The sequence below is a fragment of the Arachis hypogaea genome, chromosome 6, assembly GCF_003086295.3.
Source record: "Arachis hypogaea cultivar Tifrunner chromosome 6, arahy.Tifrunner.gnm2.J5K5, whole genome shotgun sequence".
In the NCBI taxonomy this organism is placed as follows: domain Eukaryota; kingdom Viridiplantae; phylum Streptophyta; class Magnoliopsida; order Fabales; family Fabaceae; genus Arachis; species Arachis hypogaea.
In genome coordinates, this window is record NC_092041.1 from 26,084,074 (window position 1) to 26,228,252 (window position 144,179).

Genomic DNA, 144,179 nt, shown 5'->3' on the forward strand with positions numbered 1-144,179 from the left:
AACTCCTTACTCAACTCCCTCTATCCATGGATTCAGGCATGAATGATTCTTCTCTCTTCTTGTTAAAGTCACTGCTCCCCATGCCCCATGCATCTTGCATTGTTTTCTCCAAGTTAACACTTTTATTTTTATTCTTCTCAATGAATCTATTCTAATACTTATTTTATATTGTATTTAAAAATATTTGTATATTTTTAGAATATATTTAATGTATATACTTTTACTATATAATTAAAATTAATAATTATAAATATTTTTAAAATACATATTAAATATACTATGAAATTTCTAATATCTAATAACGTTTTATTGTTTGGCAAATAATGTTTTAATCAATATATAGTTAATATTAGCAAAAAAAAAATGTAAAATATAATAATTTGTGTCTGTATGTTCTCTATAAATTTAGAATTTGACTGAATTACCTTCCAAAAAAAGGCAAAAAAATAAACGACTGAATTAATGTGCGCGTAAATTAATAACATGTAAAAAGGTTAATGCGTATTAACCGTTATAAAAAAATAATTGATGTTCTATCACTGGAATTTATCTATCTGATAATACTCTTTCTTATCAGATGATGAAAGCGATGCTCTCCAAGAGAACCAGCAGTTGGGGCTACAATAATGTCAATTGTTTGAAATTTGTATATAAAGACCTATTGACTTGTTCTGAATCATGTCATGTGCATGTTTTCTCTGTGAATTGACTCCGTTCTTTGTGGCATCTGGAGCAGTAAAGAATATGGTGACATATATAGCAATATAGCAGGTGGCATTTTTTTAACCAAACATTATATTTTTTTAATTTTATTAACTAATTACTAGTTAAAAAGATTAATTACTTAAGAAAATTATTTATATTATTATTAACAAAAAATAGTTATATAAAAGTGCTTGATCTCGAGTTGACTGTTGACTATTAATATTATTATTATTATTATTATTATTATTATTATTATTATTATTATTATTATTATTATTATTATTATTATTAGTGTCAGATGCCACTTGCAATCATGGAATGTGCTATGCTCTAAAGTAAGGACATGTAAATAATTTGTATTAAAAAATTTATTCGGGTCATAAAAACAAATTTAAATATACAATGAAAATAATATATTGAAAAATTGAAAAATATTAAAAAATAATTATATAAATTTTTAAAATAGATTTTAAAAATCGAAATTTAATGTAATTGTTGTAAATATGATTAAAAAAATGAAATATTTTTATTTTTAAAATTTAATAATTTTATATCAAATATTTTTTTTTTGTGAATGGTTGAAAAAGGTTTAAAAATAAAAAAGATATAAAGAGCATTTGTCCTATTTTTTTTAAAAAATTGAATCAAATGCACAAACGTTTGACAAATATAAAAGTTATTTGTATTTATTAAAAAATTTAGATTTTATATTTTTCTCATATTTAAACTTTTTTAAAAATTTATTTATTATTTGTATCTTTTGAAATTAGTTTAATAATTTATCATAAAGAATATACAGTACCAGACCTTGGAATTTTCATTACTTTTCAACGTCTATTAGGTAGTTGTCTACTTGTCTTGGGGACCATAATAATGTTATATTGTTATTCCAAACTTCCAATTCAGATGCACATCTTCACGAGTGCAAGAAGGAAGAAGAGGGTCCAAAAACTGAAAACCCTTTTGACAATTTCTTCTTTATATATTTTAATTCTTTACTGTTGATCTTTTATAGCAAGGGAGGCTAAGCCTCAAAGAGACCTAAATTGCTGGGGATTTGTTGAATCTTGAACATAGTGTTGGTTGACTCACTATATCTGAGACAATAGAGAAACCGGTAAATTTAATAAATTTTACTAGGTAGACATTGGCTTTTGTAAATAATGTGAACAATGAGCTCTAAAATTGATTCAATCAAATAAAAATTATTCCACTCCAAATTACTTCCTAAACCTTAACATTAGGATAACTATATGCTTGTCTAATGAATTGAATATCCAGCCATTATTAACTGTACATGAATAAATCAAATCAAAAGAAATAATCATCCAATTAAAAATAATGAATATAATCAACTGCATACTTATTGAATTGAACATTCGACATATCTATTGTTCACATTGTTTAATATTTTCATTGTCTACCTATACTTTTTCAAATTTAATTACAAATTGGTCAATCATTATTCACCATGTTATCCTTTTTATTTAAATTGTAAACTCAATTAAATTGTTAACAAATAATAATCTAGTTTTGACACATAAAAATAATAATTTACTTTTATTATGTATAGTAGGAATATAAAAGAAGTATGATGCAAAGTCTTTTTTCTTTAAAATATTATTTATGTTTAATAAATAAAAAAGATTATATATATGTTTTTGTAGTTTTTAAAAGTTAAAGAGATTTTTGAAAGCATCTACGTACAAAAAGTTAACTTATATTTATCTAAATTAAAATGTTTAATATGATTTTATATATTTTATTATTATATTATTTATGCTTTTTATAATTTATTTAATTTTTAAAAGCTAGTTTATTAAATACAATTGTTGTTATTGTACTTATTAAGAACTATTTTTAGTTTGATTAACCAAATATAGACGCTAAAGCTTTTAGAAAGGCTTTTTATTCTAGTTAGACGTGGTTTGAATTAGCTCATCAGTGGTAGAAGTTAGTTCATCGGCTTAAGCCAGTCAATCTATTTAAAGAGTTTATCTTAAACCTCTTAAAATAGATTCAGATTTAGCTGTACTTTGCTTATTTCTTTCTCAATTCTAAATCTTTCTTGGTCAATTCATTGTTGTTCTTTTTCTTCACGCTTCTCTTTTTAGGACTTTTAGGTTCTCTTTCAAAAATAAATGAGTGTTATACTTCTCCTGTAGAGTCTCTTTTAAACGAGTGTATGTTTCAAAATATAGTATTGATAAACGATCTTTTAGAAATAAAAACTTTATTTGATAGATTGAACGAAGCCTTTGAAGTACGTGAGATGTCCAACAGTATGGAGTATACAATGAATCTATGTCATCGACATGTGTTGCACATACAAACAATTCAACATCAATGTTTTGCTATATTTCGCCAATGTTATTTTGTTCCAAAACACCATTATTGTCGTATATGTTTTGGGGGTTTCATCCTAATAGGTCCAATATTAAAATTAAAAAGTGATTTTTTTATACATATGTTAAGTGAAAGGAATTAAGAATTTGCGCTAATTAAAATTTGGGGTAATACACACGAGTGGGTGTACTGGGTGATGTGCACATGTATGGTATCAGAAGTAAATTGGTACAGGTTGCAAAAATTAGTGATGAAGACACAATTTTAAAAAATTGCACAATGTTGCACGTGATAATGCAATTATAATTTTCATAGACTGCTAAAGTTTTATTGTCAAAGATGCCGATTTTTATGCTAAAAAGACTAACACCACAGTTGTGTATAAATTTTTGCATCCTGTCCTGCAAAAATTTTGAGGGATGCACACACGTCCATTATGCACAAGAGTTGATAGACTTGTATGTAGTAAGAGAGCGCATAAATATAGAAAATATGAGGAGCTTTAGATAAAAATTATGTGTGTGATTAAGAAGTATTTGTATTAGAGGAGAAACTTTGAATGTTTTAAAGAACTCAAAATTTTTTTTGTGAGTAATTTTTTTTAAAATACAAGATGATTTGAGATATAATATTACCACACAATTATATTATTGAATATCTTGTTAATTCTGATTACGTAAGTATTAATTTTTATTTTAAATTTTTTTATCGATGTTAATATGTAAAGTGCACCAGTTTAAAAAACATATGCATGTTGTTAATGATGATAATACATATGAGTTTATATATATTTTTTAGGGTTAATGTATGCTGTTAATGCATATTAGTTTAAATATATTATGCGATTAATGTAAATATAAACATTATTAGTTATATTTATATTATATAAATGATATATAAGAATATGAAGTAGGTAGTACAATGCACTTAGTGATAATTGTTATAATGATCGAGTAATTAGGAGTATATATTATAGAGGATTAGGTGTCAAGAAATTTGTTTATATATTTCACTTCTAATTATCAAACATAGTTTGAATTACACAATACAACGTTATATCATACATAATAAAAACAAAATACAAAGGTTGAACGATTCATAATTAGGAGATGTATAACAAACCTACAAATATCTGCCAACACTGGTCAAACTCGAACCATTACACTTGAGACATTAACTACGGCTATGATATAGACCTCCACAAAGACAATAGATCCAATGATCAAGCATTTATGAGTCTATCTCATTCAAATAATGGGTTGACTTGGGTTATTCTTTCGCCACTCGCTTTAGTACTAGATTAGGGATTATCTGTGATCCCTCATAATACGCAGGCCATGTCTTTGAGTTGCCTAAAGGAATGAACTCAATCTTATAAATTTTGCAAAGTTTGTCCATCTTGTATATGTCGTGGAGATACACTTACCAATCAAGATGTTGGTTTGCATAACAAGTAACCACATGGTGACAAGACAATCTCTCTACTTGAAAATACTCACACAAATAAACCTGATGTGCAAGATTAACCATGAATATCACTCTATCAATGTTGTCACAAACCTTGAAGACTTCATTTCGTTGGTAAAATTTGGTTACCACTGTGTTTCATTTGCTACATATTTGCTTCCAACTAAGTAGTGGCGAATTCTGAGGATCTAAACCCCACTCACGAGTCTCAGTGTTTTTTCAGGTAAACAACTTATTCAATCGATTAAAAGTAGATCTCACTAATGCTGTTACGGGGAGGTTTCGTTCACCTTTCAAAACTGAATTTATACATTCTACCAGGTTGGTCGTCATGTGTCCCTAGCGATGACCTCGTCAAATACCACTACCTAATGTTGAAGTCCAATGTTATCACACTATTGAGTGTATGCCTTGCCTCGCTCATACAGCCTTTGGTAATGCACATTATACTCCTCCTGACTCCTAGAGTAGCCTACAACGCGTGCAATATAATATACATAAGAAACATTCAATTTAACCAAAAATAAAATTAATGTAAACAACAAATACCTATATTAATAACAAGCTTGTGTAAGTATGGGGCCTTGAATCTCTTTAAGAAGTTGGATGCAATGTGCCTGATGTAAAACGTTTGTCATGCTCTTGGAGGTGACCACACATTGTTACTACGAACTATTGTTGTCCTTATAGATTCATGGTGATTAGAAATCAGTCCCATACCATCTTGAGTTACAAAATGCCTCTGCAAATTAGTCAAGAAAATGTCTCACACACCAATGGTCTCGCCTTCAATGATGGCAAAAAGCAATGAGTACAATATTTTGGTTCTCCAAAAGAGCTCATTTCTATTTACCGTACAAATGTGTGCCCTCAACTTACACTAGCAGTGTGCAGTGTCTGAATGCTCTAATACGCTGGTAAAATACCAAAATATCTGATACATTATCTTCACAGCATCCACCTCTGCTTGTCCATGATAGGAAGGGAGAGTTTCTATTTGAACAGATGCTCCACTCCTAGCATTTTATCACACATGGTTGTGCACTATATCGACGATGATTCATAGGACGCTTCCTAACCGCAAAAGATTTTTGCGATGGACTTTTGCTTGGTCAGCTATGCCTTATACTAACTAATAATATAGTTGAACCTAGATTGAAATTCTGTAATTATAGTACACACTTTTTAAGGATGGGTCTGCTTCAACTAATGGCTTTATAACCTCTACAATTATGTCTAACTCTAACTTGAAATGATCTTAAAAAATCGATGTCATGGAAAATTTGTGCTACCCATTGTATCTCCTAACCTCGCAACAAACTTTTTTTCGGATCAAACTAGCTCAGATAAGCCAACCGCATCCTCTTCCGTATGTCTTGCATTTATAGCATAGAATGTCATAGGCTTCCCTTGTATAATGGGGAGGTCACCATCGGAAAGACTTTTTGTGATTTAGGGGCAAGCATTAATTTGATACCCTTGTCTATGATGATAAAGCTACAAATTGAAGAGGTGAATCCAACAAAAATATCCTTGCAACTGGCCGATATATTAATAAAGTTTCCACATGGGATAATGAAAAATACATTGGTCAAAGTCAGAAAGTTCATCTTCCTTGTTAGATTTCGTGATCCTTGACATGGAAGAGGATGAGTATGCTTCCATCATTTTAGGAAGACCTTTCTTAGACACTAAATGAGCTCTTATAGACGTCCAAAAAGGTGAGTTAATACTAAGGGTGCATGATGAACAAATAGTTTTTAATGTCTTTAAAGTCATGCAATATGCTAGTGAATCAGAAAGTTGTGTGAGGGTTGATTTAATTGATTTGTTACTCCAAGAAATTATTGATAAAGGAGCCCTTGAGGACTCTCTACAACACCCATGCACTGAAAAAAAAAAGAGAAGCCAGAAGACATGTTCAACAAAAAAGACACCCTCAAATAACACCAAGAAAAATGAAGGATAATTTGAGGAGCCTTTGGTGGGGATTTGAGAATATCCACAACTAAATCGGCAAGTGCACCGGATCGTCTAAGTAATACCTCAGGTGAGTCAGGGTCGATCCCACGAGGACTGATGAACTGAGCAACAATGGTCGACTGATTGGTTTAGTTAGGCAGACAAAAAGTTTGGTTTGGTGATTTGAAATAGTATTAAATAGTAATTCAAGAGTAAAGAAAGCAAATAAAAGAATTAGTGAGAAATCAATGAGAGAAAGCAGTTAAGGTATCGGAGATGTTAACTTTACCGAATTAAGCTTTCTTACCAACTATTTTAATCATGCAAGATTTATTTCATGGCAAACTGTAATTGACTAAACCCTAATGTCTTAGTGATTTAGTCTCCTCTAACCTTCATTAACGCCAATCTCTTGGTCACTTGATTCCGATTAGAGGGTTAAGTTCAAACCTAGTTTATAGCCACAAAAACCCTAATTATCCGAAACTAAGAGGATTATTTGTCACGTATCCTGATTAGTTCAAGTAATTAGCAATTTAGGAGGAATTTACTTTCAAGTTGTGTTAAGGTGAGGGACCTCTTCCAAGGGTCACAAGAACACATCTAGAATAAGGGTCATACTCTCGTACCACCCAGATTCGTAAAATGAAGAATGGAAGTAATCTTTGAAACTGAATCAATACATTAATTAAAATAGGGAAGCAATAGTCTTAATACATAGAAATAAACAGAGCTCATAACCTTAACCAAGGAGGTTTAGTGGCTCATGACTTATAAAGAAAACAAGGGTTTTGAAAAGTGTGAAAGTGCAGAAGTGAGCCGATCCCCCTAAAGGGTGAATCTTTTCCCTTTTGTATCTAACCTAATTTGATTTGAAACTAAAATAAAATATTAAATCCTATAACTAAAAGATATTATTTGTAAATAAAAATTACAAAATAAAAGATAAGATAATTAATAAAAGCTAAATCCACTTGAAGATACTTCTTTGATGGGCTTCAAATTCGGATTGCCTGGGGCTAAATGCCAGTTGGGCTTTTAGCGCCCAAAGAGACACAAAGCTTCCTATTTCGCATGGCTTGTTGATGCTAAATGGCAGCTGGGCATTTAGCGCCTAGAGGGGTAGCTCCAAATCTTCTCCTTTTTGCATAAAACTTTGTCAACTTATTTCGAATTTCACCTGAAATCATAAAAACACTAAAACAACTCCAAGTAGCATCCAAAGAGGATTTTAACACTAAAATATCATAAAACTTAATAAATTCTAACTAAAAATGATTAGAAAACAAGGGAAAAATAGGTATAAAATGCTCATGCATCACAACACCACTTGAACCGTTGCTTGTCCTCAAGCAACTAAAAATAATATAGGACTGAGAAAAGAAAATGCCTAGGACTTGAGTGCTTATTTAAGCTCATGTCTAGTCACTGAGTAGGGCTAAAGACACTCTAATTCTGAATAGATTTGGCATCTCACTATCCTTTGAAGCTCAGAAATATTGATATCCTTCAGTACTAAAACTTAGATAATATTATGGATTCTCTTCTTTAGGCTCTAATTGATCCTCAAACACAACTTCTTCTTTTTTCTTTTCTTTCCTTTTTGGTGCTTTGCACCTTGAGCCTAGCCGTGACTCTTAGTGTTTTGTCTTCAAGGTTGACTTGATACAACAACATCACAAGCACTTAATTGGGAAACTCTTTGAGCTCTAATTTTTCTTTTCATTTTTCCTAGACAGTAGTGCTCAGAGCCTTTGGCATACTCTGTAATTGCACTTGGTCACGACTCTTAGTGCTTTGTCTCAAGGATTACTTAACACATTTACACCACAAGCACATGGTTGGGAAAATAACTCTTTTGAGCTTTTTGATCTATTTTGACCTTCGTAACCATTGATGCTTAGAGTCTTGAACCTTGCTTTTTAATTTCTTTTTCTTTTTGCTATTTGTTTTGCTTCAAGGATCAATATCTCACTCACTTTAGAGACTCCATAATACTTCTCTAGGTTTCTGTACATCAAGAACTAACATTCTTAACTTCAATATCAAATATACACTATTTATTCATACATTTAGAAATTAAACATAATACAACCACATCAAAGTAACTAGAAAAACTCATAATATATAACTCAAGTCTCATGCATTTTACTGCTTCTTTTTCTTTTTCTTTTGATTTTTCAACCTCAGTGAGCAATACATGAGACATCTTTAAACTAAGAATAAAATAACAAAATAAATAACTAAACTAAAAAGCAATAAGATACTACTAGTGATCATGCAAAAGCTTCAAACCAAAAATAAGAAATAAGATAAATTACAGAAAAACAGAAAAATAGATAAAGCAAGAGATAATAAAACTCAACCACCTTAGTCATGGTGGCTGCTGCTCCCTCCTGGGAATCCTCTCTGGCGCTTCAGCTCATCTAGGTCGCGTCTCTGCCTCAGATGCTCCTCCACTAGTTGGTGGAGCAGGGCTGAATGATCCTAATGCTCAATCCTAAGCTGATCCACAGAAGATGTCAGCTCTCCAATAAATGTGGTTAACTAGTCCCAGTAGTCACGAGGAGGGAAATAGAATCCCTGAGACATCTCCAGAAGCTCCTGCTGAGGAGGAGAAAATAGCTCCTGTGGTGGTGCATGCCCATGCTCCCTAACATACTCCATACCCCTCCTAGTGATAGGTCGGTCAATATTAATAAGGGTATCGCCATCAATGCGGACTTGGGGCTCAGTACACAGGCAAAAGATGAGTTGAGAGAAGGCCAATCTCGTAGAGGTGGAGGCCTTCTCGGCTATGTGGTACAGCTCTTGAGGAATCATGCAGTGAACCTCCACCTCATTACCGAGCATGATGCAATGAATCATCACTACTCGGTTCATTGTAACCTTAGATCGGTTACTCGTAGGGATGATGGAGTACTAAATAAACTCCAACCACCCCGAGTAGCTGGTACGACTGACCTCTGGCATCCCTCTTCCACTATGCTTGATGAGCAGATATTTTATTCACTTTTTTATGTTATTTTCTTAGTGTTTTTATTATGTTTTGTTGAGTTTTATTATGTTTTAGTAGGTTTTTATGAAAAATTCACTTTTTAGATGTTACTTTGAGCTGTTATATTTTTCTTATGATTTAGGTGAATTTGGGTGAATTTAGCAAGTTTTGGTACAAGTCTGATTCAGAGGCAAGGAAAGCATAGCAGATGCTGTCAGAATCTGACCTGCGTGCATTTAAACAAATATTTCTAGAGCTACAAAGGTCCGAATGACACGTTCTTAATGGCGTTGGAAAGAAAACTTCCATAGCTTTCCAGAAATATGGTCTATACTTTTTTTTAGATTGGACTGCCGAAATTGGGCGTTGAACACCCAAACTACCCTTTTTCTGGCGTTGCCCCAAAGGGACCCACCTCCTAAGTTGAACGCCCAAACTAGCATTCAATGCCACAAAGGGAAGATCATCCTTGTTTAGGATATTCGCCAATCTTTATCTTTTTTACGACTTTTTGAACATTTCTCTACACATTATGAGCAACTAAACCTCCTAAGTTAAGGTTAGGAGCTCTGTTGATTCATATGAAATAATACAATTACTTTTCTAATCCAATGAGTGTGTGATTCTATTCTATGATGCATTGTCATTCTTTATCCTTATGAATATCGATTCTACATGAGTTCTTTACGAGTCCTGACCTGGATAGTATTGAGCTACAACTTGAGGATGCATCACAGGTTCCAACAGAATTATCTGGATTAATTGGGGTATGTGACATATAACCTCGTTAGTCAGGGACAATTGAGATTCCTGTGGCTCTAAGGGCTAGAACCATAAGAGCATCAATCTCTAATCTGAAAGATTCGACCTTGTCTGTGGTGTTTTGAGTAGGACCACCAAAGGAGTTGACTTGCGCTTGCTTCACCCTCTCTCAGATTGATCTAGTCCGTTTGAATGTTTGGTCTGGACCTGAGAAGATTAATGACGACGACCCATGGCTTAATCACTTATAGCCTTGCCATTGAAGGAATCATTCATCGTTGAAGTAGAGAGTATGACGTGTTAATTCAGAAAAAGAAGCCCTTCCAAAACCTTAACTACTGCTAATTGAACGCCAGATAGGGGGCAGTTAGCATGAGTTCTGCAACGTTCTCAACTAAGTGGGTCCCACAGAATCTCCACCTACCCCACCTTCTTCTCTCTCATACTTTCCCTCACCCCCACACACGCTCTTTCCCATACACCCTCAACAAATCACATCCACATCACCTTTTTCTCTTCCCAAAACCTTTCATCACTCCTATTATTCAATACCCATCAACCCCACCCACTTTAAATTCAAACCATTTCTCACCCATTCTTCCCTCCCACATAACTGAACGCTAACCCTCACACCCCTATAAATACCCCCTTCATTCCTCTCATTATCTTCACAAATACACCATATTCTTCTTCCCTTATACACTCTACACACTCTTCCCCTTCCTCATCACCCACTTGGCCGAAGGTTTCTATCCCTTTCTCCTCTATATTTTTCTTCTCTTTTTGTTATTATTTGCTCGAGAATGAGCAAACTTCTTAAGTTTGGTGGTGTAAAAGTTTTACTTTTTGACTTCTACCACTCATAAGTATGGCACCCAAGGTTAGTGAAGCCTTAAGGAAGAGAAAGGGAAAGGCTCCCACTTCTTCTTCTGAACCTTGAGAAATGAAGAGATTCCTCACCAAGGCACATCAAGATCACTTCTATGATGTGATGACAAAGAAAAGGGTAATTCCCGAGGTCCCCTTTAGGCTAAAAAAGGATGAGTACCCAGAAATCCAACAAGAAATTTGGAAAAGAGATTGGGAAGTACTAACCAATCCTATCCTGGAGGTTGGAATACTAATAATGCAAGAATTTTATGTCAATGCTTGGGTTACCAAAAAGCATGATACTAGTGTGAACCCACAGCCCAAGAACTGCCGCACTATGGCAAGAGAACGACTCTTGAATTTCAGCCCAGAAAGTGTAAGAGTGTCACTCAAACTATCACAAATGCTGGGAGACCTACACTCTTACACAAAAAGGGTTAACTCCGATCAGAGGTTGGAGTAAGTGCTCACTGACATCTGTGTAAAGGGAGCCCAATGGAGGCTAGATGCGCACGACAGGCCCTATCAACTGAGTAGGCTTGACCTCAAGCCTGTAGCTAGAGGATGGTTGGAGTTTATCCAACTCTCCATCATCCCTACAAGAAACCAATTTGAGGTTACTATTGACCGAGCAATAATGATTCATTGCATTATGCTTGGCAATGAGGTGGAGGTACATGAGGTGATACCTCGAGAATTGTACAGGTTGGCAGAAAAACCCTCCACCCAAGCAAGGCTGGCATTTCCACATCTTATTTGTCACCTATGCAATTCAGCTGGAATTGTCATAGAAGAAGACACCCCCATTGAAGAAGACAAGCCCATCACGAAAAGAAGGATGGAGCATGTTAGAGAGCCGGCACAAGAACCACATCGAGAGCTTGTGCAGCTGCCTCCACCAGAAATCCCTGAGATGCATCAAGGGATATAATTTCCTCTTTGTGACTATTGGGATCAATTGAATACCTCAATAGGGGAGCTAATCTCAAACGTAGAGTAGCTGAGGATGGAGCACACTGAGCATGCCACTACCCTCCATGAAATGAGAGAAGATCAGAAAAGGATGATGGAGGAGCAACAAAGGCAAGGGCATGAGATAGAAGAGATCAAACACTCCATTGGACTCTCAAGAGGAAGCAGTAGCCACCACCATTGAGGTTGTTGAGTCCCATTATATCTCTTTTTTTTATTTCTATTTTCACTGTACTTTAGTTTACTGTCTGTTTTCTTTTTTAAGTTCATGATCACAAGTAGTCTTTTGTCATTTTCAGTCTTATTTTCTGTTTTATTATAAAATATCCAATGTATCCTTACCATGCTTAAAAAGAAAATTATTTGAAAAAGAAACAGTGAGATGCATGAATTTTAAGATTATCAGGAATCATTCCAATTGTTTTGATGTGATGGCCTTACATTTATTTCTAAATGTATGACTTAACAGTGCATAAGTGATATTGGAACTGAGAATATTGGTTCTCGAAACAATAGAGGATTTAGAGAAATATTATTGAATCTTTGAAAAAATAAAAAATACTGATTCTTGAAGCAAGAAAAAGCAGCAAAAAAAGGAAAATAAAAAAATAAAATAAAGAAAAAATATATGCTCATGAAAAAAAATAAAAAAGCAAGGATCCAAGGATTTGAGCATTAATGGTTAGGAGGGCCAAAAATCAGGCTAAAAGGCTCAAATAAGTTACTATCCCTAACTAAATGCTTGTGCTGTGAAGGTATCAAGTGAAAAGCTTGAGACTGAGCAGTTAAAGTCGTGATCCAAAGCAAAAGAGTATGCTTAAAAACTCTGGACACCACTGACTTGGAATTTAAGCAAAGCTAAATTCGAATCCAAAGGGTTTCCCCAGTTAAATACCTGTGGCATTTATGTATCCGGTGGTAATACGGAAAAACAAAACGCTTAGAGTCACGGCTAGGCTAAAAAAGGTACAAAGTACCAAAAAAAGCTGTGTTCAAGAATCAAGAAGAGCTAAACTAAGAGAATCAATAAGATCATCCGGATTCTAGTTCCAAGAGAAACTGATACTTCTGAGTTTCAAAGGAAAGTGAGATGCCGAAACTGTTCAGAAGTAAAGAGCTTTCAGCCCCGCTCATCATTTGGAACTGAGCCTTCTTGAAAACTTGAAAACTTATTGTAACTCTCTCTCTTCTTTTTGTCCTACTTGTTTTTGGTTGCTTGAGGACAAACAATAGTTTAAGTTTGGTGTTTTGATGAGCGGATATTTTATACACTTTTTTATGCTATTTTCTTAATGTTTTCAGTATGTTTTGTTGAGTTTTATTATGTTTTAGTAGGTTTTTATGCAAAATTTACTTTTTAGATGCTATTTGAGATTTTATGTTTTTCTTACAATTTTAGGTGAATTTTGGGTGAATTTAGCAAGTTTTGGCAAAAGTCTAATTCAGAGGTAAGGAAAGCATAGCAGATGTTGTTAGAATCTAACCTCTGTGCATTCAAACGAGCATTTCTGGAGCTACAAAGGTCAAAATGATGCGTTTTTAATAGCATTGGAAAGCTAACTTTCAGAGCTTTCTAGCAATTTTTAATGGTCTATAATTTTGAACGCCCAAACTACCCTCTTTCTGGCATTCAACGCCCCAAAGGGACCAACCACCTAAGTTGAACGCCCAAACTGGCGTTCAACGCCACAAAGGGAATAAGGAAGCAGCATATCTACCCCCTATTGGGCGTTGGACGCCCACTCCCTCAAGTTAGAAGCCAAGCTAAGCCCAAACACTCACCAAGTGGGCCCAGAAGTGGATTTTCGCATCAGTCAACTTAGTTCACTTCATTTTTGTAATTTTTAGTTATTAGATTAGTATAAATAAGGGAAGATCATCCTTGTTTAGGATCTGTGCCAATCTTTATCTCTTTTACCACTTTCGAACATTTCTCTATATAGTATGAGCAACTAAACCTCCTAAGTTACGGTTAGGAGCTCTTTTGATTCCTATGAATTAATACAATTACTTTTCTACTCTAATGAGTGTGTGATTCTATTCTATGGTGCATTGTCGTTCTTCATCCTTATGAATCTCAATTCTACATGAGTTCTTTACGAGTCCTGACCCAGATAGTATTGAGCTACAGCTTGAGGATGCATCACGGGTTCCAGCAGAATTATCTAGATTAATCGGGGTATGTGACATATAACCTCGTTAGTCAGGGGCAAATAAGGTTCCTGTGGCTCTAAAGGCTAGAACTATAAGAGCATCAATCTCTGATCTGGAAGATTCGACCTTGTTTGTGGCATTTTGAGTAGGATCACCAAAGGGGTTGACTTGCGCGTGCTTCACCCTCTCTCAAATTGATCTAGTCCGTTCGGATGTTTGGTCTAGACCTGGAGAGATTAATGACCACGATCCATGGGTGTATCACTTACAGCCTTTCCATTGAAGGAATCATTCATCGTTGATTCAGAAGAAGAAGCACCTCCGAAGCCTTAACTACTACTAATTGCTGTCTTTATCATATCTATTTATCGCTTTTGTTATTGTTTGTTTATGTGCCTACAACAATCAAAACTACCTTTTTATTCTCTTGGCTAAGATTTACAAGATAATCACAACTTCCTAAATCCGGCAATTCTCTTGGGATTCGACCCTCACTAACCTGAGGTATTACTTGGATGACCCGGTGCACTTGTCAGCTTAGTTGCGCGAGTTTAATTTTCACGCACCAATGCTCTGTGGGAGGCAACTATCAGCAAGGACCTGGTCCAGTCTCTGGTTAGTGTTGACCTTCTACGTGTAAGAGTGAGGGTCGTCTCGAGATGGTGGCAGGTGAGGTATCTCCCTCACCCTCTCTGGACAGAACTCCATAATCGTCCCACAGACCATGATGCGCTAGTTCTTCAAATCCGGGTTAACGCTAGTGGCATGCTTGTAGGTCACCCAAGTGTTAGCGTAGAACTCCCTGACCATAAGCATGCCCACATTAGTCACAGGTTGATCAGAACTTTCCAACCCCTCCTCAAAATCTTATCCCGGATCTCTGGGTACTCCTCTGGATGAATATCAAATCGGACCTCGGGGATCACTTTTCTTTTGCTCACTATCTCATGGAAGTAATCCACGTGAGTCTTGGAGAAAAATCGGATGAAATCATTAGGACCGGAGGCGGGGGCCTTTTCTTATCTCTTCTTTGAAGAGGATTTACCAGTTTTGGGTTCCATAGGAATAGTAAAAACAAGGAAAAAGCAGAGTGCCCAACACCAAACTTAAATATTTTGCTCATTCCCAAGAAAAGTAAAAGAAAAAATAGAAAGAAGATAGAAAAAGGGAATGTAATAATAGGAAAGCAAAAGGGAAAGAAGAGTCGAAGGAGGGGGCTACGGTTTAGTGGGAAAAAAAGAAAAGGGGAAAAAGATAGTGTATGAAAAGAAGAAAATAGTAGGATGGAAGATGGTAATAGAAAGTTTGGGGATAAAAGGTGAAGAAGTAGGTATTTATAGAGGTGGGGAGAGAGTTTCGGCTATGGGGTGGAGGGTGGGAGGGAAATGAGTTTTAATTGTGCTAAATGGGTAAAAGGGTAGTGAATATAGGTGATGTGTGGAAAGCGATCCAACACAAAACTCACCGGCAAGTGTACCGGGTCGCATCAAGTAATAATAACTCACATGAGTGAGGTCGATCCCACAGGGATTGAAGGATTGAGCAATTTTAGTTCAGTGGGTGATTTAGTCAAGCGAATCAAGCTTTGGTTGAGTGATTTGTGTTTAACAGAAAGTAAATGACAGTAAATGTAAAGGGGAGAGGGAAAATTGCAGTAAAATAAAGAACAGAAGAGTAAAAGTGCAGAAACTTAAAGAGCAAGAAAGTAAATGACTGAAACTTAAAGTGCAAGAAACTTAAATTGCAGTAACTTAAATGGCAAGAAAGATAAATTGCTAGAAGATAAAAGGGAATTAAGGAGTGGGATTGCAAGATCTTAACAAAAGAAAAGTAAATTGCAGTAATGAAGATAGCAGAAATTGAATTGGATGCAAACAGAAATTTAAACAGCAAGGAAATTAAAGTGCAGTAAAGGTTCACAGAAGAACCAAAAGTGATCTCAGGATCCCCAGGGCTTAGGTAGCAGAGCCTAAAACCCAATTTCCTTCCCAGATCTAGATTCACTAAGCAATTGACAGAAAATTAAAGAAGAAGCAATTGAATAACAGAATTTGGATTGAATTATGCAGAAAATTAAAGGCAAAGAGCTTGAATGGGAATTGGGACAGAATTTCCCCAATTTCACACACCCAATACTCAGAAAACAGAAGAGTAGAATTGCCCAAGAGAAGTGAGGAAGGAGACTTTCCTTTGATCCTCTTAGTTCTCGGTCCAGTCTCTCAAGGAAGCTCGAAAGCAAGATGAAAGTAAAATTGCAAAGCCAAGGTAAAAGTGAAAATTCAAAAATGAGCATAAAGGTAGCAAAAGGTAAAAATCCAAAAGTCCTAATTACATCAAACTAAGTCCTATTTATACACTTTCTATTCTTGGATTTTGGGATTTGGATGGGCTTTTGGATTGGTGAAGAAATGAGTTCAAATTAATTTTTAATTTGAATTTTGGCCCAAAATCCACTTCCAGGAGGCTGCCCTGCCCTTGTGGAGGGCAGGGCAGAAAATTGATGCATGGTGGTGTGATTTGGTGCGGCCTTGGTGCGTGTGGTGCGAAAGTTGGTGCGCCAGAGGCTGCCCTGCCCGTGCCAAGGGCAGGGCGGGAATGGATTGACGCGCCAGGGAGCGTTGAGCGCTCGGATGGTGCTGCCAGGGGGCGTTTGGCGTGCCAGGATGCGTGGGAGGCTGCCCTGCCCGCGCCAAGGGCAGGGCAGGATCGGTTTGGTGCGGCCAGAGAGGAACGCGCGCGCCAGGATCGTGCCAAGGAAGGAGTTGGTGCGCCAGGAAGTAATTTTGGTGCGCCAGGGAGCAAAGTTGGTGCGCCATTCAAATTTCTGCCCTGCCCGCGCCAAGGGCAGGGCAATGACCCTTCCTTCATGTCGTGGGTTCGATCCTGGGAGCTTGCAAACACGCCACTTTTTCTCTTGATTTCTTGGCACGCTAGTGTGTGTTAGAGCTTGGCTTCTTCATGGTCCCTTGTTCGAAACTTGTGGCTTGCATGGGTGTCATTTTCCTTGGATTTCTTTCCTCATGGAGCACGATCCTGCCCTCCACAAGGGCAGGGCAATGTTTTCTTCTCTTGGCTCCAAGGCATCATTTTGTGCTCTGCCTTTGAAGTGGGCAGGGCAGGGTTGCCTTGCTTGCTTGGTCACTTGATGCTGCCCTCCAAGAGAGCAGTCTGCCCTTGTGGAGGGCAAGGTTGCTTCCCCATTGCCATGCGGCACGCTTCCCCTTTCCTTTGCCACGCTTTTCTTTTCTTGTGTCACACTTCTTAGGCCACGCTTTTCATTTTCTTTTCTTTTCTTCACCTAAAATAAACCAAACAACCACTCAAAGTATCACTAAATTCAAGAGGCTTATAAATCAATTAAAATGCAATTAAAATTAGCTTAAACCTCATGATTTAACATTAATTTCATGGTGGTTGCTTGATTTAGAGAAGTTGTGCATTTTCACTCCAAATCACTTACTTAGGATGCAAGAAAGTGCATAAATGCTAACAAAACAAGTGAAATTAGCTTGAAAAATGGGTATATGATGACTTGTCATCACAACACCAAACTTAAACCTTGCTTGTCCCCAAGCAAGCATCAAAACCAAGAGAAAATGGAATGAATAAGACAAGTGTATATATCCTTATTATGCAGATAGCAGAACTTGGTTTATGGAGCATTTATGCAGACAATGACACTCATTTATTGTTGCTGCTGCATAATACACATTTTGCATCAAAAGTTTGCTAAACTTGCTGTTATAAGACTTCACTTTTTACTCACTCCCTTGATAACTTTTCTTAGCTTACAAGGCTCAAACAAGCTTATTACTCTTTTATAGGTTGGGTGTCAAATGCTGCAGCATAGCCTTTGGCTTTATTTTCTTTTCTTTTGCTCAACATCCTTCCACCACAGACACTTAGCTTGCTTAATTCTCCTTAGGATCATTGATGCCCAGCATCTCTTTGGATCACTAAGTGCTTTGTATCTGAGTTGCTCTTTATTGTGGATTTTCAATTGGCCATCCCAAATCAGTTGATCTAAGTGACCGGGTTTCAAAATACCCCTTAGAATTTACTCATCCAAGCAGATCTCAGTACAACAACACCACAGGCATTTGTCCTAAGGTTCAAACCATTGGTGTCCAACCTTTATTATTTGTTTTTCTTGCCATTTTGGCTTTTTCTTTCTTTCTTTTCTTTCTGTTTTTGTTACCAAGGGTGTTTCATTATAGATAGAAGTCTTTGTAACAGCAAGCTAACTCACAAGTAATGAGAATGATATTATGCAACACTTATTTGATGAGTTATGCATTTAATCAAACACATGTGCCACCACTAACTTCCATTCAAACTCAAGCAACATTGGATATTTTACTTTTCAATTCAAACCAAACTCTTTTATTTAGCATATGGGAAACAAGGCAATATTTAAAGCTAAGTGATGGATTCAAGCATTATGCAGACTTGACATTTTCACAAACAATTTCACTTGTAACTAAATGAACACTTTAGCAAGAAATACAATGACTTCCAGATTCGAAACATCACACAGCAGCAAGGATTAAGTTCAGATACAACCTTTGAAGTTGCAGCCCTTTGATTTTTCCTTCTGCTGTGTCCTCTTTGAGTTACAATGCATAATGTCTTCAAATGTTGGCTTATATCCTGCATAGTTCTCAAAGTTGCTTGATTCTCAAGCCCTTAATTATATGGTTAGTAGGCATAATACTGAGTGTGGCTCTTGGATTGATTTTGGTGTGTGAACACCAAACTTAATTGTTGTGCCACTGTCTCAGCTGTACCAAGTTAACCATATGTGAAACCATGTATTCTTGCTAAAGTTTAAATGAAACAAAAGCTAGAAAGCATCTAAACAGTTGAATAATGTGTTTGATTGCTTGGAGCTAGAATTATGCAAGAGGTGAGAATGTGTTAAATGATATTTTTGGTGGGACACCAAACTTAGAAGTTTTCATTCTCCCTTAAATTGTATTGGTGTGCAACACCAGACTTAGCTCCTTGCAATTCACAACAATTACTCAACATCTTTATTGAAAAGCTATGAAAAGAAACTACCTCAGGTTGGGTTGCCTCCCAACAAGCGCTCTTTTATTGTCATTAGCTTGACATCTTCATTTTTGTTTGTCATGGGGGTCGGAAATCACAGTGCCTTAGCCTGTCTGTCTTCACTATGAATTTCCTTCCTGTTTCCTCTTTGATGACTTCTATGCACTCTTGTGGAAGTATCTTAGTCACAGTGTAGTGATCAGACAACTGTGGGGATACCTTCAAGGGTTGAGTATTGATCATCACTTGATCCCCTAGTGAAAACTTTCCAGTGGCGATTTTCTGCTTGTCTTTAGTTTTCTCTGTTGTCTCTTTTTGAAGGAATTCTCTGTTGTGTTTTTCTTGACTGGTACTTCCTTTTTCCTTGTCTTCTATGATCCTTTTCCATCCTTCCCTCTTTGTAGCATCTTCGTTATTGGTTGGTCTATCTTTACTGGTTTTGAAGAAAGTATTTAGTTTCTTCTCTCCCATTTCTGCGAAGTGCTTTGCCACTTGGGCTATCTGCTCCTCAAGTCCTCTCATTAACATCTCTTGGTTCCTAGTTGTTTCCTCTTGATGTTTCATCATTTTCTCCATTAGGATCTCCAAGTTTGTGATTCTTTGAGAGTCTTGTAAGGTCAGATGATTATGGCATGTTGAAGGTGGGAAGGGTGAGTGTGGTGGCGGCATGTAGTGGTTGTTATTGCTGTAATGGTGTTTTTGATGGTTTATGAAGTTCGGGTTGTTGTAATGGAATTCTCTTGGTCCGTGATTTTGGTACTCACCCCTTCTCCAGTTAAGATGGGTTTGGAAGTGTCTGTGTTGTGGGTATTGGCTTTGGGTGGTATTAGTGGGTGGGGGATGTTGATTGGTTGCGGTCATGGAATTGTCCTGGTGGAAACTTCTTTGTTCTTGATGTTGAGGCTCCCTCATTCTCAGATAAGAATGAGGTCTCCATGGTGGAAATTTAGCATTTACTGTAGCAGACAACTCTATGTTTTGCTGCGGTTGATGGTGCATCTGTTTGTTTTGGTTCTTGAACGCATTCACCTCTTCAATGTTTTCCACTTCTTTTTCTGAGCTTGCATCATGTGGTTTCTCAGATGGATGTTGGTTGCTGACTCCTTTGTCATTGAAGTTAGTGATTTCTTGAGCATGTGTTGTTGCTTTGAGTAAGCCATCTGAGAAATAGTCCACTGCTTTTCTTGTTTCTGGGGTTAATCCTTCATAGAAAGCTCGGAAGCCTACTTTATCAGTTGCTCTCTTGTATCTTTCCCAGGCCTTGAAGAGTGGTTCTTCATGTCCTTGTGTGAATAGATGTTCCTCCTCTTTCAACTGGATGATCTGTTTGGATGAGGTAAATTTGGCCAGAAATTTGATGACCAAATCATCCCAACTAGTGATACTTCCTTGGGGGAAAGTTTCAAACCATTGTGCAGCTTCACCCTTCAATGAGAAGGGAAATAACAGAATCTTATAAGTGTCACGATCTGATCCATCGGTTCTGACTGCATTACAGGTCTTTAGGAATGTGGTTATGTGCTGCTGAGGATCTTCCGATGGACTTCCATCAAAAGAACAATTGTTCTTGATGAGTGTAATGAGGGGTGGCTTCATATCACAAGCTCATTTGTCTGTAGGGACTTGATTTCCTATGAGATGCAAACAATCAGGATGACCAAACAACCACACACTTGAGAATTAGATACAGTTTACTTGCGGTAATTTGTTAGTGAGTTAACAGAGGCAATTTCTCAAACAGTTAGTATGTTAGTAAGAGTTAGAGTAACAGAAAAAGAAAAAGTGCTTAATCTAGATCTCCACTTCACTTAATCATTGTCAATCTATTTCAATCCCCGGCAACGGCGCCAAAAACTTGATGTGTGGAAAGCGATCCAACACAAAACTCACCGGCAAGTGTACCGGGTCGCATCAAGTAATAATAACTCACATGAGTGAGGTCGATCCCACAGGGATTGAAGGATTGAGCAATTTTAGTTCAGTGGGTGATTTAGTCAAGCGAATCAAGCTTTGGTTGAGTGATTTGTGTTTAACAGAAAGTAAATGACAGTAAATGTAAAGGGGAGAGGGAAAATTGCAGTAAAATAAAGAACAGAAGAGTAAAAGTGCAGAAACTTAAAGAGCAAGAAAATAAATGACTGAAACTTAAAGTGCAAGAAACTTAAATTGCAGTAACTTAAATGGCAAGAAAGATAAATTGCTAGAAGATAAAAGGGAATTAAGGAGTGGGATTGCAAGATCTTAACAAAAGAAAAGTAAATTGCAGTAATGAAGATAGCAGAAATTGAATTGGATGCAAACAGAAATTTAAACAGCAAGGAAATTAAAGTGCAGTAAAGGTTCACAGAAGAACCAAAAGTGATCTCAGGATCCCCAGGGCTTAGGTAGCAGAGCCTAAAACCCAATTTCCTTCCCAGATCTAGATTCACTAAGCAATTGACAGAAAATTAAAGAAGAAGCAATTGAATAACAGAATTTGGATTGAATTATGCAGAAAATTAAAGGCAAAGAGCTTGAATGGGAATTGGGACAGAATTTCCCCAATTTCACACACCCAATACTCAGAAAACAGAAGAGTAGAATTGCCCAAGAGAAGTGAGGAAGGAGACTCTCCTTTGATCCTCTTAGTTCTCGGTCCAGTCTCTCAAGGAAGCTCGAAAGCAAGATGAAAGTAAAATTGCAAAGCCAAGGTAAAAGTGAAAATTCAAAAATGAGCATAAAGGTAGCAAAAGGTAAAAATCCAAAAGTCCTAATTACATCAAACTAAGTCCTATTTATACACTTTCTATTCTTGGATTTTGGGATTTGGATGGGCTTTTGGATTGGTGAAGAAATGAGTTCAAATTAATTTTTAATTTGAATTTTGGCCCAAAATCCACTTCCAGGAGGCTGCCCTGCCCTTGTGGAGGGCAGGGCAGAAAATTGATGCATGGTGGTGTGATTTGGTGCGGCCTTGGTGCGTGTGGTGCGAAAGTTGGTGCGCCAGAGGCTGCCCTGCCCGTGCCAAGGGCAGGGCGGGAATGGATTGACGCGCCAGGGAGCGTTGAGCGCTCGGATGGTGCTGCCAGGGGGCGTTTGGCGTGCCAGGATGCGTGGGAGGCTGCCCTGCCCGCGCCAAGGGCAGGGCAGGATCGGTTTGGTGCGGCCAGAGAGGAACGCGCGCGCCAGGATCGTGCCAAGGAAGGAGTTGGTGCGCCAGGAAGTAATTTTGATGCGCCAGGGAGCAAAGTTGGTGCGCCATTCAAATTTCTGCCCTGCCCGCGCCAAGGGCAGGGCAATGACCCTTCCTTCATGTCGTGGGTTCGATCCTGGGAGCTTGCAAACACGCCACTTTCTCTCTTGATTTCTTGGCACGCTAGTGTGTGTTAGAGCTTGGCTTCTTCATGGTCCCTTGTTCGAAACTTGTGGCTTGCATGGGTGTCATTTTCCTTGGATTTCTTTCCTCATGGAGCACGATCCTGCCCTCCACAAGGGCAGGGCAATGTTTTCTTCTCTTGGCTCCAAGGCATCATTTTGTGCTCTGCCTTTGAAGTGGGCAGGGCAGGGTTGCCTTGCTTGCTTGGTCACTTGATGCTGCCCTCCAAGAGAGCAGTCTGCCCTTGTGGAGGGCAAGGTTGCTTCCCCATTGCCATGCGGCACGCTTCCCCTTTCCTTTGCCACGCTTTTCTTTTCTTGTGTCACACTTCTTAGGCCACGCTTTTCATTTTCTTTTCTTTTCTTCACCTAAAATAAACCAAACAACCACTCAAAGTATCACTAAATTCAAGAGGCTTATAAATCAATTAAAATGCAATTAAAATTAGCTTAAACCTCATGATTTAACATTAATTTCATGGTGGTTGCTTGATTTAGAGAAGTTGTGCATTTTCACTCCAAATCACTTACTTAGGATGCAAGAAAGTGCATAAATGCTAACAAAACAAGTGAAATTAGCTTGAAAAATGGGTATATGATGACTTGTCATCAATAGGGATGGTGAAAGTGGAGATATTGATGGGATTTTATTGATGGATGGAAAGGTGATATGTGTATGGGAAAGTGGGGGTTGAATGTGGATGGAATAATGGGTAAGGGGGAAAGAGAAAGGATGTGGTTGAATGGTCAAAGTGGGTGGGGGTTGGGGGTTTAACCATTGGTTAAACTCCCTCCTTCACATTTGAAACTGACGTGCCTGGCGCTAAACGCCAGCCTCGAAGTTTAGCGCCAATAATGGCACTTTTTTTTGGACTAGTCATTTGTGGCACTAAATGCCCAGCTGGCATTTAGCGCCTTTGGTTGGGTAAAAAAATGTGCTCTTCATGGGCGTTAAAAGCACATCTGGTGTTTAACACCAGCCTCTGCTTTCCATTTTGGGAGTTAAACGCATTCCTGGCATTTAACGCCAGCTCTCTTTGCCCCATTCCTGGTGCTAAACGCCTTGCCTGACATTTAGTGCCCAAGCACATCGAATAAACCTTGCTCCAGGGTGTTCTGTTCTTCCTTCTAAGTCTTCCTGTCTCTATTCTAAGTACTATGCATGGTCACAAACAACATCAAACCAAGGAAAACTATAAAAAATAATGAAAAATAAATTATAATTCTGATATTAAAAATTAAAGGATACTCTTGGTTGGGTTGCCTCCCAACAAGTGCTTCTTTACCGTCACTAGCTTGATGGTCAACTCCTCTAAGGATGAGGGTCATAGGGGTTCAGGTCCTCACCCCTCACTATGAACTTCTTTCCTGTGCTTTCATAGGTTTACTCAATATGTTCTAGAGACAGGATCCTATTTATTATATGAGGTAGGATTGGACTTCTAGTGAACACCATCTTCATTCCAGGTGAGAAGTCTTCAGTGGGAATTTTCTTGTTCCTCCAGCCCTTGGGTACCTTCTTCTTGGGACCTCCCCCCTCCTTGGTGGGTGATGGATATCCAACACCAAATTTAGGTTTGATGTCAGGGGAAATTGTATTGATTCCCACCAAGAGAGGAGGCTTAAGCAATGAACTCTGTATGCAGGTACCTCCTTCTCCATAGAGTGATAAAAGGTCTAAAAATCTTGAATATCAAGTAGTCCTCATGCATCCTCAGAACCAATTTACCTTTCTTAACATCCATCATATCTCTCTCCATGGCTAGGAATGGCCTTCCTAGGATGATATCGTCATTTGCATCCTCTCCCATATCAAGTACTACAAAATCTGTAGGGAGGAAAAGCTCTCCAACCTTAACCAAGACATTTTCCACTAGCCCATGTGCCTGTCTCAGAGACTTGTTTTCCATCTGTAGTGCTATTCTTGTAGGCTATGCCTCTTGAATTTGTAGCTTCTTCATCAAAGACAAGGGCATTAGATTGATACTTGAGCCAAGATCAAAAAGGGCTTTGTTAAAGGTGACATTCCCAATAGTACAAGGAATCTGAAAGCTTCCTAGATCTGGCATCTTCTTTGACAGCTTACTTTGAATGAGTGCACTACATTCTTTGGTCAAGATCACTATTTCATCTCCTTTTAAGGCCTGCTTCTCAAAGAGCAAGCCTTTCATGAATGCCACATAAGGAAGCATTTTCTCAAGAATCTCTGTAAAAAGAATATTGACTTGTAACTTTTTAAAGACTTCCAAGAACTGAGAGAACTACTCATCCTTGGTTTCCTCTTGGAGCCCCTGAGGGTGTGATACTTCAAGCTCTTGTGTAGGTGCCCTAGGTGGGGCATGTGACAATGTAACTTCAGCCTTTTCTAGAGCTTCTTTTCTTCTCCGACCCCTTAGCAACTTGTACCTCCTTCTTTAGTGTAGATTCTTTTGTCATTGTGAGGGCCTTACACTCTTCTCTTGGGTTAGTCAATGGGAAGAGTGTTAGGAGGTCTCTCAGGTATCCTCTTACTCAATTGTCCTACTTAGTTTTTGAGTAAAGCTCTAGTCTCCTATATAAAACTATTAGTACTCTTGGAGAGCTCAGCTACAGAGACCAAGTAAAAGTTACTCTGAGGTAGAGTGGATGCCTACTGTGGCTGAGAGGCTTGAAATTGACGGTTGCTGAAATTATTGAACTTATTCTGATTGAAACCACCCTAAGAGTTGTTGAAATTCGGCTGGGGCTTTTGGGGTTGCTCTCTCCACCCAAAATTAGGGTGATTCCTCCATCTTTGATTGAATGTATTTGAATAAGGATCATTATTGGGATTTCTAGAAGAATTTTCCATATAATTGACTTGCTTAGGAGGGGGTTGAGCATAACCATAATTCTCCTCTTGGTTGAAGCCTCCACTCATGTCATAAGATGCATCTTGAGTATTAACAACTGAGACTTGCATCCCACTCAAGTGCTGAGTAATCATACTGATTTGTTGTGACATAATCTTATTCTGAGCTAAAATGGAATCAAGGGTATCCACCTGCATAACTGGTGGATGAAATTGTGATCATCAACAATGGCTCCAAAGAGTTGGTGCTCTCAAATATAAATCACACTTTGTCACAACTCCGCACAACTAACCAGCAAGTGTACTGGGTCGTCCAAGTAATACCTTACATGAGTAAGGGTCGATCCCACAGAGATTGTTGGTATGAAGCAAGCTATGGTCATCTTGTAAATCCCAGTCAGGCGGATTCAACTATATTAAGAGATTATTGGTTTTTCGAATAATAATAAATAATAAACATAAAATAAAGATAGAGTTACTCATGTAATTCAATGGTAGGAATTTCAGTAGGTGTATGGAGGTGCTGTGTTCCTTCTAAATCTCTTCTTTCCTACTACTTTTATCCAATCTTCGTCACTCCTTTCTATGCAAGCTGTATGTAGGGAATCACCATTGTCAATGGCTACATCCCATCCTCTCAGTAAAAATGGTCCAAATGCTCTGTCACAGCACGGCTAATCATCTGTCGGTTCTCGATCATGTTGAAATAGAATCCCTTGATTCTTTTACGTTTGTCATCATGCCCAGCAATCGCGACTTTGAAGCTCGTCACAGTCATTCAATCCCGGAATCCTACTCGGAATACCACAGACAAGGTTAGACTTTCTGGATTCCCATGAACACCGCCATCAATTCTAGCTCATACCACGAAGAATCTGATTAAGGAATCCAAGAGATATGCGCCTGGTCTAAGGTAGAACGGAAGTGGTTGTCAGTCACGCGTTCATAGGTGAGAATGATGATGAGTGTCACGGATCATCACATTCATCATGTTGAAGTGCAACGAATATCTTAGAATAAGAATAAGTCAAATTGAATAGAAAATAGTAGTAATTGCATTAAAACTTGAGGTACAGCAGAGCTCCACACCCTTAATCTATGGTGTGTAGAAACTCTATCGTTGAAAATAATAAGTGATGAAGGTCCATGCATGGCTGAATGGCCAGCCTCCATGAAAGACCGAATGGTCAAAAGAACTTGATAGTCCAAGACGTCTAATAAACTAGTAAAAAGTTCTATTTATACTAAACTAGCTACTAGGGTTTACAGAAGTAAGTAATTGATGCATAAATTCACATCCGGGGCCCACTTGGTGTGTGCTTGGGCTGAGCTTGATCTATCCATGAGCTGAGGCTTCTCTTGGAGTTGAACGCCAAGTTGTAACGTGTTTTGGGCGTTCAACTCTGGTTCGTGACGTATTTCTGGCGTTTGACTCCAGAATGCAGTATGAAACTGGCGTTGAGCGCCAGTTTACATCATCTAATCACGAATAAAGTATGGACTATTATATATTGATAGAAAGTTCTGGATGTCTACTTTCCAACGCCGTTGAGAACGCGCCATTTGACGTTTTGTAGCTCCAGAAAATTCATTTTGAGTGCAGGGAGATCAGATTCCAACAACATCAGCAGTCCTTTGTCAGCTTCCTATCAGAGTTTTGCTCAGGTCCCTCAATTTCAGCCAGAAAATACCTGAAATCGCATAAAAACACACAAACTCATAGTAAAGTCCAGAAATGTAAATTTAGCATAAAAACTAATGAAAATATCCCTAAAAGTAACTAGATCATACTAAAAACTACCTAAAAATAATGCCAAAAAGTGTATAAATTATCCGCTCATCACAACACCAAACTTAAATTGTTGCTTGTCCCCAAGCAACTGAAAATCAAATAGGATAAAAAGAAGAGAATATACTATAAATCCCAAAATATCAATGAATATTAGTTTTAATTAGATGAGCGGGACTTGTAGCTTTTTGCTTCTGAATAGTTATGGTATCTCACTTTATCCTTTGAAGTTTAGAATGATTGGCATCTATAGGAACTTAGAATTTCAGATAGTGTTATTGATTCTCCTAGTTAATTTTGTTGATTCTGGAACACAGCTACTTTTATGAGTCTTGGCCGTGGCCCTAAGCACTTTGTTTTCTAGTATTACCACCAGATACATAAATGTCACAGACACATGACTGGGTGAACCTTTTCAGATTGTGACTTAGCTTTGCTAAAGTCCCCAGTTAGAGGTGTCCAGAGTTCTTAAGCAGACTCTTTTTGCTTTGGATCACGACTTTAACCACTCAGTCTCAAGCTTTTCACTTGGACCTGCATGCCACAAGCACATGGTTAGGGACAACTTGAATTAGCTGCTTAGGCTTGGATTTTATTTCCTTGGGCCCTCCTAACCATTGATGCTCAAAGCCTTGGATCCTTTTTACCCTTGCCTTTTGGTTTTAAGGGCTATTGGCTTTTTCTGCTTGCTTTTCTTTTCCTTTCTATTTTTTTTGCCACTCTTCTTTTTTTTTTCACAAGCTTTTGTTTTTTTCACTGCTTTTTCTTGCTTTAAGAATCAATTTTATGATTTTTTAGATCATCAATAACATTTCTCTTTGTTCATCATTCTTTCAAGAGCCAACAATTTTAACATTCATAAACAACAAGATCAAAAATATGCACTGTTTAAGCATTCATTCAAAAAACAAAAAGTATTGTCACCACATCAATATAATTAAACTAAATTCAAGGACAATTTTTGAAATTTATGTACTACTTGTTCTTTTGAATTAAAAACATTTTTCATTTAAGAGAGGTGAAGGATTTATGGAATTTATTCATATCTTTAAGACATAGTTACTACATACTAATGATCATGAAGTAGAGACACAAAACATAGATAAAAATGAAAAACAGAAAAAATAAGAACAAGGACTGAATCCACCTTAGTGGTGTCTTCTTCTTGAAGGACCAATGATGTCCTTAAGTTCTTCTATGTCCCTTCCTTGCCTTTATTGCTCCTCCCTCATTGCTCTTTGATCTTCTCTAATTTCATGGAGAATGATGGAGTGCTCTTGATGTTCCACCCTTAATTGATCCACATTGTAACTCAAATCTTCTAAGGAAGTGTTGAGTTCTTCCCAATAGTTGTTGGGAGGAAAGTGCATCCCTTGAGGCATCTCTGGGATTTCTTGGTGATGAGCTTCCTCATGCGTCTCTTGGGTTCCATGAGTGGGCTCTCTTGTTTGCTCCATCCTTTTCTTAGTGATGGGCTTGTCCTCCTCAATGAGGATGTCTCCTTCTATGATAACTCCAACTGAGTAACATAGATGGCAAATAAGATGAGGGAAAGCTAGCCTTGACAAAGTAGAGGACTTATCGGCTATTTTGTAGAATTCATGGGAGATGACTTCATGAACTTCTACTTCCTCTCCATTCATGATGCTATGAATCATGATGGCCCGATCCACAGTAACTTCAGATCGGTTGCTAGTGGGGATGAGGGAGCATTGGATGAACTCCAACCATCCTCTAGCAACAGGCTTGAGGTCCAGTCTTCTTAGTTGAACCGGCTTGCCTTTAGAATCTCTTTTCCATTGAGCTCCTTCCACACATATGTCCATAAGGACTTGGTCCAACCTTTGATTAAAGTTGACCCTTCTAGTGTAGGGGCATGCATCTCCTTGCATCATGGGCAAGTTGAACGCCAACCTCACATTTTCCAGACTAAAATCTTAGTATCTCCCCCGAACCATTGTAAGATAGTTCTTTGGATTTGGGTTCATACTTTGATCATGGTTCCTAGTGATCCATGCATTGGCATAGAACTCTTGAACCATCAAGATTCCGACTTGTTGGATGGGGTTGGTTAGAACTTCCCAACCTTTTCTTTGGATCTCATGTCGGATCTCCGGATACTCATTTTTCTTGAGCTTGAAAGGGACCTCAGGGATCACCTTCTTCTTAGCCACAACATCATAGAAGTGGTCTTGATGGGCTTTGGAGATGAATCTTTCCATCTCCCATGACTCGGAGGTAGAAGCTTTTGTCTTCCCTTTCCCTTTCCTAGAGGATTCTCTGGCCTTAGGTGCCATCAATGGTTATAGAAAAACAAAAAAGATATGCTTTTACCACACCAAACTTAGAATATTGCTCGCCCTCGAGCAAGAGATGAAAGAAGAGAAGAAGAAGAAAAAGAAAATATGGAGGAGAGGGGGATAGGTGTATTCGGCCAAGAATGAGAAGAGAGGTTTGTGTTGTGTGAAAATGAAGAAGAATGGAAGGGTTTATATAGTGAGGGGAGAGGGAGTAGGTTCGGCCATTTAGGGTGGGTTTGGTTGGGAAAAAAATTTGAATTTTGAAGGTAGGTGGGGTTTTTGGGGAAGAGTGAATTGATGTGAGTGGTAAAGGGGGTAATTGGGAAGAGAGATTGAGGTGATTGGTGAAGGGTTTTGGAGAAGACTGTTTATTGGAAAGAGAGGATGAATGTTGAGAAGAGGGGAGAATATGGTAGGTGGGGATCCTGTGGGGTCCACAGATACTAAGATGATCCTGTGGGGTCCACAGATCCTGAGGTGTCAAGGATTTACATCCCTGCACCAATTAGGCATGTAAAATGCCTTTCCATGCAATTCTAGCATTTAAACGCCGAAGTGATGCATGTTCTGGGCGTTCAACGCCCATGTGCAGCATGTTTCTGGCGTTGAACGCTAGTTCCATGCTTGTTTCTAGCGTCCAGCGCCGCTTTCCTCAGGGTGCATTCCTGGCGTTTGAATGCCAGGATGTTGCTTGTTCTGGCGTTCGACGCCAGATCCATGCTCTGTTCTGGCGTTGAACGCCAGCCAGATGCTCCTTACTGGCGTTTAAACGCCAGTAAGTCCTTCCTCCAGGGTATGATTTTTCTTCTGCTGTTTTTTATTCTGTTTTTAATTTTAATATTTTTTTGTGACTCCACATGATCATGAACCTAATAAAACATAAAATAACAATAAAATAAAAAATAAAATTAGATAAATAAAAATTGGGTTGCCTCCCAATAAGCGCTTCTTTAATGTCAATAGCTTGACAGTGGGCTCTCATGGACCCTCACAGGTGATCAGGTCAATGTTGTATAGTCCCAACACCAAACTTAGAGTTTGGTTGTGGGGATTCAACACCAAACTTAGAGTTTGGTTGTGGCCTCCTGTTTCGAGGGTTACCTGAAACTGTAGGTCGATCTCGGACGAGATCTTCTGTGCTGGTCGGAGCCGACGTGTCCGGCAGGTGTATAGCGGCCGGAGCTGGTGTGTCTGACTTGTGGAATTGAGAATGCTGCTGATCCCTTGTCACCAAAGGGTGGAGGGTACCTGCAAGGGACTCCAATGCTTAACTTAGCAATGGTATTAAATAGGTATTGAGTAGAATCAGAGTATGAGTTATACCTGGGTGCTCCAGTATATTTATAATGGTGAGGAGTGACCTTCTGTGGATAAGATAAGTTAGTTATCTTATCTTATCTTTATCTTCAAGTGAGGTCATCTTATCTTCAAGGGAACTGCCCTTCTCTCTGTAGGCTTGGGCTGCCTTAGGATTTGGGGCGTGTTCCTCTATTTGGGCCCTTCTTTGGGCTTTTCTGGTGACTTGGCCGAGCTCTTAAGAAAGAGGTCGGGCTGTCCTGACCTGAAGAGGTCAGTTGCTTTGTCTGTCAAACATCCCGGGTCAGACAGCTCGACCCAGGGTATGAACAGTGCCCCTGCTTGAGCTCGGCCTTCTTTTTTGAGGTCGAGTCCTTGACTTCGGTCCTTCTTTGGTGAAGTCGAACTCAAGCATCTTGTCGATTCCTTTGTAGCAGTTTTTGAATGTAGAACATTTCCTCTAAAAGCGCGCGCTTTTATATCGGCGCTTTGGGAACGTGCGAGGGTTTAATGCTTTCATTAATTTTAGCATTAATTTCCCCGTTTCCCTTTGGCTCTTTACTTTGATTTTGAAAACCCAGAAACGGTTTCTCTCCTTCGCCCTTTTCGTAACTTCTTTTCTCCGCTCCCTTCGCTCTCTGTTTTTCGTTTGCGCTTCTACTTTCTCTTGTTGCGGCGTCGCTTGGCGTTTTTTCCTGGAGCTTCTGTTTTCGCCTGGAGTTTTGTAGTTTCGCGTTTCTCCCTGCGACATTGCTCTTGTTCGCATTCTTTCTTTTGCTTGTGAGAGGGCGTTTCCAGATTTCATCTTCCATCTTCGATTTCTTTGAAGCTTGCCGCTCTTTCAGGTTGGTACTAGCTTTCTTGCTTCTTTCGTAGCTTCGTCTTCAGTTTTTAGGTGAAGCTTTGATTTTGCATGTTTGAAAGTTTGAATATTTTCGTGGTCTTGTATTTGCTTGTCATTGTAACATATTTTTCCTGTCTTTCTTTTGGCATTTCCGTCAAGGCTTTCTAGGGTTTTATTGTTGCTTCTGGTTGTTTCCTGTCTTTAATGATTTCTTCTTGGCGTGCTTTAATTTTTGGGAATGCTTTTTGCTTGGTAGACTGTAATGACTTTTTGTGTTTTTCTTTGATGAAAAATGTTTGCTGTTTTGAATTCTTTCTGAGAAATGCTCGGGTGCAAGCTGTAGATCTTGCCTGGAAACCTTGCTTTGTTACTGCCTCCAAAGGATGCCCCAGGACTTTGGTTTGAGTCTTGGGATTTCCTTTTCTTGTTTCTTCACCTGTATCGTATTGACCGAGTTGTTTTTCTCCCTTTCTCCAGGATGTTTTTAGTAACCCCGTCTTCTTTTCTTACTTGTAGGACTAGTTGGCCTCTTGTCTTCTCGCAATAACATTGTAGAGACGTCTTCCAGAGTTCCCGAGGGGATGTCCGATTGGCTGGACTCCCTTGTTTTGTTGTGTGTTTCTGTTGTGGATGCTGAATTTTGCACAGAGCTGAGGAAGCGCCATAGGATTTGTGGTAACAATGCTCGTGAGGAGGATTACGAGCTTGTTGCTCCTGATTCTGATGAGAGAGTTTGTTTTCTGACTTTCATTGAGAGGGAGCGTCCCTTCTTCTATGCCTATGAATACTTCTTCAGTCAGTTGAACGTTACTTTTCCTTTTACTGCTTTCGAGACCGACTTGTTGTAGTCGTGTAATATTGCCCCATCCCAGCTTCACCCAAATTCCTGGGGTTTTATTAAAATTTTTCAACTTCTCTGCCGAGAATTAGATATAACACCCTCTCACACTCTTTTCCTTTATTTGTTTGTTTCCGCCAAGCCTGGCGGTTATTCAAAAAAGAAAGCTTCCTGGGTTTCCTTCAGGTCCGCCCAGGGTCATAAAGTTTTTGCTATGTATGATGAGTCCTTTAAGGACTTCAAGAATTACTTCTTTAAGGTTCGTGCTGTCGAGGGGGCCCGCCCCTTTTATCTTGATGAAAATGATGAGCCTTCTTTCCCGCTAGAGTGGCAGAGGGATGTTGATGAGCGGATAATTTATACGCTTTTTGGCATTATTTTTAGGTAGTTTTTAGTAAGTTTAAGCTACTTTCAGGGATGTTTTCATTAGTTTTTATGTTAAATTCACATTTCTGGACTTTACTATGAGTTTTTGTGTTTTTTTGTGATTTCAGGTAATTTCTGGCTGAAATTGAGGGACTTGAGCAAAACTCTGATAGGAGGCTGACAAAAGGACTGCTGATGCTGTTGGAATCTGACCTCCCTGCACTCAAAATGGATTTTCTGGAGCTACAGAACTTCAAATGGTGCTCTCTCAACGGCGTTTAAAAGTAGACATCTAGAGCTTTCCAGCAATATATAATAGTCCAAAATTTATTCGGGAATTGATGACGTAAAGTGGCGCTCAACGCCAAGTACATGCTGCTGTCTGGAGTTAAACGCCAGAAACACGTCATAACCCGGAGTTGAACGCCAGAAACACGCTATAACTCAGCGTTCAACTCCAAGAAAAGCCTCAGCTCGTGGATAGATCAAGCTCAGCCCAAGGATACACCAAGTGGGCCCCGGAAGTGGATTTATGCATCAATTACTTACTCATGTAAACCCTAATAGCTAGTCTAGTATATATAGGACATTTAACTATTGTATTATACATCTTTTGATCACTTTAGATCTGAGGAACATCTCGGGACGCCTAGTCTTTAGACCATGGGGGCTGGCCATTCGGCCATGCCTGAACCTTTCACTTATGTATTTTCAACGGTGGAGTTTCTGCACACCATAGATTAAGGGTGTGGAGCTCTGCTGTACCTCAAGTTTCAATACAATCACTATTACTTTCTATTCAATTCTCTTTTATTCTTATTCCAAGATATACGTTGCACAACACTTTGATGAATGTGATGATCCGTGACACTCATCATCATTCTCACCTATGAACGCGCGTGATTGACAACCACTTCCGTTCTACTCTAGGCCGGGCGCATATCTCTTAGATCCCCAACAGAATCTTCGTGGTATAAGCTAGATAGATGGCGGTATTCATGGGGATCCGGAAAGTCTAACCTTGTCTGTGGTATTCCGAGTAGGATCCCGGGAATCCGGAAAGTCTAACCTTGTCTGTGGTATTCCGAGTAGGATTCCGATATTGAATGACTGTGACGAGCTTCAAACTCCTGAAGGCTGGGCGTGATGACAAATGCAAAAGAATCAATAGATTCTACTCCAACCTGATTGAGAACCGACAGATAATTAGCCGTGCTGTGACAGAGCATTTGGACCATTTTCACTGAGAGGATGGGATGTAGCCATCAACAAGGGTGATGCCTCCAGACGATTAGCCGTGCAGTGACAGCGCATAGGACCATTTTCCTGAGAGGATGAAAAGTAGCCATTGATGATGGTGATGCCCTACATACAGCTTGCCATGGAAAGGAGTAAGAAGGATTGGATGAATGTAAGAAGAAAGTAGAGATCCGAGAGGAGTACAGCATCTCCATACGCCTATCTGAAATTCCCACTATTGATTTACATAAGTATTTCTATCCCTTTATTTTATTTATCTTTTAAATATCTAATCCAATTACATTTGACCCTATGAATCCACTTAACTGAGATTTACAAGGTGACCATAGCTTGCTTCATACCAACAATCTCTGTGGGATCGACCCTTACTCACGTAAGGTATTACTTGGATGACCCAGTACACTTGCTGGTTAAGTTGAACAGGAGTTGTGAAAAGAAAGTGCTGAGTTAGTTTTTAGGCACATGCCAAAGAGCCATTATTGTTGATCACAATTTCGTCCACCAAGTTTTTGGCGCCGTTGCCGGGGATTGTTCGAGTATGGACAACTGACGGTTCATCTTGTTGCTCAGATTAGGTAATTTTCTTTTCAAAATTTTTTTTCAAAAATCTTTTTCAAAATTTTTCTTTTCTTTTTCGTTTTTCAAACTTTATTTTTGAAAAAATTAATAAAAATCCAAAAAAACTAATAAAATCATAAAAATCAAAAATATTTTGTGTTCTTGTTTGAGTTTTGAGTCAATCTTTAAGTTTGGTGTCAATTGCATGCTTTAAAAAATTTTTTCTTGCATTTTTCAAAAATTCCATGCATTCATAGTGTTCTTCATGATCTTCAAGTTGTTCTTGACAAGTCTTCTTGGTTGATCTTGTTGATTTCTTGCTTTGTGTTGTTTGTTGTTTTTCATATGCATTTTTTATTTGTTAGAATCCATGCATTAAAGAATTCTAAGTTTGGTGTCTTGCATGTTTTATTTGCATCAAAAATTTTTCAAAAATATGTTCTTGATGTTCATCATGATCTTCAAAGTGTTCTTGGTGTTCATCTTGACATTCATAGTGTTCTTGCATGCATCTTGTGTTTTGATCCAAAATTTTCATGTTTTGGGTTATTTTTGTGTTTTTCTCTCTCATCATTAAAAATTCAAAAAAATCAAAAAATATCTTTTCCTTTTTTCTCTCAAAATTTCGAAATTTGAAGTTGACTTAGTCAAAAATTTTCAAAATTAGTTATTTCTTACAAGTCAAGTCAAATTTTCAATTTTAAAAAAATCTTATCTTTTCAAAATCTTTTTCAAAAATCATATCTTTTCCATTTTTTCCTATTTTTCGAAAATTTCAAAAATCTTTTTCAAAATATTTTCAAAATCTTTTTCTTATCTTTATATCATATTTTCGAAAATTCACTAATAATTAATGTGATTGATTCAAAAATTTGAAGTTTGTTACTTTCTTGTTAAGAAAGGTTCAATCTCTAAGTTCTAGAATCTTATCTTGTAGTTTCTTGTTAGTGAAGTAAGTAATTTCAAATTTTTGAATTAAATCTGTTTATCTTTTATCTTATCTTTTTCAAAAATTTTATCTTTTTCAAAAGTTGATTTCAAAATATCTTATCTAATCTCTTATCTTCTTATCTTTTCAAATTTGATTTTAATATCTTTTTCAACTAACTCTTTGACTTTTTGTTTGTTTCTTATCTTTTTCAAAACCACCTAACTACTTTTCCCTCTCTAATTTTCGAAAATATCTCATCTCTTTTTCAAAAATTCTTTTGTTTTAAATTTTAATTTTAATCTTATCTTATCTCTAATTTTCAAAAATTACTAACCCTTTTTTTAAAATTATTTTCGAATTTTCTATCTCTTCTCTCTTATTCTATTTAATTATTTATTTACTAACACTTCTCTTCACCTCTTTTTATCTAAAGATCCGAACATAATCTATCCCTTGTGTTTGGATTCTTCACTCTTTCTTCTTCTACTAACATAAAGGAATCTCTATACTGTGACATAGAGGATTCCTCTTTCTTTTCTTGTTTTCTTCTCTTTCATATGAGCAGGAACAAGGATAAAGGCACTCTTATTGAAATTGATCCAGAACCTGAAAGGACTCTGAAGAGAAAATTAAGAGAAGCTAAGTTACAACAATCTAAAGGTAACCTTTCAGAAATATTAGAGCAAGAGAAGGAGATGGCAGCCGAAAATAATAATAATGCAAGGAGAATGCTCGGTGACTTCACAAAGCCAACATCCAAATTTGATGGAAGAAGCATCTCCATTCCTGCCATTGGAGCAAACAATTTTGAGCTGAAACCTCAGCTAGTTGCCTTAATGCAACAAAACTGCAAGTTCTATGGACTTCCATCTGAAGATCCTTATCAGTTTTTAACTGAATTCTTATAGATCTGTGAGACTGTTAAGACGAATGGAGTTGATCCTGAAGTCTACAGACTCATGCTTTTCCCTTTTGCTGTAAGAGACAGAGCTAGAATATGGTTGGATTCACAACCTAAGGATAGCCTGTACTCCTGGGATAAGCTGGTCACGGCCTTCTTGGATAAATTCTTTCCTCCTCAAAAGCTGAGCAAGCTGAGAGTGGATGTTCAAACCTTCAAACAAAAAGATGGTGAATCCCTCTATGAAGCTTGGGAAAGATACAAGCAGCTGACCAAAAGATGTCCATCTGATATGTTTTCAGAATGGACCATATTAGATATATTCTATTATGGCCTATCTGAATTTTTGAAAATGTCATTGGACCATTCTGCAGGTGGATCAATTCACCTAAAGAAAACACCTGCAGAAGCTCAAGAACTCATTGACATGGTTGCAAATAACCAATTCATGTACACTTCTGAGAGGAATTCCGTGAATAATGGGATACCTCAGAAGAAAGGAGTTCTTGAAATTGATGCTCTGAATACCATATTGGCTCAGAACAAAATGTTGACTCAGCAAGTCAACATGATCTCTCAAAATTTGAATGGATGGCAAAATGCATCCAACAGTACTAAAGAGGCAGCTTCTGAAGAAGCTTATGATCCTGAAAACCCTGCCATGGCAGAGGTTAATTACATGGGTGAACCTTATGGAAACACCTATAACTCATCATGGAGAAATCATCCAAATTTCTCATGGAAGGATCAACAAAAGCCTCAACAAGGCTTTAACAATGGTGGACGCAACAGGCTTAGCAATAGCAAGCCTTTTCCATCATCTTCTCAGCAACAGACAGAGAATTCTGAACAAAACACTTCTAATTTAGCCAATCTAGTCTCTGATCTGTCAAAGGCCACTTTCAGTTTCATGAGTGAAACAAGATCCTCCATTAGAAATCTGGAGGCACAAGTGGGCCAGCTGAGTAAGAAAGTCATTGAAACTCCTCCCAGTATTCTCCCAAGCAATACAGAAGAGAATCCAAAAGGAGAGTGCAAGGCCATTGATATAATCAATATGGCCAAATGCACAAGGGAGGAGGAGGACGAAAATCCTAGTGAGAAAGACCTCCTGGGACGTCCCTCAAGCAAGAAGGAGTTTCCTATTAAGGATCCACGGGAATCTGAGGCTCATATAGAGACCATAGAGATTCCATTAAATCTCCTTCTGCCATTCATGAGCTCTGAAGACTATTCTTCCTCTGAAGAGGATGAAGATGTGACTGGAGAGTAAGTTGCTCAATATTTAGGAGCTATCATGAAGCTGAATGCCAAGTTGTTTGGTAATGAGACTTGGGAAAGTGAACCTCCCTTGCTCATTAGTGAACTGGATACCTGGATTCAGCAAATTTTACCTCAAAAGAAACAAGATCCTGGCAAGTTTTTGATACCTTTACCATAGGCACCATGACCTTTGTAAAAGCTCTGTGTGATCTGGGGTCAGGGATAAATCTTATGCCACTCTCTGTAATGGAGAAGCTGGGGATCATTGAGGTACAACCTGCCTTGTTCTCATTACAATTGGCAGACAAGTCATTGAGGCAAGCTTATGGAATAGTGGAGGATGTGTTAGTAAAGGTTGAAGGCCTTTACATCCCTGCTGATTTCATAATCTTAGACACTAGGAAGGAAGAGGATGAATGCATCATCCTTGGAAGACCTTTCCTAGCCACAGCAGAAGCTGTGATAGATGTCAACAGAAGTGAATTATTCCTTCAATTGAATGGGGACTACCTTGTGTTTAAGGCACATGGCCATCCCTCTGTGACAAAAGAGAGTAAGCATGAAGATCTTCTCTCAGTTCAGAGTCAAGAAGAGCCCCCACAGTCAAACTCTAAGTTTGGTGTTGGGAGGCCACAACCAAACTCTAAGTTTGGTGTTAAGACCCCATATCCAAACTCTAAGCTTGGTGTTGGGACTATACAACATTGACCTGATCACCTTTGTGGCTCCATGAGAGCCCACTGTAAAGCTATTGACATTAAAGAAGCGCTTGTTGGGAGGTAACCCAATTTTATTTATCTAATTTTTATTTTATTTTATTTTATTATTATTTTGTGTTTTATTAGGTACATGATCATGAGGAGTCACGAAAAAATAATAAAAATTAAAAACAAAATCAAAAACAGCAGAAAAAAAATCACACTCTGGAGGAAGCACAGACTGGCGTTCAACGCCAGTAAGGAGCATCTGGCTGGCGTTCAACGCCAGAACAGAGCATGAATCTGGCGCTGAACGCCAGAAACAAGCAACATTTTGGCGTTTGAACACCAAGAATGTGCCTAGAGGAAAAGCTGGCGCTGAACGCCAGTAACAAGCATGAAACTGGCGTTCAACGCCAGAAACATGTTACATATGGGCGTTGAACGCCCAGAATGTGCACCACTCGACGTTTAAATGCCAGAATAGTGTGCAAAGGCATTTTACATGCCTATTTGGTGCAGAGATGGAATTCCTTGACACCTCAGGATCTGTGGACCTCACAGGATCCCCACCTACCTCGCCCTCTCTCTCTCCATTCATGGTCATCCCTTCTGTTTTCCATTCACCACTCACATCCATCCACTCTTCCCCAAACACCCCACCTACCTTCAACATTCAAAATCTCTTTCCCACCCAATCCCACCCATATAGCCGAATACACATATCCCTCCATCTTTTCCATATCTTCTTCTTATTCTTCATCTTTTCTTTCTTCTCTTGCTCGAGGGCGAGCAATTTTCTAAGTTTGGTGTGGTAAAAGCATAGCTTTTTGTTTTTCCATAACCATTAATGGCAGCTAAGGCCAGAGAAACCTTAAAAAAAAAGAAGAAGAGAAAAAGGGAAGACAAAAGCTTCCACCTCTGAGTCATGGGAGATGGAAAGACTCATGTAAAGGGTTTATAGCTCAGTGGTAGAACATTTGACTGCAAATCAAGAGATCTCTGAGATACCTTAGGGGATAAATTGTCCTTCACACAATTATTGGGAGCAACTAAGGATAGGAACACCAAAATTACTAGGAATCATTCAACAGAAGCAAGGAAGAGACATAGAGGAGCTCAAAGAGCACCATTGGTTCTTCAAGAAGGCGCCACCCTCACTAAGGTGGACTCATTCCTTGTTCTTATTTCTCTGTTTTTTGATTTTTTATGCTTCATGTTTATTTATGTTTTGTGTCTCTACTTCATGATCATTAGTGTTTAGTAACTATGTCTTAAAGTTATGAATAATTCCATTAATCCTTCACCTTTCTTAAATGAAAAATGTTTTTAATTCAAAAGAACAAGAAGTACATGAATTTCGAATTTATCCTTGAATTTAGTTTAATTATATTGATGTGGTGACAATACTTTTTGTTTTCTGAATGAATGCTTAAACAGTGCATATTTTTGATCTTGTTGTTTATGAATGTTAAAACTGTTGGCTCTTGAAAGAATGATGAACAAAGAAAAATGTTATTGATGATTTGAAAAATCATAAAATTGATTCTTGAAGCAAGAAAAAGCAGTGAAAAAGCAAAAGCTTGCGAAAAAAAAAGTGGCGAAAGAAAAAAAAAGGTTGCGAAAAAAATAGAAAGAAAAAGAAAAAAGCAAGCAGAAAAAGCCAATAGCCCTTAAAACCAAAAGGCAAGGGTAAAAAAAGGATCCAAGGCTTTGAGCATCAATGGATAAGAGGGGCCCAAGGAAATAAAATCCAGGCCTAAGCGGCTAAATCAAGCTGTCCCTAACCATGTGCTTGTGTCATGAAGGTCCAAGTGAAAAGCATGAGACTTAGTGGTTAAAGTCGTGATCCAAAGCAAAAAAAGTGTGCTTAAGAGCTCTGGACACCTCTAACTGGGGACTCTAGCAAAGCTGAGTCACAATCTGAAAAGGTTCACCCAATCATGTGTCTGTGGCATTTATGTATCCGGTGGTAATACTGGAAAACAAAGTGCTTAGGGCTACGGCCAAGACTCATAAGTAGCTGTGTTCAAGAATCAACATACTTAACTAGGAGAATCAATAACACTATCCGAAATTCTAAGTTCCTAGAGAAGCCAATCATTCTAAACTTCAAGGGAAAAAGTGAGATGCCAAAACTGTTCAGAAGCAAAAAGCTACAAGTCCCGCTCATCTAATTATAATTAATATTCATTGATATTTTGGAATTTATATTATATTCTCTTCTTTTTATCCTAATTGATTTTCAGTTGCTTGGGGACAAGCAACAATTTAAGTTTGGGGTTGTGATGAGTGGATAATTTATACGCTTTTTGGCATTGTTTTTAGGTAGTTTTTAGTAAGTTTAAGCTACTTTCAGGGATGTTTTCATTAGTTTTTATGTTAAATTCACATTTCTGGACTTTACTATGAGTTTTTGTGTTTTTCTGTGATTTCAGGTAATTTCTGGCTGAAATTGAGGGACTTGAGCAAAACTCTGATAGGAGGCTGACAAAAGGACTGCTGATGCTGTTGGAATCTGACCTCCCTTCACTCAAAATGGATTTTCTGGAGCTACAGAACTCCAAATGGCGCTCTCTCAACGGCGTTAGAAAGTAGACATCCAAAGCTTTTCAGCAATATATAATAGTTCATACTTTATTCGGAAATTGATGATGTAAAGTGGCGCTCAACGCCAAGTACATGCTGCTGTCTGGAGTTAAACGCCAGAAACACGTCATAACCCGGAGTTGAACGCCAGAAACACGCTATAACTCGGCGTTCAACTCCAAGAAAAGCCTCAGCTCGTGGATAGATCAGGCTCAGCCCAAGCACACACCAAGTGGGTCCTGGAAGTGGATTTATGCAACAATTACTTACTCATGTAAACCCTAGTAGCTAGTCTAGTATATATAGGACATTTAACTATTGTATTATACATCTTTTGATCACTTTAGATCTGAGGAACATCTCGGGACGCCTAGTCCTTAGACCATGGGGGCTGGCCATTCGGCCATGCCTGAACCTTTCACTTATGTATTTTCAACGGTGGAGTTTCTACACACCATAGATTAAGGGTGTGGAGCTCTGCTGTACCTCAAGTTTCAATACAATCACTATTACTTTCTATTCAATTCTCTTTTATTCTTATTCCAAGATATACGTTGCACAACACTTTGATGAATTTGATGATCCGTGACACTTATCATCATTCTCACCTATGAACGCGCGTGATTGACAACCACTTCCGTTCTACTCTAGGCCGGGCGCATATCTCTTAGATTCCCCAACAGAATCTTCGTGGTATAGGCTAGATAGATGGCGGTATTCATGGGGATCCGGAAAGTCTAACCTTGTTTGTGGTATTCCGAGTAGGATCCCGGGAATCCGGAAAGTCTAACCTTGTCTGTGGTATTCCGAGTAGGATTCCGGTATTGAATGACTGTGACGAGCTTCAAACTCCTGAAGGCTGGGCGTGATGACAAACGCAAAAGAATCAATGGATTCTACTCCAACCTGATTGAGAACCGACAGATGATTAGCCGTGCTGTGACAGAGCATTTGGACCATTTTCACTGAGAGGATGGGATGTAGCCATCAACAAGGGTGATGCCTCCAGACGATTAGCCGTGCAGTGACAGCGCATAGGACCATTTTCCCGAGAGGATGAAAGGTAGCCATTGATGATGGTGATGCCCTACATACAGCTTGCCATGGAAAGGAGTAAGAAGGATTAGATGAATATAAGAAGAAAGTAGAGATCCGAGAGGAGTACAGCATCTCCATACGCCTATCTGAAATTCCCACTATTGATTTACATAAGTATTTCTATGCCTTTATTTTATTTATCTTTTAAATATCTAGTCCAATTACATTTGACCCTACGAATCCACTTAACTGAGATTTACAAGGTGACCATAGCTTGCTTCATACCAACAATCTCTGTGGGATCGACCCTTACTCACGTAAGGTATTACTTGGATGACCCAGTACACTTGCTGGTTAAGTTGAACAGGAGTTGTGAAAAGAAAGTGCTGAGTTAGTTTTTAGGCACATGCCAAAGAGCCATTATTGTTGATCACAATTTCGTCCACCAGATGTGAGAGTGTCTCGCTATACCTGGGAGATGCTTGATGATATTGAGCGTGCCTTTGTTGTTGTTCTTGAGGATCGATGGGGGAAACAACCCCATCTTGATACAAAAAGCTTTTTAAATTACCCGTCCTTGGTTCGGACTATTTTGGGTACTTGTCTGACTTGTTTCTATACTTGTTTCTTAATTTTTCCTTCCTCTTATTGAGATTGTAACTCTTTGCTGTGGCTGATTCTGTATTTGCAGAGATGTCAAAGAACAATGACCCCATGAGGGCCTTTAAAAAGGCGAAGAAGGCAACTGCTGCTCTGAACATCTCGGCCAAGCTTGGCCGGAGAGGGATCTTCTTAGGCCCCCGTGAAGCCTCTTGTGCCGAGTTCTCCCAGGCCAAGGAAAGCAATTCTTACTCGTCGGTTTCGTCAGGTTGATCCTCCACAGACTTCTGCCGCTGCTTCTGGTGCTCTTTCTAGTAAGAAGCAAAAAACAACTGAGCCTTTCAACCTTGATGCTCCCGACTTTGATCCGATCAAGTTTGTAGATCAACAAATCGGTCCTTATGGTGCCCTCTCTATGGATGACGTATCACTTCTTCATCATTTTGATTATGTAAGTCGAAGTGGTATTAAGTTGGCACACATGGGAGTGGCCCTGTATTGAACTGCTCAAAGTCTTCCTCTTCATGCCACCAAAGCTTTTATGGAGGAGGCCAAACGGGAGTTTGATTGGATAAAAGACTTGAAGGAGGAGCTCAAAGTGAAGGTGGCCAAGTTGGAAAAAGATATGGCGAATGAGAAGGCGAGTTCCCTCTCTTTGGCTGCCTCTGTGAGGCTGGCTGAGGACACGGCACTGAGGCATAAGGATAGCTATGTCACGTCTTATCTGGAGGGAATGCGTCTGAAGGAGGAGTTGGAGAACGTCCAAGCTGATTACTCCGAGCTTCAAGGTCATCTTGTTGACTGTGTAACTGCTGCCTACAAGAACCTGAAAGAGCAGGTTCGAGTTATTGCTTCTGAGGCCGACCTTACTCTCTTCAGCCTGGACAATGTTGTGAGGGATGGTAAGATTGTCCCTGATCACCAGGATGATGATGATGCTAACCCTCCCCCAGTGCCTTCTGTCAAAGTGTTGACCTCCTCGGTTCCTCCCGTTACGTTTGATCCGAATTGCCAGATTCTGAACCGGGATGATAGAATTGTAGATGTTGTGCCAATTCAGACTTGCCCTCCTTCTCCCTGTACTGATGCTGCCGGGAAGGCTCCAGATCTTGGTTGACCTTCTTTTTTAAGTATTTGTGTAAATAGCCCGGTTTGTGGGCTTTGAACTCTTTTTTGTAAATGATGTTTTGTTGACTGTTGGTACTCCAGTTGCTACTTTTAGCAACTTTATTTTGAAAAATGGTTTCTCTTGCTTTTGGGGTTGGCTTCAAGCGGCCCGTTGAGTCTTTGTTTTATGGTAACTGCGATATGCTTGCTTGCAGCTTTCTTTAGCATTTACCTGGAATTTTCAGAGTTGTTTTTTATCCATTCTCTTTTGATTACTTTTGTGGCGAGGTCGAGGTCTATCGGGTCGAGTTATCTCCCCTCTGTTGGTTGATCTTCTCAATTGATCTTTTCGAGCAACCCCTTGGGATTACTTTTTATAACTTTTTGTAGCTTTAGTCTGACTTCTTCATGTTGGTCCCCGTTTCGTTACTAGGTGATCCTTTTTCTTAGATCTTGTTCAGATCTCTTTTGAGGTTTTACCTTTTGTAACTTTATCTTTTTCGGGCCGACTTCGTCATGTCGGACGTCGTTGAGTTACTCGATAATCCTTTTTCTTGGACCTTTGTTCAGGTCTTTTTCAGGGATTTATCTTTTGTAACTTTATCTTTCCGGGTCGGGCTCTGTCGAGTTTTTTGATAATCCTCTTTCTTGGACCTTGTTCAGGTCTCTTTCAGGGATTATCTTGTCTTGTAAGAGACCGACTTCGTTAGGTTGATCTCTTCTAAGTTGTTTTTGTAATCCTCTTTCTTGGACCTTTGTTAGGTCTCCTTCAGGGATTACTTTTACAACTTGTCTTGTAGGAGACCGACTTCGTTAGGTCGATCTCTTCTAAGTTGTTTTTGTAATCCTCTTTCTTGGACCTTTGTTAGGTCTCTTTCAGGGATTACTTTTACAACTTGTCTTGTAGGAGACCGACTTCGTTAGGTTGATCTCTTCTAAGTTGTTTTTGTAATCATCTTTCACTACAAGAAAAACACACATTCAACCACACTTTTTTTAAGCTACATTTGAAAAGCGTAGCCGCTACGCTTTTTCGCATAGTGCCCTTTTATAAGAGAAAAGGAAACAATATTCAGGCATCACTTCAAAAGCGTCTCCTTAGATATTTTAAATATCACTTATAAAGCGTAGCCAAATCTGAAAAGTTATAGGTACATTTTTTGAGTAAATATCCAAAATCATCCCTGAAAGATACCCCGATCTCTATTTTGGTCTTCGAAAGATAAAGTTAATCAAAATCATCCCCTCGAAAGATAAAGTTAATCGAAATTGTCCCCAAAAGATACACGATTCGTCACATTAGTCCTTCCGTCAGTTGGATAATGACGTGTGACGTTAAGTGCCACGTGGCATATGATGACGTGGAGGGCTAATGCCACGTGTCACAAGATGATTGGTTGACGTGTCAAATCAGTGACATCTGGCATGCCACGTACTTGACGTGTAAAAAAGTTATTTATAATCAAAATAGTCCTTCAAAGTTCAGTCATAAGTCATTTTCATCCCTAAAATTTTTAAAATTAATCAAATTAGTCCTTATATAAGTTTTTTTATTTTTTCTTAATAATATTAAATTTAAAATATTTTTTGATACTACTAATTTTAATAGAAATGTAATTGACAATAAAAAAATTAGTAATTGTATCTTTTCTTCTTAAAAAAATTTTCAATAAAATTATCTCTCTTCTTTAATTCTTCTCAAAATATTTCTTATTCTTTTCTATTCTAAAATCTTTTTTTACATTATTATTACATTTTGCTGGAATATATATATACTCAAAATTGAAATGAATGTATTTGTTAACCTAAACAAAGTTATATGCTTAAAATCAAAATTTATGTATGTTAACCTAAACAAAGTTATACCACTAATTTTTTTTACTACATATTTTGTTTCCATTACGGTATTACTTACATATAGGATGTAATGGTAGTGATTTTAAAAAAAATTATATAATCTATCTCAAATATATGAAACACCCAAAAATTTATTATGATCGTTGCATGTAATACGCTTAAGAAGCAATTCGTGTAGCATATATAATAATAATAATAATAATAATAATAATAATAATAATAATAATAATAATAATAATAATAATAATAATAATAATAATAATAATTAAGCAACAAATTTTCAATATTTTGTAAAGTTTGAAATTGAAGCAAAATTTGTGGATCTTCTTGAATTTTGACTTTTAATATTTTGACTTTTGAGTATATATATATATATATATATATATATATATATATATATATATATATATATATATATAATGTAATAATAATGTAAAAAAAAGTTTTAGAATAGAAAAGAATAACAGAGATTTTGAGAAGAATTAAAGGAGAGAGATAATTTTATTGAAAATTTTTTAAAAAGAAAATATACAATTACTAATTTTTTGATTGTCAATTACATTTCTATTAAAATTAGTAGTATCAAAAAATATTTTAAATTTAATATTATCTAGAAAAAATAAAAAAAAACTTATATAAGGACTAATTTGATTAATTTTTAAAATTTCAGGGATGAAAATGACTTACGGGATATCTTTCAAGGACTATTTTGATTATAAATAACTTTTTTACATGTCAAATGCCACGTGGCATGCCACGTGTCACTGACCTGACACGTGGCATGCCAAATGTCACTAATCTGACATGTCAACCAATTATCTTTTGATATACATGGCATTAGCCATCCACGTCATCATATGCCACGTGATATTTAACGTGACACGTCATCATCCAACTGACGGAAGGACTAACGTAATCAATCGTGTATATTTCAAGAACGATTTTGATTATCTTTTTCTTTCGAGAACTAAAATGGAGATGGGGTATTTTTCAGGGACAATTTTGACTATTTACTCTACATTTTTTAGACCAAAAAGAACACTTTTAAAAAGTAACCCATTTGTTAAGTTTTGGGTGCGTTTCATAAGTGTCTCCTAATATTAAAATGCCAAATAAACACTTACTGAAATTTTGTTTGCCCTCGATCACCTTCACTCCCTCACTCACGCAACACACACCCTCATCCTCACTCAACACACACGAAGAAATCAGAAAGCTAAGGGGGAGAACGGGAAGAAGAAGAGAGGAGAGGGAAGGAAGGAGAGAACGACGGCAGCTAACTGGCTAGGGTTCTGCTGTCGTTGTGGTCGAATGCAGTGTGAGAGAGAGAGCTCGAGGAACAGAAAAAACTCAATGGAGGAGAGAAGAAAGGGGTTCTCTGTCGCCGCTGAAGCTCCACCGCCGCTGCTAGGGCTTGTGCTCTGTCACTGCGCTGCCGTCGACTGGAGCTCGCCGTGGAGCTGCTGCACCGTCTCCAAGCCGTTGCGTCGCCGCTCATCTCTTCTTCACCGTCCCCGCTCATCACCATGGTCGTATCCTCTGTCACCAGGTAAGCATTCTCTGTTCTGTATCCTCTCTTTCTCGCTCATTCTGTAACTCGCTCTCACTTTTCAGTTTGAAGGTGTATATGGTTTTGATAGTGGTTAATTGAGATAGAGAATGTATGTATCAATTTTTAATTGGTTCTGTGAAATTTTGGGGGTTTTGGGTTCTAATTTTAGGTTTTCAATTAGTTTAGTATCTTAAGGAAAAATTAGTGAAAAGAATAGGTTTCACACTGAAATATTCTGATTTATGTCTTGGTTCATATGCATTCCTTGAATATAGTGGCTGCTTTCAATTTCCAGCTTCAAGCTATATTCCTCTCTGATGCCTTTTTTGGTTATGTTTTCTTTGCTTTGGGTGTGTTACATGGAAATTTGATTACCAATTTAAATTCTCGTTAATCATATAAACCAGGAATTCATCTGAAAACTAAAGAATTAAGCTGTATTTTTCTGTAGGCAAACAAGATTTAATTGGTTATTTATCTGATTGATTATTGTTTTTATTTTTATGTTGGTTATGGTATACAGATATAAAATCAGGACATGGAAGTGGTTAAAACCTGATATCATCTGCCATGGCATGTGGTAATGCTGCAATGTTTGCCAATATGCAGATAGGAAAGTGGTTAAAAGCTGATAAGAATGCACTTATTGAAGATAGTATAGTCAATATTGTTGATGGGAAGGTTATACAGGCCATGACACTGAAGCTCCAGAATGTTGAATGTGGAGAAATAGACCTAGAAATTGAGTGGATTCCTCTTGATCAATAGGTACTTGCCCATGTTAAACTATCAATTCTCTTGTTGAAATCCCTGTAACTTTTTTCATATACTATGGTCTCCTTATCCTAGAAGAATATCCTTCCCAACATTGTACACAGATAAAAAGGAACAGAGATAGTAATAATAATAATAATAGATTATGCCATATATATTTATTTCTTACTGTTAAATACGAAGCTTAATCAAATTGTCTCCTGAGAAAAGGAAGAACATATAACTTTTTTGGTTGTGTTGGTAATCATAACCTTACTTTTATGAGTGCAAATGCCAGTTTGCATGAGAGTTGGTTTATGCAGAAGTATACACCTTATGTGTCATTTTTCCCCTGAAATGTTTGCTTTCCATTTAAGGCCAGTTCCAAAGTTGTAGGCACTACTGATTCGATTGTGTTTTTATTTTTTATTTTTATTTTTATTTTTATTTTTAGTATTTTTTTGTTTTAGAATTTTATGAAGGAAAAAGAAAGAAATAACTATGCTTACAAGCATAACAACCTAGAAAGGATGTCTAGTTGTTTCCTTGATTGGCTACTGTGCTGATGGAAAGCACAGATTCTTAATATATGAGTATATGCAAAATGGGAACCTGCTGATGACAAGTCATCATATACCCATTTTTCAAGCTAATTTCACTTGTTTTATTAGTCTTTATGCACTTTCTTGCATCCTAAGTAAGTGATTTGGAGTGAAAATGCATAACTTCTTTAAATCAAACAACCACCATGAAATTAATGTTAACTCATGAGGTTTAAGCTAATTTTAATTGAATTTTAATTGATTTATAAGCCTTGTGAATTTAGTGATACTTGGAGTGGTTGTTTTGGTTTATTGTAGGTGAAGAAAAGAATAAAAGAGAAAGCGTGGCCTAAGAAAGTGTGGCCAAAGGAGAAAAAGGCGTGGCTTATAATGGAGGAAGCAAGCATTGCCCTCCACAAGGGCACACTGCCCTCTAGGAGGGCAACATAAGGGAACAAAGCTTGAAAGGCAACTCTGCCCTGCCCACTACAAGGGCAGAGCACAAATCTGTGCCTTGGAATCAAGAAGAACAAAATGTTGCCCTGCCCTCCTCAAGGGCAGTATCGGGCCTTCATGGAAAATAAATCAAAGAAAAATGCCTACCAATGCTTGCCACAAGAGTTGAACACGGGACCATGAGGAAGCAAGGAATTAAGCCTCACTTTGGTACCAAGAAAGCCAAGGAAAATGGGTAGCGTGTGTAGCATCCAAGTTTCGAACACGGGGCTTCAAGGTGGAAACACTGCCCTGCCCTCCACGAGGGCAGGGCAGCATTTTGTTGTGGCACGGCCAGCGCACCAATCTGGCGCACCAAAGCATCATTCGGCAGCACCAGCAGCGCACCAAGGCACCAATCTGGCGCACCAAATTTTTCTGCCCTGCCTTCCGCGAGGGCAGGGCAGCATCCTGCGCACCAAGCCTGCACCACGCCCGCACCACGCACGCACCACGCATCAATTTTCTGCCCTGCCCTCCACAAGGGCAGGGCAGCCTCCTGGAAGCTATTGTTTTTGGGCTAAAATTGGATTAAAAATCCAATAAAATTCATTTCTTCACCAAATCAAAAGCCCATCCAAATCCCAAGATCCAAGAATAGAAAGTGTATAAATAGGAGCTAGTTTGATGTAATTAGGACTTTTAACTGAGCTTTTGAATTTTTCACTTTCATTTTGAGCTTTTGAACTTTCTTTGAGAGACTTGACCGAGATTTCAGAGAATTAGGGAGGGGAATTGATCTCTCTTCTTCCTCGTTCTTGCTCGAGCAATTCTACTTTTCTTGTTTGAGTCTTGGGTGTTAAGAATTGAGGAAATTCTGTCTCAATCTCCACTCAAGATCTCTTTAATTTCTCTTCTGCATAATTGAATTTATTTACATTCCCTTTACTGCTTCTTCTTCAATTTCTTGTCAATTGCTTTGAGAACTTGGATCTGGGAGGGCAATTGAGATCTAGGCTTTGCTACCTAGTCTCTGGAGTCCTGAGATCCCAATTTCCTTTTGGTTCTTCTGTGAACCTTTGCTGCACTTAATTTCTTTACTGTTTGAGTTCTAATTGCTTCTAATTCAATTTCTGCTCTATTAATTGTGGCAATTCTATTTCTCTTTGCTTAGATTCTGAAATCCCAGTCCTCAAATCCCTTTTCCATTCAAGCAATTTATATTTCTTGCCATTTAAGTTACTGCAATTTACATTTCTTGCACTTTAAGTTTCAGTCATTTACTTTCTTGTTCTTTAAGATTCAGCAAGTTTACTTTCCTGCTCTTTAATTTACTGCAATTTCCCCCTCTCCCTTTACATTCCAAGCAGTTTAGCTTCTGTTAAATACAACCCACTCAACCAAAACTTAATTCGCTTGACTAAATCAACCACTAAACTAAAATTGCTCAATCTTTCAATCCCTGTGGGATCGACCTCACTCATGTGAGTTATTATTACTTGATGCGACCCGGTACACTTGCCGGTGAGTTTTGTGTTGGATCGTTTTCCACACATCAAGTTTTTTGCGCCGTTGCCGGGGATTGAAATAGATTGACAATGACTAAGTGAAGTGGAGATCTAGATCAAGCACTTTTTCTTTTCTGTTATTTTAATTTTGACTAACACACTAACTGTTTGAATTTTTGCTTAAACTAACTAAAACTTCATTCTAGCTATAGATTGAAGTTTCATTGGTTTTCTGGATCTGTGTGTTTATTGTTGTGTGTTTGTTTGTCAGGTACAGGAAGATCTTCCCCTGTTCTCTCTGAAATTGACCAAAGAACTCTTCGAAGAATAAGAAGAGCTGAAAGAGGGAAGAACGTTATTGGAGAGGAAGAATCTGAGGAGGAATTCCAAGAAATGGAAGGAGATCCATCAAATCTCAATCAACCAGGAGGAGGGGCCAACAATAACCAACAGCAAAGAAGAGTCCTGGCTTCATATACATTTGCAAATGCTAGACACTGTGGAAGTAGCATTCTTACTCCTAATATTAATGCAAACAATTTTGAACTAAAGCCACAACTCATCACTTTGGTTCAAAACAACTGTTCTTTTGGAGCAGGACCATTGGAGGACCCAAATCAACATTTATCTACCTTCTTGAGAATCTGTGACACTGTGAAACCCAATGGTGTGCCTCCTGACAGCTACAAGTTGTTGCTCTTTCCATTTTCTCTCAGAGACAAAGCCACTCAATAGCTAGAGACCTTTCCAAAAGAAAGCATCAACACTTGGGATGACTTGGTAAGCAAGTTCCTTGCCAAATTTTATCCCCCTCAAAGGATCCTAAGATTGAAGACTGAGGTGCAGACGTTAACTCAAATGGAGGCTGAAAATTTATATGAAGCATGGGAAAGATATAAGGCATTATTGAGGAAATGTCCACCCGAGATGTTCACTGAGTGGGACAAGTTACAGAACTTCTATGAAGGACTCACTCTTAAGGCTCAAGAAGCACTTGATCATTCAGCTGGAGGCTCTTTACAACTCATGAAAACTACAGAGGAAGCTCAAAACCTCATTGATATGGTGGCCAATAACCAATATTTCTTTGCTCATCAAAGACAACGCCAACCATCACAAAGAAGAGGAGTAATGGAGTTGGAAGGAGTGGATTCAATTCTAGCTCAGAACAAGATAATGCAGCAGTAGATTCAACAACAGTTTGAGCAAATGGCCAAAAGGATTGATGGCTTGCAAGTTGCATCAGTGAGTGCCACAAGCCAACCACCAACTACTTGGGTGCAAAGTGAAGAAACTCAAGAGGAGCAACAGCAAGAGCAAGTCCAGTACATGCACAACCAAAATCCTGGAACAAATGAAGTCTATGGTGATACTTACAATCCATCTTGGAAGAACCATCCCAACCTCAGATGGGGAGACAACCACAATCAAAACCAACAGCCATGGCAAAGGAACTCAACACAAAACAATTGGAAAAACACAAACAACAACCAGCCAAATACTAACCAAAACACATACAGAAAACCACAAAACACTTATCCCAATTTTAACCATTATCCACCCAATAACCACCCAACAAATCAAAACACCTATCATCATCCATCAACACCCCAAAACCAACCAATATCACAAGATTCCCAGAGGATCACCAATCTAGAGATGCTCATGGAGAAAATGATGAAGAACCAAGAATTAACAACAAAGAACCAAGAAGCGTCCATGAAGAACTTAGAGAGACAGATTGGGCAAATCTCCAAACAAATTTCTGTTGAAAAACCATCAAGCTTACTACCAAGTGACACCATTCCTAATCCAAAAGAGGAATGCAAGGCAATACAATTGAGGAGTGCAAAATACTGCTGAAAGATGAAGAAGCCACTAAGAAGCCTAAAGAGAGTGACGAGAAATAGGTTGGAAAAGAGGTAGCCAATGATGAAAATACAACAGCAAGCAATCAACCTCAGAATCAACCTCAAGAAAAAGAAGATAGACCACAAAATTTGAAGAAAGGAAAGCAAATCATGGAAGAACCAATTCCAAGAAAACTTCAAGGAGAGAAAAGCTTAACACCACCACTACCATATCCCCAAAGATTCCACAAAGAGACAAAGGATCAACATTTTCACAAATTTCTTGAAACTTTCAAGAAGCTAGAAATCAGCATACCTTTAGCTGAGGCATTGGAGCATTGGAGCAAATGCCTCTGTATGCCAAATTTTTAAAGGAACTCATCAACAAGAAGAGAAGTTGGAATGAGAAGGAGACTGTAATGCTTAGTGAAGAATGCAGTGCACTCATCAAAAAGGGACTCCCTCCCAAGCTTGAAGATCCTGGAGGTTTCTTCCTACCCTGCACTATTGGAAGCCTATTCATCAACAAGGGATGTGTGACTTAGGAGCAAGCATAAATCTAATCCCATCTTCTTTAGTGAAAAAGCTTGGCATAGAGGAGGTGAAACCAATACAGATGTCCTTGGAGTTGGTGGACCAATCAGTAGTATATCCTAAAGGGCTGATTGAGAACCTTTTAGTTAAGGTTGACAAGTTCATCTATCCTACAGATTTTGTGATCCTGGATTCTTCAGAAAATGGAAATGACTCCATAATACTTGGTCGACCATTTTTGGCCACTGCTAGAGCCATTGTGGATATAGAGCAGGGAGAGCTAACCCTCAGGATGCATGAGGAAAGCATCACCTTGAAAGTCTTTCCAGAATTACAAAGGAATGAAGAAACAAGCAAAACAAGTGGTGACTTCCTTCCAAAGCAAGCAACCAACAAAACAATAGAACAGAAGAGTGAGCTTGTACAAGGAGGGGAAGGAATTCAAAAGGAGGCCAGGATGATAAACAAAAAGGGGGGAATCATAACTCAAGTCACTGTCAAAGGAAACAGATCAACAAGGAAGAAAAAGAAGAAAAACAGGAAGAAGGCTTATAAAGGGTGGAAGAACAAGAAAATTCCAACTGAGGGATTTTCCAAAGGTGACAAAGTACAATTAGTATATCAACAGCTAGGAACAGAAGATTATTACACTGTCAACCAAGTACTTTCTCTTGAGCATATGGAAATTGAGCATCAAGGCACACAGAGAAAGCTTACAGTGAGAGGTGACAAGTTGAGACATCACCAACATCAACCACCCTAAAGGGAGTTCAATGTCAAGCTAGTGACAGTAAAAGAGCGCTTCATGGGAGGCAACCCATGGTTTAAGATTTCTGTCTTCTCTTTTATTCAATAAGCCATGATTACCTGAGCATGATATTTGAATGTCCATAAAAAAATTGCATACATTGTTTTGAAGCACATGTCAAACTTCTAAGTTTGGTGTACCTTAAGGCACACCCAAGTTCATTTTTCAAAAAAAGGGGATTATTCTTAGAACATATGCATAATTCTTTTGATGAAGCATATGACCAAACACTAAGTTTGGTGTCTGCATGTGTAACAATGTTTAGAAGATCATTTCCCAATCATGGACTCAAAACCATACAGAAAGGGATCATGCATCAAATTTTTTTTTATATAAAATGCATCAATTGTGAAGAATGGTTTGCATTGTTAAGCCGTCCCCTCAATAAAAGATAAGTTTGGTGTTCACCAACTTTTAGCATCTTTAATTAAGGGACACAATTGACCACGAAAAAAATATAGAATAAATAACAATTAAACAAACCAAAACAATTTTTTTTTTTTGCAAATAAATTGCCAACGACTATATTAATGTTCTAAGGCTAGCTGTTTTGGTTCATGCAGGAGAAAAAGATTGAGACAAAAGCAAGGAGGGGCCACGGCTAGGATAAGCTATGTGAGGATGGTCACATGTGCCTAGAAGAATGCGCTCATGGGGAAGCAGAATTTGCATGCATGCATCATCGAACACCTAAATGCATGCAGCCAATGGGAAGAGGATCCTCGTCAAAGCCTCAACAATGCATGCAGACCGTCCATCCCATGAACCCCTTAGATGAACAACTCAATCTCAACCCTTCATGAGCACCAACGAGCTCCTTCTTCATTCATTGTGGTTTTGTTGGAAAGCTTGAAGAATCTGCCTATTAATAGCCGTAGCACTAAACGGTTCACACACTCATTCAAGCTACCTTCATATGAAAACCATAATCCCCTCTACTCCCAAAACCAAAATAATTCCCTTATCTCACACAACAGAACCGAACCAAAACTCATCCCAAACACAACACATACTTCTTCTATTCTCACTTTTCCTTTCTTCTCACCTCAAATCCAATGGCCTCCTCAAGTTCAAAAAGAAGGCCGGGAAAGGAACCTATGGTAGCCGAACCTCCATCATTTGATGCAAATAAATTTAGATCCCAATTCCATGAAGGGAGATATCATAGGTTCATGGAGACAAAGAATGTAATCTATGAGAAAGGCCTTGAGTTGAGAGACGGGGAATACCCCATCATGAGGCAAATCACTAAAGAAAGAAGGTGGGAACTTTTATGTGCTCCTCTTGTTGACATCAGTGCAGTCATGATCAGGGAGTTCTATGCAAATGCTGTAAAAGAAAACAAAGATAGTGCCCCTTACACAAGTTATGTCAGAGGAGTTGAAGTGAGTTTTAGCCCAGCTGCCATCACAAGGGCCCTTAAGTTGAGAACCATAACTTATGCAGAGCCCAGTTATGGAACCAGATTGCAGATGGAAAACAATCCTGATGAGATCTTGCAAGGGTTATGTGTGGAGAATACAGATTGGGAAAGAGATTCAAAGGGAGTTCCAAGTCACTTGAGAAGGATAAATCTTACTCCTGTGGCCAAGGGATGGTATGAAATAGTGAGGAGATCTATTCTTCCTACTGGAAACACCTCTTGGGTCACAATCAAACGAGCACTCTTGACATACTGCATCTTACATGGAGGTGAAATCAACCTCGCACAACTCATAGCCGACAATATTCAAGAGATGGCCAATAGCACAAGCAAATCAAGTGGTCTTGGACATCCAAGTACCATCCTCAGGCTATGTGACAAAGCTGGAGTAATCTTTGAAGATGAAGACACAGAAAAAGTGAAAAAGGGAAAAGGGATCACTAAGAAGAGTATGGAAGGAATAAATGAAGAAGATGATCCAGAGGGGGTGGTAGCTCCCAGACAAAGGAGATCACAAAGAGAGGAAGGACGAAATCAAGCTCATGATGCCATAGACATGAGCCAGTTACAAAGATCAATTGAAGAACTATCTCAGCAACTCATGCAGGCTCAACAAGGTCAAAATCAAGGGGGCCAAGAGAAATATCTAGAGCCCCATCCAGAATTTAGAGAGCAATATTTGAAAGATAAAGAGGAACAAGAAGCTTGGCAGCGTCAAATGGAGGAGAAACAAGAGAGATGGCAACAACAAATGATGACTCAGCAGCAAGAATTTCAAGCACAGATTCTTGAAGGACAAAGAGAGGAATACAAAGAATTCAAAGAGTCATATGATAAGCTGTATTTTAGTCAAGCTAAAGCAGGGGAATATAGTCACAACCTGTATCAATGGAAGAATATTCATCACACCATGGGAGAAGTTAGATATGCGCAAAGAATGGAGAATGATGAAAACATGCAAGCAAGGTTGGAGTACTTGACCCATAATTTGCCAACACTCAATCCTCAGATCAAGCCATTTGAGCAATGCCCTGAATTTGTAGCCAAGCAACAGGCAAAATCTCATCACTATACTGAGGCAACTTTTAAAAGATTGGAAGAAGTTGGGCTCTCAGGACTCTTAGATTCTGTTTGGGGTAGAAGATGTCCTGGTGAAGAGATCCGAGATTATTCCAAGCTAGGAAAGAGAAAGAAGAAAAAGGGAGAATCAAGCAGCAGCCACGATCATTAGAAGGTGGCAAAGTTCTTTCATACTTCCTCTTTCATGTCTATAATAAGGAGATGCATGTCTGAAACATGATATGCCTCCATCGTTTATGTCTTTTTACTTCGTGCAATTTTTGTTCCTTCTTTTTATTTTAAAGTCATTTAATAAATAGCTAGAGAAATGCTAAATCTGCATGCTGTTTGTTATCCATCACTTAGCTAAAGTTTGTTTTGTCTCCCACATGCGTGAATAAAAGAGAATTGTTTGAATTGAAAAGTGAAATATCCAATGTTGCATAAGTAAGAATGGAAGTTAATGGTGATATATGTGTTTGATTAAATGCATGACTCATGAAATAATTGTTGCATAATATCATTCTCATTCAAGTGTGAGTTAGCTTGCTGTTGTAAAGACTCTCATCAATAAAGAAAAAGCCCTTGAGAACAAAAATAGAAAGAAAAGGAAGAAGAAAAAGCCAAAGTGGCAAGAAAAACAAAGAATAAAGGTTGGACATCAATAGCTTGGACCCTAGGACATATGCCTGTGATGTTCTTGTACTAAGATATGCTTGGATAAGTAGATTCTAAGGGGTATTTTAAAACCCGGTCACTTAGATCAACTGATTTGGGATGGCCAATTGAAAATCCACAATAAAGAGCAACTTAGATACAGAACATTTAGTTATCCAAAGAGATGCTGGGCATCAATGATCCTAGGAAGAAATAGTGAGCCATGTGTCTGTGGTGGAAAGATGTTGAGTAAAAGAAAAAAAAATTAAAGCCAAAGGCTACTACTGCAACATTAGACACCAAACCTCTAAAAGAATAATAAGCTTGTTAAGCATTATAAGCCAAGAAAAGTTAGCAAGGGAGTAATTAAAAAGTGAGTCTTATAACAGCAAGTTTAGCAAGCCTTTGAGGAAAGATGTATATTATGTAACAGCAACAATAATTGAGTTATCATTGTCTGCATAAAGATCCCATAAATCAAGTTCTGCTATATGCCTAATAAGGATATGTGTTCTTTTCTTATTCATTTCAATTGCTCTTAAACTTGATGCTTGCTTGGGGACAAGCAAGATTTAAGTTTGGTGTTGTGATGACAAGTCATCATATACCCATTTTTCAAGCTAATTTCACTTGTTTTATTAGTCTTTATGCACTTTCTTGCATCCTAAGTAAGTGATTTGGAGTGAAAATGCATAACTTCTTTAAATCAAACAACCACCATGAAATTAATGTTAACTCATGAGGTTTAAGCTAATTTTAATTGAATTTTAATTGATTTATAAGCCTTGTGAATTTAGTGATACTTGGAGTGGTTGTTTTGGTTTATTGTAGGTGAAGAAAAGAATAAAAGAGAAAGCGTGGCCTAAGAAAGTGTGGCCAAAGGAGAAAAAGGCGTGGCTTATAATGGAGGAAGCAAGCATTGCCCTCCACAAGGGCACACTGCCCTCTAGGAGGGCAACATAAGGGAACAAAGCTTGAAAGGCAACTCTGTCCTGCCCACTACAAGGGCAGAGCACAAATCTGTGCCTTGGAATCAAGAAGAACAAAATGTTGCCCTGCCCTCCTCAAGGGCAGTATCGGGCCTTCATGGAAAATAAATCAAAGAAAAATGCCTACCAATGCTTGCCACAAGAGTTGAACACGGGACCATGAGGAAGCAAGGAATTAAGCCTCACTTTGGTACCAAGAAAGCCAAGGAAAATAGGTAGCGTGTGTAGCATCCAAGTTTCGAACACGGGGCTTCAAGGTGGAAACACTGCCCTGCCCTCCACGAGGGCAGGGCAGCATTTTGTTGTGGCACGGCCAGCGCACTAATCTGGCGCACTGATGAGCGGATAATTTATACGCTTTTTGGCATTGTTTTTAGTATGTTTTTAGTATAATCCAGTTAGTTTTTAGTATATTTTTATTAGTTTTTAGTTAAAATTCACTTTTCTGGACTTTACTATGAGTTTGTGTGTTTTTCTGTGATTTCAGGTATTTTCTGGCTGAAATTGAGGGTCCTGAGCAAAAATCTGATTCCGAGACCAAAAAGGACTGCAGATGCTGTTGGATTCTAACCTCCCTGCACTCAAAGTGGATTTTCTGGAGTTACAGAAGCCCAATTGTCGCGCTCTCAACGGCGTTGGAAAGTAGACATCCTGGGCTTTCCAGCAATATATGATAGTCCATACTTTGCCCAAGATTTGATGGCCCAAACCGGCGTGGCAAAACAGCCTCAGAAATTCCAGCGTTTAACGCTGGAACTGGCATAAAACTTGGAGTTAAACGCCCAAACTGGCATGAAAGCTGGCGTTTAACTCCAGAAAAGGTCTCTACACGAAATTGCTTCATTGCTCAACCCAAGCACACACCAAGTGGGCCCGGAAGTAAGCACCAAGTAAGCATTCTGTGCCTCATTTTCTTCTTCTCGCTCATTCTCTCGCTCTCTCTCACTCACCCTCTCTGTGAAGTGTCGAAGAAACTGTGTGCTCTCTCCCGACCGCTTCTCTGCTCTGCTGTAAAGCATCAAGGTTTCCGATGAGTCAAAGCATCGCTCCCTAACAAGCGAGGTAAGCACCCGATGATGATGATGGTTCTGTGAAATTTGAGAGGTTTTGGGTTTAGATTTTAGGGTTTTTAATTGGGGGTTTTAGCTTCTGTATTCTGCATTGTTTATTTGTGGACTGTCAGATCAAACTAAAATCACCAATGTAAATTTCACCATGTGTCAGCTGAATTATTATTCTTATTTTTGTTATTATTGTTATTGTTGATTTTTTTCTTGTTTAAATGTCACTTTTAAAGAGAGCAGAGTATTCTCAAGAGAGGATTATTCTTATGCTTTTAAATTGCTTTGTTGATTGAATCAATAACTTGAAGTACCTGTGAATTCTGAGATTTGGGAACCCAAGCTTGATTTGAGACATATGCAGTGATTGCAGTCAATTGAGTGTTCCAATTTCTGCTGAAATGGGAGAATATATATTGTAGAATTTAGATGGACATTTTCATATGGTAATATTATTTATGCAGCTAATTTATTAGTTACCCTTATTTGATTACACTATTCAAATTTCAATTTATATCACTAAAGCAATGTTGCAAACCATTGGTTATCGTTTGCCTTTGGATAAGTTTATATTGCCATTTAGTTATAGTAAGTAGCCCAATTATTGGGTTTGAATTGCTAGTCTAGTTTTATTGAAAACTATAGATGAAATTACTGAATCGGCTCTCTTTTTTTTTTTTCAATGTTGAACAAAGAATAATAGAAGGGGAATCGTCTAGTCCCATTGAGAAGCATTTAGTTTCTGTCGAGGCAAGATTAGAAATTTCACTTCCTTTCTTGACAAAGTTATAGTGGAAACAAATACTGTCAGCCTTGATTAAAATTGTTCTTCACACTTATTTCAAGCTGGTTTCTTTTCTGATTATGAACTGAATAGTAGAAAAAAATTCTGCAGTTTCATCTTTGTTTTCTTTGTGTCTGTTGTGCAGGTTGGCACTTCGCTATTTCAGGTAAAGGGTAAAGCTAGTTTTAAATTTATGTTTGTCTTTCCTACTACATTGCTTTGCCAACTTGAAGTAGATAAACTTAAGTACAAGGGTGAATAATTAGTTATGAGAACGATCATATACACTTTGCTGCTAGGAAAATTAAATACCTTAGGATAGTATATATCATATATATAGATGTATAGATATAGAATCAAAGTATATATTTTTGGTTGTCCTAGTGTCTTGAAAATCGTGGACTCCAAAGTATATATTCCTAGCCTCTTAACATTTATTGATTTGTTAAGTAGCCTTCTAAATGAAATTGTAATTATTTTTTGCCCTTTGGTTAAGAATTAGTAGCTGCTGAAATCTAATGGCGTAATTATTAAATAGTTCTACTTTATTTCAGCTTATACTCATATTTATTACTATGTAATTTTTTTATTTATTTGTTTTGGACTTTGGTTTGTTTCTTCAAACTTGATGAAATTAAAATCATTAAGGGAACTTATAATATTTTTTGCTGGTTTTGGTCCAAAAATTCTAATGTGAAATTAGTTCTTGTAGCACTGCCATTACTTCTAGCTTTTCGTTTTCAAATTCATTTATATATATATTGAAGTTTTGTTTCTGATTCAATTTTTCACCTATGTAGTCAATTTATGAACACAGAAAAAAGATTGACAATTCTTATGGATTCTGGCAGCAAAAATATTAGAAGGTAAGAAAGAAATTTCTGCTCAATCTTACTACTAATGTATGTGCCTTCTTTATCTTTGGTAGTACGTTATTTTAGAAACTTATTAAAGAAATTAAATACTAATAATAGAATCTATCATGAAGTGGAAATAGTTACATTTTAAAAGAAAATTTCCAAAATTTTGATGTGAATTTTTTTTCTCTTTTAACCTTTTTGGCAGGGCATGGATTATAGGAAGTCGTAATGGTGAAGATAGAATTGCTCCACTGCTTGTGTTGAGCCCCTCTTTCAAAAAAAATTGGTGAAGACAGAATTGATGTAGGATATAATATTTTAGTTTTTGGTAGAGTATTAGTAGTAAATTCTAAGTGGTCTCATGTTTATTTTGGTATAGCTATGCTTAATTTAGTGTGAGATGTATGAATATTAATACTTTTGGATCATTATAAATATATTTTATTTACAGATAATTTTTATTATATAAAGAAATTATTTAGTATAATTATGTATTTATTTTTATTTTATAATATTTAACTCATTTAATTAAAAATGCAGAATTATTATACATGTAATTATATTACTAAATATTATGTTGTATTAATAATTATTAGAATATATATATATATATATATATATATATATATATATATATATATATATATATATATATAGGTGCCTTCTATGGTACCTATCATCTTATTGTACCTATGGTGACTACAAAGAAGTTTACCAATTATTTGTGGACATTTGGTAATTGAAAGCGTATCACTAAAAGTGTTGCTTAAAGAGAAAGTGTTACTCTTAATCGTTAACTAGTGTTGCTTAAAGAGAAAGTGTTACTCTTAATCGTTAACTTGGCTCTGATACCAAAATTTATTTGGATTCTTTTAATTTCTTTTTCGAAATTTCTATTTGTATAGGTGCTTTATAAAAAGTATTGACCATAATTTTTCAATCTTGTTTTAGTTTATAATATTCTTTTTTGCATGGATTATTGTATATAAAATCTTTTATCTGTTTGTCTTTTTCTTTAATATAATTTCTCAAATTCTTAATAACTTCTTTTATTTCTTCACTTTCTCCTGTTTCTAAATATCTGTTTAATTTTTCAATTTCATTCTCCATTTTTTCTTTTAACAGCTTTAATTCTTTTAAATCATAATATGGTGTTCCAGGCATTTATAAATTTTTTAAGTTTAGCTCCAGCTTGTTTATATTTGTTCTTATTTCTATCCTTTTTATTATAAGGTCATTAATTTCGAATTGAAGATTATTTAATTCTCTTTTATATTCCTTTATTTTACTTTTTAATTTTTTCGCCCTTTTTCTTTTTATTTTATTTTCTGGTCTTTCAATCTTTGTATACTTCATTAGTTATTCTATCATCGATTCATCATTATTTTCTAGAGATTCTATTAATTTTTCTAATACTTCAACTTCTCCTTTTAATTTGTCATAGATTATTTTTAGAGTTTCAAATGCTCTTTGATTTATTTCAGAAAACTGTAAATAATTCAACCGATTTTTTCTTTCAAAGAGTTCTTGTTTCTTGTCTTGATAGGTTACATATATTTTCTCTTTATTTATTGTCATAACTTAGTGTTTAGGGTTTCATTTAATTTTTCGACCTTTTTTGTTAATTTTTTTATTTCAGAATTTTCTTCTTTAATCTTTAACTTAGATAAACTTAAAGGGCTATTAATTTTGGATTCTCTTATTTGAAAATTCGATGAAACTAATTTTCCTGATGGTTCTTTTAGTAAAAGAACTGGGTTTTCAATAGCTTTATATTTTGGTATTTCTGTTTTTACAATTTTCTGAAATAATTCATCGACATAAATTCTTTCTCTGTTTTTAAATATTATACTATGATGGCTATTTGTTAAAGCATAATTTATTGCATATGTAATTGAAAATGGTTCATCGTCTTGTTCCATTAGATTCTTTCTGTGAAATTTATAAGCCAAACTTATAGATCTTCCAAGATTTTCAGTTGATAAAGGTATAGCATATCCAAGATGGGCATTGAATTTAACATTTACGTTTGCCAAGTTTCCATGAACAATTCCAATTATTTGATCTATTGGGTCATCAGTAATTCTTTTGTCACAGATTGCTAAGCTTATTGGTGAATTAATTCCTTTCATGTATGTAGATTTGATTAAGACTTGTATAGTACTAATATGAATCCATCCAATTTTAGATCTTTTTTGTTGATCCTTAATTTTCTCAATCTGTTTACTCAATTCTTCATCATTTATCAGAGCTATTTCAAGTTCTCCATTAGCAGATTTTATCTTTATAGGGGCTTCAAGTTGAATTTTTCCATAGTATATTATATTTTTTCTATTAAAAACTTCTTTTAAAAGATTTTGTTTATTAAAATTTTCATTTGATTTGAGATTTAATTCTGTTTTTAGAATAGCTTGTTTTTCATTATCTAATAAGGCAGATAGTCTATAATAATCAGATTCTTCCGTTAATTCTAGACTTTCTAAATAATTCATAGCTATGAGATTAAGATAAAGGCGTACCTTTCTGGAGAAAAACTTCCTTTATTTAGAATATTTTACATAAGATGTTTTTATCTCCAGAGGGGAGATTGTAGATAATAACTCCAGAGGGGAGTTTAGAATTGGTTTTTCCTAAGGGAATTCTTCTTCAAACTATAGAATCGCCTCGGCCGCTTCCTCCTTGCTCTCCTAGCATATGAGTACTCTTAGCCTTCTGCTTTCTATTGTTTGATGCCTTCTACAATTGCCTAGGCAACCTATTTATAATGATTGGGTCTGATGGACAATTCCCATCCTTACCCTTCTTATGACGTCATTGCTTACGTCATTGTTTATTATCTTGCACCAGCTACATTGTTGGTGCTTTATGACCTAAGCGCTTACGTCACTATGCAATAATGTTGAGAGATGCTTCAGATGTGCTGTCCTCCTCTTTCATCATGTGATCTTCAGATGCGTTGTCTTCTTCCTTTATCATGTGGGTTGATTCCGTTTTATTATTGCTTTCTTCAGATAACTCTGAGACACATAGTTGGCACTTGTGGTCTTCTCTGTCTTTTATCAAATAGAGATTCCTCTTTATCCCTTCGGGGAGCTTTTCTAAGAGTCCAGATAAGTTGTAGAATGCTGATTCAAATTCCACTAAGAGTCTCATCTCTCTTTCTTCAATTTCATTCCTTTTACTGGACACAAGCAAAGTATTTCTGCTTTTATAATTTATTCTTGTGTGAGATTCCCTTGTTATCTTTTGAGTTCTTTCGAAGACCCTTGCTAGTGTGCTGGCTAGTCTTCCTTCATGACTGTAGATTGTTAAATCTTGAACTTGATCAATTGGTTGAAAATTTCCTGGGAAGACGGACATGAGGATCACTTGATGTGCTGGAACCAAGCATTCTTCTTCTTCATTAAAAATAGGTTGACTATTCGTAAATTTTAGGGATATATCCCTTGGATTTACGTTGTCAATCATATTTTTAAATCTTTTTACTGCATCAATAAATCCTGCAGGAAACTCACTAATAATTTTCAAATCATTAAAAATTAAGATTGTATCAATTAATCCATACTGGAAAAACTGATAGGTGTCAGATGGAGAAGCCTCTGGAAATATAACCAGCTTTGTTAGCTGTTCTTTGGCAATAGGATAATATCCCAAGATCGCCCTCTTTTCTGCAGTCCAATTCAAGACTATGTTAAGGGTTTCTCTGAGATTTGATCTACAAACCCTTTTCTTTTCCTTGATTTCAGCCCTTGTAGGAATGTTTCTTATTATCCCTGTTCTCTGGGTTTGAATTGGAGCTTTATCTGCTCTTTTTAGGGTTTGCTCTGGATGAAGAGCTTCATATTCTCTAAACGATTCCTTTGCCTCTTCCAGTGTTAAAAACCCTCCTTTATGAATTATCCTTGATTGCTGTGTAAATGGTGCTGCTTTTTCCCAGGCATCATATACTCCTTTCATGGGGCCATTATAAATTACATAATATTTTTTATCTTGGGTGGATTTTTTGATAATTTCAGCAATTGTTTTATTTTCTAGAATTTTTTCCTCACCTGATTTGTCCACCACGCTTAGCTGGCTGAACTCTGATGGTTTTGGTTGTTGTGTTGATTTCATCGCTTCGATGGCCTTCTTGAGGGATTGGATCTGTGTCCTTATTTGCTGACAATGCTTGCATTTTTCGAGTTCTTGTTCGTATTTTTGAATTTCTTGATTTAATGTGTTGTAGACGAACTCCATTCTCTTGTTAATGTATCTGCAATAACATTTTTGTCACCCTTAATATATTCAATTTTTATTGGATATTGTAACAAAAATAATTGCCATCTTACCAATCGTCCATGATTATAATCAACTTTCAAATTATATCGTATGAAACCTGTTAAATAACTTGAATCTGTCCTTAATGTAAATTCTTTGGGTAGTAAATCAATTTTCCATTTCTTAAGAGATTTAATTGCTGCTAGAGTTTCCCTTTCATGAGTAGTATATCTCTGTTCTGTTGGAGTAAAAGTCCCTGAAATATACCTGTAAAGTAATTCCTTTGGGGGATATTTAGAATCTAGTGATTCTTTTTCTTGTTCCAAACTTTTTATAGCTTTCTTAGCTTTTAGACATCCTGACCAGGTTATGTCTGAAGCATCTGTTTCTACTATTAAGTAGTCATTTTCTTCTGGAATATAAAGTTTTGGAAGTTTTTCACATAATTCTTTAATTCTTTGAATTTGTATGCTATCTTTTTCATCCCATTTCCATACTTTTTTAGTACTTATTTTTGGAAATAAGCTTTTAGTGTATTCTGTTATATTCTTTAAAAATCCCTGATTAGAAATATAATTTATACACCCTAAAAATCTTTGTAATTGTTTTCTATCTTCTATTTTATTAGGAAATAAATTTACCTTTTCTAGAACATTTGGTTGAAGTTTTAGCTTTCCTTGAGTAGATAGAATTAATCCAAGGAACTCTATTTCTTGTTTTGCTATTCTTGCTTTCTTTTAACTAAGAACTAATCCTTTTTCCTTGCATCTTTCTAAAACTATTAATAATTTTTGAAGATGATCTTCTTTATCCTGTTTTGTAAAAATTAGTATATCATCAATGTATACTAAAACAAATTCATTTAACTCTTTTAGATTTTCTTCCATAAATCTTTGATAAATACCTGGGGCTTGCTTTAATCCGAATGGTAATACATTCCATTCATAAAGCAACACACTTGTTGATTCCTTTGTTGGGCAAGTAAAAGCAGTTAATTTCTTTGTTTCTTCGTCTAAACGAAGTTGCCAATATCCTGATTTTGCATCAAGAGATGAAAACCAAGTTGCTCATTTGATTTTTTCTAAAATAGAATCTTTTCTTGGCAGTTTATGAGCATCACCAATAGTTGCTTCATTCATTTTCTTATAGTTTATTACCATTCTTCGTTTTCCCCTTTTAATTTCATTATTGTTTTCAACGTAAAAAGCTGGAGCCGCATGAGGACTTTTACTTAATCTTATAATTCCTTTTTCCAAAAGGTCTTTACACTCTAATGAGAACTCTTCTCTATCTCTCGCGGAATAAGGAATTTTATTTGGGACATTTATCTCTTTTGTGGGATCTTTTAATTTAATGCTTACTAATTCGTTATTTGTATTTTTAATATCTAAAGGATTTTCAGCACAAATTTCATCCAAGAGTTCTTCTATCTTTATTTCAAGATTATTTTTTGGAATATTTATCTGAATATAGATTTAAATAACATGTTTCTAATATAGAAAATATTTTAAACTTTAAGATCTTATCTATAGTAGTAGTTGGTATTTTTATACGTTTTGATTTTTGATTTATTAAAGAATCGTGTGGAGCTTTTAAAACTATATATGTTAATTCTTGAATGAATGGATGATATAGCTTTAAAAAGTTATTTCCTATGATAAAATCCATTCCAGAATCTAACATATATATAGATGGAACAATAAACCTATAATTTTGAATAAAAATATCAACCATCTCTGCTTTTTGGTCAATTTTATGTATTGATTTGTCAGTTATTCTAACTTTTAATGGTTTCTTTAATTTTTTCCAATCAAGTTTTATACTTGAACTAGCAAAGCATTGTGTTGCCCCAGAATCTATGAAGGCATTTATAAACTTTTCTGTTATTTTTATAGTAATAAATGTAGCATTATTACTCAGTCTCTGAGTCTGTTTCCGAGACATATTCAAAAATATAGTCTAAGTTATCATCAGATTCTTCTAATGGTTCCATGAAACAAGACTTAGCAATTTCTATTTGTTTATTAAGATCCTTTTTATCCTTCTTTTTCGGGCATTCATTTGCGTAGTGTCCTTCTTCTTGGCAATACCAACATTTACAATTTTCTTTTTTATTCGGGCAATAGTTATTTCTTTGTCTTTTGTTTTTATTGTTATTTTCTTTTCTAAAATATCTCTTTTTTCTCCAGTTTGGATAGTATTTTCTTCTTCTAAATTGATATTTTCTTTTTCTTTGAAGATTTTTATTAAGACCATATTTTTGAGGTATCTCCTCATTATCCTGACAGCAAATTCTGATTATATTTGCAAATCTTTTTTGAGTTGCTTCTTGCATACAACGTTCTTTTATTTCCTCTCTTATAGCAGAGGTTGCTCCACCAAAATTATTTTCAGTTGTTCCTCTATTTATTTCTCTTATAAATCTTCCCATTATAAATTCATTAGCAGGATATGGAAGTTTTGTTATGTACATACTAAGATAATGATTTTTATCTTCTTCTTTTAATTTGTAATAATGTATTCTATATTCACATATATAGGACTCCACATTACATAAATCATATATCTGAATATTAGCTAAATGGTTTTTTGCTTCTTGATATTCTTTATTATAGACTTCTTGTCTATGATCTATAATATTTTTTCCAAAAAATTCTTTATATAGAATCATCATTATATATAATATCTTATCATAAGCTGTTGTTTTTGTTTCTAATTCTTCTATTATTTGGTTTTCTATTGATGTCATATAATCTCTTATGGTTCCTTTAGTATGAAACCCTATGTAATTCCAAATGTCCCTTCCAGACAACTCACCAAGTTTTGGATTAGTAAAGGCTTCTAATAAGAAGGAATTCAACCAGTTTTCGAAAATCTCTTTTTCGTTCTTTTTGCAGTCTAAATCGAGCATTCTTTCTCCTTCCATTTCCTGGATTTTAGGAACGTATTTTGATGGTATTTTTGCATATTTTGAATCTTTATTTATAAACCCTTTTTTAAAAGCATAATTATCAAAACCTGTTTCCCATTTAAATTGAGATTGATTATCCTTAGATGTTCCAGCTTCATTCTTTACTTGTATTGGAATAGCTGGTTCTTCGTCACTTGAATAATCTAGAATGTGTTCTTCATTTTCTATATTTTCAGAATTTACTAATTCTTCCTCTATTTGAAAACCATGTTCCATAATATTATTTTCTTGAGCCATTTTTAATTGTTTAAAAAGCATTGTAACTTCTTCTAATTTTTCTTCAATATTAATAATTTTAGTGGTGGTTTTACTTTTAAATCTGTTATGTTAATTATGTTTTGATATTTTTCTTCCTTGGGATTCTCTTTTTCCTTATTTCTTTGAAATTTTATGGATGTTAATATTTCTTCAAGCATATCTACTATAGAATTTAATTGTGGGTTAAAAGTATGATATAGATGTGGGGAATCATTTCCATGGTAACATTTTTTAGAAATTCCGTGTGAAAAATAAGTTTTTTCAGGTTTTTGAAGTCCTTCAATAAAACTTATAGTAAAATAAAGATTTTGAGAAAAATCATTTTGTATTGATTTTAAAAATTCGGTGTCATTACAGTTGACATTAGTTAAAATCATTAATTTTTGATCTATTAATTTTGATAACTTAATTATTTCTTCTCTTAAATCTTCTAATTTACTTTTTTCCATTAGGTGACGCTTTTCTTTGTGAAAGGTTACACTTTTAACTTAAAAGTGTAACCTTAGCCACCACTAGTTACCATAGTCATAGCCACTAGAGACTTGGCTATATATATATATATATATATATATATATATATATATATATATGAGACTTAAGGCTACACTTATATACAGTAGGTATAGTATATAAAAACAAAAAAAAATGAGGGACTTAAGGTTACACTTATAAAAAGTAGCCATGGTATACAATGTGGCTACGCTTTAAAGGTGATGCAGTAGCGTTGAAAAGCGTAGCCTATTCTGGCAAAAATGGAAGCTGAAAAGCGTAGTCTTTGTTCCTGGACAGCATCACTTGAAAAGCGCACCCTATTCTCAAACGCCAAAAGCGTAGTTCTTGGTGCAGAAAAGCGTAGCCTTTGAGAATAGGCAACGGCCGAATAGGAATCACCCTAAAAAGCGTAGCCGTAGCCTGATGCATCATTTTTTTTCCACTTTTAGCTACACTTTTCAAGTGTACTTGAATGGGTGTTTTTCTTGTAGTGTTTCTTGGACCTTTGTTAGGTCTCTTTCAGGGATTACTTTTACAACTTGTCTTGTAGGAGACCGACTTCGTTAGGTTGATCTCTTCTAAGTTATTTTTGTAATCCTCTTTCTTGGACCTTTGTTAGGTCTCTTTCAGGGATTATTTTTACAACTTGTCTTGTAGGAGACCGACTTCGTTAGGTCGATCTCTTCTAAGTTATAGCAATTCCTCTTTAATAGGGTTGGCCAGACCTCTTTCCAGGGATTTGCTGATAACTTGGGTTGACTTGGTCCGACTTTTTAGTGTCGGCCAGTCTTTTTAAGTTATTTTATAGCAATCCATAAGACCTCGTCAGGTTCTTTTTGGGATCACTTTCGATAACTTCTTGCATTATTCTGTGTTCATCTTTGCCGATTTGTAGATGGTGGTTTCTGTCCTGGTTTAATCGACCTTTAGGTGAATCACATTTTCACCTTTGTCGGTCGATCATTCCTATCGAGATCGTACAGTGAATCTGTTCTTCACTTTCTATTCGATCCGTTGCTTTATAATCGGACGATGAATGCTTCAGATTAATGCGTCTTGGGAATTTGTAGAATATCTGAAATGTATTTTATTTAAAGAAAGTGCAAATATATACAGGCGGGAGTTTTTCATACCCTTAAGTCGGATTAAATCTCAATCTTAACGCCTCATTAAAAAACCTTTTCAGGAAAAAGAGTGCATCTTGTGATGAGATCTTTTACCTTTCCTAACTATAGTACCTTCTTAGGTTACAGGCGTGCCATGATCTGGGGAGTTCTCATCCCTCGAGTTCGGACAGTCTGTAGTAGCCCTTCCCAAGTACTTCTGTGACTCGGTAGGGTCCTTTCCAGTTGGCTGCCAGCTTTCCTTCTCCGGGTCGAGTTGTTCCAATATCATTTCGGATTAAGATGAGATCATTCTCAGCGAAACCTCTTGGTACTACCTTTTGATTATACCTGGAAGCCATTCGCCGCTTTAGTGCTTCTTCTTTGATCCGAGCTTTTTCTTGGATTTCCGGAAGTAGGTTGAGCTCTTCTCTTTGAAGTTGAGAATTGGTTTGTTCATTGTAGTGGACTACTCGGGGAGACCCTTCCTCGACTTCTATTGGAATCATTGCCTCCACTCCGTATGCTAATCGAAATGGTGATTCGTTCGTAGTAGAATGGGGGGTTGTTCGATACGCCCATAGGACTTGTGGAAGTTCCTCGGCCCAAGCCCCCTTTGCTTCTTGCAGTCTCCGTTTCAGCCCGGCCAATATGACTTTGTTGGCCACTTCGACTTGTCCATTGGCTTGGGGATGCTCGACGGAGGTGAACTGGTATTTTATATTCAAGTCGGCCACTAGTTTTCTGAAGCCTACATTTGTGAATTGGGTGCCATTGTCTGTGGTGATGGAGTATGGGACCCCGAACCTTGTAACAATGTTCCTATATAGGAATTTCTGGCTTCTTTGAGTAGTGGCGTTGCCTAGAGGTTCTGCTTCGATCCATTTCGTGAAATAGTCTACCCCTACTTTGAGGAATTTTACTTGTCCCGATCCCTGTAGAAAGGGTCCGAGAAGATCGAGTCCCCATTTTGCAAATGGCCAGGGTGAGGTCATGCTGATGAGCTTTTCCGGTGGGGCGATGTGAAAGTTGGCATGCTTCTGACATGGTGGACATGTCTTTACAAATTCTGTAGCTTCCCTTTGTAGAGTTGGCCAATAAAATCCTGCCCGGAGTACCTTTTTGGTGAGAGCTTGTGCTCCAAGATGATTGCCACAAATGCCGATGTATACTTCCTCCAAGACTTCCTTTGTGTTGGAAGTCGGTACGCACTTTAACAATGGTATTGAGATCCCTCTTTTGTACAGTGTGTTGTTTATGATAGTGTAGTACTATGCTTCCCTTTTTAACCTCTTTGTCTCTTTTTCATCTGTAGGGAGAGTTTCTGTTTTGAGGTAATTAATTATGGGGGTCATCCACCCTTGATCCCGACCTGTTATGGTAGGACTTTTTCTTCTTCTGATATCGATGGGTTCTGCAATACTTCCTGGATGAGGCTTCTATTGTTGCTCCCTGGTTTGGTGCTGGCTAGTTTTGAGAGTGCGTCAGCTCGGGCATTTTGCTCGCGGGGTATGTGGCAGATCCTATATTCCCCGAGTTGTCCAAGCTGTTCCTTGGTAGCTCCCTGTTATTTGTGAGGTAACGACTTGTGAGTCGCTGTAGATGTTGAGTTTCCGAGCTCCAACTTCTCTAGCCAGCTCCAAGCCAGCTAATAACGCTTCGTATTCCGCCTGGTTGTTTGAGGTCGGTAATCCGAATTTGAGGGAAAGCTCAAGTTGGGTTCCTTGTTGCTTTCAATTATCACACCTGCACTACTTCCGGATTTATTCGAGGAACCGTCCACGTATATATTCCACTCTATGGGAATCTCCGGGGTGTCTGTGAATTCTGCAATGTAGTCGGCTAGGTATTGTGATTTGATGGCTATCCGCGCTTCGTATTGGAGGTCAAACTCTGACAACTCGATTGCCCATTGTAGGATTCTTCTTGCTAGATCTATTTTCTGCAATATCTCCTTTATGGGCTGGTTGGTCCGAACCTTAATGGTATGCGGTTGGAAGTACAGGCGAAGTCGTCGGGATGTGAGTATGAGAGCGTAGGCAAACTTCTCTATTTTCTGGTAGTTCATCTCTGACCCCTGCAGTGCTTTACTAATGAAGTAGACGGGTTGTTGCCCACCCTCGTCTTCTCTAATTAGTGCTGAGGCTATTGCTCGACTTCCTACTGCGAGGTACAACATGAGTGATTCCCCTGCTCGTGGTCGAGGTAGGATAGGTGGCTGTCCTAAGAATTCTTTGAAGTCTTGGAAGGCTTGTTCACATTCCGTTGTCCACTCAAAGTTCTTTCCCTTTCTTAAAGTAGCATAGAAAGGGAGGGATCTTATTGCTGACCCTGCTAGGAATCTGGATAAGGCTGCCAGTCTCCCATTGAGTTGTTGTACCTCTTAGACGCAGTTTGGGCTCTTCATGTTGAGTACGGCCTGGCATTTATCTGGATTTGCCTCGATTCCGCTTTGTGTGAGCATAAAGCCCAAGAACTTACCGGCTTCCACTGCGAAGGTGCATTTAGCCGGGTTAAGTCGCATGCCATGCTTCTATATGGTGTCGAATACTTGAACCAAGTCGGACAGTAATGTTTCTTCACTTTGTGTCTTTATCAACATGTCATCCACGTAGACTTCCATGATTTTTTCGATGTGGTCTGAGAAGACCTTATTCATTAGCCTTTGATAAGTAGCTCCCGCGTTCTTAAGGCCGAAAGGCATTACGATGTAACAATAGTTTGCTTTGGGTGTTAGAAATGAGGTTTTTTCTTGATCCGGTGAATACATTGGGATCTGGTTGTACCCCGAGTATGCGTCCATAAATGAGAGATACTTATATCCCGATGAGGCATCTACTAGAGCGTCGATGCTTGGTAGTGGATAAGGGTCTTTTGGGCAGGCTTTGTTGAGGTCGGTGTAGTCGGTGCACATTTGCCACTTCCCATTTGACTTTCTCACCAAGACGACGTTTGCTAGCCATAGTGGGTACTTAACATCTCTTATGAACCCTGCCTCTAGTAGTGCTTGCACCTGTTCTGCTACAGCCTGAGACCGTTCTGGCCTGAGTTTTCTTCGTCTTTGTTGTACCAGCCAGGATCCTAGATAGACTGCCAACTTGTGGCTCATCAGTTCGGGATCTATGCCAGGCATGTCGGCAGCTTTCCATGCGAAGAGATCAACATTATCTCGTAGGAACTGTATGAGTGATTCCTTTGCGTCTCCTTTCAAGATCGTGCCAATATTAGTTGTCTTATCCGAGGTGTCTCCGATCTGAACTTTCTCTACTTCACCTTCGGGCTGTGGACGGAGTTCTTCTCGTCTCTGAACTCTGCCAAGTTTGATTGTGTGGAACTCTCCTCCTTCGCCTCTGAGGTTTAGACTTTCGTTATAACAGCGACGCGCCATCTCTTGATATGCTTTTATTGTAGCTATCCCTTCTGTAGTTGGGAATTTCATACATAGATGTGAAGTTGAAACTATTGCGCCGAGTTGGTTTAACGTCGTCCGACCTATTAAGGCATTGTAGGCTGGGCTTACGTCGACCACGATGTAGTCTATCTTAAGTGTTCTGGACTGGTTCCCCTTTCCAAAGGTTGTATTTAGCGATACGTATCCCAGTGGTTGTACTGGGGTATCCCCAAGTCCGAACAGGCTGTTCGGATATGCTCTTAGCTCTTTTTCTTCTAAGCCGAGCTTGTCGAAGGCAGTTTTGAAGAAGATGTCGGTGGAGCTTCCTTGGTCAATTAATGTATGGTAGAGGTTGGCGTTTGCCAGTATGATAGTGGTGACCATGGGGTCGTCGTGTCTCGAGATGATTCCAGATGCGTCTTCTTTGGTAAATGTGATTGCTGGGATGTCTGGCGCCTCCTTCTTTCCTTCGAAATGGTATACTTCTTTGAGGTGTCACATGCGGGATGATTTGGAGATTTCTCCTCCCGCAAATCCGCCGTGTATCATGTGGACGTGTCTCTCTGGTGTGCCAGGTGATCATTCAGACCGTCCGATATCTTCATCCCTTCTTCTTTTTCTTGGCTCTTCATTCCGGTTGACCAAAAAATGATCTAGTTTTCCTTCTCTTACTAATTTTTCTATGACATTTTTCAAGTCGAAGAATTCGTTGGTGCAATGTCCTCGAACTCGATGATAGTCACAGTATTCGTTCCGATTCCCTCCTCATCTTTTGCCTTTGTGTGGTCAAGCTGGGGGTATTTTTTTCGTATGGCAGACTTCTTTGTAAACATCTACCAAGGATACCATGAGAGGGGTGTAGTTATGATATTTTTTATTTTCTCCCCAGAGCGATCTTCCTTTTTCTTGGATTCTTTATCTTTATCTCGGTAGGCAGAACCGAACCTCGAGGCTTCCCCAAGTCGAGAATTCTCCTCCATGTTGATGTACTTCTGCGCCCGTTCTTGTACTTTGTCCAGGGATGCAGGGTACTTCTTAAATATAGATTGGCTAAACGGTCCTTCTCGTAGGCCATTTATGAGGCCCATAATGGCAGCTTCTGTTGGTAGACTTTGTATGTCCATGCATGTTTTGTTGAATCTTTCCATGTAGTTACAAAGACTATTTCGATCTCCTTGCTTGATTCCTAGTAGGCTGGGTGCGTGTTTAGCCTTGTCTTTCTGTATGGAAAATCTGGCCAGGAATCTTGTGGCCAGGTCGTCGAAGCTCGAGATGGACTTTGGAGGTAGGTTGTCGAACCATCTAATGGCTGTTTTGGTAAGAGTTGTTGGAAAGGCTTTGCAGAGAACTGCATCCGAGGCGTCAGTGAGGTACATTCTACTTCTGAAATTGCTGAGACAATGGTTGGGGTCCAAGGTGCCGTCATACAGAGTCATATCCGGAAGTTTGAAACCCTTTGGGATTTTGGTCTTCATAATTTCCCTAGTGAATGGATCTTGATCCTTGCAAGGGCTATCCTCTGGAGTGGATCGAGGAGCTTTAGTTTTCAGATCGGCTTCGAGTTTTAGAAGCTTATCTTCTAATTCTCTGCGTCGCCTTATCTCCCGATGTAGATCATCTTCTTTTTCACATTAATGTTGGGCCTCTTTCTCTAGTTTCTTTAATCGATCTTGAAGCGCCTCTATCACCCCTGGATTTGATGAATTTTTGTCCCCGTTGGGCTCCGGAGTATCTTTGAGTATAGCATCCACGTTCTTGTGTGGCGTTCTATCTTCCAAACCTGAATTGTGGTCGTTGTCATGGTCGTCCGCCATGATGATGGGATGACTTCCAGGTTCCCCGGCAATGGCGCCAATGTTTCGAGGGTTACCTGAAACTGTAGGTCGATCTCGGACAAGATCTTCTGTGCTGGTCGGAGCCAACGTGTTCGGCAGGTGTATAGCGGCCGGAGTTGGTGTGTTCGACTTGTGGAATTGAGAATGCTACTGATCCCTTGTCACCGAAGGGTGGGGGGTACCTGTAAGGGACTCCGATGCTTAAGTTAGCAAGGGTATTAAATAGGTATTGAGTAGAATCAGAGTATGAGTTATACCTGGGTGCTATAGTGTATTTATAATGGTGAGGAATGACCTTCTGTGGATAAGATAAGTTAGTTATCTTATCTTATCTTTATCTTCAAGTGAGGTCATCTTATCTTCAAGGGAACCGCCTTTCTCTCTGTAGGCTTGGGCTGTCTTAGGATTTGGGGCGTGTTCCTCTATTTGGGCCCTTCTTTGGGCTTTCCTGGTGACTTGGCCGAGCTCTTAAGAAAGAGGTCGGGTTGTCCTGACCTGAAGAGGTCGTTTGCTTTGTCTGTCGAACATCCCGGGTCGGACAGCTTGACTCAGGGTATGAACACCTCCCAACACCAAACTTAGAGTTTGATTGTGGGGGCTCTGTTTGACTCTGTACTGAGAGAAGCTCTGCATGCTTACTCTCCCTTGTTACAGAAGGATAGCCGTGTGTCTTAAACATGAGGTAGTCCCTATTCAATTGAAGGACTAATTCTCCTCTGTTAACATCGATCACAGCTTCTGTTGTGGCTAGGAAAGGTCTTCCAAGGATGATGCATTCATCCTCCTCCTTCCTAGTGTCTAAGATTATGAAATCAGCAGGAATGTAAAGGCCTTTAACATTTACCAACACGTCCTCTACTAATCCATAAGCTTGTCTTACTGACTTGTCTGTCAATTGTAATGAGAATAAGGCAGGCTGTACCTCAATGATCCCCAACTTCTCCATTACAGAGAGTGGCATAAGATTTATGCCTGACCCTAGGTCACACAGAGCTTTTTCAAAGGTCATGGTGCCTATGGTACAGGGTATTAAGAATTTTCCAGGATCTTGTTTCTTTTGAGGTAAAGTTTGCTGAACCCATGTATCAAGTTCACTAATGAGCAAGGGAGGTTCACCTTCCCAGGTCTCATTACCAAATAACTTGGCATTCAGCTTCATAATGGCTCCTAGATATTGAGCAACTTGCTCTCCAGTTACATTTTCATCATCTTCAGAGGAAGAATAATCTTCAGAGCTCATGAATGGCAGAAGGAGATTTAATGGAATCTCTATGGTTTCTATATGAGCCTCAGATTCCTTTGGATCCTCAATAGGGAACTCCTTCTTGCTCAGAGGACGTCTCAAGAGGTCTTCCTCACTAGGATTTTCGTCCTTTCCTCCCTCTCTACATTCGGCCATATTGACTATATCAATGGCCTTGCACTCTCTCTTTGGATTCTCTTCTGTATTGCTTGGGAGAGTACTAGGAGGAGTTTCAGTTACTTTCTTACTCAGCTGGCCCACTTGTGCCTCCAGATTTTTGATGGAGGACCTTGTTTCATTCATGAAACTTAAAGTGGCCTTAGACAGATCAGAGACTAAGTTTTCTAAGTTAGAGGGATTCTGTTCATAATTCTCTGTCTGTTGCTGAGAAGATGATGGATAAGGCTTGATATTGCTGAGCCTATTTCTTCCACCATTATTAAAGCCTTGTTGAGGCTTTTGTTGATCCTTTCATGAGAAATTCGGATGATTTCTCCATGATGAAGTATATGTGTTTCCATAAGGTTCACCCATGTAATTTATCTCTGCCATTGCAGGATTTTCAGGATCATAAGCTTCTTCTTCAGAAGATGCCTCTTTAGTACTATTGGATGCATTTTGCCATCCATTCAGACTTTGAGAAATCATGTTGACTTGCCGAGTCAACACTTTGTTCTGAGCTAATATGGCATTCAGAGCATCAATTTCAAGAACTCCCTTCCTCTGAAGCATCCCATTATTCACGGAATTCCTCTCAGAAGTGTACATGAATTGGTTATTTGCAACCATGTCAATAAGTTCTTGAGCTTCTGCAGGCGTTTTCTTTAGGTGAATGGATCCACCTGCAGAATGGTCCAATGACATTTTGGAAAACTCAGATAGACCATAATAGAATATATCTAATATGGTCCATTCTGAAAACATGTCAGAAGGACACTTTTTGGTCATCTGCTTGTATCTTTCCCAAGCTTCATAGAGGGTTCACCATCTTTTTGCTTGAAGGTCTGAACATCCACTCTAAGCTTGCTCAGCTTTTGAGGAGGAAAAAATTTATCCAAGAAGGCTGTGACCAGCTTATCCCAAGAGTCCAGGCTATCTTTAGGTTGTGAGTCCAACCATGTTCTAGCTCTATCTCTTATAGCAAAAGGGAAAAGCATGAGCCTATAGACTTCAGGATCTACTCCATTCGTCTTAACAGTCTCACAAATCTGCAAGAACTCAGTTAAAAACTGGTAAGGATCTTCAGATGGAATTCCATGAAACTTGCAGTTCTGTTGCATTAGAGCAATTAATTGAGGTTTCAGCTCAAAATTGTTTGCTCCAATGGCAGGAATTGAGATGCTTCATCCATCAAACTTGGACGTGGGTTTAGTAAAATCACCAAGCATCCTCCTTGCATTATTGTTGTTGGGTTCGGCTGCCATCTCCTTCTCTTGTTCGAAAATTTCAGAAAGGTTGCCTCTGGATTGTTATAATTTAGCTTCTTTTAGTTTCCTCTTCAGAGTCCTTTCAGGTTCAGGATCAGCTTCAATAAGAGTGCCTTTTTCCTTGTTCCTGCTCATATGAAAGAGAAGAGAAAAAGAAAAGGAAGAGGAATCCTCACAGTAAAGAGGATCCTTATTATTAGTAGAGGAAGAAAGGTGATAAGGATTAAGAAAAAGGAATAATCCAAACACAAGGGTAAGGATAGAGGAAGTGACTGGAGATGAAGAGAGGTGAAGAGAAGTGTTAGTAAATAAATAAATAAATAGAAGAATAAGAGAGAGAGAATTCAAAAATTAATTTTGAAAAGGAGTTAGTGATTTTCGAAAATTAAAGATGAGATAGAATTAAAATTAAAATTTAAAACAATCAATTAATTTAAAGAGAATTTTGAAAAAGGGATGAGATATTTTCGAAAATTAGAGAGGGAGAAGTAGTTAGGTGGTTTTGAAAAAGATAAGAAACAAACAAAAAGTTAATTAGTTAGTTGAAAAAGATATTAAAATCAAATTTGAAAAGATAAGAAGATAAGAGGTTAGATAAGATATTTTAAAATCAAATTTTTGAAAAAGATAAAATTTTGAAAAAGATATGATAAAAAGATATAAAATTAAAAAAAATATGATTTTTAAGAAAAAGATATTTTGAAAAAGATTAAATTTTTAAAATTAAAATTAATTACTTAACTAACAAGAAACTAAAAGATATGATTCTAGAATTTAAAGATTGAACCTTTCTTAACAAGAAAGTAACAAACTTCAAATTTTTGAATCAATCACATTAATTGTTAGTGTAATTTCAAAAATTTGAAATAAAATTAAGAAAAATATTTTGAAAATAATTTTAAAATTTTCGAAATTAATAAGATAAAAATGAAAAAGATTTGATTTTTGAAAAAAAAATATTTTGAAAAGATAGGATTTTTAAAATTGAAAATTTGACTTGACTTATGAGAAACAACTAATTTTTAAAAATTTTTGACTAAGTCAACTCAAATTTTTGAAAATTAGGAGAGAAATAAGGAAAAGAATTTTTTTATTTTTGAATTTTTAATGATGAGAGAGAAAAACAACAAAAATGACTCACAACATGAAAATTATGAATCAAAACTCATGATGCATGCAAGAACACTATGAATGTCAAGATGAACACCAAGAACACTTTGAAGATCATGATGAACATCAAGAACATATTTTTGATGCAAAGAAAATATGCAAGACACCAAACTTAGAATTCTTTAATGCATGGATACTATGAATGCAAAAATGCATATGAAAAAAATAAAAGACACAAAACAAGAAAACATCTTGAAGAACTTGAAGATCATGAAGAACACTATGAATGCATGAATTTTTTCGAAAAATGCATAATAATTTTTAAAACATGCAATTGACACCAAACTTAAAAACTGACTAAAGACTCAAACAAGAAACAAAAAATATTTTTGATTTTTATGATTTTATGATTTTTTTTGTATTTTCTTAATAATTTTTTCGAAAATATTCTTTAGAAAAATGAAAATAAAGAAAACTTTTTTGAAAGATTTTTTTGAAAAGTTTTTGAAATTAAAACAAAAAAGAAAATTACCTGATCTGAGCAACAAGATGAACCGTTAGTTGTTCACACTCGAACAATCCCCGGCAACGGCGCCAAAAACTTGGTGGACGAAATTGTGATCATCAACAATGGCTCCAAAGACTTGGTGCTCTCAAACATAAATCACACTTTGTCACAACTCTGCACAACTAACCAGTAAGTGTACTGGGTCGTCCAAGTAATACCTTACGTGAGTAAGGGTCGATCCCACAAAGATTGTTGGTATGAAGCAAGCTATGGTCATCTTGTAAATCCCAGTCAGGCGGATTCAACTATATTAAGAGATTATTGGTTTTTCGAATAATAATAAATAATAAACATAAAATAAAGATAGAGTTACTCATGTAATTCAATGGTAGGAATTTCAGATAGGTGTATGGAGGTGCTGTGTTCCTTCTGAATCTCTGCTTTCCTACTACTTTTATCCAATCTTTGTCACTCCTTTCTATGGCAAGTTGTATGTAGGGCATCACCATTGCCAATGGCTACATCCCATCCTCTCAGTGAAAATGGTCCAAATGCTCTGTCACAGCACGGCTAATCATCTGTTGGTTCTTGATCATGTTGGAATAGAATCCCTTGATTCTTTTGCATTTGTCATCACGCCCAGCAATTGCGAGTTTGAAGCTCGTCACAGTCATTCAATCTTGGAATCCTACTCGGAATACCATAGACAAGGTTAGACTTTCCGGATTCCCATGAATGCCGCCATCAATTCTAGCTTATACCACGAAGATTCTGATTAAGGAATCCAAAAGATATGCGCCCGGTCTAAGGTAGAACAGAAGTGGTTGTCAGTCACGCGTTCATAGGCGAGAATGATGATGAGTGTCACGGATCATCACATTCATTATGTTGAAGTGCAACGAATATCTTAGAATAAGAATATGTCGAATTGAATAGAAAATAGTAGTAATTGCATTAAAACTTGAGGTACAACAGAGCTTCACACCCTTAATCTATGGTGTGTAGAAACTCCACCGTTGAAAATACATAAGTGATGAAGGTCCAGGCATGGCCGAATGGCCAGCCCCCATGAAAGAGCGAATGGTCAAAAGAACTAGATAGTCCAAGACGTCTAATAAACTAGTAAAAAGTTCTATTTATACTAAACTAGCTACTAGGGTTTAGAGAAGTAAGTAATTGATGCATAAATTCACTTCCGGGGCCCACTTGGTGTGTGCTTGGGCTGAGCTTGATCTATCCACGAGCTGAGGCTTCTCTTGGAGTTGAACGCCAAGTTGTAACATGTTTTGGGCGTTCAACTCTGGTTCGTGACGTGTTTCTGGCGTTTGACTCCAGAATGCAGCATGAAACTGGCATTGAGCGCCAGTTTACGTCATTTAATCACGAATAAAGTATGGACTATTATATATTTCTAGAAAGCTCAGGATGTCTAATTTTCAACGCCGTTGAGAGCATGCCATTTAGAGTTCTGTAGCTCAAAAAAATCTATTTTGAGTGTAGGGAGGTCAGATTCCTACAGCATCAGCAGTCCTTTGTCAGCCTCCTACAGAGTTTTGCTCAGGTCCCTCAATTTCAGCCAGAAAATACCTGAAATCACAAAAAAACACACAAACTCATAGTAAAGTCCAGAAATGTGAATTTAGCATAAAAACTAATGAAAACATCCCTAAAAGTAACTAGATCATACTAAAAACTACCTAAAAACAATGCCAAAAAGTGTATAAATTATCCGCTCGTCAATAACCCCTTTCTTCACTAGATTCACAGGATTCCTCTCAGAAGAATACAGATATTGGTTGTTAGCAACCATCTCAATATGCTCATTAGCCTCTTCAGGTGTCATCTTCATGTAAAAGGAAGCTCCTGCAGAATTGTCCAGAGACATTTTTGCCATCTTAGAGAGGCCATCATGAAAAATCTGCAGCTTGGTCCAATCCAAAAACATATCTGGGGAACACTTCCTGATCATCTGCATGTATCTTTCCTATACTTCATAGAGGGACTCACCAGCTCTATGCCTGAAAGTCTGAACATTCACCCTCAGCTTAGTCAGCTTCTGAGGTGGGAAGAATTTGGTCAGAAATCCATTGACTACATTGTCCCAAGATTCCAAGCTCTCCTTGGGCTAGGTATCCAGCCCCTACTTTACTTTGTCCCTCATATCAAATGGGTAGAGCATGAGCTTATAGACTTTAGAATTCACTGCATTTGTCTTCACAGAGTCATAGTTCTACAGGAAGCTGGAGATGAATAAATTTGGATCTTCCTATGGGAGTCCATGAAACTGGCAGTTTTGTTGCACTAGAGTGATTAATTGTGGCTTTAGCTCAAAATTATTTACACCAATAGGAGGAATAGTAGTGTAGGAGCTCAGCGTCCTCCTAGCTTGCTCATTACCATTCGGATTTCCACCATTAACATTAACAACATTATTGAGGTTGTTGGGATCTATGGCTTCCTTCTCAAAAGTATCCCTGAGATTCTCACCGGCTATGTAAGCTCTAGCTTGTTGCAAATGCCACCCCAAGGTCCTCTCAGGTTTAGGATCAAAATTAAGAAGAGGTTCTTTGTCCCTGTTCCTGCTCATAAAAAGACAGAAAACAAAGAAAAATCAGAATTTTGACGTCAGAGTGCAGAGAATTCCCAATTAGGTATACTATGTGAAAAGATATAAAATTAAAATAAAACAAGAAATAGACCTAAAAGTTTCGAAAATAATTAAGAAACATTAAACTACTAATTCGAAAATTAAACAAGGAAGAACACTAATATTTTTGAAAAATTAAAAAGAAAAATTACTACAAGGACACCAAACTTAATTTCAGAAATTAAAGAAAAAAATTGTAACCTAATTTTAAAAATTAAAGAAATAAATAAAATAAAAATTAAGCAAAAACGCCTAATCTAAGCAATCAGACAACTGGTAGTTGTCAACCACATTCAATTCCTGATAACAATGCCAAAAACTAGGGTGGGGATTTGATAATATCCAAAACTGAACTGGCAAGTGCACCGGGTCGTCCAAGTAATACCTAGGGTGAGTGAGGGTCGATGCCACGAGGACTGATGGACTGAGCAACAATGGTCGACTGATTGGTTTAGTTAGGCAGACAAAAAATTTGGTTTGGTGATTTAAAATAGCATTAAACAGTAATTCAAGAGTAAAGAAAGGAAATAAAACAATTAGTGAGAAATCAATGAGAGAAAGCAATTAAGGTATCGGAGATGTTTATTTTTTCGGATTAAGTTTTCTTACCAAATATTTTAATCATCCAAGATTCATTTCATGGCAAACTATAATTGACAAAACCCTAATATCTTAGTGATTTAGTCTCTTCTAACCTTCATCAACTGCCAATCTTTTGGTCACTTGATTTTGATTAGAGGGTTAACTTCAAATCAAGTTTTTGGCCATAAAAATCCTAACAACCTAAAACTAAGAGGATTATATGTCACATATCCCGATTAGTTCAAGTAATTAGCAATTTACGAGTAATTTACTTTCAAGCTGTGTTCAGGTGAGGGACCTCTTCCAAGGGTCACAAGAATGCATCTAGAATAAGGGTCATACTCTCGTTCCACCCAGATTCATAAAATAAAGAACGAAAGTAATCCTTGAAAATAAATCAATACATTAATTAAAATAGAAAAGCAATAGTCTTAATCCATAGAAATAAACAGAGTTCCTAACCTTAACCAAGGAGGTTTAGTGGCTCATGACTTATAGAGAAAATAAGGGTTCTGAAAAGTGTGAAAGTGCGGAAGTGAGCCAATCCCCCTAAAGGGTTATTCCTTTTCCCTTTTATATCTAACCTAACTTGATTTGAAACTGAAATAAAATATTAAATTCTATAACTAAAAGATATTGTTTGTAAATAAAAATTCCAAATTAAAAGATAAGATAATTAATAAAAGCTAAATCCACTTGAAGATGCTTCCTTGATGGGCTTCAAATTCGGATTGCCTGGGGCTAAATGCTAGATGGGCGTTTAGTTTCCAAAGAGGCAGAAAGCATCCTATTTCGAAAGGCTTGTTGGCGCTAAACGCCAGCTGGGTGTTTAGCGCCTAGAGGGGTAGCTCCAAATCTTTTCCTTTTTGCACAAAACTCTGCCAACTTGTTCCGAATTTCACCTGAAATAATAAAAACACTAAAACAACTCAAAGTAGCATCCAAAGAGGATTTTAACACTAAAATGTAATAAAACTTAATAAATTCTAACTATAAACAACTAGAAAACAAAGGGAAATTAGGTACAAGATTCTCACACATCAGTCTTCAGAAGAGAAAAAAGGAAGAGAAATAAAAAAATGAGAATGCTCATATAGGAATAAAAAAAAGAGAATGTGAAAGCCTATGAACTGAGAATTTCATATTCTCAAAGGATACATAATTAAAATCAGGGGAGACACTTTTCCAAATTCTTGGAAGTGTTCAAAAAAACTGCAAATCAATAGTCTTTTTGCAGAAATCTTAGAAAAAATGTCACTCTATGCCAAATTCATGAAGGAACTACTGTTCAAGAAAAGAGCCCTCAAGGAAGATGAGAAAGTAATACTCACCAAGAAGTGCAGTGCTATTATTCAAATAAAATTACCACGAAAATTGAAAGACTAGTGTCAACTAGTTTTGGCGTATCAAGTTTTTGGCGTTGTTGCCGAGGATTAGCTGAGATTGACAACACACATTTGGTTGAATCACTAAATTAAATCTTTTAATTTCTTTTTATTTTTATTTCTATTCTTCTTTTCTTCCTCTTTATTCCACATAGTGCATTTTATTTCTTTTTTTTTGTGTTTGTGTATGTAAGGAAGTAATAGAGTTGGACACTATGGATACAATCCTAGCGCTAAACAAACTTATGTTTCAGCAAATCTCCTCACTAACAAAGCACATAGAACAAATGCAAGTTTCAGCCATTGGAGCACAAGTTGCTAAGTGTGACTTATGTGGAGGAGAACACAAGAATGAAATGCGTAAGCCATTTAAAGAAGTCCAGTCATCCACCGAGCAATTAGATTACATGGGACAATTCTCAAGGCCAGAGAATGACCTATATTTCCCTGGATGGAGAAATTATCCTAATTTTGGTTGGGAGAATCAAGAACAACAAAATTTTAATGTTCCATACCAGTAACAAGCAAAACTTCAAAAACCATCACCTCTTGAGCTTGCTCTAGAGAAATTATCCTAATCCACTTTTGCTTTTGTTCAACAAACCTAAAGTTCTATCCAAGAGACACGAATAAACTTCAAAAACTAAGAAGCCTCCATAAAAAACCTAGAGCCCGAATTCAAGTGATTTTTTTCACTCCCAATAGTCCAAAATACATCCAAGTTAGGTTTGATTTTAGTTTAGATTGATTTATTGTTATCTTATCCTTTGAAAGATAAGATTAGATTTAGTTTTGAATTTGAATTATTAGATATAACTTAGGATATAAATAAGGAAGAGATGATTCACGAATGAAAATATCGAATGATTGAGTATCCAACATCTCATTTATTAGCTTTTGTTTTTCTGTTTATCATGAGTAACTAACTCTCTTTTGTTAAGAGTTAGGAACTCTATTTGATTTTCATGGATTGGTAATGTGATTATTTTTTTAGTTTCATTAATCCATTGATACCTTTTTAAGAATTGAGTTTTGTTCTTCATCTGAATGGTTAGAAGTAATGGAAAATATTCTAATTTTGTCTTGGATTCTGTTATTACTTTGGAAAATTTAATATCAGGATTAGATTGAAACTCTTTCTCATAGTTTTCAACTTGGCTAAGAATAGTATTTTGAAAGTTGTTCGATGATAAATCGGAATTATGCTTAACCTCTTTTTCTTAATTAATTGACCAAGAAATTGGCGATTAAATAAGTTAAAGAGAAATTGAATTGCTAAGAAATTAGAATTTGATTATATATGATATGTCATGAAATTATCTTGCATGATATGTCGTGAATTTCTCTATTTTTCATAAGCATTTGTTCACACCAAACACTCTGCTTTATTGTTCTTTATTATTTCAAGATTCACATCATTCCTCTTGCAAAGGTTTGGCCGATCTAATTAGAATATTCAATTAGAAGTTGTCTGTTAAATCCTTTAATCCTCGTGGGAATGATATCCACCCACCATGGTATTACTTGAAGCGGTTTGGTACACTTCCCAAGATTAGTTCCATCAAGTTTTTGGTGCAGTCGGGATTAACTGAGATTGACAACATACATCTGGTTGAATCACTAAATAAGATCTTTGTTTTATTTTATTTTCTTTTCTTTTCATTATTCTGTTTGTTCTTCTTTTTTCTTTATTGTTCTTCTTTCTTCCACATGGTGCATTTTATTTCTTTTCTTGTTTTTGTTCATGCAAGGAAGAGAAGATTGCACTCTCTTTGATCCTGAAATAGAAAGAACACTTGCACAATTAAGGAAGAAATCAAGGGCTAGGAGAGAAGTGGATGAAAGAATAGAAGAGAAGAATAACAATGTGAGAAAGACCCTTGGTGATTACACTACACTCACCACTAATAGCTGCAGAAATAGCAAAGTGAGTCCCATGGTTCAAGCTAACAATTTTGAACTAAAACCCTCACTAATCCAATTGGTACAGTATGAACAATTCAGTGGTAGACCTCAAGAGGATCCTAATGTCCAAATAGCTAGTTTTCTGCAGCTTTGTGACACAGTAAAGAGTAATGGATTTAGCCTCGAAGCCATCCAGCTATAATTATTTCCGTTCTCTTTGAGAGATAGAGCCAAGAAGTGGCTCCAATCTCAACCTCTGGCTCCAATCTCAATTCCTTTTCCCAAAAGGAGGGTGAATTACTTATGTAGCTTGGAAAAGATACAAAGAGATGTTGAGAAAGTGCTCACACCATGCCTTTCCCAAGTGGCTCCAAATCTAAACTTTTTGTGATGGAGTCTCTCAAGCCTCAAGAATCATGATCGACTTATCAGTAGGAGGTTCATTACATAGAAAGACACCTGAAGTAGCATTGGAGTTTATTGAAACAGTGTTGGCCAACAATTTTATGTACTCATTCAAAAGAACCACAAAAAAAGAGTAATGGCATTGAACACCATGGATATAATCCTAGCTCGAAACATAATTATGTCTCAACAACTCTTCTCACTCATAAAACAACTAGAATAGAAGCATGTTTCAGCATTTGGAACACAAGCTACATGTGACTTGTGTGGAGGGTACATCCGAGTGAAGGGTGTGAACTATGCAAGGAAGCCCATCTATTGAGCAAGTAGATTTTATGGGATGTTCCTCAAGACTAAAGAATGACTCATTCTCAAAAACTTATAACTCTGGCTGGAAGAATCACCCTAACTTTGGTTGGAAAAATTAAGGGCAAAGGAACTTCAATGTTCCATATCAACAGCAAGCCAACCCCGAAAAACTATCACCTCTTGAGCTTGCCATAGAAAATCTATTCCAATATACCGCCACATTTGTGCAACAAACCCATAGTTTCATGCAAAAAACACAAATGGGGAACGCAATGCTATCTCTATAAGGAGTGGAAGAGTAGTTAGCAAGGAGATTCCCAAGGAGAATGAGGAAAAAGCCAAAGAGCCTTCAGAAGAGAAAAAGGAGAAAAAACTAGAGGTAGAGAACACTTTTCTACAAATAGAAATCAAGAAAGAATATGTGAAGGCTTATGAACTGAGAATTTCATATTCCAAAGGCTACAAAAGCAGAATCAGGAGAAGCAATTCTCCAAATTTCTAAAAGTAATTAAGAAGCTGCAAATCAATATTCCTTTTTCAGAATCCTTAAAACAAAAGCTGCTCTATGCTAAGTTCGTGAAAGAACTACTATTCAAGAAAAGAACCCTTAAGGAGGATGAAACAATAATTCTCACCAAGGAATATGATGCCCTTATTCAAAGAAAACTACCACAAAAGTTGAAAGACCCCCAGAAGTTCCCAAATCTCGTGTACAATTGGGGATGTCACCATCGAAAAGGCTCTTTGTGATTTAAAGTCAAGTGGTGCACGAAATTGTGATCATCAACAATAGCGCCAAAGACTTGGAGCTCTCAAATGTGAATCACACTTTGTCACAACTTCGCACAACTAACCAGCAAGTGCACTGGGTCATCCAAGTAATAAACCTTACGTAAGTAAGGGTCGATCCCACGGAGATTGTCGGCTTGAAGCAAGCTATGGTCACCTTGTAAATCTCAGTCGGGCGGATTCAAATGGGTGATAGAGTTTTCATAATTAAAAGATAAATAAACATAAAATAAAGATAGAGATACTTATGTAATTCATTGGTGGGAATTTCAGACAAGCGTATGGAGATGCTTCATCCCTCTTAAATCTCTGCTTTGCTACTACCTTCATCCAATCCTTCATACTCCTTTCCATTGCAAGCTGTATGTTGGGTTTCATCGGTGTCAATGGCTACCTCCCGTCCTCTCAATGAAAATGGTCCATGTGCACTATCACCGCATGGATAATCATCTGTCGGTTCTCAATCATGTTAGAATAGAATACAGTGATCCTTTTGCGTCTGTCACTATGCCCAACACTCGTGAGTTTGAAGCTCGTCACAGTCATCCTTTCCCAGATCCTACTCAGAATATCACAGACAAATTTTAGACTTTCCGGATCTCAGGAATGGCCACCAATAATTTTAGCTTATACCACGAAGACTCCGATCTTTCGGAATGGAGGCTAAGAGATATACGCTCGATCTTAAGTAGAATGGAAGTGGTTGTCAGTCACGCGTTCATAGGTGAGAATGATGATGAGTGTCACGGATCATCACATTCATCAGGTTGAAGTGCGAGTGAATATCTTAGAACAAGAATAAGCTTGAATTGAATAGAAAATAGTAGTAATTGCATTAATACTCGAGGAATAGTAGAGCTCCACACCTTAATCTATGGTGTGTAGAAACTCCACCGTTGAAAATACATAAGTGGTCTGGAGGTCCAGGCAAGGCCGAATGGCCAGCCTCCCCAAATATGAAAATATAACATCCAAAAATCTCTATGATCCGAAGATCAAGAATGATCCCCCGATGAAAATACAATAGTAAAAGGTCCTATTTATAATGAAACTAGCTACTAGGGTTTACAAAAATGCGTAAATGATGCGGAAATCCACTTCCGGGCCCACTTGGTGTGTGCTTGGGCTGAGCATTGAGCTTTACACGTGTAGAAGTCTTCCTTGGTGTTAAACGCCAGCTTTGGTGACAGTTTGGGCGTTTAACTCCAACTTTTATGCCAGTTCTGGCGTTTTGACGTCAGAAAAGGGTAGAGAGCTGGTGTTTTGACACCATTTTACGTCATCAAAACTCGCGCAAAGTATGAACTATTATATATTGCTGGAAAGCCCTGGATGTCTACTTTCCAACGCAATTGAGAGCGCGCCATTAGAAGTTATGTAGCTCCAGAAAATCCACTTCGAGTACAGGGAGGTCAGAATCCAACAACATCTACAGTCCTTTGTCAGCCTCTGAATCAGATTTTTGCTCAGGTCCCTCAATTTCAGCCAGAAAATACGTGAAATCACAAAAAAACACACAAAATCTTAGTAAAGTCCAGAAATGTGAATTTTACTTAAAAACTAATAAAAATATACTAAAAACTAACTAAATCATACTAAAAACTTTATAAAAACAGTGCCAAAAAATGTGTAAATTATCCGCTCATCACAACACCAAACTTAAATTGTTGCTTGTCCCCAAGCAACTGAAAACAAAATAGGATAAAAAGAAGAGAATATACAATGAATCCCACAATATCAATGAAACTTAGTCCTAATTAGATGAGTGGGGCTTGTAGCTTTTTGCTTCTGAACAGTTTTGGCATCTCACTTTCTCCTTTGAAATTCAGAATGGTTGGCACCTATAGGAACTTAGAATTTCAGATAGTGTTATTGATTCTCCTAGTTCAGTATGTTGATTCTTGAACACAGTTACTTTCTGAGTCTTGGCCGTAGCCCTAAGCACTTTGTTTTCCAGTATTACCACCGGATACATAAATGCCACAGACACATAACTGGGTGAACCTTTTCAGATTGTGACTCAGCTTTGCTAAAGTCCCTAGTTAGAGGTGTTTAGAGCTCTTAAGCACACTCTTTTTGCTTTGGATCACGACTTTAACCACTTAGTCTCAAGCTTTTCACTTGGACCTTTATGCCACAAGCACATGGTTAGGGACAGCTTGATTTAGCCGCTTAGGCCTGGATTTTATTTCCTTGGGCCCTCCTATCCATTAATGCTCAAAGCCTTGGATCCTTTTTACTCTTGCCTTTTGGTTTAAAGGGCTATTGGCTTTTTCTGCTTGCTTTTTTCTTTTTCTTTCTCTTCTTTTTTTTTCACCATATTTTTTTTCGCAAGCTTTCTTGTTCACTGCTTTTTCTTGCTTCAAGAATCAATTTCATGATTTTTCAGATTATCAATAACATTTCTCTTTGTTCATCATTCTTTCAAGAGCCAACAACTTTAACATTCATAAACAACAAGATAAAAAATATGCACTATTCAAGCATTCATTCAGAAAACAAAAAGTATTGCTACCACATCAAAATAATTAAACTAGTTTCAAGATAAAATTTGAAATCCAAGTGCTTCTTGTTCTTTTGTAATTAAGCACATTTTTCATTTAAGAGAGGTGAAGGATTCATGGGGTTATTCATAGCTTTAAGGCATAGACACTAGACACTAATGATCATGTAGTGAAGACACAAACATAGATAGAACTACAGCATAAAACCGAAAAACAGAAAAGTAAATGGACAAGGAGATTAAGGAATGAGTCAACCTTAGTGAGGGTGACATATTCCTCTTGAAGGTCCAATGGTGCTCTTGAGCTCCTCTATGTCTCTTCCTTGCCTTTGTTGCTCCTCCCTCATAGCTCTTTGATCTTCTCTAATCTCATGGAGAATGATGGAGTGCTCTTGGTATTCCACCCTTAATTAGTCCATGTTGTAACTCAAGCTTTCCAAAGAAGTGTTGAGTTGCTCCCAATAATTGTGTGGAGAAAATTGCATCCCTTGAGGCATCTCAGGGATTTCTTGATGAGGGACTTCCTCATGCTGTTGTTGAGTGCCATGAATGGGCTCTCTAGTTTGCTCCATCCTCTTCTTCGTGATGGGCTTGTCCTCTTCAATGAGGATATCTCCCTCTATGACAATCCTAGCTGAATAGCAAAGGTGACATATGAGATGAAGAAAAGCTAATCTTGCCAAAGGTGAGGACTTGTCAGCCACCTTGTAGAGTTCTAGAGGTATGATTTTATGAACTTCTACTTCCTCTCCAATCATGATACTATGGATTATGATGGCCTGATCCACACTTACCTCAGATCGATTGCTAGTGGGAATAATAGAGCGTTGGATGAACTCCAACCGTCCTCTAGCCACAGGCTTAAGATCAGGTCTTCTCAATTGAACCGGGTTATCTCTTGAGTCTCTTTTCCATTGAGCTCCTTCTACACAAATGTCCATGAAAACCAACATTTGATCAAAGTTGACCCTTCTAGTGTAGGGGCGTGCGTTTTCTTCCATCATTGGCAAGTTGAATGCTAGCCTCACATTTTCCAGTCTGAAATCTAAGTATTTCCCCCAAACCATTGTAAGCCAATTCTTTGGGTTTGGGTTCATACTTTGATCATGGTTCCTAGTGATCCATGTGTTTGCATAGAACTCTTAAACCATTAAGATTCCGACTTGTTGAATGGGGTTGGCAAGAACTTCCCAACCTCTTCTTCGGATCTCTTGTCGGATCTCCGGATATTCGCCCTTTTTGAGCCTAAAAGGGACCTCAGGGATTACCTTTTTCTTGGCCACAAATTCATAGAAGTGGTCTTGATGGACCTTTGAGATGAATCTCTCCATCTCCCATGACTCAGAGGTGGAGGCAGTTGCCTTCTCTTTCCTCTTTCTAGAGGTTTCTATGGCCTTAGGTGCCATAAATGGTTATAAAAAAACAAAAAACAATGCTTTTACCACACCAAACTTAAAATATTTGCTCGTCTTCAAGCAAAAGAAGAAGAAAAGATGTAGAAGAAGAAGAAAATGGAGGAGATAGAGGGTGTATAGGGTTCGGCCAAGAGGGGAAGAAGGTGTTTGTGATGTGTGAAAATGAAGGGGTGAATGGATGTATTTATAGAGAGAGTGGCCGAATGGTTTGGATTGGTTTAGGAGGGAAATGGTTTTGAATTTTGAAGGTGGGTGGGGTTTTTGGGAAGAGTTAAGGAAGTGATTGGTGAAGGGTATTTTGGGAAGAGATATAGAGGTGATTGGTGAAGGGTATTTGGGGAAGAGTGTTGTAGAAAGGTGTTAAGAGGAGAGAGAGTGAGTTGAGGTTGGTGGGGATTTTATGGGGTCCACAGATCTTGAGGGGTCAAAGAATTCTTCATCCCTGCTCCAATTGGGCGTTCACAACGCCTGAGTGCAATTTTGGCATTTAAACGCCAGTTTGCTGCCCTGTTCTGGCATTTAAACGCCAGCTTTCCTTCCTGTTCTGGCGTCTAAACGCCAGTTTGTTGCCCTGTTCTGGCATTTAAACGCCAGTCTGGTGCCCTATTTTGGCATTTAAACACCCAGAAAGGTGCCAGATTGGGCGTTTAAACGCCCATTTTGCTATCCTTACCGGAGTTTAAACGTTAGTAAGTCCTTCCTCCAGGGTGTGTTGTTTTCAATGCTGTTTTTGATTTTTTTCCTTTATTTTTGTAATTGTCTTTGTGACTTCACATGATCATCAACCTAAAAGAAAATAAAATGACATAGATAAAATTAAAATAAAATAAAATTGGGTTGCCTCCCAATAAGCGCTTCTTTAATGTCAATAGCTTGACAATGAGCTCTCATGGAGCCTTACAGATGATCAGAGTATGGTTGAGATCTCTCAACACCAAACTTAGAGTTTGGCTATGACCTCCCAACACCAAACTTAGAGTTTGAATGTGGGGGCTCTGTTTGACTCTGTATTGGGAGAAGCTCTTCATGCTTACTCTCCATGGTTACAGATAGAGAACCTTGAGTCTTTACTACAAGGAGTTCTTCATTCACATGAAGGATCAATTCTCCTCTGTCAACATCAATTACAGCTCTTGCTGTGGCTAGGAAGGGTATTCCAAGGATGATGGATTCATCCTCATCCCTCCTAGTGTCTAGGATTATGAAATCAACAGGGAACTAAAGGCCTTCAACCTTTACAAGCACGTCCTCTACTAGTCTATAAGCCTTTTTCATAGATTTATCTGTCATCTTCAATGAGAATTTGGCAGCCTGTACCTCATAGATTCCCAGTTTCTCCACTACAGAAATTGGCATCATGTTTATCCCTAACCCCAGGTCACACAGAGCTTTTTCAAAGGTCATGGTGCCTATGGTACAGAGTATTAAGAATTTACCAGGATCCTGTTTCTTTTGAGGTAAATTTTGTTGAACCAATATATTCAGCTCATTGGTGAGCAAGGGAGGCTATTCCTCCAAAGTCTCATTACTAAATAGCTTGGCATTCACCTTCATGATTGCTCCTAAATATTGGGCAACTTGTCCTTCAACAATATCTTCATCCTTTTCAGAAGATGAATAGTCATCAGAGCTCATAAATGGTAAAAGAAGGTCCAAGGGAATCTCTATGGTCTCTGTATGAGCCTCAGATTCCTTTGGTTTCTCATTAGGGAATTCCATACTGACCATTGAACATCCCTTGAGGTCTTCCTCATTAGGATTCACGTCCTCCTCCTCTTCTAAGGTTTTGGCCATGTTGATTATATCAATGGCCTTGCACTCTCCTTTGGGATTCTCTTCTGTATTGCTTAGGAGAGTGCTAAGAGGAGTTTTAGTAACCCTTTTACTCAGCTGGCCCACCTCCAAATTTCTAATGGAGGATCTTGTTTTAGTCATGAAACTAAGAGTGGCCTTAGATAGATCAGAGACTATGTTTGCTAAGCTGGAAGAATTCTGCTCAGAATGCTCTGTCTGTTGCTGAGATAATGATGGGAAAGGTTTGCTATTGCTAAACCTGTTTCTTCCACCATTGTTATTATTGAAGCCTTGCTTCTGTTGATCCTTCCATGAAAAATTTGGATGATTTTTCCATGAAGGATTATAGGTGTTGCCAAAGGCTTCACCCATGTAATTCACCTCTACCATTGCAGGGTTCTCAGGATCATAAGCTTCTTCTTCAGAAGATGCTTCTTTAGTACTGTTGGATGCATTTTACAATCCATTCAGACTCTGAGAGATCATATTGACTTGTTGGGTCAATATTTTATTTTGAGCTAGTATGGCATTTAGAGCATCAATTTCAAGAACTCCTCTCTTTTGAGGCGTCCCATTACTCATAGGATTCCTCTCAGAGGTATACATGAACTAGTTATTTGCAACTATTTTAAATAAGTTCCTGAGCTTCTGCATGCATTTTCTTTAGGTGAATGGATCTACCTGCAAAGTGGTCCAGTGACATCTTAGAAAATTCAGACAGACCATCATAGAATATATCTAATGTGGTCTGTTCTAAAAGCATGTCAGAAGGACACTTTTTGGTCAGTTACTTGTATCTTTTCCAAGCTTCATAGAGGGACTCACCATCTTTTTCTCTGAAGGTCTGAACATCCACTTTAAGCTTGCTCAGCTTTTGAGGAGGAAAGAACTTGGCTAAGAAAGCCGTGACCAGCTTATCCCAAGAGTCCAGGCTATCTCTAGGTTGTGAGTCCAACCATATTCTAGCTCTGTCTCTTACAGCAAAAGGGAAAAGCATAAGCTTGTAGACCTCAGGATCAACTCCATTGGTCTTAACAGTATCACATATCTGCAAGAACTCTGTTAAAAATTGATAAGGGTCTTTTGATGGAAGTCCATAAAACTTGCAATTCTGTTGTAGTAGAGAAACTAATTGAGGCTTTAACTCAAAATTGTTTGTTTCTATGGCAGGGATTGAGATGCTTTTTCCATAGAAGTTGGAAGTTGGTGTAGTAAAATCACCAAGCATCTTCCTTGCATTGTTGTTTGGTTTGGCCATAATTGTTTCTTTTGCTGCTTCCTTTTCAAAAATTTCAGTTAGGTCCTCTTCAGAGTTTTGTGCTTTAGCTGCTCTTAGCTTCCTCTTCAGAGTCCTTTCAGGTTCAGGATCAGCTTTAACAAGTATGCCTTTATCTTTGTTCCTGCTCATATGAAAGAGAAGAAAACAAAGAAAATATGGAATCCTCTATGTCACAGTATAGAGATTCCTTGAGATGTCAGAGGAAAACAAGAATGGAAGGATGAGGTAGGTAAGGAAGAATTCGAACACACAAAGAGAGATAGAGTTCGAATTAACAATGGAGGAGGAATGTTAGTGTTTAAATAGAAGAAGATAAGAGAGGGGGAGAATTTTCGAAAATAAAAAGGATAAAATTTAAAATAAATTTTTGAAAAATTTGTTATGGTTTTGAAAAAGATAAGAAATAGTAAAACAATAAAAAAAAATCAATTAGTTAGTTGAAAAAGATTTGAAAACCAAATTTGAAAAGATAGGAAGTTTAGAAAAGATTTTTGAAATCAAATTTTTGAAAAAGATATGATTTGAAAGAGATATGATTAAAAAGATATGATTGAAATTTATTTTGAAAAATATTTGAAAAAGAAATTTTAAAAAGATTTGATTTTTTTGAAAAAGATATGTTTGAAGAGATATGATTTTGAAAAAGATATGATTGAAAATATTTGAAATGAAAAAGATTTGATTTTGAAAAAAAATGAAGATTTGAAAAAGATTTGATTTGAGAACAAAATTCCTCTCCTTGTGTCATCCTGGAGTTAAACGCCCAGGAACTGCATGTTTTGGGCGTTTAACGCCCAATTGCTGCATGGTTTAGGCGTTTAAACACCCAGCCAGGTACCCTGGCTGGTGTTTAAATGCCAGTTTTCCTTCTTTACTGGGCGTTTTGAACGCCCAGCTTTTTCTCTATAATTCCTCTGCTTTATGTTCTTGGATCTTCATTTTGCTAAATCCTTTATTCAAGAAGATATGTTTTCAATTTTGAAAAACAACAAAATGAGTCAAAACATATAATTCTTAGATCAAAACACAAGATATATGCAAGAACATTATGAACGTCAAGATGAACACCAAGAACAATCTTGAAGATCAAGATGAACATCAAGAACTCAGTTTTCTTAATGAAAGAAAACATGGAGGACACCAAACTTAGAACTTTCTCATGTTTGGGCCATATGAATGCAAGAATGCATATGTAGAACATCATGTAGTGCAAATCAATAAATCATGAAGATCAAACAAGGCAATTCATCAAGAACGACTTGAAGATCATCAAGAACACAATGCATGTGTTTCAAAAATTTGCAAGACAATTAGAATCATGCAATTGACACCAAACTTAAAATTTGGCCCTAGATTCAAACAAGAACCATGAAATATTTTTGAGTTTTTATGATTTTATGAATTTTTTTGGGGTTTTTCGAAAATTATCTTTAGAAAAATGAAAAAGAGAAAAAATTTTTTTTGAAAGATTTTTGAAAACTTTTTGAAAATAAAATAAAGGTTGAAACAAAAAAGAAAATTACCTAATTTGAGCAACAAGATGAACCATCAGTTGTCCAAACCCAAACAATCCCCGGCAACGACGCCAAAAACTTGGTGCACGAAATTGTAATCATCAACAATGGCGCCAAAGACTTAGAGCTCTCAAACGTGAATCACACTTTGTCACAACATCACACAACTAACCAGCAAGTGCACTGGGTCGTCCAAGTAATAAACCTTACGTGAGTAAGGGTCGATCCCATGGAGATTATCGGCTTGAAGTAAGCTATGGTCACCTTGTAAATCTCAGTCAGGCGGATTCAAATGGGTGATAGAGTTTTTATAATTAAAAGATAAATAAACATAAAATAAAGATAGAGATACTTATGTAATTTATTGGTGGGAATTTCAGACAAGCGTATGGAGATGCTTCATCCCTCTTGAATCTCTGCTTTCCTACTGCCTTCATCCAATCCTTCATACTAAGCTGTATGTTGGGTTTCACTAACGTCAATGGCTACCTCCCGTCCTCTCAGTGAAAATGGTCCATGTGCGCTGTCACTGCACGGCTAATCATCTGTCAGTTCTCGATCATGTTGGAATAAAATCCAGTGATCCTTTTGCGTCTGTCACTACGCCTAACACTCGCGAGTTTGAAGCTCGTCATAGTCATCCCTTCCCAGATCCTATTTAGAATACCACAGAAAAGGTTTAGACTTTCCAGATCTCAGGAATGGCCGCCAATAATTCTAGCTTATACCACGAAGACTCCGATCTTTTGGAATGGAGGCTAAGAGATATACGCTCGATCTTAAGTAGAACGGAAGTGGTTGTCAGTCACGCGTTCATAGGTGAGAATGATGATGAGTGTCACGGATCATCACATTCATCAGGTTGAAGTGTGAGTGAATATCTTAGAACAAGAATAAGCCTGAATTGAATAGAAAATAGTAGTAATTGCATTAATACTCGAGGAACAGCAGAGCTCCACACCTTAATCTATGGTGTGTAGAAACTCCACCGTTGAAAATACATAAGTGGTCTGGAGGTCCAGGCATGGCCGAATGGCCAGCCTCTCCAAATATGAAAATATAACATCCAGAATGTCCCTATGATCCGAAGATCAAGAATGATCCCCCGATGAAAATACAATAGTAAAAGTCCAATTTATAATTAAACTAGCTACTAGGGTTTACAAAAATAGGTAAATGATGCAGAAATTCACTTCCGAGCCCACTTGGTGTGTGCTTGGATTGAGCATTGAGCTTTACACGTGTAGAGGTCTTCTTTGGAGTTAAACGCCAGCTTTAGTGCCAGTTTGGGCGTTTAACTCCAACTTTTATGCCAGTTCTGGCGTTTTGACGCCAGAAAAAGGCAAAGAGCTGGCGTTTTGACGCCATTTTACATTGTCAAAACTCGTGAAAAGTATAGAATATTATATATTGCTGGAAATCCCTGGATGTCTACTTTCCAACGCAATTAAGAGCGCGCCATTTGGAGTTCTGTAGCACCAGAAAATCCACTTCACGTGCAGGGAGGTTTGAATCCAACAGCATATGCAATCCTTTGTCAACCTCTGAATCAGATTTTTGCTCAGGTCCCTCAATTTCATCCAAAAAATACCTGAAATCACAGAAAAACAGACAAAATCTTAGGAAAGTCCAGAAATGTGAATTTTACTTAAAAAATAATAAAAATATAGTAAAAACTAACTAAATCATAGTAAAAACTGTTCATACCCTGGGTCAAGCTGTCCGACCCGGGATGTTTAGCGACAAGACCGACCGACCTCTTCAGGTCAGACTATCCGACCTCTTCTCAAAGAGCTCGGCCAAATGCCCGACCTCTTCTCAAAGAGCTCGGCCAAATGCCCGACCTCTTCTCAAAGAGCTCGGCCAACACGCCAAAGGAGCCCAAAGCAGGCCCAAAACGAAGGAACACAACCCAATCTAAAGGCGGTTAAAGCCTAGAAAGATAAGGGCAGTTCCCTTGAAGATAAGATGACCTCACTTAAAGATAAGATAAGATAACTAACTTATCTTATCCGCAGGAGGCCACATCTCACCATTATAAATACACTGGAGCACCCAGGTATAACTCATACTCTGATTCTACATAAAACCTGTTTAATACCCATGCTAACTTAAGCATCGGAGTCTCTTGCAGGTACCCCCCACCCTCCGGTGACCAAGGATCAGCAGTGCAGCCAGTCCAACAAGTCGGACGCGGCAGCTCCCGCTACCATGAACAAGTCGGACACAACAGCTCCGACCAGCACAGAAGATCTCATCCGAGATCGACCTACAGTTTCAGGTAACCCTCGGAACATTGGCGCCGTTGCCGGGGAACTTGGAAGTCATCCCATCACCATGGCGGACAACCATGACAACGACCATGATTCAGATCTAGAGGATAGAACACCGCACAAAGACGCGGATACTACACCAAAAGATACTCTTCAACCCACCAAAGGCGAGAATTCGCCAAAAGAGGAGGCTATGGAGGCACTTCAAGATCGCTTAAAGCAACTCGAAAAAAAGGTGGAACATCAACAAGAAGCTGAGGGAGACCTACGAAGGGAAGTTAGGTGATGCCACGAGTTAAAGGACAAGCTCCTAAAACTCGAAGCAGATCTCAAGGCCAAAACAACTCGATCCGGTCACGAAGACAGCCCCTACAAAGATCAAGACCCATTCACCAAAGATATCATGAAAGCTAAAGTCCCAAAGGACTTCAAGGCTCCCGACATGATCCCGTACGGCGGCACATTGGATCCAAGCCATCATCTCAGTAATTTCAGAAGAATGTACCTCACCGACACATCGGACGCCATTCGATGCAAAGTCTTCCCGACTACTCTAACGAAGACAGCAATATGGTTCTTCGACAGTTTGTCTCCAAGATCCATCACAAGTTTGACGACCTTGTTAAGAAGATTCCTCGCCAGGTTCTCCATCCAGAAGGATAAAGCCAAACACACTTCAAGCTTGCTGGGAATTAAACAAGGAAATCAGAAAAGCCTTCACAGCTACATGGAAAGATTCAACAACGCATGCCTTGACATACAAAGTCTTCCAACAAAAGCGGCCATCATGGGACTCATCAATGGCCTAAGAGAAGGACCTCTCAGCCACTCAATATCCAAGAAGCACCCAACATCTCTAAACAAGGTACAGGAACGGGAACAGAAATACATCAACATGGAAGAGAACTCTCGACTAGGAGAAAGCTAAAAAACCGAATTCTCCTAACCCACCACGGGACAAGGATAAAGAGTCCAAGAAAAGAGAAGATCAATCGGAGAAGATCCCACCACCTCGCCCAATCAAAAGCAAAAAGGAGAAAGAGGTCGGACGAGTTGAAGGTCCACCTCACACCAAAGAGGTCGGACGAGTTGAAGGTCCACCTCACACGGAAGAGGTCGGGTGAGTTAAGGTCCACCTCACAACAAAGAGGTCGGACAAGTTGAAGGTCCACCTCACACCGAAGAGGTCGGGCGAGTTGAAGGTCCACCTCACACCAAAGAGGTCGGACGAGTTGAAGGTCCACCTCACACGGAAGAGGTCGGGCGAGTTAAGGTCCACCTCACAACAAAGAGGTCGGACAAGTTGAAGGTCCATCTCACAACAAAGAGGTCGGACAAGGTGAAGGTCCACCTCACACCAAAGAGGTCGAACGAGTTAAACATCTACCTCACACCAAAGAGGTCGGACGAGTTGAACGTCCACCTCACACCAAGGAGGTCGGACGAGTTGAAAAGGACAACGGAGTACGAACAAGCCTTCCGAGATTTCAAAATTCTTGGGGCAACCACCCATCCTTTCCAGACCACGGGAAAGTGAAGAACTCATTATACCTCGCAGTGGGAAGTCAGGCAATAGCCTCAGCACTAGTCAGAGAAGACGAAAGTGGGAAACAACCCGTCTACTTCATCAGCAAAGCTTTACAAGGGACCGAACTAACCTATCAACAGATAGAAAAAGTTCGCCTACACCCTCATACTCACCTCTCGACGACTCCACCCATACTTTCAAGCTCACACTATCAGAGTTCCAACCAACCAGCCAATAAAGGGCATCCTGCAGAAAACAAACTTAGCTGGAAGAATCCTACAGAGGACAGCTCGGATAATTCGGGAGACCTTGGACAAAACCAGAGAACATCTCGGACAATTCGGGGGACTCTGGACAAAAACAGAAAATAGCTCGGACAAATCGAGGAAAATGAAGTCTGACACATAGAATGCCCGAGCTAATGCAGCCAGCACCAACAACTCGGACAAATCGGAGAAAAATGAAGTCCGACACATAGAATGTCCGAGCTTATGCATTTTCAAAACCAGCCAGCACCAACAGCTCGGACAATTCGGGGATATGAGGTCCGACACATACCTTGAGAGCAGAATGCCCGAGCTGATGCATTTTCAAAACTAGCCAACCAAGGGGCAATAACAGAAGCTTCATCCGAGCTACATTACAAGACCACAACAAATCGGTCTCGAAGGCGGTATAAGGGATGTACTCAGGGTCAGCCACAGTAACACGCATTTAAACTATGAAATCCAGCTAATCAGACACGCTGTCCGGGATCTTAGTAGACATCTCAAAGACATAGGTCGACTATGGAATTACTACCAAACAACTCGGGCAAATAAGGAAACAACTCGGACAATGACAGTAAAACATAAAGTGACAGACGTGGCAGTAAAAGGGAAACCCCAGGACTCACACAAAAGTCCAAGGGCACCCTTTGGAGGCAACAACAGAGCAAAAACCCAAATACAAAGTCAAAGCTTTACATCAAAAAGCATGCCAACTTCCACATTGCCCCACCAGAGGAGCTCATCAGTGTAACATCACCTTGGCCGTTCGCAAAGAGGAGGCTCGACCTCCTCGGACTATTTTTCCAAGGATCGGGACAAGTCAAGTTCCTCATTGTAGGGGTGGATTACTTCACAAAATGGATTGAGGCAGAGCCCCTAGCTAATGCCACTGCTCAAAGAAGTCAGAAATTCTTGTACAAGAACATTATTACAAGGTTTGGGGTTTCTTACTCCATCACCACAAACAATGACACTCAATTCACGGACACAGGTTTCAAGAAAAGAGTGGCTAACTTGAAAATAAAGCACCAATTCACATCCGTAGAACACCCACAAGCCAATGGACAAGCAGAAGCTGCCAACAAAGTCATACTAGCTAGGTTAAAACGGAGACTAAAGGACACAAAGGGAGCTTGGGCTGAAGAGCTCCCACAAGTCCTATGGGCATATCGGACAACTCCACACTTCACCACGGGGGAATCACACTTCCGATTGATTTACGAAATGGAGGCAATGATCCCAGTAGAGATCGAAGAAGGATCCCCCAAGAATGATCTTCTACAATGAAGAGGTCAACTCCCAAATCCAAAGGAAAGAACTCGACCTACTTCCAAGAGTCCAAGAGAGAGCTCCGATCAAGGAAGAGGCGTTAAAACGTTGAATGGCCTCAAGATACAATCAGAAGGTAGTACAGCGAAGCTTTGCCAACAACAACCTTATCCTAATCCGAAATGATATCGGAACAACTCGACCTGGAGAAGGAAAGCTAGCACCCAACTGGAAAGGACCATACCAAGTTGTTTAGAAGAACTGGGGAAAGGTTGCTACAGACTGCCCGAACTTGAAGGGCAAGAGCTACCAAGGTCATGGCATGCCTGCAATCTAAAAAGGGCGCCAGGCCGAGATCCAAAAAGATTGCCCGACCTAGAAAGGTAAGTACTAACATGTACACACTCTTATCTTTATATTATTGTTTAAAAGATTGCAGATTCTCTAAAAAGTTTCCTACCAAGACGCCCGACTACGGCAGGTCGGCAAGGTGAAACACCTAAATCATCGCCCGATCACGACAAAGTCCGCAAGATGAAAACCAAACTCATCGTCCGATTACAAAGCGACAAGTCGGCAAGGTGAAAACCAACTTCACCGCCCGACCACGATGAAAACCGAATTCATCATTCGATTTCGACAAAGTGAAAACAAAATTCACTGCTATACCAAGACGCATTAATCTGAAACGCAAATTTTACTGCCGGATCACGACAAGGTCGGCGGGGTGAAAACCAAATTCACCGCCCGATCATGATAAAATTCGGCAAAGATGAAACCAGAATTCATCGCCCGATTTCGACAAGGTCGGCAAAAAAGTGAAAGCAGAGTTCATCGTCCGATTATAAAGCTACAGGTCGGCAGAAAGTGAAAAACAATTTCACTGCACGACCACGATAAAGATGAGTCGTCCGATAAAGGTGAAAACGCAATTCACCCAAAGGACGAGCTAGAGATGCCAACCACTTTCTACAAATCGGCAAAGATGAACACAGAATAATGTAAGAAGTTATCGAAAGTGATCCAAAAAAGAACCTGACGAGGTCTTACGGATTGCTAAAATAGTAACTTAAAGACTGGCCGACGTTGAGAAGTCGGACCAAGTCAACCCAAGTTATCAGCAAATCCCTGGAAAGAGGTCTGGACAACCCTATAAAAGAGGAATTGCTATAACTTAGAAGAGATCGACCTAACGAAGTCGGTTTCCTACAAAAATAAGTTATAAAAGTAATCCCTGAAAGAGACCTGGCAAAGGTCCAAGAAAGAGGATTATGAAATAACTTAGAAGAGATCGACATGACGAAGTCGGTCTCCTACAATAATAAAGTTATAGAAGTAATCCCTGAAAGAGACCTGACAAAGGTCCAAGAAAGAGGGTTACGAAATAACTTAGAAGAGATCGACATAAAGAAGTCGGTCTCCTACAACGGACAAGTTATAAAAGTAATCCCTGAAAGAGACCTGACAGAGGTCCAATAAAGAGGATTACTAGAAATAACTTAGAAGCGACCGACATGAAGAAGTCGGCCCAAAGCTACAGCTTGGAACGACAAGAAAAAATCGGACCAACAAAAGCTACAGCTTGGACCGACAAGAAGAAGTCGGACCAACGAAAACCACAGCTTGGACCGACAAGAAGTCGGACCAACGAAAGCTACAGCTCGTCGACACGAGAAATTGGACCAACGAAAAGCGTGCGCTAAAAGGGACATAGCTTTGCCCAAAAAGCCACGGCTCCATGACAAGGCTATCAAAATTGTTCAGACCAACTAAAAAGGTTCTACCAAAGAACACTAAAAAGTCGTCGGACAAGTTAGCCCCAAGGACCACCTCAACCAAGCAGAAAGTGGACAAAACTGGCAGTGATCAAAAGAGGTCGGACAACAAAATACCGACACTCTACAAAGATCCACAAAGGGGACAAAGACATCTCGCAACAGCCAGAGGAATGCCAGGAATGCTTTGCTAAAAGGTACGAAGTCTTGAAAAAAGACACTACTTAAAAGGCAAAAGCACAAATCAAAACGGCGCTAAAAAGTCATCCAAACAGACTATAAAAGGTTTCCCATCAGGAACTATACCTAAAAAGTTGTTGGATTATGACTAAAAAGCCCGAACAGTGAAGACAAACAAGTCGGAAGAAGGCTGAAAAGACCTCTCAACAAACTAAAAAAGGCAATGCCAAACTCGCACAAGATAAAACTACTCAAGATCGACCAAAGTCAGGATGCTTGAGTACGACTTCCCCCAAAGAGAGCACGATCTCACGGAAAGATCGAACTCAAGCAGGGGCAAAGTTGTACAGGTCAACGTCAGCTAAAAAGAGGCGCAAGTACGATCTCAAAAGAGAACAAGCTAAAAAGTTAGGAAACAACTTAAGACTCAAATGTGCTTAGCCAAAAGGGATACAACCCCACTCAAGGAAGGCACAATCTCAAACAGGGCTACGTACGTTATCCGAGACTAAAAAGGGTTCTAAAAAGTCATTGGACAAGTCACTAAAAGCCCGGATATCAAGCCACAAGGATAACTTCGCCAAAGCAGAGGGTTATCAACACAAAAGCAAGGCGGGACCCAGAAGGCAAGGGTAGAAAACCCACACTACCACTCAAAAAATGACGGACTGTGAAGTACCAAACCTCTAGAAAATCTACAAAGATTGCAAAGCAATGAAGAAACAAGCCAGACAGATGCTTGAGCACGACTTCCAAAGAGATCGAAGCTCTGAAAAGCATGATCTCATGGAAAGATCGAACTCAAGCAGGGGCACTGTTCATACCCTGGGTCAAGCTGTCCGACCCGGGATGTTTAGCGACAAGACCGACCGACCTCTTCAGGTCAGACTATCCGACCTCTTCTCAAAGAGCTCGGCCAAATGCCCGACCTCTTCTCAAAGAGCTCGGCCAAATGCCCGACCTCTTCTCAAAGAGCTCGGCCAACACACCAAAGGAGCCCAAAGCAGGCCCAAAACGAAGGAACACAACCCAATCTAAAGGCGGTTAAAGCCTAGAAAGATAAGGGCAGTTCCCTTGAAGATAAGATGACCTCACTTAAAGATAAGATAAGATAACTAACTTATCTTATCCGCAGGAGGCCACATCTCACCATTATAAATACACTGGAGCACCCAGGTATAACTCATACTCTGATTCTACATAAAACCTGTTTAATACCCATGCTAACTTAAGCATCGGAGTCTCTTGCAGGTACCCCCCACCCTCCGGTGACCAAGGATCAGCAGTGCAGCCAGTCCAACAAGTCGGACGCGGCAGCTCCGGCTACCATGAACAAGTCAGACACAACAGCTCCGACCAGCACAGAAGATCTCATCCGAGATCGACCTACAGTTTCAGGTAACCCTCGGAACAAAAACTATATAAAAATAGTGACAAAAAGCGTATAAATTATCCGCTCATCAGCAAGCATTAATTTGATGCCCTTGCCTATGATGAGAAATCTGCAAATTGAAGAAGTAAATCTATCAAAAATATCCTTGCAACTAGCTGACTGATCAATAAAGTTCTACATGGGCTAGTGGAAAACGCGTTAGTCAAAGTCAAAAAGTTCATCTTCCTTGCTAATTTCATGATCCTTGATATGGAGGAGGATGCGGATGCTTTCATCATCTTAAGAATACTATTCTTAGCCACCGAACGAGCTCTCATAAATATCCAAAAAGGTTAGTATTTCTTCCCTGTCCTTTTCATTAAAGGCTTTTTCATTGAAGTTTCTTTTCTTTCTTTCTTCGTATTTTCATTAAAGTCATTTCTTTTATCTTAAAAAAAATAGATGGGTGGCGCCCAATGCCCATGTGTTAGGACACCATGGGAAACATTATAAGTTTGGGTCCTTAGTGCCCAGCGCTTAAGTCCGGCGCCAGGTGCTCAAGCCCAGCGCTTAGACCTAAGCCTAGCATTTTCAATGGAATTTTGAAGGGTGGCACCTGACTTCAGAGTTGGCGCCCAACGCCAGGCAATATATATGTATAGAAGCCTAACGTCTAGTGCTCAAGCCCAACACCTTCGATAACTCCCCCTCATTTACATAATTTGATGAATATGAGAGAGTATCTAAATGAGAGGAATTGACAAAGATAAAAAGGAAAATAAAATTAAAGTGGTTCATATATGAAAAGTATGTGATTACATTAATGGACTCAAGGTATATGGATGATCTTCCAAAAAGGGAGACAAAATCTTCAAAAACAAAAATCTAGAGAAATTTTATGAGAATCTAATGTCCAACTCTTGAAGCAGTGATACTTTAAAAAAAGAGAAAGACCAAAAATAGAAGAATAACATGGCTATAAACACTAATGACTATAGCCCAATTATGTGCCAGTGGTGCTTTTATGTCAAGGTGAGACTTGAATAAGTATATCCGAGTTGTGCTTCATCACCCGATAACTTGAGCAACTGGCTCAGGATTATTTATTCAAAACCTATATTAAGAGTTGCCTTGAGATAAAGCATTTAGAGTCTAAAGAGGCTCTAGAAATTTACGTCTGGATATATGAAAAGATTTTCCTAATTATGTGCTTGTGGTATTGATTGTGTCAAGGAGAGGCTTGGGTGATTAAATCCAGGAATTGCTTTATTACTCGATAACTTGAGCCAACTGACTCAAGATTATCGTTTGAAAACCTATATTAAGAGTTGGTGTGAGACAAAACACTTAGAATCATAAATTTCAAGCATCTTCCCTTGTTATAACTTTTTGAAAAATGAGCTGCTTCTAAGGTCATAAGATAATAAAGAGTTCTCATAATATAATCGGGATTATAATCTTTTGAAAATTCTTGACTCTTAAGTATGCAAGATTCATGAAGATAAGAAAAGTCTATATGTAATCAATGAGATTTCTATTCTTATCACTAAGATCACCTATGTTTATTCTTCTTTTTACTTAAGGACAAGAAAAGTTTTAAATTTGGCGTTTTGATACTTTGCCATCTTTAGTGATTTTTTTCATATCTTTTTAAGTAGTTTTATTAAGTTTAATTCGAAGTTCTTATATTTTTAATGAAGTTTTCATAGCTAATTATATGTTTGGAGTTGTTTTAGAATTGTTGAGCATCTAGGATTTGTTTTTGAAGTAATCAGTATCAGAAAAATAAACAAGGAAATCAAAGTGAACTTCCAAGAGAGAAAAAGGATATAGAGCCTAACTTCAAGGATTTGAGGTCCAACGCTAGCATGGAAAATGCCCAATGCCCAAGGAAGCAATGCTCGGCACCTTCGATGGACTTGGAAGGATCAAGCCTATCGCCAACAGTGGGCGCCCAACTTCAAAGGATCCTCAACATGCTGGCGCCCAGCGCCCAAGCTTAGAGCTTGACATCAAGAGATTTGTTCACTCTCAAGGGTCTAAAATACATCCAAGTTAGGCGCCAATGTCCCAAGCCCAACACTAGTCCCATGGTCCTTTCTCAGGAAGTTCTAATTCAACCCAAAGATTCAAGATTTGAATGATTAGTTTTTGATTAACTTCTTCTAGAAAGATAAGATTTGGTTTTAGTTTAGATTTGAATTATTATTATCTTATCCTTCGAAATATAATATTAGATTTAGTTTTGAATTTGAATTATTAGATAGGAATTAGGATGTAAATAAAGAAGAGATGATTCACGAATGAGAATATTGAATGATCAAGCATCCAGTGTCTCATTCATTAGCTTTTGTTTTTCTCTTTATCATGAGTAACTAACTCTCTTTTGTTAATGGTTAGAATCTATGTTTAATTTTCATGGATTGGCAATGTGATTGTTTCTTTATTTTGATTAATGCATTAATACTTTTCAAGAATTGAGTTTCGTTTTTCATCTTAATGGTTAGAAGTATTGGAAAATATTCTAATTCTGTCTTGGATTCTATTATTACTTTGGAAAATTTAATATTGAAATTAAGTTGAAACTTTTTTTCATAATTTTCAACATGGCTAGAAATAGTATTTTGAAAGTTGTGCGATGATAAATCAGAATTGTGCTTAATCTCTTTTTCTTAATTAATGGACCAAAGAATTGGCGATTAAATAAGGTAAAGAGAAGTTGAATTTCCGAGGAATTGAAATTTGATTATATATGATTTGTCGTGAAAGTATTTTTGCATAAATCAAAGTAAACAAACATGAGGATTTTCTTTCCTAAAAGTCAAACATCTCCAAAGCCTTTAACATCTTTATTTACTATTTATTTCTCTAATTTTCATAAGCATTCATTCACACCAAACACTCTCCTTTACTGTTCTTTATTATTTCAGGATTCACATTCTTCCTCTTGCAAAGATTTGGCCGATCTAATTAGAATATTCAATTAGAAGTTACTTGTTCAATCCTTTAATCCTCGTGGGAACGATATCCTCTTACCGTAGTCTTACTTAAAGCGATTTGGTGCAGTTGCTAAGATTAGTGCCATCAAGTTTTTGGCACATCAAGTTTTTGGCACTATTGTCGTGGATTTATTGAAATTGACAGCATACATCTGGTTGAATCACTAAATTAGATTTTTGTTTTTATCATTATTCCATTTATTTTTTCTTTTTTATTCTTCTTCTTTATTCAACATGGTAAGTTTTATTTCTCTATTTTTGTTTTTGTGTATCTAGTATTTTACATTGTATCTCTTGGAAAGGAGTATGCTGGTTTCTATGTCAATTGCTTAACAATTTGTTCCACTTGCACCTCTAAATTTTTAAAAGAGATTTCTTGGTTTTTTAAGTTTGTTCTTGTCTCTTGCATGAAGCTTTGGGTTTATTGAACAAACTCAGTAGTAGATTGAGATAGTTTCTCCATAGCAAGCTCAAGAGGTGATGGTTATTGAGGATTTTGGAATTGCATTGGGCTTACTTGCTGTTGCTATGGAATGCTGAGGTTTCTTTGTCCCTGAATTCCCCAACCAAAATTAGGATAATTCCTCTATCCAATAAAATATGGGTTATTCTCTAGCCTTAAGAAATATCGCATGTAGTTTACTTGCTCAGTGGTGGACTGGAATAGCTCACACCTTTCATTCTTGTGTGCTCCTCCACACAAGTCACACCTAGCAACTTGTGTTCCAATGGATGAGGCTTGCATTTGTTCCATTTTTTGTTGAAACATGAGTTTGTTTAGTGCTAGGATTATATCCTTGGTGTTCATCTCCATTGCTCCCTTGCATGCACAAAATCAAAAAAGAAATAAAATGCACCGTGTGGAGTAGAGAAGAAGAATAAAGAAGAAAAGGTGAATAAATAAAATAAAATAAAATAAAATAAAACAAAGATCTAATTTAGTGATTCAACTATATGTGTGTTGTCAATCTCAGTTAATCCCCGCAACGGTGCCAAAAACTTGATGGCACTAATCTTGGCAAGTAAACCAAATCGCTTCAAGTAATACCACAGAGAGTGGATATCATTCCCACTAGATTAAAGGATTGAATAAGCAACTTCTTATTGAATCTTCTAATTAGATTGGCCAAACCTTTGGAAAAGGAAGGATGTGAATCTTGAAATAATAAAGAACAGTAAAGGAGAGTGTTTGGTGTGAATGAATGCTTATGAAGATAGAGAAATAAATAGTGTATAAAGATGTTAAAGGATTCGGAGATATTTAACTTTCAAAAAAGAAAATTCTCATGTTTATTTACTTAGATTTATGCAAAAATACTTTCACGACAAATCATATATAATCAAATTTCAATTCCTTGGCAATTCAGTTTCTCTTGAACTTATTAATCGCCAATTCCTTGGTCAATTAATTAAGAAAAAGAGGTTAAGCACAATTCCGATTTAATGTCGCACAACTTTCAAGATACTATTCTTACTCAAGTTGAAAAATTATGAGAAAGAGTTTCATGCTAATCCCGATATTATTTCCCAAAGTAATAACATAATCCAAGACAGAATTAGAATATTTCCCAATACTTCTAACCATTAAGATGAAGAACGAAACTCAATTCTTGAAAAAGTATCAATGCATTAATCAAAATAGAATAAACAATCACATTATCAATCCATGAATATCAAACAGAGCTCTTAACTCTTAACAGAAAAGAGTTAGTTACTCATGATTAATAGAAAAACAAACTAAACTAATGAATGACATGCTAGATGATCGATTCTCAGATTCCCTCTCTGTGAACCATCGTTCACTTTTTTATATCCTAAATCCTATCCTAGAATTCAAATTCAAAAACTAAATCTAATATTGTCTTTGGAAGGATAAGATAACTAAAACAATAATTCAAATCTAAACTAAAACTAAATTTCATCTTTCTAGAAGAAGTTAATCAACAACAAATCATTCAAATCTTGAATTTTTAGGCTGAATTAGAACCTCTTGCTAGAGGATCATGGGCCTAGCGCTGGACTTGGGACATTGGCTTCAGACTTGGATGAAATATGGACCATTGTGAGTAAAAAAAATCACTTGAAGTTGGGCTCCTGGCTTGGGCTCTGGGCGCCCATGTTGTGACTTCATTGGCGCTAGGCACCACGTCTTGAAGTAGGGCTAGACTTGTTGCCTTTGTCGAAGGCGCTGGGCTTTGGCATTGAATTGCTGGCACTAAACTTCAACTCTTTGAAGTCAGGCGCCAGTTTCTTTTTCTCCCCTGGGAGTTTACTTTGTGTTACCTTGTTTGCTTCTTTTTATAGAATAATCATGAATGCACAATAATTTTAAACAACTCCAAATATATGATTAGCCATAAAAAAACTTCATTAAAAACATATGATTTCAAAGTAAACCTACGAAAACTACTCAAAAAGATATGAAAAAAAATCACTAAAGATGCCAAGGTATCACATCGCTAAAAACTTGATGGCACTAATCTTGGCAAATGCACCAAATCGTTTCATGTAATATCACCGTGAGTGGATATCATTCCCACAAGAATTAAAGGATTGAACAAGAAACTTTTAATTAAATCTTCTAAATAGATAAGCTGAAATTAGGGTGATTCCTCCATCCAGGACTGTATGCTATTGAGAAAAGATCATTTTGTGGTCTTGAAACAATCTCTGTATAACTCATTTGCCTGATGGATGGTTGGGCTTTATTGATCAGTTTACATTCTTCATTCTTATGAGATCTCCCACACGATTCACATATTGTAATGTCTGTTCCGATGGCTGAAACTTGCATTTGTCCCATTTGTTGTGTGAGTGAGGGGATTTGTTGAGACATAAGTCTGTTTTGTGCTAGGATTATATCCATGGTGTCCAACCCCATCACTCCTTTCTTCATTGTCCTCTCAGCGAGTACATGAAATTATTGGCAGCCTCTGTTTCAAATAACTCCAATGCTTCTTTAGGTGTCTTTCTATATAATGAGCCTCCTGCTAACGAATGGATCACGGTTCTTGAGGCTTGATGCTTAGACATCTTTAGTTATTTTTAGAATTCTTTTTCATTAGTTTTCTTAGTTTTAAATCAAAGTTATTATGTTTTTAGTGAATCATTGTGTTAGAATCATTGTGTTTTCAAAAATAATTAAGCAAATTAGGATGAAATTTAGAAGAAAACACCAGCACTCCCAAGAGAAGAAGAGAAGTGGGCATCCAGCGCCCAAATCACCAAGTTGGGCGCCTAAATCCCAAAGCCCAACGCCAAAACACCAAGTTGGGCGCTGGAACACCAAGCTAGGTGCCAGGATACAAAGCCTAATGCTAGGAGGCCAAGTTGGGCACCAAATCATGAAGCCCAGTGCTAACATACCCAAGCCCAGAGCCAATGTCCATTCTTCCTCCCAGAAAGCTTCAATTTAAGTCAAGATTCAAGATTTAAATGATTAGTTAGCAACAACCTCTTTCAGAAAGATAAGATTTGGTTGTTAGAATTTAGGTTAGATTAGATTTGATTAGAACTTGAATAAAGTTATCTTTTTCTTTGAAAGATAAGATTAGTTTTTGAATTTTAATTAGTTAGAAAGTTAGATATAAATAAGTGATCAAGGTTCACATCCAGAGACACCATCTTTGACCAAATCATACTAGATCATTCCAGCACCTCTTTAGTTTTTCTCTACCATTAGTAGCTAAACCTCTCGTGTTAAAGGTTAGGAGCTCTGTTTTATTTTATGGATTAGTAATGCAAGCGTTTTCTTTATTTTGATTCGTACTTCTCTACTTTTTTAAGATTGAGTTTCGTTCTTCATCTTTAATAGTTAGAAGTGTAACAACCTACCACACAGAGATTTATGCTTAAGTCGTAACTCAACGATGGCGAGGTATTACTACACTTAGACTTAGAGTTACATATATAATTATATAAGGATAGTATTAAAACTAGGAGCCTGTGAAGAAAATTAAACATAAAAAATCATTAAAAACACACATGGACGTGTTAAAGCGATAAACATCATATCAAATGCAAAAAATATCCAAAGACTAGATAAGTATATACATAATAAGATATATACATAATAGTCACTAGTCTCGACCTGCAAAGAAAAGGCTAGCTATAATTTTTAATCATTAGATAGAATACAAAATATACACCTATCTCTCCGTAAAAGCCTCTAAGAGAAAATTAAAGTAATGTACAATATACTTTCAAAAGAGAGAGAATTCTAAAGTCAAAATAAAATCCCCAAAAGCAATCCTCTTTGTTTCACCACCTGAATTTCGCACTCTCTCACCGAGGTGTGTCACTTTATGTATCTAAAAACATAGAATAACAACAATGGCTGAGAACCCGAAGGTTCCTAGTAGGATAACAGTTCTAAATAAAGACTATATAAGGAAACATGAACGCTCGAGGCAATCCTGATCTCCAACTTCACAAGAATCCAAGCCTAAGGTCTTAACTAATCCATGCAGGGTAAAGTTGCAAAGGTAAGAGTATTTTAAACTACCACTAGCCTCACCATTCCCAACAATCAGCATTATTAATTTAAATATCTATTCTTTCAATGGAATTTAAACACACACAAGCAATTATACCAAACAATCATAAATAAGAACATTTAGAACGAGTAATACAATTAGTAGTTAACAGGATAATCAAATAGGCAAACCAATGAGCTATAGCTCAAATGGCATAGTCTCCCCATACTCACCTAAGAGGTTGCAGGTTTGGGTCTCCCTATCTTCGGTAAAAAAAAATAGGTAAACCAAAACAAGTATGCACACCCAAGAACTGGAAAATAAATGCACATGATGCATGCCTGTCCTACTGGCTATGAGCTCACGTGTCAGTTACGTTGCCAGACCCAACACATCCGGCAGTTAATCGAATATAATCGTTTTGTCGTGCATCTCCAGGAGGAACATAACATATATGTATGACTAACAAGAAGGGAATAATCAACCTTCCAGAGGAAAATCCTTAACCTTCCACCATTTTACTTGTAAGACCCAGGACTTTTGAAAAAGGGCTATCATGAGTTAATTTCAAATTCAGTAATTTTGTATCTTTAATTTTAGAAATTTCTTTATTAAAGAAAAGTTAAAGCTAGTTTCGATTAATTGAATTTGAAATAAAACTAAGATTATTTTCCAATTTTATAATTATTGGTTTATTTTCTATATTTAAATTATAAAGTTGGTAGTTGTGAAATAATAAGAATTTTATATGATTTGGACTAAATAATTAATATTTTAACTGCTGTTTTGGGAAAATAAAGGATTTAATTATATTATTTCTAATTATTGTATTTAAACTTTTTATTGAAAAAAATTTGCGAAATTGATGAACAAATAGTATTTTTATACGTTATTATTGTTGAATTAAAATCTATTTCTAATTACTATACTAGCCCTTTTTTATTTAAAATTATAAAACTACCCTTAAACCTAAATTTTTACCTAAACCCTAATTCCCCAAATTGAGAAACCCTAACCCACTAACCCCTCACCCCAGCGCCGTTTTCCACCTCCATTCATCTTCAGCTTCGTTCCTCAATATACACACACACAAAACAACGAGAGAGAAATGGAAGATCAATGAGTTGCTGCCGCCATTGTGCCCAGCCATCGAGCCACGCGTCGCTGCCATCCTTGCGTCACCGCCATCGCCCTCATCGCCGCTCCGTGGAGCCCACAGAGAGGAACGCAAACCAAGAGCCTCTGTGTCGCACCGCTAATCTGCCACCGAGCTGCTAGGTCAACATTGATGAAGCTTTTGCCACCGCCATGAACTGCAAATAGAGGAGAGGAAGCAACGCTACCCTTCCATCGCCGCTGCTGCCAAGGTCTGTGGAAGAGAGTGTCGTCGTCGCCGTGGGTGGAGTCCACCGTCCGAGCTGTTACCAGAGGGAGCCGCTGCTACTATGTGTACAGAGAAGAGGAGCGCAATGAGAATCAGGGGAAGAAGATGCCGTTCTGCCTCTGCTTCTGGGTTTTGGAATCTGACAAAAGCGCCACTGCCGCTGTTGGAGTTTATGTTGCTCTGGCCTTGCTCTGGCTCTACTCTGAATTGTTACTATTGCTGTTTGGATGATGTTGAGGCCTTCCATCATCACTGGAGCTGTGTCTCTGTGATTCTGACAGCCGGGAGTGGTTCTGTGACTTTTGAGACCACTGCCGAAGCTTCTGGCTATTTCTGTCGTCGCCAAAAAATTCTATCGGTAAGGGTTTTAAGTTGCTTCGCCTTTCCGTTGAGTTTTTGGGAACCTTATTGTCACTATGTGTTGTTCAGGTCACCACTGCCTCTTGAGGTGGCTACTAGGCTGCCGTCGAACTGGTTCGAAGACCGTAGCTGTTTCGGTTTAGCCGTTCCTTCTTCATTTTGATAAGCATTTTCGAGTTGAAAGCCCTTTAGTTACTATTCTATTATTATACGCTGAGGTTTTATGGCATTAATTGCTATAAGATTGAGTTTCGATTGTTATATGTCGTGATTAGTGTTGCTATGGTTACCGCAAAAGTGGTTTGGATCTGAGGTTGCGGTTGTTGGTGATTTCGGGTTGAGAGAGAAGGTTCCTGTGACGCGTTTGGGTTATGGTTGCGACGGGTCGAGGTAGGGGCTTTTTATACAAACTAATTTATTTTAAACTGGAAATTGTTATAAATAGATATGCTGTGCGAAACATATTTCTGGTGATTATGTGAGTCTTATGAATTGTCTGATTTTGTCTTGAAGGAATATGGTTGCCTGTTTGATTGAAATAATGTCTGCTTTGATAAATTGGAGATTTCTGGATTGGTTGATTTGAAATGATTTTTTATAGTTTAAAAGTTTGAGTTTTTGTTTTATTCAAAACTTTTTTGATCTTGAACCTGTTGGAAAGAGTTGAGGATTGGTTTGGTTGGGACCCGGACAGGGTGGCGAAGTCCAAGTTTTAGGAGAGATGTTGCCAAAATTTCTATAAAATCCGAGACTTTATTTGACACGGTATTTTAAAAAGGGAGTGGGTTATGCCTTGAACTATATTATCGATAAATGAATTAGTTTTAAACCCCTTTATTAAGAAAATTATTATATTTTGAATGTAAACTATTTTAGAAGAGAACCATGTTCTAAAGTGGATTTAAAGATGAAAAATAATCAAGTTTGGAATTTGATCAAGTAAGCAAATTTGAAGGAGTTTTAATGGAGTTCGATTAACTAATTTCACTTTACAACATTTTAAGAAAAGGTTGAAGTATTTTCTGAAACTTTGATTTAGTAAAACTGAAACACTTTCTTAGCCATTGCAAAACATATTTAAGAATGAAACTAAAAATTGGTGTTTGGTTTAAATGATTTGATTTTGGTTAAGTTAGTGGTTTTAAAATTGGTTCAGAATATTTGGATACATGACTTGTTTTGGTTTAAATTCTACTTTTAATTATTCATATCAAGAAGTTAAGGTTTTAGAGGTTTTCAATGAATTTAAGAAATGAGTTAAGTTATTCTCCCCTGAAGTCTTGAGACTCCACTGAGAAATTTTACGACCAAATCTTGATTTAGAAATGAATGATTTTGAGTCTTTCAAAGAGATTTTGAATTTGGCATGGTTTTGTGATTGTTTGGAAGTGTTGGAAAGATGTGGAAAGTGGCTCCGTTTGAAAAGTGATTCTTGGCAAGATGTGAATTGAATACATTTGTTATTTAAAAGAAAATGGGCCAAGAATGAATTTGAAATAAGTTATTGAGCCTGACTGATTATGAATGTCCTTAAGATTGATGAGTTATGGTTGGGTAGGCATAAGGGCCGAGTTCGTCCCGCTTATGCTGAGATGAGATTGTTGATAAGTCGCTGGCACCTAGCAAAGATGGTGGTTTAATCCCACTTGTCGAGGGTGCAGCGCCTGCATAAGGACGGTGGTTTGATCCCGCTTACGCTGGAGGCAAGGACGGTGGTTTGATCCCGCTTGCATGTTCTGGGCAAGGACGATGGTTTAATCCCGCTTGTCTGTGGGACCTACGGGTAAGGAAGGTGGTTGGATCCTGCTTATCTGAGTCGGGTTTGGCAACGTGTATGTTTAAGTTTTCAACGAAAGAACGTTTTTGAAAGGTTATGCAGTTTTAAATTTTAAACAGGCTCCTATTTTAGTATGAAATACGTGTAGAGTTGTCGTAATGCCCAAGCTATCAGAGTGGTGCAGGCGAAAGCGTGACATTTGAATAGTGAGGGTGTTACATTACTAGAGGCAGCACTATTTCGGATATAATGCCCGCCAAACTTCATAATCAGAAAGAGATAGTAGTGCAACAATAGGGAATCCTCAACCTAACTCATTCACACCACGATTAGAAACTGAATCGAAGGGAATCCTCAACCTTCTATTCAATCCCTTAATGTAACAAGAAAGGGAATCCTCGACCCTACTTGTCCACTGTAACACAAGAGAGGAAATCGTCAACCTTAACTTGTCTATCCCGGAGCGCGACAAAGCCACCATCCTTATCGTGGGTAGGACAAACCACCATTCCCACAACATCAATAACGCAAGTAGGACGAAACTCATGTCTTTGCCACGTAAGCGGGACAAATTCTACGTCCTTGCCAATCAATAATTATATCTCATAATCATGCAAGTGGGACAAAACCCACATCCTTGCCAATCGTTAATCACCTCTCATAATCACGCAAGCAGGACAAAACCCACGTTCTTGCCAATCAATAATCACATCAACCAGACCCATTATCAGCATCAAATTCATCATTAATTATAATTTCTAGCATATATCTCAATCATAGTTTTCATTATGAACCTCATATAAATTCTAACTTTTTGACACAAGCCTCTAATCAAATCAATTTAATCATAATCACACTTTTAACTGATCTTGAAAAGTATAATTATGCATAACTCCATCTGTTATTAAAGCAATTGACCTCGTCAATCTGTGAGAGGGACAAGCCAGCGACCTTATCGTAGACGGGAAGAACCACCATCCCCACAACATTTAAAACATTTAATTTTACAAGTTTTATAGGGAAATATACCAATTTAAATCCATTAGTTCCATCTCCTATAAAATCAAGGTAAAAAATATGATTTTCAGAGTTCATATAAAGGTTACAGGGGGCTACAAGCTCACCGAAAAGGCTTAATAGTTCAAAAATAGTATTTTTGGAAAATCAGCACAGTCGGGCGTATGCAGGCTTCATGCATAACCTCAAAAGTGCGATGATTCGTATCCAGCATAGGTGTGTACACAGGGAACCTGATTCGGTCACTAACTTTGCAGAATCTGCATAATTCAATTTTAACCTCCAATTTTCAAACACCCATAACTTTTTCTACAAAAATTATTTTCCCTCCGTTCTTCGACGGTAATAAAGTAGACATCCTCAGTTTTAATTTAAGAAAATTTCATTCATTTCTAGATTCCAAGCATCATCTTCTGGCCCTCCAAAGTTGACCAAAATTACCAATTTACACAAATTTTCTGCATCATGCAAAATTACCATTTCTCAAATCCTCTTCTTTTGAAACCAATATCAATCAAGCTTCATCTATCATTTACACCCCAATAACTCATCAATTACTAAATTTTTAACCGAATCATCATTTTACTTTTTCTCACCCAAACTTACACAATTTTTCAAACAAACAACAATTAATCATCCCAAATTCAAATTCACATATTCATTATAAACAACTCCAATTCTCAATAAATTGAACATAACACCAATACATACCTAACAAGAGGAACTCAATCATTCAAGGCCTCCAGCAATTTTCATCCAACATCCTATATCATACAAAATCATGCATTCATACTAAACCACCATCATCAGCAACATCAATCCAACAATATCTTAAGGTCAACTAGCCTAGGTTTTCACATAGCATTATATAGTGATTATACAAAACTGAAATGCGTACCTTACTTGATGGTGGTTCCAACCTCTTGAACCTTCTCTTCAGCCAATCCAAACCTCAACCAAACCCTCACCAATCTAAACTTCAATAAACTCTACTCAATTAATTTCATACAAATCACACAACACTTATACTAAGTTTTCACGTAAACTATGAAAAATAGAAGGAAAGAGTTTCCTTACCTTATTCCAATGAACATGGGCTAAAACTTTGCTAGAATGTGAACTTGAGCTTCCCTTAAAGCACTAAAATCACAAACTCAATACCCATACTACCAAAATTCAAAATCAATAAAGAATGAAAGAATGGGAAAGAGTTCTCATGATTACTCACTGCAAAAGTTATATAAAAACGTAGGGAGATGAAAGCGACACATAGCTTCAAATGGTCATCAATCGGAGTTCCAATTTGTGAAAAAAAAGTAGAATTGAAGTGGGTGATGAATAGTGCTTAGGCTTTTCTCTCTTCTCTTCTCCAAGTCTCGAGCCCTCTCTCTCAATTTGTTAAAAATGAATGAAAAATGAGTTGGAGTCACGTTTTATGACTCTTTAAGCAAATGGAATTTTTGTCCTTTCGCCTATTGGCCCTATCTAGAGCCAAAATTTTAAGGATAAATGTTCCGATTTGTATTCTAAATATTTTTCTGGTTATGTCTATCTTTTTATTTTTCTCATGTGCAACACCGGACAGACCTAAGCTGTAGATTTAATTATAATGTTGATACATATTTTTCCCTAAATAATTATATTTTCGCACTCTAAATAATTTTCTAAGCTCAAATATTATCTATAAATTTTCAAATTATAAAATTTAAACTTTTAACCCAGACTAGACAATTTCAAACCCTCTTAACTCAATTTTAAAATAATCGAGTGGTTAAAATTTTCTGGGTCTTGTAAGAAGTATTGGAAAATATTCTAATTCTGTCTTGGATTAAATTATTATTTTGGAAAATTTAATATCGAAATTAGCTCTAAACTCTTTCTCTTGATTTTTAACTTGACTAGGAATAGCATTTTCAAAATTTTGTGGCTTTAAATCGAAACCGTTCTTCACTTCTTCTCTTAGTTAATTGACCAAGAAATTGGTGATTAATTAAGTTAAGAGAAATTAAATTGCCAGAGAATTGGAATTTGATTATAAATGATTTACTATGAAAAGTTTTTTGCATGAGTCCAAGTAAAGAAACACAAGCATCGCTTTTTCTAAGAATTTACCATCTCCAAAGCCTTTAACATTTCCTATCTTTGATTACTTCTTTAAAATCTCTAAGCCTTCTCTCGTTTTCTCATCCTCTTCTCCATTGTTCTTGCTTCTAATTCAAGATCCACAATTCTATTACCAAGGTTTGATTAGTCTAATTAGATATTCAATTAGACATTGCTTGCTTCAATCTGTTAATCCTCATGGGAATAATATTCCCTCACTGTGATATTACTTTATGCCATTTGGTAATACCAAAAACAAAACACCAAATTTAATTCAAAGTACCGTGCTTAAATAAAAAGAAAGAAACAAAATAAAACCCTAATAATGAAAAGAAAATTAAATAGGAATGAAAATGAGATAAAGACGGGATCTAATTTAGCAATTCAACCCAAAGTATGATGTCAATCTTAGTTAATCCCCAGCAACAGTGCCAAAAAGTTGATCAGCAAAAAGTAAGGCTCACGGATACTGGCAAGTGCACCGGATCATTCAAGTAATACCATGGTGAGTAGAGATCATTCTCACGAGGATTAAAAGATTGAGCATGCAAATATCGAGTTAAATAACTAATTTGATCAATAAAACCTGGATTGATGAATGTTGAAAAATCTTAGAATGCTTGAATGCTGGAATCTTGAAGCTTTAATGCTTCGGAGGCAGTAATTGTTGAATTGGAAGAAATCAATGGTGGAGAGTGTCTAGGGTTCGGAGATGTTAAGTTCTTAGGAGAATCAAACTTTGTTAACCTAGTTCTAAATCATGCAAAGATCTTTTCACAATGAATCTTAATTAATTGATTTTAAATGTCTCGGATCCTCAGTTTCTCTTCAAGTAACCAACCACCAATGTCTTGGTCAATTGATTAATCAAAAAGGTTGAGTTCAAAATTTGATTCAGTTCCTCATAAGATTCAAAAGTAGTCATTAGATAGGATTATATATCATGTATCCAAGCTAGTCCTATCTTATTAAATCTTATGAGAAAACACAATTTCAGAAATTATCCTAATCCGAATTATATGTCACGTATTCAAAACTAGGGTAATTGAAAATCATTTACTGCGTCGAACACTTAGAAAACCACTATGTCCAGTCGATTTAAAAAGTCATGTGAAAGATTTTTCAAGCACAATTTCATTATCAATTCTGTCAAATTAGTAAACAAATCTAAAACATGATTAGCACACCTGTCGATGCTATCAATCCTTTAGTGATGAAGAACGAAATACTCAATCATGACACAAATTAATGCAATACTTTAAAACAAAAGAAAACTTAGATTAATAAACCATCAAAACATAAACAGAGCTCCTAACGCTTTGACAAAGGTTTCATGACTCATGGGAAATTGAAAAATAAAGCAAAACAAAAGATGAAGAAGAAAGACACATGAGGTATCTGAAGATCCCCACTCCCCCCTGGATGTCTTCCCTTGTGAACAATGTTCATTTATTTAAATCCTAGGTTTTACCTAATAATTCTAATTCAAATTCAAAATTAATTCTTATCTTTTATGAAGAATAAGATAACTAATAATAATAATTCAAATCCTAAAACTAAAACTGAATCAAATCAAATTCAAATATCTTGGTAGAATCTTCCAATATCTTGATTAAAATTACGTCTTCCAGGGGTATGTGGGCTTTAATTGGCATGTAATTGGGTCGTGGGTGTGAAAAATTGAAGTCTGGGAATGTAAAATTGAAGTTTAAGCGTGGCACGTGGTGTCTCCCCATGGCACGCCAAGCCTATTTTTGCTATTTTCTAAGCTGAAAAGGTGAGGGTCGTTCGCGACCCAAACTGAATGTCTACTATAGACATATGCATATTATTTCAAAATTCTGGATGTTAGCTTTTCAACATCACTTGAACTATCTTATTTGGACCTCTCTAACTTAAGTTATGGTTACTTGAGTGTGAAAAGGTCAATATTGAAAACATTGCAATTTGCTCTAACGGGTTGATTTTTCCTCAAGCGTGTCATGCCTTCCTTGGCTTGGTTAGGGTGTGGCACGCCCCATCCCAGGCATACCCCGCCTCTTTTTGCTTGCTCGCATGGACTTAGCTTCACTCTTTAGCGTGGCATGCTCCTTGTTGCATGTGGCATGCCTTGCTTCTCTTTCATAGGGCATGGCACACCTATGCTTTTCTTTCCAGGGCGTGGCATGCCTAGCCTTCAATCTTTAGTGCATGGCATGCTCCTGCTTCCCCTCCAGGGTGTGTGATGAGCGGATAATTTATACGCTTTTTGGCATTGTTTTTAGTATGTTTTTAGTATATTTTAATTAGTTTTTATTATATTTTTATTAGTTTTTAGTTAAAATTTACTTTTCTGGACTTTACTATGAGTTTGTGTGTTTTTCTGTGATTTCAGGTATTTTCTGGCTGAAATTGAGGGTCCTGAGCAAAAATCTGATTCAAAGGCTGAAAAGGACTGCAGATGCTATTGGATTCTGACCTCCCTGCACTCGAAGTAGATTTTCTGGAGCTACAGAAGCCCAATTGGCGCGCTCTCAATGGCATTGGAAAGTAGACATCCTGGGCTTTCCAGCAATGTATAATAGTCCATACTTTGCTCGAGATTTGATGGCCCAAACCGGCGTTGCAAATCAGCTTCAGAATTCCCAGCGTTTAACGCTGGAACTGGCATAAAAATTGGAGTTAAACGCCCAAACTGGCATAAAAGCTGGCGTTTAACTCCAGAAAAAGTCTCTACACATGAAAGCTTAAATGCTCAGCCCAAGCACACACTAAGTGGACCCAGAAGTGGATTTTTACGTCATTTACTCATTTCTGTATACCCTAGGTTACTAGTTCACTATTAATAGGATCTTTTGACATTGTATCTGTACCTCATGACACTTTACACGTTTCTTTGTGTACCTTCTACGGCATGAGTCTCTAAACCCCATGGTTGGGGGTGAGGAGCTCTGCTGTGTCTTGATGGATTAATGCAATTACTACTGTTTTTCATTCAATCATGCTTGCTTCCATTCTAAGATATCACTTGTTCTTAAACTTGATGAATGTGATGATCCGTGACACTCATTATCATTCTCAACTATGAACGTGTGCCTGACAACCACCTCCGTTCTACCTTAGATTGAGTAGATATCTCTTGGATTCCTTAATCAAAATCTTCGTGGTATAAGCTAGAATTGATGGTGGCTTTCAAGAGAATCCGGAAGGTCTAAACCTTGTCTGTGGTATTCTGAGTAGGATTCAATGATTGAATGACTGTGACGAGCTTCAAACTCCTGAGGGCTGGGCGTTAGTGACAGATGCAAAAGAATCACTGGATTCTATTCCAACCTGATTGAGAACCGACAGATGGATAGCCGTGCCGTGACAGGGTGCGTTGAACATTTCCACTGAGAGGATGGGAGGTAGCCACTGACAACGGTGAAACCCTTGCATACAGCTTGCCATGGAAGGAGCCTTGCGTGCTTGAAGAAGAAGACAGCAGGAAAGCAGAGATTCAGAAGATGGAGCATCTCCAAAACCTCAACCTGTTCCTCATTACTGCAAAACAGGTACTTATTTCATGTTCTTTTACTTTTCACAATCAACCCTGATAATTATTGATATCCTGACTAAGATTTACAAGATAACCATAGCTTGCTTCAAGCCGACAATCTCCGTGGGATCGACCCTTACTCACGTAAGGTATTACTTGGACGACTCAGTGCACTTGCTGGTTAGTTGTGCGGGATTGCAAAAGTGTGATTGCAATTTCGTGCACCAAGTTTTTGGCGCCGTTGCCGGGGATTGTTCGAGTTTGGACAACTGACGGCTTATCTTGTTGCTTAGATTAGGATTGTTTTATTTTAGTTGGTTTAGAGTCTTTTATTTGAGTTTAGTTTTATATTTTAAGTTTGGTGTCAATTGCATGCTTTTGTTTTCTTTTGATTTTTTCGAATTTGCATGTTCTTAGTCCCTTCTTGTTCTTTAAAAATTCTAAGTTTGGTGTCCTCTTTGTGTTTTTCTTTAAAATTTTCGAAAAATTTGTGTTTGATTTTCTAAAAATTTTAAGTTTGGTGTCCTTTTGTTGTTTTTCTCTTTCCTCATTAAAAAAAAATCAAATCTTTTTCAAAATAATTTTCAATCATATCTTTTCAATTGCTAATTCCAAAATCTTTTGAATTAACTAATTGATTTAGTTTTCAAATTGTTTTGATCTTATTTTCTTTTAGTTTTTGAAAATTTATTTTATTTTCCTTTTGTTTTATTTTATTTTTTTCGGTCAACTGAAAAAAAAAATATATATATATATATATATATATATATATATATATATATATATATATATATATACTTTGCCTGTGAATTCATATCATATTCCCTTTCTCCATCATGGACCTAAGTGGAACTGAGCAGTCCAGAAGGACTCTGGGGTCATATGCTAACTCCATCACAGCTGCATATGGGAGTAGCATATGTATACCTCCCATTAAAGCAAGCAGCTTTGAGCTAAATCCTCAACTCATTATCATAGTGCAGCAAAATTGCCAGTATTCCGGTCTTCCACAGGAAGAACCTACTGAGTTTCTGGCACAGTTCTTACAAATTGCTGACACAGTACGTGATAAAGAGGTAGATCAGGATGTCTACAGACTATTACTGTTTCCATTTGCTGTAAAAGATCAAGCTAAGAGGTGGTTGAATAACCAACCTACAGCAAGCATAAAGACATGGAAACAGTTATCAGACAAATTCCTAAATCAATTTTACCCTCCAAAAAGGATGACACAGCTAAGGCTGGACATCCAAGGCTTTAAACAAGAGGATAATGAATCCCTTTATAATGCCTGGGAGAGGTATAGAGGTATGCTAAGGAAATTCCCCTCTGAAATGTTTTCAGAGTGGGTACAGTTAGACATCTTCTACTATGGGCTTACAGAAAAAGCTTAGATGTCTTTAGACCACTCAGTTGGTGGATCTATACACATGAGGAAGACAATTGAAGAGGCTCAAGAGCTTATAGACACTGTTGCTAGAAATCAATATTTGTACTCTAGCAATGAGTTCTCTACAGAAGAAGAAGTTATGGCAGTAGCCACTGATCCTAATCCTCAAGAACAGATTGTTGAGCTTAATCAGCAATTACTCCTTATGACAAAACAATTAGCAAAAATTTAAAGAGATGCTCCAAGAAACTAAAATTGCTAACAAGAATATGGAAGCACAATTGAATCAGACAAGACAGCAACTATCTAAACAGATAACAGAAGAATGCCAAGCTGTTAAATTAAGGAGTGGGAAGACATTGAATGTATCAACTCAAAGCAGCAGAAAGCTAAGAAAGGAACAACTGACAGAGGATGACCAACCAACTACCCAAAATCCCTCTGAGGACAGTAAGAGCCCAGAGAGGAATGATTCTGGCGTTCAAACGCCAGAAAAGGGTAAGAAAGTGGCGTTAAACGCCCAATGGGTAGCCACTTCTGGCGTTCAAACGCCAGAAAAGGGTTGCAATATGTCGTTAAATGCCCAAAAAGCACCCAATCCTGGCGTTCAAACGCCACAAAGGGGTCAGACACTTGCAAGTGCTGATAACAACCCCCTTAAGCAGGCTTCTCCAACCACTTCTGTAAGGAATAAACCTACAGCAACTAAGGTTGAAGAATATAAAGCCAAGATGCCTTATCCTCAGAAACTCCGCCAAGCGGAGCAGGATAAGCAATTTGCCCGTTTTGCAGACTACCTAAGGACTCTTGAAATAAAGATTCCGTTTGCAGAGGCACTTGAGCAAATACCTTCTTATGCTAAGTTCATGAAAGAGATCTTAAGTCATAAGAAGGATTGGAGAGAAACTGAAAAAGTTTTTCTCACTGAAGAATGCAGTGCAGTCATATTAAAGAGCTTACCAGAGAAGCTTAAAGATCCTGGAAGCTTTATGATACCATGCACATTAGAGGGTACTTGTACCAAGAAATCTCTATGTGATCTTGGGGTAAGTATCAACCTAATACCTGCATCCACTATCAGAAAGCTTGGCTTGACTGAAGAAGTCAAACCAACCAGGATATGTCTCCAACTTGCTGATGGCTCCATTAAATACCCATCAGGCATAATTGAGGACATGATTGTCAAGGTTGGGCCATTTGCCTTTCCCACTGACTTTGTAGTGCTGGAAATGGAGGAGCACAAGAGTGCAACTCTCATTCTAGGAAGACCTTTCCTAGCAACTGGACGGACCCTCATTGACGTCCAAAAAGGGGAATTAACCCTGAGAGTCAATGAGGATGAGTTCAAGTTGAATGTTGTCAAAGCTATGCAGCATCCAGACACATCAAATGACTGCATGAGCACTGATATTATTGACTCTTTGGTGGAGGAGGTCAATATGACTGAAAGTCTTGAATCAGAGCTAGATGACATCTTTAAAGATGTTCAGCCTGATCTGGAGGAACTAAAGGAAATAAAAGAAATTCTGAAAATTCCTCAGGAAGAAGATAAACCTTCTAAACCCGAGCTCAAACCACTACCACCATCCCTGAAATATGCATTTCTAGGAGAAGGTGACACTTTTCCAGTGATCATAAGCTCTGCTCTAAATTCACAGGAAGAGGAAGCACTAATTCAAGTGCTAAGGACACACAAGACAGCTCTTGGGTGGTCCATAAGTGATCTTAAGGGCATTAGCCCAGCAAGATGCATGCACAAGATCCTATTGGAGGATGATGCTAAGCCAGTGGTTCAACCACAAAGGCGGCTAAATCCAGCCATGAAGGAGGTGGTGCAGAAAGAGGTCACTAAGTTACTAGAGGCTGGGATTATTTATCCTATTTCTAATAGCCCCTGGGTGAGCCCTGTCCACGTTGTCCCTAAGAAGGGAGGCATGACAGTGGTTCATAATGAAAAGAATGAACTAGTTCCTACAAGAACAGTTACAGGGTGGCGCATGTGTATTGACTACAGAAGGCTCAATACAGTCACCAGAAAGGATCATTTTCCTTTACCATTCATAGACCAGATGCTAGAGAGACTAGCAGGGCATGAATACTACTGCTTTTTGGACGGCTACTCAGGTTACAACCAAATTGCAGTAGATCCTCAAGACCAAGAGAAAACAGCATTTACATGTCCTTTTGGAGTATTTGCCTACAGAAGGATGCCTTTTGGTCTGTGCAATGCACCTGCAACCTTTCAGAGGTGCATGCTATCTATCTTCTCATATATGGTAGAGAAATTTCTGGAAGTCTTCATGGATGACTTTTCTGTATTTGGAGACTCATTCAGCTCCTGCCTTAACCATCTAGCACTTGTTCTGAAAAGATGCCAAGAGACCAACCTAGTTTTAAACTGGGAAAAATGTCACTTTATGGTGACTGAAGGGATTGTCCTTGGGCATAAAATTTCAAACAAGGGAATAGAGGTGGATCAAGCTAAAGTTGAAGTAATTGAAAAATTACCACCACCTACCAATGTTAAGGCAATCAGAAGCTTTCTGGGGCATGCAGGGTTCTACAGAAGGTTTATAAAGGATTTTTCAAAAATTGCCAAACCTCTGAGTAATCTGCTAGCTACTGACACGCCATTTATCTTTGATAAGGAGTGTCTGCAGGCGTTTGAGACCCTGAAAGCTAAGCTGGTCACAGCACCAGTTATCTCTGCACCAGACTGGACATTACCATTTGAACTAATGTGTGATGCCAGTGACCATGCCATTGGTGCAGTATTGGGACAAAGGCATGGTAAGCTTCTGCACGTCATTCATTATGGCAGCCGTATTCTAAATGATGCACAGAAGAACTACACAACCACAGAAAAAGAGTTACTTGCAGTGGTTTATGCCATTGACAAGTTCAGATCTTATTTAGTAGGATCAAAAGTGATTGTGTACACTGACCATGCTGCTCTTAAATATCTACTCACAAAGCAGGATTCTAAACCCAGGCTCATAAGATGGGTGTTGCTTCTGCAAGAGTTTGATATAGAAATAAGAGACAGAAAAGGGACAGAGAATCAAGTAGCTGATCACCTGTCCCGGATAGAACCAGTAGCAGGAGCATCCCTCCCTCCTACTGAGATCTCTGAAACCTTTCCGGATGAGCATTTATTTGCTATTCAGGAAGCTCCGTGGCTTACAGACAGTGCAAACTATAAGACTCAAGGTTCCCCTTCTGTAACCATGGAAAGGAAGCATGAAGTGCTTCTCTCAAAACAGAGTCAAACAGAGCCCCCACAGTCAAACTCTAAGTTTGGTGTTGGGAGGCCACAACCAACTTCTAAGTTTGGTGTTGAAACCCCACATTCAAACTCTAAGTTTGGTGTTGGGAGGTTCCAACATGGCTCTGAGTATCTGTGAGGCTCCGTGAGAGCCCACTGTCAAGCTACTGACATTAAAGAAGCGCTTGTTGGGAGGCAACCCAATGTTATATTCTATCTATTTTCCTTTGTTATTTTATGTTTTCTATAGGTTGATGATCATGAGAAGTCACAAAATCAATTGAAAAAGCAAAAATAGAAAGAAAAACAGAAAGAAAAACAGCACACCCTGGAGGAGAACTTGCTGGCGTTTAAACGCCAGTAAGGCTAGCAGATGGGCGTTTAACGCCCAGTCTGGCACCATTCTGGGCGTTTAACGCCCAGTCTGGCACCATTCTGGGCGTTTAACGCCAGAAAGGGGCACCAGACTGGCGTTTAACGCCAGGAATGGGCACCAAGCTGGCGTTAAACGCCAGAAGAGGGCACCAGCCCGGCGTTTAACGCCAGGATTAGCAGAATGAGCATTTTTGCTCACCACTATGTGCAGGGATGAATTATCCTTGACACCTCAGGATCTGTGGACCTCACAGGATCCCCACCTACCCCACCACTCTCTCTCTTCTTCACCCATTCACCAATCACCTCAATACCTCTTCCCAAAAAAAAAACCCTCACCTATCAAATCCCACCATTCTCTTCACCACTCACATCCATCCCTCATAAAACCCAACCTACCCTACCCCTCTCTCCACCCCTCTATAAACCCATCTTCCCCCCTTATTTTCACACATCATACACACTACTTCTCCATCTCCTCCATTCTCATTTTCATCTACTCCTTTCTTTCTTCTTTTGCTCGGGGACGAGCAAACCTCCTAAGTTTGGTGTGGTAAAAGCATTGCTTTTTGTTTTTCCATAACCATTTGTGGCATCTAAGGCCGGAGAAACCTCTAGAAAGAGGAAAAAGAAGGCAAAAGCTTCCACCTCCGAGTCATGGGAGATGGAGAGATTCATCTCAAAAGCTCATCACTAAGAAAAGGATAGAGCAAACAAGAGCTTGAGAAAATTCCTCATCATGAAATCCCTGAGATGCCTCAAGGGATGCACTTTCCTCCACAAAAATATTGGGAGCAAATCAACACCTCCCTAGGAGAATTGAGTTCCAACATGGGACAACTAAGGGTGGAGCACCAAGAACATTCCATCCTCCTCCTTGAAATTAAAGAAGATCATAGAATAATGAGAGAGGAGCAACAAAGGCAAGGAAGAGACCTTGAGGAGCTCAAGCACTCCATTAGATCTTCAAGAGGAAGAACAAGCCGCCATCACTAAGGTGGACCCATTCTTTAATCTCCTTGTTCTTTATTTTCTATTTTGTCGAATTTTTATGCTTATGTTTATCTATGTTTGTGTCTTATTACATGATCATTAGTATCTTAGTGTCTATGCCTTAAAGCTATGAATGTCCTATGAATCCATCACCTCTCTTAAATGAAAAATGCTTTACTCACAAAAGAACAAGAAGTACAGGATTTCGAATTCATCTTTGAAACTAGTTGAATTAGTTTGATGTGGTGACAATACTTTTGTTTTCTGAATGAATGCTTGAACAGTGCATATGTCTTTTGAATTTGTTGTTTTAAGAATGTTAAAATTGTTGGCTCTTGAAAGAATGATGGAAAAAGAGAAATGTTATTGAGGATCTGAAAAATCATCAAATTGATTCTTGAAGCAAGAAAAAGCAGTGAATAAAAAAAATAAAAAAACAAAAACAAAAAAAAAGAGAAGAAATAGAAGAAAAAGAAAGAAATAAAGTTGTGATCCAAAGCAAAAAGAGTGTGCTTAAGAACCCTGGACACCTCTAATTGGGGACTCTAGCAAAGCTGGGTCACAATCTGAAAAGGTTCACCCAAGTATGTGTCTGTGGCATGTATGTATCCGGTGGTAATACTGGAAGACAGAGTGCTTTGGGCCACAGCCAAGACTCATACACTAGCTATGTTCAAGAATCATTATACTAGGAGAATCAATAACACTATCTGAGTTCTGAGTTCCTATAGATGCCAATCATTCTGAACTTCAAAGGATAAAGTGAGATGCCAAAACTGTTCGGAAGCAAAAAGCTACTAGTCCCGCTCATTTAATTGGAGCTAAGTTTCCTTGATATTTTGGAGTCTATAGTATTGGTGCACGAAATTGTGATCAATACTTTTCACAACTCAAATAATCCCCGGTGATGAACCCAAAAACTTGGTGTTCAATACCATGGCATAAACACAACTTCGCACAACTAACCAGCAAGTGTACTGGGTCGTCCAAGTAATAAACCTTACGCGAGTAAGGGTCGATCCCACAGAGATTGTTGGTATGAAGCAAGCTATGGTCACCTTGTAAATCTTAGTCAGGCAAACTCAAATGGTTATGAATGATGAATAAAACATAAAGATAAAGATAGAGATACTTATGTAATTCATTGGTGGGAATTTCAGATAAGCGTATGAAGATGCTTGTCCCTTCCGTCTCTCTGCTTTCCTATTGTCTTCATCCAATCCTTCTTACTCCTTTCCATGGCAAGCTGTATGCAAGGGTTTCACCGTTGTCAGTGGCTACCTCCCATCCTCTCAGTGGAAATGTTCAACGCACCCTGTCACGGCACGGCTATCCATCTGTCGGTTCTCAATCAGGCCGGAATAGAATCCAGTGATTCTTTTGCGTCTGTCACTAACGCCCCGCCCTCAGGAGTTTGAAGCTCGTTACAGTCATTCAATCATTGAATCCTACTCAGAATACCACAGATAAGGTTTAGACCTTCCGGATTCTCTTGAATGCCGCCATCAGTTCTAGCTTATACCACGAAGACTCCGGTTAAAGAATCCAAGAGATATCCACCCAATCTAAGGTAGAACGGAGGTGGTTATCAGGCACACGTTCATAGGTGAGAATGATGATGAGTGTCACGGATCATCACATTCATCAAGTTGAAGAACAAGTGATATCTTAGAACAAGAACAAGCGGAATTGAATAGAAGAACAATAGTAATTGCATTAATACTCGAGGTACAGCAGAGCTCCACACCTTAATCTATGGTGTGTAGAAACTCCACCGTTGAAAATACATAAGAACAAGGTCTAGGCATGGCCGAATGGCCAGCCTCCCAATGATCTAAGAACTAGGTGTCCAAAGATGATCAAAAGATCGAAAAATGATCCAAAGATGAAAATACAATAGTAAAAGGTCCTATATATAGAGAACTAGTAGCCTAAGGTTTACAGAGATGAGTAAATGACATAAAAATCCACTTCCGGGCCCACTTGGTGTGTGCTTGGGCTGAGCATTGAAGCATTTTCGTGTAGAGACTCTTCTTGGAGTTAAACGCCAGCTTTTATGCCAGTTTGGGCGTTTAACTCCCATCCTTGTGCCAGTTCCGGCGTTTAACGCTGGGAATTCTGAGGGTGACTTTGAACGCCGGTTTGGGCCATCAAATCTTGGGCAAAGTATGGACTATCATATATTGCTGGAAAGCCCAGGATGTCTACTTTCCAACGCCGTTGAGAGCGCGCCAATTGGGCTTCTGTAGCTCCAGAAACCCCACTTCGAGTGCAGGAAGGTCAGAATCCAACAGCATCTGCAGTCCTTTTTAGTCTCTGAATCAGATTTTTGCTCAGGTCCCTCAATTTCAGCCAGAAAATACCTGAAATCACAGAAAAATACACAAACTCATAGTAAAGTCTAGAAAAGTGAATTTTAACTAAAAACTAATAAAAATATACTAAAAACTAACTAGATCATACTAAAAATATACTAAAAACAATGCCAAAAAGCGTACAAATTATCCGCTCATCACAACACCAAACTTAAATTGTTGCTTGTCCTCAAGCAACTGAAAATCAAATAAGATAAAAAGAAGAGAATATGCAATGAATTCCAAAAACATCTATGAAGATCAGTGTTAATTAGATGAGCGGGGCTTTTAGCTTTTTGCCTCTGAACAGTTTTGGCATCTCACTCTATCCTTTGAAATTCAGAATGATTGGCTTCTTTAGGAACTCAGAATCCAGATAGTGTCATTGATTCTCCTAGTTAAGTATGATGATTCTTGAACACAGCTACTTATTGAGTCTTGGCCGTGGCCCAAAGCACTCTGTCTTCCAGTATTACCACCGGATACATACATGCCACAGACACATAATTGGGTGAACCTTTTCAGATTGTGACTCAGCTTTGCTAGAGTCCCCAATTAGAGGTGTCCAGGGTTCTTAAGCACACTCTTTTTGCCTCGGATCACAACTTTATTTCTTTCTTTTTCTTTCTTTTTCTTTCTTTTTCTCTTTCTTTTTCTTTCTTTCTCTTTTTTTTTCGAAAATTTTTTTTTTGTATTCACCGCTTTTTCTTGCTTCAAGAATCATTTTTATGATTTTTCAGATCCTCAGTAACATATCTCCTTTTTCATCATTCTTTCAAGAGCCAACATTCATGAACCACAAATTCAAAAGACATATGCACTGTTTAAGCATACATTCAGAAACAAAAATATTGCCACCACATCAAAATAATTAAACTGTTATAAAATTCAAAATTCATGTAATTCTTTTCTTTTTCAATTAAGAACATTTTTCATTCAAGAAAGGTGATGGATTCATAGGACATTCATAACTTTAAGGCATAGACACTAAGACACTAATGATCACAAGACACAAACATAGATAAACACAAGCATAATTTTCGAAAAACAGAAAAAATAAAGAACAAGGAAATTAAAGAACGGGTCCACCTTAGTGATGGCGGCTTGTTCTTCCTCTTGAAGATCCTATGGAGTGCTTGAGCTCCTCAATGTCACTTCCTTGTCTTTGTTGCTCCTCTCTCATGATTCTTTGATCTTCTCTAATTTCATGGAGGAGGACGGAGTGTTCTTGGTGCTCCACCCTTAGTTGTCCCATGTTGGAACTCAATTCTCCTAGGGAGGTGTTTAGTTGCTCCCAATAGTTTTGTGGAGGAAAGTGCATCCCTTGAGGCATCTCAGGGATTTAATGATGAGAGGGATCTCTTGTTTGCTCCATCCTCTTCTTAGTGATGGGCTTGTCCTCATCAATGGGGATGTCTCCCTCTATGTCAACTCCAACTGAATAACAGAGGTGACAAATGAGATGAGGAAAGGCTAACCTTGCCAAGGTAGAGGACTTGTCCGCCACTTTATAAAGTTCTTGGGATATAACCTCATGAACTTCTATTTCTTCTCAATCATGATGCTATGAATCATGATAGCCCGGTCTATAGCAACTTCGGACCGGTTGCTAGTGGGAATGATTGAGCGTTGGATAAACTCCAACCATCCTCTAGCCACAGGCTTGAGGTCATGCCTTCTCAATTGAACCGGCTTTCCTCTTGAATCTCTCTTCCATTGGGCGCCCTCTTCACAAATGACTGTGAGGACTTGGTCCAACCTTTGATCAAAGTTGACCCTTCTAGTATAAGGGTGTTCATCTCCTTGCATCATGGGCAAGTTGAATGCCAACCTTACATTTTCCGGACTAAAATCCAAGTATTTCCCCCGAACCATAGTAAGCCAGTTCTTTGGGTCCGGGTTCACACTTTGGTCATGGTTCTTGGTGATCCATGCATTGGCATAGAACTCTTGAACCATCAAGATTCCGACTTGTTGAATGGGGTTGGTAAGAACTTCCCAACCTCTTCTTCGGATCTCATGTCGGATCTCCGGATATTCACTCTTTTTGAATTTGAAAGGGACCTCGGGGATCACCTTCTTCAAGGCCACAACTCCATAGAAGTGGTCTTGATGCACCCTTGAGATGAATCTCTCCATCTCCCATGACTCGGAGGTGGAAGCTTTTGCTTTTCCTTTCCTCTTTCTAGAGGTTTCTCCGGCCTTGGATGCCATAAATGGTTATGGAAAAACAAAAAGCAATGCTTTTACCACACCAAACTTAAAAGGTTTGCTCGTCCTCGAGCAAAAGAAGAAAGAAGAGAGTAGAAGAAGAAGAAATAGAGGAGATGGAAATGGCTTTTGTGGTTCGGCCAAAGGGGAAAGGAGTGGTGTTTATGTTGTGTGAAAATGAAAGAGTGAAGATGGGTTTATATAGGAGTGGGAAGAGGGGTAGGGTTCGGTCATGTATGGGTCAGTTTGGGTGGGAAAATGGTTTGAATTTGAATGGTGGGGTAGGTGGGGTTTTATGAAGGATGGATGTGAGTGGTGAAGAGAAAGATGGGATTTGATAGGTGAAGGGCTTTTGGGGAAGAGGTGTTGAGGTGATTGGTGAATGGGTGAAGAAGAGAGAGAGTGGTGGGGTAGGTGGGGATCCTGTGGGGTCCACAGATCCTGAGGTGTCAAGGAAAAGTCATCCCTGCACCAAGTGGCGAGCAAAATTGCTCTTTGTGCCATTTCTGGCGTTAAACACTGGGCTGGTGCCCATTTCTGGCGTTTAACGCCAGCTTCTTGCCCTTTTCTGGCGTTTAATGCCAGTCTGGTGCCTTTTTCTGGCATTAAACGCCCAGAATGGTGCCAGACTGGGCGTTAAACGCCCATCTGCTAGCCTTACTAGCGTTTAAACGCCAGCAAGTTCTTCCTCCAGGGTGTGCTGTTTTTCTTTCTGTTTTTTTTTCTGTTTTTGCTTTTTCAATAGATTTTGTGACTTCTCATGATCATCAACCTACAAAAAACATAAAATAACAAAGGAAAATAGATAATATATAACATTGGGTTGCCTCCCAACAAGCGCTTCTTTAATGTCAGTAGCTTGACAGTGGGCTCTCATGGAGCCTCAGAGATGCTCAGAGCAATGTTGGAACCTCCCAACACCAAACTTAGAGTTTGAATGTGGGGGTTCAACACTAAACTTAGAAGTTGGTTGAGGCCTCCCAACACCAAACTTAGAGTTTGACTGTGGGGGCTCTGTTTGGCTCTGTTTTGAGAGAAGCTCTTCATGCTTCCTCTCCATGGTGACAGAGGGATATCCTTGAGCCTTAAACGCCAAGGATTCTTCATTCACTTGAATGATCAATTCTCCTCTATCAACATCAATCACAGCATTTGCTGTGGCTAGGAAGGGTCTGCCAAGGATGATGGATTCATCCATGCACTTCCCAGTCTCTAGGACTATGAAATCAGCAGGGATGTAATGGTCTTCAACCTTTACCAGAACATCCTCTACAAGTCCATAAGCTTGTTTTCTTGAGTTGTCTGCCATCTCTAGTGAGATTTTTGCAGCTTGCACCTCAAAGATCCCTAGCTTCTCCATTACAGAGAGAGGCATGAGGTTTACACTTGACCCTAAGTCACACAAGGCCTTCTTGAAGGTCATGGTGCCTACGGTACAAGGTATAGAAAACTTCCCAGGATCCTGTCTCTTTTGAGGTAATTTCTGCCTAGACAAGTCATCCAGTTCTTTGGTGAGCAAAGGAGGTTCATCCTCCCAAGTCTCATTTCCAAATAACTTGTCATTTAGCTTCATGATTGCTCCAAGGTATTTAGCAACTTGCTCTTCAGTGACATACTCATCCTCTTCAGAGGAAGAATACTCATCAGAGCTCATGAATGGCAGAAGTAAATCCAATGGAATCTCTATGGTCTCATTTTGAACCTCAAATTCCCATGGTTCCTCATTGGGGAACTCATTGGAGGCCAGTGGACGTCCAGTGAGATCTTCCTCAGTGGCGTTCACTGCCTCTTCCTCCTCTCCAAATTCGGCCATATTGATGGCTTTGCACTCTCCTTTTGGATTTTCTTCTGTATTGCTTGGAAGAGTACTAGGAGGGAGTTAAGTAATTTTCTTGCTCAGCTGACCCACTTGTCCCTCCAAATTTCTAATGGAGGACCTTGTTTCAGTCATGAAACTTTGAGTGGTTTTGATTAGATCAGAGACCATGGTTGCTAAGTCAGAGGTGTTCTGCTTAGAACTCTCTGTCTGTTGCTGAGAAGATGATGGAAAAGGCTTGCCACTGCTAAACCTGTCTCTTCCACCATTATTATTGTTGAAACCTTGTTGAGGTCTCTGTTGATCCTTCCATGAGAAATTTGGATGATTTCTCCATGAAGGATTATAGGTGTTTCCATAGGGTTCTCCCATGTAATTCACCTCTTCCATTGAAGGGTTCTCAGGATCATAAGCTTCTTCTTCAGATGAAGCCTCCTTAGTACTGCTTGGTGCATTTTGCATTCCAGACAGACTTTGAGAAATCATATTGACTTGCTGAGTCAGTACTTTGTTCTGAGCCAATATGGCATTCAGAGTATCAATCTCAAGAACTCCTTTCTTCTGATTCGTCCCATTGTTCACAGGATTCCTTTCAGAAGTGTACATGAATTGGTTATTTGCAACCATTTCAATTAGTTCTTGAGCTTCTGTAGGCGTCTTCTTCAGATGAAGAGATCCTCCAGCAGAGCTATCCAAAGACATCTTGGACAGTTCAGACAGACCATCATAGAAAATACCTATGATGCTCCATTTAGAAAGCATGTCAGAGGGACACTTTCTGATTAATTGTTTGTATCTTTCCCAAGCTTCATAGAGGGATTCTCCTTCCTTCTGTCTGAAGGTTTGGACTTCCACTCTAAGCTTACTCAATTTTTGAGGTGGAAAGAACTTTGCCAAGAAGGCATTGACTAGCTTTTCCCAAGAGTTCAGGCTTTCTTTAGGTTGTGAGTCCAACCATGTCCTAGCTCTGTCTCTTACAGCAAAAGGGAATAGCATAAGTCTGTAGACCTCAGGGTCAACCCCATTGGTCTTGACAGTGTCACAGATTTGCAAGAATTCAGCTAAAAACTGATGAGGATCTTCCAATGGAAGTCCATGGAACTTGCAATTCTGTTGCATTAGAGAAACTAATTGAGGCTTAAGCTCAAAGTTGTTTGCTCCAATGGCAGAGATAGAGATGCTTCTCCCATAGAAGTCGGGAGTAGGTGCAGTAAAGTCACCCAGCACCTTCCTTGCATTGTTGGCATTGTTGTTGTTTTCGGCTGCCATGGATTCTTCTTCTTTGAAGATTTCTGTTAGGTCCTCTACAGAGAGTTGTGCCTTAGCTTCTCTTAGCTTTCGCTTCAAGGTCCTTTCAGGTTCAGGGTCAGCCTCAACAAGAATGCTTTTGTCTTTGCTTCTGCTCATATGAAAGAGAAGAAAATAAGAAAATGTGGAATCCTCTATGTCACAGTATAGAGATTCCTTGAGGTGTCAGAGGAAAAGAAAAATAGAAGGCAGAAGTAGAAAATTCGAACTTATCAAGAAAGATGGAGTTCGAATTGTGCATTAAGTAATAGTGTTAGTCCATAAATAGAAGGATGTGAGAAGAGGGGAAGTAATTTTCGAAAATTAAGTAAAAGATTTTGAAAACATTTTGAAAAACACTAATTGATTTTCGAAAATAAAAGTGGGAAAGAAATAAAGTGATTTTTGAAAAAGATTTTGAAATTAGAAATCAAAAAGATTTGATTGAAAACTATTTTGAAGAAGATGTGGTTAAGAAGATATGATTGGTTTTAAAAAGATGTGATTGAGAAGATATGATTTGAAAAACAATTTAAAATGATTTGATTTTAAAAAAAATTAATGACTTGGCTATCAAGAAAAGATATGATTCAAGCATTAAACCTTTCTCAACAGAAAAGGCAACATACTTGAAATGTTGAATCAAATCGTTAATTGATAGCAAGTATCTTTGAAAATGGAAAGAAGTTGATTTTGAAAACATATGATTGAAAAGATATGATTTGAAGAAGATTTGATTTTGAAAAAGTTTGAAAACTTAAAAAAAATCTGCATTAAAAACAAAATCTTCCCTCTTGTGCCATCCTGGCGTTAAACGCCCAGAATGGTGCACATTCTGGCGTTTAACGCCCAAACTACTACCTTTTTGGGCGTTAAACGCCCAGCCAGGTACCCTGGCTGGCGTTTAAACGCCAGTTTGCCCTTCTTCACTGGGCGTTTTGAACGCCCAGCTTTTTCTGTGTAATTCCTCTGCTGTATGTTCTGAATATTCAATTCTCTGTATTATTGACTTGAAAAGACACAAATTAAAAATATTTTTGGATTTTTAATAGTGAGGAATAATCAAAATACAACTAAAATCAAATAACAATGCATGCAAGACACCAAACTTAGCAGTTTGTATACTACTGACACTAACAAAATGAGAATGCATATGAGAAACACAAATACTCAAGTCAAGAGAAATTAAAGATCAGAGTAATGAAATCATCAAGAACATCTTGAAGATACATGCATGAATGCAAGAAGAACAGAAACATGCAATTGACACCAAACTTAACATGAAACTCTAGACTCAAACAAGAAATTTTTGGATTTTATGATTTTGTAATTTTTTTGTGCTTTTTCGAAAATTAAGTGGAAAAGAAAATAAAAGGATCAAAATTCTTAATGAGAATTCCAGGAATCATGCAATGTTAGTCTAAAGCTTTAGTCTAAAGAAATTAGACATGGCTAGCCAAGCTTCAGCAGAACATTGCATTCAAGAGCTAAATTGATGAAAATCAATCAGCTTTGGTGTGATAAGAACATCACCTTGAAACACTAGAATTCATTCTTAAGAACTCTGAAGACAAATACCTAATCTAAGCAACAAGATGAACCGTCAGTTGTCCATACTCGAACAATCCCCGGCAACGGCGCCAAAAACTTGGTGCACGAAATTGTGATCAATACTTTTCACAACTCAAATAATCCCCGGTGATGAACCCAAAAACTTGGTGTTCAATACCATGGCATAAACACAACTTCGCACAACTAACCAGCAAGTGTACTGGGTCGTCCAAGTAATAAACCTTACGCGAGTAAGGGTCGATCCCACAGAGATTGTTGGTATGAAGCAAGCTATATTCACCTTGTAAATCTTAGCCAGGCAAACTCAAATGGTTATGAATGATGAATAAAACATAAAGATAAAGATAGAGATACTTATGTAATTCATTGGTGGGAATTTCAGATAAGCGTATGAAGATGCTTGTCCCTTCCGTCTCTCTGCTTTCCTATTGTCTTCATCCAATCCTTCTTACTCGTTTCCATGGCAAGCTGTATGCAAGGGTTTCACCGTTGTCAGTGGCTACCTCCCATCCTCTCAGTGGAAATGTTCAATGCACCCTGTCACGGCACGGCTATCCATCTGTCGGTTCTCAATCAGGCCGGAATAGAATCCAGTGATTCTTTTGCGTCTGTCACTAACGCCCCGCCCTCAGGAGTTTGAAGCTCATCACAGTCATTCAATCATTGAATCCTACTCAGAATACCACAGACAAGGTTTAGACCTTCCGGATTCTCTTGAATGCCGCCATCAGTTCTAGCTTATACCACGAAGACTCCGGTTAAAGAATCCAAGAGATATCCACCCAATCTAAGGTAGAACGGAGGTGGTTATCAGGCACACGTTCATAGGTGAGAATGATGATGAGTGTCACGGATCATCACATTCATCAAGTTGAAGAACAAGTGATATCTTAGAACAAGAACAAGCGGAATTGAATAGAAGAACAATAGTAATTGCATTAATACTCGAGGTACAGCAGAGCTCCACACCTTAATCTATGGTGTGTAGAAACTCCACCGTTGAAAATACATAAGAACAAGGTCTAGGCATGGCCGAATGGCCAGCCTCCCAATGATCTAAGAACTAGGTGTCCAAAGATGATCAAAAGATCGAAAAATGATCCAAAGATGAAAATACAATAGTAAAAGGTCCTATATATAGAGAACTAGTAGCCTAAGGTTTACAGAGATGAGTAAATGACATAAAAATCCACTTCCGGGCCCACTTGGTGTGTGCTTGGGCTGAGCATTGAAGCATTTTCGTGTAGAGACTCTTCTTGGAGTTAAACGCCAGCTTTTATGCCAGTTTGGGCGTTTAACTCCCATCCTTGTGCCAGTTCCGGCGTTTAACGCTGGGAATTCTGAGGGTGACTTTGAACGCCGGTTTGGGCCATCAAATCTTGGGCAAAGTATGGACTATCATATATTGCTGGAAAGCCCAGGATGTCTACTTTCTAACGCCGTTGAGAGCGCGCCAATTGGTCAGAATCCACTTCGAGTGCAGGGAGGTCAGAATCCAACAGCATCTGCAGTCCTTTTTAGTCTCTGAATCAGATTTTTGCTCAGGTCCCTCAATTTCAGCCAGAAAATGCCTGAAATCACAGAAAAACACACAAACTCATAGTAAAATCCAGAAAAGTGAATTTTAACTAAAAACTAATAAAAATATACTAAAAACTAACTAGATCATACTAAAAACATACTAAAACAATGCCAAAAAGCGTACAAATTATCCGCTCATCAAGTATATTCTCTTCTTTTTATCCTACTTTGATTTTCAGTTGCTTGTGGACAAGCAACAATTTAAGTTTGGTGTTGTGATGAGCGGATAATTTATACGCTTTTTGGCATTGTTTTTAGTATGTTTTTAGTATATTTTAATTAGTTTTTATTATATTTTTATTAGTTTTTAGTTAAAATTTACTTTTCTGGACTTTACTATGAGTTTGTGTTTTTTTCTGTGATTTCAGGTATTTTCTGGCTGAAATTGAGGGTCCTGAGCAAAAATCTGATTCAGAGGCTGAAAAGGACTGTAGATGCTGTTGGATTCTGACCTCCCTACACTCGAAGTATATTTTCTGGAGCTACAGAAGCTTAATTGGCGCGCTCTCAACGGCAATGGAAAGTAGACATCCTGGGCTTTCCAGCAATGTATAATAGTTCATACTTTGCCCGAGATTTGATGGCCCAAACCGGCGTTGCAAATCAGCTTCAGAATTCCCAACGTTTAACGCTGGAACTGGCATAAAAATTGGAGTTAAACGCCCAAACTGGCATAAAAGCTGGCGTTTAACTCCAGAAAAAGTCTCTACACATGAAAGCTTAAATGCTCAGCCCAAGCACACACTAAGTGGACCCAGAAGTGGATTTTTACGTCATTTACTCATTTCTGTATACCCTAGGTTACTAGTTCACTATTAATAGGATCTTTTGACATTGTATCTGTACCTCATGACACTTTACACATTTCTTTGTGTACCTTCTACGGCATGAGTCTCTATACCCCATGGTTGGGGGTGAGGAGCTCTGCTGTGTCTTGATGGATTAATGCAATTACTACTGTTTTTCATTCAATCATGCTTGCTTCCATTCTAAGATATCACTTGTTCTTAAACCTGATGAATGTGATGATCCGTGACACTCATTATCATTCTCAACTATAAACGTATGCCTGACAACCACCTCTGTTCTACCTTAGATTGAGTAGATATCTCTTGGATTCCTTAATCAGAATCTTCGTGGTATAAGCTAGAATTGATGGCGGCATTCAAGAGAATCCGGAAGGTCTAAACCTTGTCTGTGGTATTCTGAGTAGGATTCAATGATTGAATGACTATGACGAGCTTCAAACTCCTGAGGGCTGGGCGTTAGTGACAGACGCAAAAGAATCACTGGATTCTATTCCAACCTGATTGAGAACCGACAGATGGATAGCCGTGCCGTGACAGGGTGCGTTGAACATTTCCACTGAGAGGATGGGAGGTAGCCACTGACAACGGTGAAACCCTTGCATACAGCTTGCCATGGAAGGAGCCTTGCGTGCTTGAAGAAGAAGACAGTAGGAAAGCAGAGATTCAGAAGATGGAGCATCTCCAAAACCTCAACCTGTTCCTCATTACTGCAAAACAGGTACTTATTTCATGTTCTTTTACTTTTCACAATCAACCCTGATAATTATTGATATCCTGACTAAGATTTACAAGATAACCATAGCTTGCTTCAAGCCGACAATCTCCGTGGGATCGACCCTTACTCACGTAAGGTATTACTTGGACGACCCAGTGCACTTGCTGGTTAGTTGTGCGGGGTTGCAAAGTGTGATTGCAATTTCGTGCACCAGTGTGTCATGCCTATGCTTCTCTTTTCTTACATGGCTTTGCATGGCTTGATCCTTAGGTGCTCGGATTTTGATTTTTCATGCAATGCTTTGCCCCTTGAACAACCTTCCTTTACTACTAGGATTTCCTTCTTTTTAACCATAATTCTTTGAAAATACTTAGCAAATACCTTAGTTGCAAAAGATACTTAAAAGTGATTAGATTAGAGGAAGAAACTGTCATTAATCCTAAGAAAATAATAAAATAATACAAGAAAAACTACTAAAGATGTGGACACATCAATAATAAAGGAATTCAAGATAGAGTTAGAATATTTTCCAATACTTCTAATCATTAAGACGAAGAACGAAATTCAATTCTTGAAAAAGTATCAATGTATTAATCAAAATAAAAAAACAATCACATTACCAATCCATGAAAATAAACAGGGCTTCTAACCTTAACAAAAAAGGATTAATGACTCACGATAAACAGAAAAACAACTATCCCAATGAATGCGAGATGCTGGATACTAGATCATCGGATTCTCCTCTGTGAACCATCGTTCACCTATTTATATCCTAAATCCTATCCTATAATTTAAATTCAAAAAATAAATCTAATCTTATCTTTGAAAAGATAAGATAATTAAAATAATGATTCAAATCTAAACTAAAACCAAATCTTGGTGAGTGCACCAAATCGCTTCAAGTAATACCTCAGTGAGTGGATATCGTTCCCACAAGGATTAAAGGATTGAACAGGAAACTTCTAATTGAATCTTCTAATTAGATCGGTCAAACCTTTGCAAGAGGAAGGATTTGAATATTAAAATATTAAAGAACACTAAAGGAGAGTGTTTGGTGTGAATGAATGGTTATGAAAAATAGAGAAATAAACAATGAATAAAGATGTTCAAGGCTTCTATGATATTTAACTTTCAAAAAAGAAAATCCTTATGTTTATTTACTTTGATTTATGCAAAAATACTTTCACGACAAAAAATATATAATTAAATTCCAATTTTTGATAATTCAATTTCTCTTTAACTTACTTAATCGCCAATTCCTTGGTCTATTAATTAAGAAAAAGAGGTTAAGCACAATTTTGATTTAACATTGCACAACTTTCAAAATACTATTCCTAGCTAAGTTGAAAAATTATGAGAAAGAGTTTCAAGCTAATCTCGATATTAAATTTTCCAAAATAATAATAGAATCCGAGATAGAATTAGAATATTTTCCAATACTTCTAACTATTACGATGAAGAACAAAAATCAATTCTTGAAAAAGTATCAATGCATTAATAAAAAAAATCATATTAACAATCCATGAAAATCAAACAAAGCTCCTAACCCTTAACAAAAGAGAGCAAGTTACTCATGATAAATAGAAAAATACAAGCTAATGAATGAGATGTTAGATGCTCGATCATTCGATATTGCCATCTGTGAATCATCTCTTCCTTATTTATATCCTAAGCATTATCTAATAATTCAAATTCAAAACTAAATCTAATCTTATTTTTCGAAGGATAAGATAACAATAATTCAAATCTAAACTAAACCAAATCTAATCTTTCTAGAAGAAATTAATCAACAACTAATCATTCAAACTTTGAATCTTTGGGAAGAATTAGAACTTCCTTGAAGAGGACCATGGGCTTGGCGCTGGACTTGGGATATTGGTGCCTAACTTGGATGTATTTTGGACCCCTAAGAATAAAAAAATCACTTGAAGTCGGGCTTCAGGCTTGGGTGCTAGGCGCCCAGTATGTTGATGGTCCTTTGAAGTTGGGCGCCCACTCTTGGCACTGGACTTAAGCCTTCCCCTTGGTGGTTGGCATGCTGGCGCTGGAGTTCAAATCCTTGAAGTCAGACGCAGTTTATTTTTCTCCCCTGCCAAGTACTAACACAAGATTTCTGTATAATATATTGCTCACCCTACTCGAAATATTGCTTTCGATGCTCTCACAAAAAACGCTTTGTAATACCGCAAACGTTGTAGTGCATGGAATAATAAAAGAAATGGATGTTTGCAAACAAAACTCAACCTTTTTATGCGTGTAATATAACCACACCATTATGATATACTCACAAATTTATACTACTTTCCATTGTTTGCCACTCTCACTTTAAGAACCTCCAAAAGTAACACTTTTCTAAAAGAAAATACAACAACAAGGAGAAAATTTTGGACTTATAGATCATATCACACTTTACATTGTGTGAAAACTCCTGTAGTACTTTATTTATAGATGAATTTATTGTATAAAATTATATTTTTGCAGTCTATAAAAAAAATGTTAACAAAAGTGGACAATTGTTTTATCAATTTTTAGCATATCGATGGTGGTTCGATTCTAATAATCTGGGAGCGAAACCAACTCCTCTTTTGTAGGTACCAATTTTCTATAAGTGCATCAAAGCATCTTCGATTAGACGGATATTGAAATGAAAGATAAATTGAAATTTGTAAAAGAATAAAAGAAATGAAAAAATAAAGTTTTTGAAGGTAAATTGACTGGAATCAGAAAAGATTGCATTAAAATTAAACAAAGCGATAAAATGCCTTCGAGTGAATCAAAAGGACTTTTGACATGGAAATTAAAAGATGCTGAAATGTAAATTTGACAAGGAAATTAAAATTGCTTGAAAGGTAAATTGAACATGGAAAGTAAAGTTTTTGCATAAATTGTAAATTGAAAAGATAAAAATATGGAAGGAACCCTACAGAAAAGAGACTCGATCACAGACTCAGAAACTTGCTGGGGATGTGAGTGTGGTTGAGTGTTTTCTGAAGTAAAGTTCCAACCCATGTTTTCTAAAACTTTCTAATATTTATAGTCTACTTCTGTAACCGATTATTAATTACCCAGTGCTGTCTCGCGCGCACTCCCTGGTAACCATTCCCACTCTTTTGCTAATGAAACGTTACACATCAATTCCTCACATGTTGAAAGTCTTCAACTCCTCCACCTATATAACCGTTTGATCCCTTACTCGAGCAACTATTAGATTTTTCATTCGAATACCTGTTCGATTCAGCCCGTTCGATTTTAGAAGAAATCCAAAATCGAGGCTATGATGAGCAACTCCCAAATAATGCTTGCACGTGCACCTTTTTCGACATCTGCTTCCCTTCTCATTATTTCTTCAATACTTCGAATTAGCTTGTCCTAATCGAAAATATTTTTCAATTAACAAATTGCCCCCTTGGATTAATGTGTTTGTCTTCGAAATCATTTTTGGAAGATGAAACACTTAATTGAAATTCAAATTTCAATCTCTTGAATCAGAAATAATTACCATTTAACTTCCCCATTAATACTAATCCACTCGACACTTTCCCAAGACCTACGCTTTCTCTTTCCACCACTTCGCCTTCTTCAAAAAGTTACCACTTTTTACATTCCTTCTACCATAACGGCTACAATAACACTTCCTTTAAATTCAACACTTTCGCCTTTGTTCAATTTTTCTCAAACCCTTGCTCCCAGAATTCCTTTGGCATCAATCTTTCTTGCACAACCCTTAACTTTTCAAACTTCCTTCTTCTTTGTTCTGCAATGGCCGCTTCTTCATCTCATGCTGCTGCCTAAGACAAAGGCAAAGGTCCCGTAGTAGAACCACCGGCCCCACCAGCCCTCCATGTATTGAATAAAGTCAATGATGAGGC